Source organism: Mytilus californianus, unplaced genomic scaffold (genome assembly GCF_021869535.1).
Source record: "Mytilus californianus isolate M0D057914Y unplaced genomic scaffold, xbMytCali1.0.p SCAF_6, whole genome shotgun sequence".
Taxonomy (NCBI): Eukaryota; Metazoa; Mollusca; class Bivalvia; order Mytilida; family Mytilidae; genus Mytilus; species Mytilus californianus.
The window spans coordinates 87,024,183-87,168,361 of record NW_026262712.1 but is presented as its reverse complement, the minus strand read 5'-3'; the positions used below and the strand labels follow the sequence as shown (position 1 = coordinate 87,168,361).

At 31.5% G+C, this 144,179-nt stretch overlaps 4 protein-coding genes across 15 annotated transcripts; 1 reads left to right on the top strand and 3 right to left on the bottom strand.

The window, feature by feature from the left end:
• Nucleotides 1–18,776: 18,776 nt before the first annotated feature.
• LOC127705962 (uncharacterized) lies at nt 18,777–23,872 on the bottom strand. Its single transcript, XM_052210346.1, has 4 exons — nt 23,750–23,872; nt 19,989–20,222; nt 19,689–19,775; nt 18,777–19,064 (listed from the first exon to the last, which is right to left on the bottom strand). Exons 2-4 carry the CDS (start codon nt 20,023–20,025, stop codon nt 18,793–18,795), a joined length of 396 nt encoding a protein of 131 aa, XP_052066306.1. The 5' UTR covers nt 20,026–20,222; nt 23,750–23,872; the 3' UTR covers nt 18,777–18,792.
• A 7,367-nt stretch (nt 23,873–31,239) lies between these two features.
• Nucleotides 31,240–42,296, bottom strand: LOC127705963 (BET1 homolog). Its single transcript, XM_052210347.1, has 4 exons — nt 42,157–42,296; nt 39,420–39,514; nt 38,484–38,540; nt 31,240–34,049 (listed from the first exon to the last, which is right to left on the bottom strand). Exons 1-4 carry the CDS (start codon nt 42,173–42,175, stop codon nt 33,894–33,896), a joined length of 327 nt encoding a protein of 108 aa, XP_052066307.1. The 5' UTR covers nt 42,176–42,296; the 3' UTR covers nt 31,240–33,893.
• Nucleotides 42,297–55,651: 13,355 nt separating this feature from the next.
• On the top strand, nt 55,652–141,108 carry LOC127705935 (epidermal growth factor receptor kinase substrate 8-like protein 1). Of its 12 annotated transcripts, XM_052210292.1 has the most exons (29): nt 55,832–55,991; nt 66,939–67,014; nt 70,450–70,485; nt 72,923–72,985; nt 73,981–74,006; nt 82,589–82,678; nt 83,543–83,670; nt 84,698–84,865; nt 86,854–86,915; nt 87,692–87,735; nt 91,108–91,341; nt 92,552–92,640; nt 93,189–93,318; nt 94,702–94,805; nt 95,501–95,739; nt 96,442–96,571; nt 98,714–98,760; nt 99,751–100,080; nt 102,196–102,285; nt 103,149–103,224; nt 103,848–103,961; nt 106,403–106,438; nt 110,832–110,922; nt 131,716–132,177; nt 134,525–134,687; nt 134,922–135,057; nt 135,432–135,570; nt 136,160–136,209; nt 138,651–141,108. In XM_052210292.1, exons 2-28 carry the CDS (start codon nt 66,959–66,961, stop codon nt 136,204–136,206), a joined length of 3,330 nt encoding a protein of 1,109 aa, XP_052066252.1. In that variant the 5' UTR covers nt 55,832–55,991; nt 66,939–66,958; the 3' UTR covers nt 136,207–136,209; nt 138,651–141,108. The 12 variants fall into 12 exon arrangements, with proteins under 12 accessions (XP_052066249.1, XP_052066255.1, XP_052066252.1 ...); XM_052210289.1 differs by lacking the exons at nt 55,832–55,991; nt 136,160–136,209 and adding an exon at nt 55,652–55,689; XM_052210291.1 differs by lacking the exon at nt 136,160–136,209 and having other exon boundaries at nt 99,793–100,080.
• On the bottom strand, nt 122,919–125,557 carry LOC127705937 (toll-like receptor 4). Its single transcript, XM_052210302.1, has one exon. The coding sequence runs from the start codon at nt 125,539–125,541 to the stop codon at nt 123,064–123,066; it is 2,478 nt and encodes an 825-aa protein (XP_052066262.1). The 5' UTR covers nt 125,542–125,557; the 3' UTR covers nt 122,919–123,063.
• Nucleotides 141,109–144,179: the final 3,071 nt, after the last annotated feature.

Sequence of the window (144,179 nt, the reverse complement as noted above, 5' to 3'; positions counted from 1 at the left end):
TACAGGGCACTGTACATTTTATAACAATAGACAGTTGGCGTCTATATAATATGCAAAGCTTTAAATCGTCCAAGAATCAAAAACTTTATGAATTAGTTCAAAAGAAACTAGCAATAGTACTAAATCTTTTAAATAACAAAAACAAAAAGATCTGATATGTCATGAAACCACTACTGTCGAGGTTTGTGGCTCGGGACAAGCAACTAGATATATTGTTGGGTTGAACGTTTTTGTTAGATCTATAACACACAATATTGATAATCGCGATCTCTAAAATAACGGTATAATAGATGCAAAAACATAAGTACAGACAAAATATGAATAAACAATTTGAAGGTGTATATATAATGTCCAGTTTCCGAAAGCTAGCTCAGAGAACTTAAATCATGCCGCTCTAAACTTTAATACCGGTAGCAGTATTTCATATGAGATTGCATACGGCAATGTCATGATGAAAACAGGAAGACACAGATCTTGTGCAATTCCAGACTAAATTGTAAAGACTCCCAATGCAGTTAAATAAATGAAACATATTGCTTCAAATAAGAAATGAACGAATTGATGTTTACCTTCTGATAAAAAACCCAACAGTAATTAAGATATGTATCAACAAGTATATTGAACCGAAAGAAATGAATTGAAGTGCAACTCCTATACTTGACAATTTCTAAAATTATAGTATTTTATATCATTATGTGTCAATTCCAATTCAAAGATATTTAAAAACTAAACTGATTGGACAGATCAAATAAGAAATGAACGAATTGATGTTTACCTTCTGATAAAAAACCCAACAGTAATTAAGATATGTATCAACAAGTATATTGAACCGAAAGAAATGAATTGAAGTGCAACTCCTATACTTGACAATTTCTAAAATTATAGTATTTTATATCATTATGTGTCAATTCCAATTCAAAGATATTTAAAAACTAAACTGATTGGACAGATCATTTTCATGAAATCATAAAAGCATTTTATTCCATTTCTAAATGGGGCTTTATGTATTCAGTGGTTGATCAAAAATGTTTTTTTCACATTGGGCATACCATTTAACATTTACCAAGCATAGTGAAAAAAAATTGTGTCTGTTTTCAAGAACAGACTGAGGGGAATTGAATTGTTTCATATAGATAAAGGAATATGTTTTTTTTATGTAGAAGCATCGCATTCGAGTACAAGTGGACGGAAAATTACAAAGTCGTGTACGTAAACAACGTAAAAAACGTGGGGAAGATACCAAGGGCGATCAAAAACCAAGAGCTATATAAAAAACACACAGCAACATGGCCAAATGGAAAACGACGAAAATACATGCAACAATCCACAAAACATTTTAATGATTTAGCAACACAAACCCCAACATATGTCGGAGAGAACTCTTCCACTAATGACACCAATAGTTTGTTAAAGGGCCCATATTCCAGTAATATTGAAGAGAATAAAAAATTGAATTTTGTTACTATGTAGTAAACTATAAATAACACAAACAACCAAAAACTTTGCTTACATTCACGTTAAAGAGGAATATCTGATTAGCATTATATTTAAAGTTTGTGACATATAATAGACACCGAAAAATCCTTAGCAAGATAGATTAATCTTAAGAATGATATGCATGGGATATATAGGAGTACATGCCTGAGATCAACGAAAAGGTTGCAATTGAAACGAACACATTTATTTGGCCGATGGCCTGGCAGTCAGTAGAATCCAAGTTTACAACTTCATAACCGCACAAAAGTGTTTGTGTACCCTGTTTCTTCTTTAACTCATGAAGTCAATAAAATGAAAATGCTCCTCCCAAGACGGTATTATAAAAACATAATGTCTACATATGCCATTGTTTGTTTATAATATGTATTAAAATATGATACAAGGTCGAAACTGATCCAGTGTAAAAAAAACCCAGCTAATTCAAGATTTCTCACCGTTTATGTTGATGAAGAAACTTACATTTACACATTGCTGCTATTGAACAAATTTCATCTTATGAGCGCAAAATAGGTCAAGTTTCATTGTTCATTAAATCAATCGGAAAGGACATAGCTGAAAGCAAATGGTTATAGCAGCGCTTAAATCTCTATTTATAAGTGACAATATAGAGTAAATCCATCAAGCAATTGAAACAAAAGTACCGATGTTCAAATTTTATTTTTGCAGTCAGATTTTAAAATCTTTCTCGTCATTTATTTTAACAGCCTAAGTTTGCAATATGCTGGAATTTACGTGAAATTAACAAGCACCTAGACTTGTGCAACTGATAATGGTTGACAGCATTATAAAATTATGAACTATTTCAAAAATAGCATTTATATTGACGACTTGACTTGACTGCAGTGGATGGATGATTAGAAGCAGTTCGACAGAATGTCATTAAAAACCAAAACAAAAAACCCATTCTTACATTTATATAAGTAAAATTATATAAGTAAAATATAACATCAAAGGAAACATGAAACAGTTATATAAAAAGTGAAACTGTCCAAAGGTGAATACGATAATCTGGCGTAGTTTTAGTACCCCTTTGTTTTAGAATTCTTATGCAACGTAAGTGATTAGAACAAAACCGTAGAACATAATTGAGAATGGAAACGGGGAACGTGTTAAAGAGACAGCAACCCGACCAAAAAGGTGAAAACAGCCCAAGGCCACAAATGGGTCTTCAACGCAGCGAGAAAATTCCGCACCCGGAGTCTGGCTTCAGCTGGTTCCTAAACAAAAATGTATATTAGTTCAGCAAAATGGACGCCACACTAAACTCCGAAACATATAAATCAACCGAAATAAAAATAAACAAACACAACGCTAACACTTCTACAGGTTCATGACTTGGGACAGGCGCAAAAATGCAGCGGGGTTAAACATGTTTTGTGAGATCTTAATCCTCCTCTATACCTCTAGCCAATGTGGAATAAACAAATACACATCATTCGCATAGTAAAACTCAGTTTAAAAGAAGTCCGATGTTAGAATAGGTAACAGAAGAAACTAAGCAAAATGACAATGATCAACATAAATTAACAAAGGACTACTAACAGTTACTGACATGCCAGCTCCAGACCGCAATTAAACTGATCGAAAGATTACATCTTCATCATATGAAAATCAGACACAATCCCTCCCGTTTGGGGTTTAGTATCATGCCATCATAAATTATACGAAAAGAGCATAACCCGTAACATGCCAACATATAGTTTTAGAATAAATGTGCTTATTTCCGATGCAAAGACCCAATGAGTGAATCAATATTAATTCCAAACAAATGCCATCTTTAATAACTTGAAAACAGTTTCGTAACTACATCCTTTCTGATTACGTCTGCTTAAAGGTTTGGTTAGCTTTTAAGGTGAATGACAACCGTTTTGTGCTTTGTATAGATAATTACCGAAAAAAAAACAATCATAACAGCGAAAATCCTGGATATAGCATCTACGAAATTAGAAAGAAACAAATGATTCTATTAAGTATTGGAATATGAGCCAGTCCATGCAAAAAGGTAAAAAATCGAAAAATTTGCGAAATTCTAAAAAGTGTGCACAATTATTGGTAGCAGACTTGTATTCTATAAAACACCGTAACAGTTACTTTTCTTCATACGATTAAGCTTTAACCTAAACACACCTTTCAGTGCTTACCCCCCCCCCCCCCCCCCCCACTCATGATAGTTTTCACTCGGGTAGCAGTGGGGTTGATTTATATATTATTGAATAATTTCAATTTAAAAAACACAAGATTACATCAGTTTTGAATTTTCTCTTAGGTTTAACGGTTGTGTTCCTTCCTTTAGTCATAGGTAGAGATGATGACCTTTTTTCAGATATCAGATATTTCTACGTCTTTCTTCCGCTTTAACTGAAAAATTCCAGAACAGAATTTGTCATTTTAAGAATGTTTACATTAATACCAATATTTAAGGATAAAATCGCTTTTCAAAAATATTTTAACGAAGTTTGACATCGTGTCCTGTAAAGTTTATCCAAAACACTTTTTGTATCTCTTCGTATGGAGCGGCTTATATAATTTTATGAAAAAAACTTCCCAATCATCAAGCAATCAGTAGTTAAGCTAAATTTCGAGTACCTTTCCCCTGAAAACTGTTCTTTTGTATGATTAAAAAAATGTTTATAAGCTGTTATTTCTAGAATTGTTGGCACTATCGTTTTATGTTACAGTCTTATAAGAAATAGGATGCATTGGCTAAAAAGCGAGCTCAGTAATTGTGTGCATTTTCAAAGCAAATTTGCTTATATGCAAAGAAATGGAGTCATAATCGACAATAATATTGTTTTTTAAAGGCATTATCCATAGACTGTTCTTTTATTTTTCTTTATATCTACTTTTTCTTATGTCATTCATTTCAATGTAAAAACATTCGATTACGAAATCATAGTGTATTGTTTTGTATTTAAAATGTCATGCTGCCCATCGAAGGTCCTTAATTGGAACAATAAATATTCCAATTCTTAATGGCTATGCCGCTGTACGCTTGGTTTTTCGCAAAAAAAAAATACATTTACAACTTTCCCTAAATTCCTTATAAGCTGTTATTCCTTGATTTGGTGGTAATTTTTCGAGCCCGCCAAATGACGACCACCACAACCGATTTATGTCAAAGACTTAAAGGAACAGACATTGAGACAACAAAAAACAGAATATACATACAAACATGTCAACTTTTATACCACAGTATTTAAATCAATGAAAAGGTTATAATTACTACTAAAACAAGACTGCATGTCATCCTCTTGTTTTATCATATTAATGACAGTGGTTAGCCGTCGGCTGAATTATTATTTATGATGACTGGTCTATATGTCTTTCTTAATTAACCAATCAAAGGCATTCTCACACCTGATTGCAACACAGCTCAGCCAATCGCAATCGACGTCGTAGTAACACGTTTTCAGAATTATTAATAATATTCATTGATATTGTTGATTTATCACTATAGAACATGATTAATGATTGTTACAGATATAATTATTTAAAAAATGAAAAGTAATTATTAACTACTATAAAAAAGAAGCATTGTAAGATGTTTAATTTGATTGGAACAAAGAAATATATATCATATGCGAATAGTTAGATCATTTTTAACCAAATTAAACCAAGGCTATTTTATGAGTAATAAACCCAATAAATCCTATACTAATTATAATTATTTATCTAACCATTTATGTTTCTGTAATGTTTTGAATGTACTTGAAGTGTCACATGAATGCAAACTCTATGAAAAATAACAAATGTAGATTTATTCTATTGCTAACAATTGTAGCTTCCGTCTAGCCTGGTGCAAACTTAATTTAGCATTTTAACACTTGCAATTTTTTCAATGCTCATTTATGATGAAGCATTCGCACACGTTTACAACTGACGACGACTTCTAAAAGTCTATAAAATTAACATTAATTGTGGAACTTTAATTTGCTTTCAGCTATGTCCTTTCCGGCCGATTTAATGAATAATGAAACTTGACATATTTTACAAGCATAAGATGGAATTTGTTCAATAGCAGCAATGTGTAAATGTAACTTTCTTCATCAACATAAACGGTGACAAATCTTGCATCAGCTGTGATTTTTACACTGGATCAGTTTCGACCTTGTATCATATTTTAATACATATTATAAACAAACAATGGCATATGTAGACATTATGTTTTTTATAATACCGTCTTGGGAGGAGCATCTTCATTTTATTGACTTCATGAGTTAAACAAGAAACAGGGTACACAAACACGTTTGTGCGGTTATGAAGTTGTAAACTTGGATTCTATGAGTGCCAGGCCATCGGCAAAATAAATGTGTCCCTTTCAATTGCAACCTTTTCGTTGATCTCAGGCATGTTTTCCTATATTCCCATGCATATCATTCTAAGATTAATCTATCTTGCTAAGGATTTTTCGGCGTCTATTATATGTGACAAACTTTAAGTATAATGCTAATCAGATATTCCTCTTTAACGTGTATGTAAGCAAAGTTTAAGTGGATGTTTGGTTGTTTGCGTTATTTATAGTTCGCTACGTAGTAACACAATTCAATTTTTTATTCTCTTCAATATTATTGGAATATGGGCCCTTAAACAAACTATAGGCGTCATTAGTGGAGGACTCCATTTCTTTGCATATAAGCAAATTTGCTTTGAAAATGCACACAATTACTGAGCTCGCTTTTTGGGCAATGCATAATTTATCTTATTTCTTATAAGACTGTAACATAAAACGATTGTGGTGGTTGTATTCGAAATAGTGCCAACGATTCTAGGAATAACAGCTTATAAACATTTTTTTAATCATACAAAAGAACAGTTTTCTTGGAAAGGTACTCGAAATTTAGCTTAACTACTGATTGCTTGATGATTGGGAAGTTTGTTTTCATAAAATTATATGAGCCACTCCATGCGAAGAGATACAAAAAGTGTTTTGGATAAACTTTACAGGACACGTTGTCAAACTTCGTTAAAATATTTTTTGAAAAACGGTTTTATCTTAAAAATTGGTATTAATGTAAACATTCATAAAATGGCCAATTATGTCCCGAATTTGTCAGTTAAAGATGTTATATAAGAATGATTGAGCTCTAGAAGAACACTATTCCTATTATTTCATACTATTATATTAAGCTACATGTATCATCTGTCAGCCCTTATGCAGAGATATGTTTTACAACCGTAGTCGGAGTTATGTGAAACCGATCGGGTGAAAAGCCGCCATACGTAGAGAGGTCTTTTTTAAACCAAAAAATTACAGAAGTAGCAATTGTACGTTTTTTTCAAACAAACAAAAAAAAATGCCAGAAGAAGCAACCGTACAACATCTAACAATGTAAAATAAAAAAAAATAATGATAAGTAAAAAATATATAACTGTAAAGATCAGTTGGAAATAACTTGATTCATCAGATCGGCACGTAGCACAACAAAAACAATTATCATAAAGACAAAAGACACAAAATACCGATCTAAGAATAATCACAGTTACTGAAAGTTAGTTCAAAGGCAATAACAACTACAATAAATAATTCATATTATCCAAGAATATAGTTCTCCCAAATAGAATGTTGAAATATAAGTTATTTAAATGAATTCCATGTACATTTACCTCATACCCATTCTTTATCAATCTATGTTGTATAAGGTGCCCTCCTCTATGCCATAATAAAACATTTACTATCGTTTTATTTTCAAGCTAAACTCTATAAAATAAATTCGTTTAACCGACTCTTACTGATGGACGGCAAATATGTATATTAGTCCACAGTAACGGTTCTATTAAAAGGAATTTATTTAAATACGAAGAAGACAAACGAGAAAAATAAATAAACATCCAATTCTATCAAACATTTAAGAAAAAGGTTCATATAAATCACACTCAGAGGGAGTCAGAAACTCTGGCGCAGCTGTTTCTTGTTAATATGCACAGACAAAATACTTTCTCAATCAGCGCAAAACTACCTATTATTACACTCAAGTTTTTAGGTAAGTAATTCAGTTTGGAAAACACATAGCAAACACTTTCTGATGGACGCATTTCTAAAGGAAATATGCATGTTGTTTTTACACTGTTAATAGACGTCATGCAAGTAAATCCCTTCGATGAATGCCAATCTTGAAAAAAGGAAAAATTCCAAGGAAATTTCAATTCGTAAAGTCAAATGGCAAAATCAAAAGCTCAAATACGCCAAACGAATGGAAAACAACTGTCATATTTCTGACTTGGTACAGGCATTTCCTTATTTAGAAAATGGTTAAAAGATCAAAAGGAATGAGCAAAAAAGTTAAAAACACAATTAAAATAATTAAACATAAAAATAATAATTATAGAATAAAGATTAAATAGCAAAAACACAATTTAAAACCACAGATGACTAGGATTCTTTTTGAACCTGATTCGCTCATCTGGCAAATATCCCTTAATTGCTCAAGAGACGATAACGTCTGACAACTTGAGCATAGAATGCATTTAAATGCATTTTGCCATGTTGTTTCGGAGCAGAAGATTTTTTTAAAATCAGCCATGTGTCGGCCATTTTTATCTGATCTGAACCAAATAGCGACCCTTTGTAGAGAACCTTCCATATATCATTCTTACCCAATTTTGTCAAAATTAGCTAATTAGTTATAGGGTAAAACAAATTTATGTGATTTTCAATTTGTTTTTAATAGAAACTTTGTGCTATCAGTTCCGCCATGACAAGTAACGCCACTTTAATTTTTTTTATAACGACACGTTAAGGATAACGCTAACATAAAGTTAACGACAAGTTGAATAATCGGCCCCATATCAACATAAGACGTGAAAAATTTAATGTGTTGTGGGTTTTCCAATGGTTAATCGTCTATATATAGACCTTTTGTTTTCAGGAGAGACGATTTTTTTGAAAATTGGCCATTCAGAATCAAAGATTGCCTCTGTCTGCTGTGTTTTTCATCCGATTGGAACCAAATGAAATTCGTTTGTAGGAAACTTTCCAAAAGGTAAAGTATGGTTAAATTCAAATTGGATGTGTTGAGGAACGAATTAAGACGGATGAGCTACAAAGGCAGTCCAGAAGAGTCAAGAAGTGTACCAAACAAGCAGTTCTTACATTGTGGAATACGTCAGAATCATAAAATTTGGAGGAAGTAGCTCGGAACGACTGTTCCTTTTATAAACGAAACTTATATATGGTTCTGTGAAACAGATATGGGTACCAGAGTAGTTATTGCGGCTATAATAAAACTAACGGTACCAATTGTACTGCACCGGATGCGCATTTCGACAACTAATGTCTCTTCATTGGTTGTAGAAGCCTTTAAAACTTTCGAAATAATCAGATTACAATCTTAACTTATAGGATTATTTTTCTTCAGTAACAGCATCTTACATCTATCTGTCAGTTCATCAACCCTTAAACTCATTCAACACTTTATACATATGAGTACTTATATATCCAAACATATTGTCAGACAGAACATGACGTAACAACTGCATTATGTCATATTGTCAGACAGAACATGACGTAACAACTGCATTATGTCATATTGTCAGACAGAACATGACGTAACCACTGCATTATGTACGTATTGTGATTATTAATGCAGTTATTTATTAGAAATCAGTTGTGGGTGTCATCCTAATTTATTTCTATAATTTATAATTAATGTAAATTTGACATACTAAAATAAAGAACCCCTTTTATTTCACTCATTTTAAAGACTATTACATTACTTTATTGATTTAATGAAGAAAGTACATGTTGAACGATGATGTTGGTCTTTTTACGCATATTTTAACGACGGATTTGATTTTTTAATTGATTTATTTAGGTACTTATACATCCTTAAATTGTAATTGTTTGGGTTTGAGCGTTCCTGGTGAAGATAAATTAAAAAAGAGATCTTCGGATTACCAAATTTAAAAAGTTTTATTTTCTTTATTAATTTGATTCTTAAAAGTACAATTTACTGTTTGTAATTCTATTTTCTCAGTGGAGCAGGTTGTTGGAATGATATGTTGTAATATTCTTGGTTATTCTTTTGTGAGGGTATTGCTTCCCTTGCATAGCAGATACTTGGCAAGCCTAGGGTCTTGCCTCACTGCTTGGGTAGTACTGATGCGAAGAGGAGGTTTATCCAGGTTGCCAGGCTAATAGTCAGCCAGCCGTTAGCGATTGAACTAGGGAATGACTTCTTTATCTCAGTAACTTGTAACACAGAGATTACTGCGCTGGGAGAAGACACTGTGATTTTGTAATAAGAAGTATGCTCTCCGGTTACACCTTTTTATGTATGTTATTAAACGACACACATCACCAGGAAGTCTTGTTAATTGTTAAAATTGTATCCAAAAAAATATTTTGAGAACAATTCATTGAAGAAATATACGTTGGCAATGATTACTATGAATGCAATTCCAATTTATCATCATATAGAAAATTAAAGCTATATTTGGTCATCTTTAATCAATAGTTCTTATGAAAGCTATTTCATTATGCTGTGTAAACATCACAGCGGCCATACCAGAAGAGTAAGTCCCATATACATGCATACCATGGAACAAACATTCTAGACCCAGTGGTTATTCTACATATTTAGTTATCGATAACACAAAATATATACTTAGTATATAGTTTAGTAAACAGTCGCATTATAGGAATATAAAATAGTATGTTATTAATATTCAGAACTTAAAATCGAAGGGAAACAAATCAATAAAGATATAAACATGAGAATGTTTTGAAATTAATTGTCAGGAAATAATTTAATGGGGAAGAGATTTGTATACCTTTGCTGAACAGTACAATTGAAATATCAAATTAAGTGTTCATTGTTATATTTTTTAAACTTGACAAATGAATAAACTTAAAGAGTACTTAAATTGAACTAATTAACCGTGTTCCGTTTTGTTTGAAAGGGGTATATACATATATGTAACTTGAACGTGTAATAAATATTTGATTTTAGAAAAGTTTTTACTACTTCCTTCGAACTTAAATATCCGACTACATTACCCTTCTCATTCGCTACGTTATTCTATTTCCTCATCCTTCCCTTCGCCTACATCACCCTTCTCAGTCTCCACATGTCTAAGTGATGAAAAAAAAACCAGAATTAGTACGATGAACATATTATCGGGTTTTCTGTTTTAAGATATCAACCGCTCGACTAAATGTCAAGCCCTTTTGTTGGTTCGATATGCTAACTCGCCAAAAAAAAATTCACACTGTGACTCGCGGGTGATATTTTACGAAATCAATATGCAGAAATTAATTCTATGATATAATCAAAATATTCACCCTTGCAAAGTTCGTAATTACAGATTGACAGTGGCATCAAGTGTAATACATAGTTGTTGACAAATTGACACATCTGTATCGAGAAGACAATCCTAGCATGTTAACAAATATTTTTGAGACTGAAAATTTCTCGAAATATCAATATCAAAATAATGTCATGACGGCATAGAAAGCTTCTTATAAAGGCATCGACCCAGCGGGAGTATCATTTGAAATAACGAGATACAAAATAAGAGGGGGGGAGATACCATAGGCGAAATCTCTAACCAGAAGTCGAATGAAAATAGACAACATGGCCAAAACGAAAAGCTACATAAATACAAACAATAGTAAACAAAACACTACAAAGAAACCTAAAGATTCAGTAACACAAACCTACCTAAAACCGAGGATGAACTCGATAACGAAAAATATACAATGCAGCCTATGAGCAATTAGAACATTTGTTTTGTCAATGTTGCTCAAAACAAAATATTTTGAAATCTGCCAATATGTAAAACAAAAGATACGAGCCACAGGAGGGAATAACACCATGCAACAACGGATCTTGCTGGTTAAGGTTGCTGTTCAAATCTAAGTATTAATGAGAAAATGTTAAACAATGCCAAGGATAGATACGGTACAAACTGTGACTATCTTGGGTTATGCCCTCAGTCTTCAAGGCAATCTTTTCTCACAAATCGTACGCTTAGATTTGTAGGATGTTTTGAAACGAACCTAGGTCTAGTTGAGTTTAGGGTTTTGAATGACACGCTTTAATTAAAGGAGATAACCTGAAATTACTTTTTTTAGGGATATGTATGTGGTCTATCGTTGATGAACATTATGGCCCTCCTTAGTATGTTTTCGACTTTCAGTTGTAGCCAAAGCTGTTTGAGACTATTGTTGCATTGCAAGTTTGTTCCTGTCGTTAATATTTAAGTAAATAATCAACAAACAAGGATCAATTAATCAACACACGACAGTTCTATTTGAATGTTTTGCGTTTTATTAAATCGTACTAAATTTGAGAATCGAAAGCATATAGCATAATATATAGAGATGAAATTCTATTACATTATTAATGATACTCAAAAGGCTCGATAGGTTAATAATTAATAGAATTATATAACTTTTGATTTTTTAATTCTAGATTTTATCATACTGATTAATTTGTGTTTGAATCAAGAAGATAAATATTATCAATAAGTTAGTATGACAGTATTATGGATCGTTAATTAAGAATTGGTTTATATATATAATGTTATGAAGAAATTAACAGATTTTAATTAAGTTATGCAATTTAGACGAATAAATTGCCCTACTTAAATGAAAAATTATATGACTATTTCAATGCAAAGTTGTTCCAATAAATACATAGAATATATGATTTATTGGAAAAGTATAGACTTTGATTTTATTAATAGAATTTCATTTTGTATCCTGTATAATCAAATAGGAGACAGTGTTTACCCTGTATAATCATAACGGTTGAATGTAGGATAATTCTTAACAACCTGTAGCCTCAAAACAATCTCGTGACAAAACGATCCGTTTTTAAATACACAAACTAGTAGCCTAGAATATATATATACATATCAATGAAATTCAGTCTAATATGAAGCTGGTCATAGAATAAATGGCTTTAATTGAATAGAACTTTACTAAATAAGAACATTATTAATTTATTTTCTTCGCTGCAGAGTCGCTAATACATCACATCGATTCAGTGAGTGGTAAACAAAGGAAATTCTTTTGTTGAGAATACTTTTCTCAGAGATGCATATTTTTGTATAGATATTTTGTCCATTTCAAGCTCTTTTCATCAAAAGAATTTCTGTATCCCTCCCAATTTAGACTTGCTAAAACCCTCTTCTTATTCCTTAATATAGCTATAGTTTTATATATAGTTAAACCGAGTGTGCAAGAACAACTATCATATTATACAGTATTTCCAGTGGGAATCTAAGGTTTTAATCCTTTGCCGGGACTATTTGAGATTTCCGAGTGTTTTTAAATATAACAACGAATAAAATCGGCTTTTTGAACATACTTATTATATAAAGCACTACAGTCTTGATAGCGTAAGAAGGTAAATAACTCAGACTAAATACAATGCATAATTTACGTTCTCTTTTTCCTCCCATTATAAATAAACATTTAACTCTTCAATAGAAATTACAGTTTGTTCGTTTGTGATGCTAATAAATATACCTATTGCAGGAATTTGAAGAGAACACACACCAAGGGTGATTTTGTATAGAATATAAACTCATAATAGATGCCAGGATGAAAACTATGCACGCAAGACGCGCACTTCGCCTACAAAAGACTCATCAGTGACGCTCGAAATAAAAAATTTAAAGAGGCCAAATAAAGTTATAAGTTGAAGAGCATTGAGGATCCAAAATTTCGAAAGGTTTTGCCAAATGAAGCTTAGGTAATCTATTCCTGGGTAGACAATCCTTGGTATTTTGAAAAAATTCAAAGTTTGGCAAACAGTTAATTTATGATCACGACTATGTTAATGATAATTCATGTCAACAGTGAAGTGCTGACAACTGGGCTAATTTCTTCCTCCGGGTATCCTGTTACCTGTGCGGGTTGTAGGAATTGGTAGAAGGTCGAGAATGCCACGCACTCTAAAACTTTAAAATTTTCTTGAATAAAAAACAAGAACCCTGTCAAAAAACATAGTGACAGTTAAGTGAAACACCGTATCCCTCATTTCTTTGATTTTTCCTCCATTTGAATATTTAAAAAAAAATTGCTAACCGCAAGGAACTTCACAGTTTACTACATGTATTAAACTATTGTAAGACTAACAATGTAAACTACTAACAACAGTAAACACCTTAAGTAAGGTGGTATAAACTGAAATACATTAAGTAAGGTGGTATTAACTGAAATACATTAAGTAAGCTAATATTAGTTACTCCAATACCAGGATCAAATGCAATATGCAATAATTACAAAGAATATTAACTATTAAAGGGAATATTTAAAAATCCCAAATCGTCAAAGTGATGTGTAAACATATATTAATATTACAAAATAATTTATTGACGAAAACGCACTTTTCATTGTGTAGAAATATTCAGTTAATACCTATTGGTGTAAAATTAAAAGCTGTGTTTGCATAAATAAGAGATGGATAATCCTGGTGTAAATGATGATAAGTATATGATGTTTGATATGCAATCATTTACACTTTTAAAAAAGGTCAAGTATTAGTTCTTTTCTCACGTTTAATTTTCGTTTTTGACGGGTCAGGAAAATTATATAACTTGAATAATTTACGCTCTTAGCGAAATTTAAGATCATTAAAGTAATCATTTCAATTACCCTCATATGAATAAAGGGACGTCGACAAGAAGAGGAGTACAGTTGGTTCCCATGTTGAAAAACATGTCCTCCAACAACTTTGTTGTCAGTCAAGAAATCAAGCATCTTGATAGTGTCATTTTCAGAGAATTTTTGTAATAATCAGAGGGTTTTTTTTTAAAGTACGTTAAATCCCTCCTAAGATAATCTTGTATCTACGTTGGCCATTTTTTTATGAAACAAAGCAGGACCTATTCTGTAAATTTGTCTTTTAGTTTGAAATGGGGAACACTTGTGTAAAAGGTAGAAAAGTCAAATGTTTTAATACTTTTGCAAAAGGAAAGAAGTTTCGTGGAGCACTTGGAAGACCCATCCATATAACGTTGTTTGTAACACGTGTGTAATTTAGGTATCCAACATAGTGAAGGAAAATTCCGTTCTTCATCTTTGGTTTAAATTCCAAAGGAACATAGAACATCCCGTTCTTCATCTTTGGTTTAAATTTCAAAGAAACATAGAACAGACCTATGATTAGTCATGATTATAAGTGAGGAAAAAACAGAAATGGTACGATAAACATATTATCGGGTTTTCTGCGAAAGATTCACAATTTGACTTGCGCGTGATATTTTACAATTAATTTCAATGTGCAGAAATTGGTTCTATATAATTATAAACTATGAAACGCCCTCGCGTAATTGCAATGTGACAGTAGCATCAAACGTTAGAAATAGTTTATATATTGACAAATCTGCCTCGATATTTACTCTTTTCTGAACTGGAAATTTCTCATGATATCAATATCAACGTAATATTTTTTGTAATTGTGGGATGTATATATATGCAGGTATTTCCATTCTACCCTAGGGTATTACATTTTATACAAAGGTATGCCACGAAGAATGCTATGCTTAATGGAAGTGAAAGAACCCCAAAACAACCCTTCTAAGGTATTTATGTGATATGTCGTAAGTGAACGTTCTGACCCTCCCCAGTTTGTTTCTTGACTTCCAGCTGTAGTCTAAGCTGTCTGTCACCATTGATTTTCTGCAAAATTGTTCGTCTCATGAATATCCCACTGGATAATCAACAAAAGAGCCATCTCCTAATCAACAAAAGACAATTTTCGAACGTTTTGCAGTTTTCTTAAATTGTAACAAGTTTCAGAATCGAAAGCATCTATCATACAAAGGAAGAAATTCGATAACATTATTATCGATACCCGACAAAATCTATATGCTAATAATTGATAATATTGTATCACTGGTGGTTTGATAATTCGAGTCTTTATCGAACTGAACTATTTGTGTTCAAATCAAGGCGATAACCAGGGGCAGATTAAGGATTTTTGAAAGGGGGTGTAGTTTCCGAAAACGTGATCTATAACGCCGAGCGAAAAAATATTTTATTTAAAAAAAAAGATATTTTACACTCAAAGAGGGGTGTACTCCCTCTACGCCTCACACACCCCTCCCTCTTCTTTCCGCCACTGATAGTTTTTTTTTATATTAGTTAATGTGACAGTATTCTGGGTCGCAAATAAGATTTGTTTATATTATGTTACATAAAAAATTGACAAGTTTTGATTTAGTAAGGCAATTGATACCAATTAATTGCACTACTTGAATGAAATATTATATGACTATTTTATGGAAAAGTTGTTTCAATAAATTCATGAATTATTTTTGATTCATTGGAAACGTGTCTGAAAACTGTCCATTCTTTATAATGATACTATGGCAAATGTATTCGTACTGACAAATTATCCGTTTAATTGAATAACGTAAATAATAAATGTCGCATGTCACACAACAATATGTTTATGAATATCCAAGACTCTAGAATATGTCTGAATGGTGCTAGTAAGAGAACCAACGAACATAGCATCTAAAATGGTCTAAATTCTATTTCGGGGAAACATGAAATGGTGTCTTTAAAACATACATACCAATAAATTCAGGATTTTATTTTCAAACCTATAGCTCCTAAGATTAAGAAGGTAATTAACTCGTATCAGACTAAATAGTGTGCATGAATTACGTTATTCTCTATATCCTCCTATTTATGTTTTTGATAATAACAAGAAATGTACCAATTACGAGAGTTTTAAGAGAACACAAGGGTTGTGCATAGAAACTGTAAATAATATTACTTCTTTCCGGTGGAAAGATGACTAAAAGGTGTCGTAAGAAGCCTGTGCGGGTTGTAGGAATGAATAGGGGTCGGGATTGCCCCGCGTAGACATTATGTCACGTTCACTGCTACTTTCAAATGTTCTTGAATTATATATTCACCATATCAATTGTATACGTTAACAGTTAAGTTTCACACCATGTTCTTGTTTTCTTTTATTTTTCTTTCATTTAAATATGTTTTTAAGCAACGAAAAATTGCTTACCGCAACCTATACTTTAGTCCGTCATTCCGTGTACGATTAATTTTATACATAAAATTCACGTATCAACGTCAGAACTCTATGCACTGTTGGAATCAATACAACATCAAAATATGGGCGATGTCACCTTACGGTAGGTTTCCATCAGGGTGAGGGGTTCAAACTAGAACAGCGTGGTCGACTTTTATTAATGGAAAATCTATTAAAATCATTACATTAACTTAGTTCGCCTGTTTCAAAAACTAGGCATCTGCAAAGAAAAATGTCACGTGATTCTACTTTTTTCAATCTCCACATTGAAACAACAACGATTCCGGAACTCTCATATTCCCAAAGGCTATTTGTGAAAATTCAAAGTTTACAACAAGCTTTGAATTATTGCAAAGCTACCAATATAAACTACTTACAACAGTAAATACCAATATCGTACGATGGTAATATTAGAAATACATTAAGTAAGGTAGTATTATCAGCTCCATTACCGGGATCAAAGGCAATATGCAATAATTACAAAGTATATTAACTATAAAAGGGAATATTTAAAAATCTAAAATCCGCAAAGTGATGTGTAAACATATATTAATATTACAAATAACTTATTGATGAAAATGCACTTTTCATTGTGTAGACATATTCAGTTAATACCCTTTAGGTGTAAATTAAAAGCTGTATTTGCATATATAAGAAATGGATAATCTTGGTGTAAATTTTTATATGTATATGATGTTTGATCTGCAATCATTTACATTTTTAACGAAAGTTCAAGTGTTCATTCTTTTGTCACGTTCAATTTTCATATTTTATTGGTCACGAAAATTACATAAACTGAATAATTAATGCTGTAAACGACCATTATTATCCCTAAAATAATATAGATTGTATATAAACAATTCCAGAGTAGTTAAATACCATAATTTTGATATCTAATATTCTGGTTTGGGATGCTATGAATGAAAACAGGTGTGGGTATAGTTCAAAAAGACAGCAACCCAACGTAATAATCGTACGACAACTAAATGTCACCATCAAGTGTTCAACAATAGTCGAATGACTATTTCATATCAAGGAGTCGTGACTTAATTAATAGTTAGTTGATTTTCCATCAAACGTATAATTCCAAATATATCTCTGTTCAATTTCTTTTATAGATACTCATTTTAGATGGAATTACGTTGTCCGGGTAATCTAAAGGATACAGTTAAACACAAAATTATTTTTTTCAATTAAAAAACGAAAAGGAATACAAGATTTACAACTATACGGACATGATTGAAACCATCAACTGGTTCCTTGTAGCAGTTCTACCCCAAAATGACTAATTGTTACCACTTTTAGCGTTTTGTCTATTATCTTGCCAACTTTAATAGATAGACTGAAAGCTGTAAATAGCAAAATCGATAAGTAATACAAGATGTTTCTTTAAAAAAAATGTTTCTATGTAATAATATTGTGAATAACAACATTCTCAATAAATTGCCATACAGCTTTGTACGGTTACGGCACTTGGCGTACATTTTATTTTTTTGTTTTTGTTTTGAGCGTTCTTGTTGAAAGTAAATCCAGAAGAACGCTTCGGACGAATAAAAGTTTTAAAGTATAATTTTCATATATTTTGCATTTGAAATTTGCAAAATAAGTAATGTAGGAGTGTATAAGATATGCAAAATTAACCAATCCTTGAAACTTGTATAATGAATGTATGTAAATATAAAATCTTTTCAGTGGTCTAAGGGTAGTAACCACTAGTAAAAAACCTAAGCTGTGAAAGCATTGAATGTATAATGGTTTTACTCAAGTTGTTTTGCAAACAAAATATTTTTACGATCGTCCAATGTATGTACCTTAGATTCAATAAACGAAATTGATTTGATTTGATATTGAATTGGAATCTTCAGTTATTCAATTAATGAAGTTATAATAAGCTTTTGAATGACCACAAAATATTTTCAATTGTCACACTCGTTTAGATATCTTCACACATTCGTTATCGCAAGCCAATGAAAACAATGTAGTCTATAGATACCAGTTTATGAATTATTGTTCCAGGAATTATAATATTTTATTTGTTTGCTTTCGACCTTTTTTCTATCTTCATATTGTCTGTTAAAATCATGTTTATCTTAATTTTTTATTTAGTTTTTGGGCAAGAGGTCTTTTTTACTTCATTTCATCACGTACATTTTTGGTTTGGTCCCGTTTTATTCATTTCTGGAGTTTAACGAAAAATCGCGATATTCCAAACGAGTGTTCCGAAAGAGAAGTACATTTTGAAAAATGCTCCTCTGGAAAGCAAATACGATAGATATTTAACTTGATTTTATTGTTTACTAATATCAAATAGTTGACTCAATTCATGAAATAACAAATCCCCATCAGTCATTGCCTTTTCCCGGAATTCCTGTCTACTCATTTTCTTCAACTGTTTCCCCGTAACTCCGACAAACTGCTTAACAATTCTTATTGTTCTATCGTTAGGAATCTTATGTTTCCCACATAAATGTTGCAGAACCTCTCCAACTTCCTTCGAGCTCCAACTGCTGTAATTTTGTGGATTTAATATTGGTTTGACTAGCTGATGTTCGGAATCATCTAAAAATTAAAACAAAAAAATCGTGATTGGAACAAAGGTATTGACATTACTGTAGTTGATAAGAAAACAAGTTTTAATGCAATTCATATGTACGTACAGAACTATATGAAAATACAAAAAAAGGTATACAAATCTTCATTATATTATCTAAAAACGTCCCTATTAAAGTATGAATGTAAGCAATTTGATTAAAATCAGATCTTTCACTTGCTCCATTAGATTTGTTTGTCGCTGTTCATTTGCCTTAGGATTTACCAAGTGCGTGTCTGTATTTTATATCATGAATTTATACACAATGTCCCCTTTTTAATTTTTTTTTTTACAATATGACCAATTTTGAAACGCAATGAGTCTAAACTAATGCGCATAGATAGTACGTTTACCATAAACAAATCTGAAATTTCATAATATACCAAAAAAGCATCAATATATTTAACTCAAGGCAATCAATGCCAATATCCTAAAACAAAGTTTACAAAAGTTATAGAAGTGTTTATAACTATCCACAATATTAACCGAAAAATAACGTTGGCAAGTTGGAAAACTGTATAAGGCCATCACAGTTACAGTAATACATTGAAAATAACCATTATCAGATTATGGCATACAGAATACAAACTTACTTTCTTTAGAAGGAAGATTTGAGCATTCCTCCGTCGAATACTTCGGAGTGTCAATTTCGTCAATTGTTGGATATTTTGAAACTGGAACTGAAATTAAACAATACAATTATAACTTATAAACATTTGTAAGTGACGTTCTTTTAATGAATCGTATATCAACAAGTTTCTTTAACGGTGTATTATTCCTTGACCATTGTGTTATTGTTCTACAAACATGTTTACTGCAATAGAGTGTCATTGTCCAATATTGCTATAGTTTTGAAAAACTGATGGAAGATGAGATAATAAAGAATAACTCACCATTAGAGCACATGTCTTTGAAGACATTGTGTAACATCTCACCATAGGTAATCGTCTTTAGTTGATAGTCTTCCAGGGTAAGTGTGACTAGGATTTTGCCGTCTACATTTTCAAATGCTTCTTGGAGATCTGTTATTTGATCTAGAGGTATTTTATGTAGTTTACAGACATACTGAAGCCATTCAGAAACATCGATGACACTCCAATGTTCCGGGTGAAAACTCGTCCATCTTGCTGATCAAAAAATTGAAATAAAGTAGTTACATTTAGTTCAGATAAAAGCAGTAAAACAGATAGAATTTCAACGATACTTCGTGTTGTCTACACTAGCGCAGTGCTGACTACTGGGCTGGTGATACCATCAGTGATGAAACGGCCATCATCAGTGGCATTGATCAGTGGTTGTAAAAATATATAATAGATACCAGGCTTATTATTGATTGTGTACGCGGGACGCGTGTTTCGTTTACATAAGACGCGTCAGTGGCGTTTTATTTAAAACAATTGGAAGGCTAAATCAATTGCAAATGTTGAAGAGCACTAAAAAATAAAAAATCCAAAATGTTGTGCCAAATCTGACTAAGACTGTCTATACATTGGAATAGATTTCCCTTTCGAATGATGAAAATATAATATTAACAGTCAATTTACAGAAAAGGATCACAGCTATGATTTTTCATGTCGTCAGCACAGGAGCACTGACTACTGAGCAGGTGGTACCCTCTTGGAAAAAACGTCCACAAGCACGGATATCTCTCCAGTACTAGTGGTTGTTAAAGATAATTTTGGTCTTCCCGAATGTTTTGGAAAACTTAAATGTATTTCTTATAGTTTTTTTTTCTGCCACTTCTGAAATCTGTTGTGACCAAGAAGTCTTGCATTTTAAAAAAGAAATTCTTGTATCAAGTACTTCAATGACATTTTTCGAAACAGCCTTATAAGTCTTCACTTTTGTCTGTTTGAATGGAGTAACCGACCAAATGTGATATCCGAAAACCTTTTTAATAGATAAAATTCGTAAGGGTTCCGCGGAACCCAGTGTCTCGCCTATTTTTCTGTTAATTGCAGGCTCAACAAAAATGAGGAAATAAATCAATAAAAATATTCCTCTTGATACTATCTTTTGATTGTAAGAAGCTTCTGTCCAAGTTTGGTAAAAATCCAGGATAGTTTATGAATCTAATAAATCTTTAAAAACTTTAACTGCATACTGAATGTAATGTTAACTGGAAGAAAACGAAATTTCCTTCTAGATACTTGCATTTGATCATAAACAAGCTTCTGTCCAAGTTTGGTACAAATCCAAAATAGTATAAGAAAGTTATTAAAATTTTAAAAACTTTAACCACAGAGTGAATGTGTTGTTTCCTGGCAGAAAATCTAAGTCCATTTAAAAGTAAAAAATGGAAAAAATGGATTTATTTTTTTTACAAAATTTCCTTCTAGATACTAGCATTTGATCATAAACAAGCTTCTGTCCAAGTTTGGTACAAATCCAAAATAGTATAAGAAAGTTATTAAAATTTTAAAAACTTTAACCACAGAGTGAATGTGTTGTTTCCTGGCAGAAAATCTTAGTCCATTTAAAAGTAAAATAAGGAAAAAATGGATTTATTTTTTTACAAAATTTACTTCTGGATACTATCTTATGATCAAAAACAAGCTTCTGTCCAAGTTTGGTACAAACCCAGGATAGTTTAAGAAAGTTATTAAAATTTTAAAAACTTTAACCACAGAGTGAATGTTATATTTCCCGGCAGAAAAACTAAGTCCATTTATAAGTAAAATACGGAAAAAATGGAATTTTATTTTTACAAAATTTACTTTTGGATACTATCTTATGATCATAAACAAGCTTCTGTCCAAGTTTGGTAGAAATCAAGGATAGTTTAAGAAAGTTATTAAAATTTCAAAAACTTTAACCACAGAGTGAATATTTGTGGACGCCGCCGACGACAACGACGACGACGACGACGCCGACGGAATGTAGGATCGCTATGTCTCGCTTTTTCAACTAAAATCGAAGGCTCGACAAAAATCTGAACAAGTATGAGTGAACAGAATGCAGAAGGAATTTGCTCAGCGGTTCAATCTTAGAATGTTTTTGGAGTGTAACTTCTTCAACGGTTTATTTTATCCAAAAATTAACCGTAATTTGTTGGACAGAGTCTTTGCCTTAGATCATCATTTTATGTGACCTTCAAATTATACTTGAAGCAAAAGATCATGGAAGATCTGGACCTTTGACATGTTACTTTTTTATCAGCAATCTTCGATCGATAAAAGATACACGAAAATCAAAGCATTAAAAATGTATGGGACATTGATGTGTAACTATCTTTTTGTTTTGACTTTAAACTCATGCATGAGGTCTTCATCAACTTATCTTCATTACATGTGACCATCACACCGATCTCAAAGTAAATGATCATAGATCACGTTGTCTTATGTCTTAAAACAGCTAAAAATGTAATATTAAACAAGGGAAAATGTTTGAACAGTGCTACATACGGAGCATAACCTTCGTCAACAGTTCGATTAAAAACATAACTGGCCGTAACCGGTAATGGTTAGTGGTGGATCCATGAGGTTTTCACAAATGAGTATCAGTTCACTTAACTCGCAAGAACACCTGAAGTTGAGGTTAATGGATGATATTGCAAAACCGGAAGTCCTTTTTTATTTAAACGTACATAGGAACCATAAGATTTTGGAATCAAGACTACATGTTTATAACGAGGTTGACCTTTCAACCAAAAGGGATTTTCCGGTTTCCTAAGAAAAAAGCTAGCAACCATATATTTTTAGATACAGAAGGGAATTTTCTTTCTTTGGCACTGTTATCAACTGAAAAGGTCACATCCAGTATTAAAAGTACATGACGACCTTTTATGATTTATATTATTGTGAAATATGCTATTTCAATGGGTTTTTCTTTTAAATAAAAAACACAAAGACACACCAGTAAATTCTTTTATAATTTATCTGAACAACTTGAATTGGTATACTGTTTTTCATGAATTTAGATAATATGAACTAATTGCTATTGATATTGAAATTGTATTCCATGTTGCTCAATACAAAGTGTATTTTGACAGCTTATTTAACATCGTTGATCCTTTTTCACTCGACTTTTGAAATTTCACTTCATTTTCAGAGTTGTTTCTACCTATGCATGAAAATGTGGTATATGACATGCTGGTGTGACATGATTATGGCGAAAATGATCTACTTGAACAAAAAGATTTGACAATTTATAACTTTTGGAAGTTGGTCGACACGAAATGAAGGGTAAATTCATATTGATTTTTGTATTGTAGATAAACACCGCCATGTCACACACGGTTTCTATTAAATTAATAAAAAATGTAATAATATGAACAACGGAAATTCGGAGTTTATACGACAGCAGACAACCGACAAATATAACCAACATATATCTAGAAGGCAATATACAGTGTTCAACGATGACAGATGTCTCAACAACTTGCCCAGCTCTTAATCGTTCCGAGTCCAGACAAGTCCGATGTATTATTGTGTATTTAAACAAAACGTGAATTTTGTCGAAGAGAGTAAACCTTTCGTCAGAAAACTGTTGGTTGTATTTATTTCTACCCAATTGCAAATTATATATGCGACTGAACAAAAGGAAATTCTATTTTTTTCTTGGAAATTTTCAATTAGACTGAAAAAAATATATTATTCTATCTCACAAAGATTTATTTTTATCTTCTTATGTTAATACTATAACAGCATCCTACCTTTATCCAGTTTTTTGGTTTGGAATTATCTTCTGACGATTAGAGTAACCTGTTATTACGATTTTTCTCATTACACTCGAGTTTGTTATGTAATTTTTATGATACGAAGTTTTTGCGGGGGATTTTCCGGTGTCTATAGATATAAATGTCATGTTTGTGTGTTCCTGGTTTTATGAATGGACGATTGGGTAACTAATATCCTGGTCTTGATGTTCCTCTGATTGTATCTCCGTGTTGTGGTTGGTTAAAACATTGTACTATCACTAACGACTAGTTCATTATGAAGATGTGTTATTAACATTTATAAGTTTAATTAATTGTTCAATATGTTTCATGCAGATAAGGATACAAACTCTGTATTAAGTAAATATAAACACAAGGATGTGTACAGTTTTCATTGAATTGTAGCAGTGTGCTATTTATTATAGCATTCTTTAAATTTAAATTTAAATATAGCGGTAGAGTAAAATGGTGTTAGTTGTTCAAATGCATTGATTGTTCTGATCTATTTTCCCTAGGTGATTTTTTACACCGTGAATGCGGAAGCCCACTATTTTTAACGCCGCATAATGTGGGACATATAGTATAATAAGGTGGATCAATAAATAATGGGTAGTTAAATCAAAAGATAGTAAAGTAAATATTAGACTGGTTCTCTGTCCTTTATCTGTTTGGCTCTGACAACAAAGGTATATGTTGCAAGGGAGAGGACCAGCCTAAGTAAATATTACAACTCCATTAGTTATGGTTATCATGCATGATGGTAAATGAACACTGTAACTAAATGTCCGTCATAAAATCAAGGTCTGCGAACAGTCAATGAATATATGCATTACTTCGTTTTACTTTCTTCGATTTCCAAATCTTAATTTCTACTGAATATCCGAAACTGTTAATGGATTTCGAGAACCTACAATTATTTCTAATCACATTATATGATAGCAACTGCATCTTGTAGTTTGAACTTGAAATAGCTCAAGTTGTCTGAGACTCTGTAACATAGAAAGTATGTTTGTCTTTATGTATCAAGTTTACAGTGAGAAAAACGGGCGCTGTTGATGACTTCACGACATTTTTTCCATTTGAAATATTTATATTAGAAAGCTATCAAATTTCACCAAATTATGTTTTTCGAAAAATAGGAAATCTTAATTGAGGGAAATCAGTCTAAGTATCTAAAGGAAATTTAAAAGTTAACATTGAGATTCAAATTAAGGCAGAAATCTACTATGAGAAAGGCGATCGGAATACATATGACTACCGGTAAACAAACAAACATAGTCTTAGATATATGACTTTTTTATTAGTTGTTATTGGCTTTGAACTACCTGTCAGTAACTGCGAGTACTCTCAGATCTGTACTTTGTGTCTTTTTCGTTGTTAGGGATGTATGAATACTCTGCCATGTCCGTTCAGCGCTTTTGTTAGATGTTTTTCTGGTTTGTTTCGATCTAATGAATTAAGCCCTTTTCAACTGAATTTTATAGTTTGTTCTTATGTTGAACTGTGATACCACTGTCCAAGGTTAGGGGAGAGTTGAGCTCTCACAAACATGTTTTACCCCGCCACATGCTTTATGTGCATGTCCCAAGACAGGAGCCTGTAGTTCAGTGGTTGTCGTTGGTTCATGTCTGTCATATTTGTTTTTCGTGAATTGTTTTGTTATAAATTAGGCAGTTAGTTTTCTCAATTGAATAGTTTCATACTTTCATGTCGGTGCCTTTTATAGCCGACTATACGGTATGGGTTTTTCTTATTGTTGAAGGCCGTACGGTTGCCTATAATTACTTACATCCACTTCAATTGAACTTTGGTGGATAGTTGTCTCATTGGCAACCATACCACATCTCCATATTTTTACAGAAGCGATTTTAGGGGGCGCAGGGTGTCCGTCGCCGCCCCTTATGGAGCTTCATTTATGGTTAATCCAGACTTTTTACCGGATCCACTAGAAATTTTGTCTAGCTTAGGGCCCACGGAGCCCACTATTTCAAAATCCTGAATCCGCATCTGTTTTATAATTTAATTACATTTCTGTGCATGTCCAAATAGTGTATTTATTTTAAGTTTTATTACTGAAAAGAGAAATGTAACGACTAGATTAAATATTTAGACATCCAAATTCATCAGAAGACTATTTTATTAAATTGAGAAATTCTGTTTAATCAGATGATTTGGTAATGTTATGTATAGAGCAGGCAACCAAACCAGATTGATATATCAAATTGAAAGGCTGAAAGAAATGTAGCCTATCCAAGAAATACAGAGAAATTCTATCATTCATTTTTACAACAAGACATTACAATCATCACATCTATAAAGAAGCTGATAATCACAGTCCGTCAAAGCTATCAACATTTGGTCACAAGCGTATCTGTTCAACATCATTCCGGAAGCAAGTGTTGTGAGCGCATATTTTTTTTTCAAATTATTTTTTCGTCACTGACTTGAAAGAAAATTTGGAGTGACATGATGAAGAAAACTCACGAATAAATCTTAATCCCAACAAATGTGCCTAAAATAACTGTTTTCTGTAGGCCCCTCAAAATACCCCTAAATAGACCCCAAGAAGAAAAATAATAAGAACTGAGCAAAAACAATTAGTCTCCAAACTTTGTTTGGAAGACTTAATAACAAAAAGTATATATACGAATTTTGTTATAGTTCGATTTTGTGAGGCCGATTATGTAATAGGCCGAGGTTGTTATAGTCCGAGTGTGTTGTGGGCCGAGATGAGATACCAGGATACTTTCGATACACTCGGACTTTTACGTCTTTTATAAACATTTGTAAAAATCGTAGTAAAAATAGCGTCGCAGAATGTGCATTCATGAAATATTTTAAACACGGTATTTATTTTCTCTTCAACCAGAGGACGAGAGGAAACCCCTGAAACTGGGATTATTGTACTACCGTCGGGAGGCACACATATATGGATCTCACGCATGTCTGGGGAATACCGATAAAAGCATAACGTAGAAACTGCTGTCTCATGTAGATGTGTATTGATTTTATTTTCCGCGCAGCGCAGATCCGCGAAGAAGTGTTTGTGATAGCCATTTTCAAAATGAAGTTGAATTCATTTGAATTATCGATGAACATTCAGTCCATTTTTATTTCAGCTGTAAGCTAATCAAAATAGAAGTAACTCAAAATTTCAAAAGCATCTTCCTAGAATTAGTATTTAAACACTAGTACTACATTATCTAGGAGTAGAACACACATTCTATAGAAAGATACTCTGTCCAACTTCCGGTTTGAGGCCGATGCCTTAGGAAAGTATATTGCTATAGCAATTCAAGCTATAGCAAACTTTCCAAAAACTTTTGTCTATGATAGACTGATCAGTGGTTGATTACTATCTATCAAAGTTTGGTCTAGTTTGACTGATCATTAGTTGATTGTTGTCTATCAAAGTTTGGTCTACGTTAGACTGACCAGTGGTTGATTGTTGTCTATCAAAGTTTGGTCTACGTTAGACTGATCAGTGGTTGATTGCTGTCTTTCAAAGTTTGGTTTACGTTAGACTGATCAGTAGTTGATTACTATCTGTCAACGTTTGGTCTACGTTAGACTGATCAGTAGTTGATTGCTGTCTATCAAAGTTTGGTCTACATTAGACTGATCAATAGATGATTGTTGTCTATCAAAGTTTGGTCTACGTTAGAATGATCAGTAGTTGATTGCGGTCTATCAAAGTTTGATCTAGTTTGACTGATCAGTAATTGATTGTTGTCTATCAAAGTTTAATCTACGTTAGACTGATCAGTAGCTGATTGCTGTCTATCAAAGTTTGGTCTAGTTTGACTGATCAGTTGTTGATTGTTGTCTATCAAAGTTTAATCTACGTTAGACTGATCAGTAGTTGATTAGTCTATCAAAGCTTGGTTTAGTTTGACTGATCAGTAGTTGATTGTTGTCTATCAAAGTTTAATCTACGTTAGTCTGATCAGTAGTTGATTGTTGTCTATTAAAGTTTGGTCTACGTTAGACTGATCAGTAGTTGATTGCTGTCTATCAAAGTTTGGTCTAGTTTGACTGATCAGTAGTTGATTGTTGTCTATCAAAGTTTGGTCTGTGTTAGTCTGATCAGTAGTTGATTGTTGTCTATCAAAGTTTAGTCTAGTTTGACTGATCAGTAGTTGATTGTTGTCTATCAAAGTTTAATCTACGTTAGTCTGATCAGTGGTTGATTGTTGTCTATCAAAGTTTGGTCTACGTTAGACTGATCAGTAGTTGATTGCTGTCTATCAAAGTTTGGTCTACGTTAGACTGACCAGTGATTGATTGTTGTCTATCAAAGTTTGGTCTAGAATGACTGATCAGTAGTTGATTGTTGTCTATCAAGTTTAATCTACGTTAGTCTGATCAGTAGTTGATTGCTGTCTATCAAAGTTTGGTCTACGTTAGACTGATCATTAGTTGATTGCGGTCTATCAAAGTTTGGTCTAGTTTGACTGATCAGTAGTTGATTGTTGTCTATCATAGTTTAATCTACGTTAGACTGATCAGTAGTTGATTGCTGTCTATCAAAGTTTGGTCTACGTTAGACTGACCAGTGGTTGATTGTTGTCTTTCAAAGTTTGGTCTACGTTAGACTGGTCAGTAGTTGATTGCTGTCTATCAAAGTTTGGTCTACGTTAGACTGACCAGTAGTTGATTGTTGTCTATTAAAGTTTGGTCTACGTTAGACTGACCAGTGGTTGGTTGTTGTCTATCAAAGTTTGGTCTACGTTAGACTGATCAGTAGTTGATTGCTGTCTATCAAAGTTTGGTCTACGTTAGACTGATCAGTAGTTGATAACTATCTGTCAACGTTTGGTCTACGTTAGACTGATCAGTAGTTGATTGCTGTCTATCAAAGTTTGGTCTACATAAGACTGATCAGTAGTTGATTATTGTCTATCAAAGTTTGGTCTACGTTAGACTGATCAGTAGTTGATTGCTGTCTATCAAAGTTTGGTCTACATTAGACTGATCAATAGATGATTGTTGTCCATCAAAGTTTGGTTTACGTTAGACTGATCAGTAGTTGATTGCTGTCTATCAAAGTTTGGTCTACGTTAGACTGATCAGTAGTTGATTACTATCTGTCAAAGTTTGGTCTACATTAGACTGATCAGTGGTTGATTGTTGTCTATCAAAGTTTGGATATGTAGGCTTAGGAAACATAAGAGTGCTGGGTTCAAAGAACTGAATATACAAGTCAGATATATAGCCTATTTGTTATGAAAAAAAGTTGTGTTACAAAATTTTGTAGTTGAAACATGCGCTATATGTTTCTGGTTCTAAAACCAATCTAAGTTGCCTTTTTTTATTTGGAAATTTGGAACAGAACTCAAATTTAAGATAATTTCTGAGTCATTTAAAAAAGATGCTTATGTATAAATCTAACAACTCCCTAACTAGTCATTGTTTTAACTATGAAAAATAGCAATATTTAAACTATGATACATAGCAATATTCAATCTATGATACACAGCAATATTTAAACTATGATATATAGCAATATTTAAACTATGATACATAGCAATATTCAATCTATGATACACAGCAATATTTAAACTATGATATATAGCAATATTTAAACTATGATACATAGCAATATTCAAACTATGATTCATAGCGATAATAGCCATTACTAGTAAATCCTAATTTAAAATTTTAGATAGAAATAAGGTCCATATTAAACCAACTTCTTTTGCCAGCATTACTTTTAAAGGAACAAACTATAATCATCAATCAAATTAATATAGTTGGCTTTTCTATCATACAAATGGAGTTTTATTAAGATAAAATGCTTATTTAAAAATCTAGATATTAAGTCTCAAATATTTGATCTCAATTATCATCAATGAGATTTCATCTGAGGAAAAGTGTGTTTTGTGCATTTACATGTTATAAATAAACTTAAATACATGTTAATGGATGTCTAATGAGGTGATGTTTCAGTTTTTTTTTTTTTTTATTTTCTTAACAAATATCAGATTTGTGACAAGTCAATACATCACCATAAACCATAGAAATAGAGCTACCAAAGGTAATTATGACGGAAGTAGCTGCATATATTCTTTATATCAGATATTGCCCATTTCTCTCATAACTTGATTACCATTTTGGTTAAGTTATTCAAATCAATAGACGACTTCCAAATTTGTGCAACTCGTACATTTCCTATGTCAAATCTTATGTTACGTCACTGTAAGAGTTAAATGTTCAATGACACCAATAACGCTGCTTGACCATGGGTTGGTCATCTGGTGTTAATCATTCATAAAAACTATCATCGAAATTGATCTTTTGCTGCTTTAATTCACTTTTTATAATAAATTACATTTTATTACATAAAGGAGGATATTTTGTCAATCATAAATTTTACTGAAAGAATAAAAAAAATTACAATCATTTTACAGGGGTAGGAGTAATATATGCAAACTGTGGACCATCTATCAACACAAAGGACATTAAAGTATTAATTTATGCATGGTAATATTGTATCTAGGTACAACATAACAAAGTTTTATTTTTAGCACAACTAATAATGCTCATATTATAAGTAAATAAGAATACAGGAAATATTTGAAAAGTAGAAACTTTTCCATATTTAAAAAGTTTGTTACTGAAAAATCTTTAACTGAGGAATGAAAAGAGTGTCAATTGTATATTTTTAGTATTTAGCTTGATTTAGACAAATAATAGTCTTGCAGAGAGCATGAGACTCATGAAATAAGATTTGAATCCAAAAATGTAGCTTTCTGCCAGATTTTATTTAGGACAAGGAGTAAAGCTTTAGCTTCTGCTACATCCTAAGTACTGAAGAAAATACATAAGTGTTATACCTAGTAAACAGTGTGTTCAATGAGCTTTCTATTGATACTATAATGTGTATTTAATATCAGAATTAACGATCTGATTAAGATCAACATTATTTTCTAGGGGTCATTGCCACTCATCATGAATGCTGAAATTGCTGTCATTCTTGGAGACGTATAGGATGAGTTTAAAAAAACATTTAACATCAATTGCAGAAAAAAAAATTTGTTTCAGAAAAAAATCCAATATAGGGTGGGTTCAAGGTAAAACATTGACTTTTTAAACATTAACAAATTTTGTATCACCAAAGATAAGTTTTAGTCTATTATAGAGGACAAATGTTGTTTGTTACAGTGTGGAAATGGCAAGAAAGGAGCATATTTGTCATATAAAAAGTGTTATAAATGCAAATTAAAGACAATATAAGAATATGATCTCTTTAATCAAAATTTTCAATAAGCATACATTTATCATTTCATTTGGCACTGTCCAAATCATTCAAAAATGAACACATTCATTATAACCAACAATATCCACACATACACATACAACTGAATACTTTCAAAATGTTTGCAAATCATGTAATATGAACAATCAAATGGTACATGTACCTGGTATGTTGTAACAAAGACTTCAAAGTATACAACCCATACTAAGTATGCTAATCAATATTTATTTACTTAAAAAACTGGTGAAAAAGGAGTATTTTTACCGTATATTTTTAAGTTTCGACTTACATATTGATATTGAACAAGTGGATATGGCATTTACGTAACTGAGCTTTATCAATTTGTTTCAGAAGACCTTATTACTGGAAATTTAGTTCCGTAGTATAAGATATCAATGGGTATACATGTCGGTGAACCACAAATTTAAGTGTTCAATGATGTACAAATTATCTTCAAGCATGTATGTAGACTTTGGAATTAGAAAAACCATGAACTAAAATATCCACGAAAATACATTTTTTCCTCAAAAATAAATGAATCCATGGTATATAACCAGATAACACGATGCTAACTTTTGGTAACATTCTTTTTTGCTATACATTAACTGCTCCAATTCATATTTGACTAGATATTTGGTAAATGTCTTAGGGAGCAACCATTTAACTTCAAGGGGGGGGGTTATGGATTTTTGTCTGAGTCAGAAAAAAATTTCATGCTTTTTTTAGTTTTTAGACGCTATCAATCAAATTATTTTTTTCAAAATTAAACACTACCGGTATAAGATATGGGGAAAATCTGGATTCAGAATATTTTTTTTTGTCATCTGCTTGACCACAATATATTTTTCATCAAATTGGGGATCAGAATATTTTTTTAGGAAAAAACCACCCCTTGAAGTTAAATGGTCGTTCCCTTACATAACCTTAAATTGAAAGGCATAACGTAAAAAATTATCATTAGAGTTTATAATCATTAAATTACAGACTCACATCATGTGTACATTCTTTATATAAACATTGTACTGACTATCATATCAACTCTTCATTTATAAATAAAAACAATAACAAAACGCTAACAAGACAATGAAACAATGTAACATTCACACTTTAAATTAAACACAAAAAAAATGACAAAAATATTAAAAATAGTTCATATTTTGAAAAATGAATAACTGTAAAGGATATTAATGCATGCATTTATTAATTCAAATCATCAAAGGTTGAGTTTATTGATGCAATTTATGATTAAACAGATGTTTTATTGAAATATGCATAAAATCAGAATAAAAATATGAGTTTTAAATATTGCAATCTATTTTTTTTTTCCTTTTGATCTAAACCAGTGAAATTAACTTATTTCAAAATGTATACATCATTTAATGATGCATGTCAATATATTCAACAGCTTACTTTAAGATTGAGAAGTAAATGTTAATGAAAGGGTAATAGAGAATATAATATTATTTAGAAATACAAAACCACATGTCCAGCTTAACAAGATTTGTTGGAAATGGAATATAACAAATCTTTTAAATTAAAAAAAAAAAATCATATTACATACAGAGACAAACTACAATCCTTGTTCCCAAGATGCATTGTAATGTTGTTTCTCTTGACAACATGTAATTTGATATATAAAAATAAAGAGATGTGGTATGATTGCCAATGACATGAATGAGACAACTATCCATCAGAGTTCAAATGATGTGGATATAAGCAATTATAGGTCACAGTAGCTTTCAACAATGAGAATAACCAAGACTGTATAGGCAGCTATAGACGGCAATTCAAAGGAAAAAACTGACAGCCGTATATATATAACAATACAATCTACAAAAAAAAATACATGACAGATGTAAACCAATGACAACCACTGAATTACAGACTCCTGAATTAGGATAGGCACATAAAGATTGTGTTTTGAGTTTGTTTATTACCAACAGACAATTCAGCTGATGGCATTGTTTTATCTTCAGTACACATAGTAATTCGTACAAATGTCATTCTTGGTGGTGAATTTTCACAGTGAATGATTTTGACTGGATGATTTTGACTTTGAAATATCTCTCTGCATACATGTTACATATCCATATGAAATATATATGATAGGGTTGTTAATTAGAATGTTATCCCCCTCAATCACCTTATTTCACAGTGGAATATCTCAACACCAACAAATATTTTTTGAATAAATGCCTCTTGTGTGTACTGTAAATTTGCATTCAAAGGATTTTCATTAAAAAAGGAAGGCAGTACTGAGATAGGTATACTTTTTTCATCAGGAAGAAAAATCTTAATTTTCATGTATCTTCGTTTTCTGAAGGAATTCTAAATTCAGTATTCTTCCTGACAAAATATGTCAATAGAAGTTCATAATAAAGTCAGATTAGAATACAATTTTCAATAATATATTAAAAAGGTTTTCCCTTTTTTGGGTCAATACCGTACACTTGGAAAATTTTGTGCTGGGGTTATATTTTCGACTTTTTGCAATCATGTACAAGTGATCCCCACATGAATAGTTTACACAAATCAACCATCTTGAACAGAGCACTTATCTATTAATATGAACATTTAACTCCCACACAAAAGATGGTCATGGATTGAAATTGTCAAAAAAATAACCCACAAAGTGGTCCAAGTTTACAGTAAATAATTTCTACTTTATAAGAAGCTATAAAATGTTGATAATATATTACAGTTGAAATGAACCATTAACCTTTTAAAGATTATTATCCAAGAATAGCACTTTCACAGAAATCTTCTTACTTTTTGTTATCAATGATAATACTTTTAAGAGTTACACTCTTCTCTAGATCATCTAGAATCTCTGTATTAAACTTTCATCATATTGCAGCTATTTAACATCATCCTTCAACGTCATCATCTAAATTTGACAATCATCCATATCACAAAGAATACAAACAGAGAAAAACCTAATAGGTAGCATATATGTTTATGTCCACCTGATGCAGTTATTCTCTTCAAACGGTTCACTGTTTTATCCAATAAACTCCCTCCTTTATCAAAATCATCATGCTGAAATAAAATAATCATTTTTCTTATATCATTGATTAAAAATATATTATATTAATTAACAAATTTAATATAAAGTATCAATAACTATCCAATACATAAATGCACCATGCATGTCTGACAATATGCATAAATAAATTTGATTAATATGTTACAAAGTTAATCATGGATAGACTGACAAACTGCCTACAGAAAGGAAAGAACAGACAGACCAATATATACAAACAGACAGACAAAATCGTTGCAGCATACCACTTAATATTGAGTGGGGGTATAAAAATGTATGTTGATTATCAATGAAGGAAAGTCTCATAACCTAAAGAAACAAAATTGTAAAAATTGTTATGGAGCTCATCTATGTCAAACCTAACATTGTGTACCGTAATCGGGCTTGTATAGTTTGCACTGGTACATAGTCCACACCCCCTTCTCCCCACGAAATTTCAGGTAAAAAAACTTTTTGTAACTGTTAGAAAAGGTCTAATGAAACACAGGTAATTTTAAATCGTGTGTGGTCGTTTGCGGTATTTTCTTGGAAAAAACCTATTTTCCATCACCAAACAGAAGCTGAAACTGCTTGTAAATGATTCTAAAACACTTCACGCTGGTTAAATTAAGTCTAAATCACACATAAAAACAATTTAGAAACGTGTGTATGTTTTAACCGGAAGTTTGAAAAGCACGTGTAAAAGATGAAAAAACCCGGTGAGAGTCAAAATCCGTACATAATAGATATCACCATAATACGACTTTGAAAGTAAAACAGTTCCCTCCTTATGTAAAACAGTGTTTAATATATCTATCACATTAATGTTTGAAGGGTCTTAGCTGATACAAAATATATTTGTCAATAGGAAACACCAAAACGGAACGAATAATAACCGATTACGTTTTGTAGTTTACACATCGTAAGCTGGTTTATGGTTGTCTTTTTTTTCCTTTTTTGTACAATTTCATTCAAGCAGATACCAGTTTATATTTAGCAATGCATTGAAAAGAAACGAGAATTTTGTAATGAAGCATTTTAATTTTTAAATTTATCAGTATTAATTTGATATTGAATAAAAATAACTTATTAATATGGATTGGGTAAAATTATTGGTTTGAAAAATGAAAAGAGCGCCATCTATAATGTCAATAACAAACATGACGGAACGTAAACAAACCACATCGCGAAATTGAAATTTTCTCTCTTATTTCTTGCTTATTGTACTCTATAATCCGCACCCCTGCTGTCAGGGTCAATTTTGGAGAATAAAACCGCGGACTATACAAGCCTTTTAACGGTATTTCAAAAGTCTTAATAGACAAAGCATAGAGTTTTCATTGCACATGTGATACAACGGCATTTTGTTAATGAATAAAAGTCCAATAACTGGTCAAAGAAACATGACTTGTATAATTGTATTCTAACAAGTTTATGAATGTCTGTTTTTTCATGAACAAAGTTCTATAACTCTATTATAATTAAGTTCAACGGTAAAATTGAAATCAAGCTTATCATCATTGCTTAGATCCAAGTCATTTGTACTCTGTTGTATAGTTGTCTCATTGGATATATAAAATAAGGAGATGTGGTATATCTATCATCATGATCATATTATATTATATATATATATATATATAATGGCAGTCAGCAGGGTTTAAGAACATCCTTTGTTTGACCGGCTAGTCAAATGCGTTTTGTTAAAATATACTTTTTCACTTTTTTTGGTCTTTTGGAAAATGTTGTTTGTGCTGTATTTAGACCCCTCTACTAAGAAATTTGTTTTGCATGCACACATATAAAAATTGCGGTTTTTATCCAACGCAATCATAGGTTTGAACGTTGTTTTCAATTTAGACTTGTAAATATATATATATAAGTATTAAATTTATAATTAAGATCCATTTATTACATCGGTGATCCTTTTATTTGGCAATCGCCAATGGCAGTCAGCAGGGTTTAAGAACATTTGTTGTTTGACCTGTAAGTCAAATGCGTTTTGTTAAAATATACTTTTTCACTTTTTTGGTCTTTTGGAAAATGTTGTTTGTGCTGTATTTAGACACCTCTAACAAGAAATTTGTTTTGCATGCACACGTATAAAAATTGTGGTTTTTATCCAACGCAATCATAGGTTGTAACGTTGTTTTCAATTTAGACTTGTATATATATATATATATAAAAATGAGAGAATGTTTGTATGTATGTACTTTGTGTCCTTTGTTTTCATTAGTTGTTCTTGTGATTTGAATCGTTCTGACAAGTTAATAGATATAAGAAGATGTGGTATGAGTGCCAATGAGACAACTCTCCATCCAAGTCAAAATTTATAAAAGTAAACCATTAAAGGTCAAAGTACAGTCTTCAACACAGAGCCTTGGCTCACACCGAACAGCAAGCTATAAAGGGCCCCCAAAAATTACTAGTGTAAAACCGTTCAAACGGGAAAACCAACGGTCTAATCTATATAAAAAAATTTGTAAGGGTTCCGCGGAACCCAGTGTCTCGCCTACTTTTGCTGTCAATCGCAGGCTCAACAAAAATGAGGAAAAAAATTGATAAAAATATTCCTCTCTATACTATCTTTTGATTGTAAGTAGCTTCTGTCCAAGTTTGGTAAAAATCCAGGATAGTTTATGAATCTAATAAATGTTTTAAAAACTTAAACTGCAGACTGTATGTAATGTTAACTGGAAGAAAAACTAAGTCCATTTATAAGTAAAATACAGAAAAAATGGAATTTTTTTTTTACAAAATTTATTTCTGGATACTATCTTATGACCATAAACAAGCTTCTTTCCAAGTTTGGTAGAAATCCAGGATAGTTTAAGAAAGTTATTAAAATTTCAAAAACTTTAACCACAGAGTGAATGTAATGTTTCCTGTCAGAAAAACTAAGTCCATTTATAAGTAAAATACGGAAAAAAATGGATTTTTTTTTTACAAAATTTATTTCTGGATACTATCTTATGATCATAAACAAGCTTCTTTCCAAGTCTGGTAGAAATCCAGGATAGTTTAAGAAAGTTATTAAAATTTCAAAAACTTTAACCACAAAGTGAATATTTGTGGACGCCGTGGACGACGACGCCAACGGAATGTAGGATCGCTATGTCTCGGTTTTTCGACAAAAGTCGAAGGCTCGACAAAAATAAAAACACTTATAAATATCAACAAACGACAACTACTGAACATCAGATTCCTGACTAAGTCCTTTTCAACAGTTTTTCGTCGAGCCTTCGACTTTAGTCGAAAAAAATCGTGACATAGCGATCCTACATTCCGTCGGCGTCGGCGGCATCCACAAATATTCACTCTGTGGTTAAATTTTTATGAAATTTTGATAACTTTCTTACACTATCCTGGATTTCTACCAAGCTTGGACAGAAGCTTGTTTATGATCATAAGATAGTATCCAGAAGTAAATTTTGTAAAAATAAAATTCCTGTTTTTCCGTATTTTACTTGTAAATGGACTTAGTTTTTCTGACAGGAAACATTACATTCACTCTGTGGTTAAAGTTTTTAAAATTTTAATAACTTTCTTAAACTATCCTGGATTTGTACCAAACTTGGACAGAAGCTTGTTTATGATCAAAAGCTAGATCTAGAAGGAATTTTTGTAAAAATATATTTCCTGTTTTTCCGGATATTACTTATAAATAGTCTTAGTTTTTCTTCCAGTTAACATTAAATACAGTTTGCAGTTAAAGTTTTTAAAACATTTATTAGATTCATAAACTATCCTGGATTTATACCAAACTTTGACAGAAGCTTCTTACAATCAAAAGATAGTATCTAAAGGAATATTTTTATTGATTTTTTTTTCCTCATTTTTGTTGAGCCTGCGATTAACAGCAAAAGTAGGCCAGACACTGGGTTCCGCAGAACCCTTATGAATTTTTATAGTTTGTTCTCATGTTGCGTTGTTACACCACTGTCTCAGGTTAGGGGAGGGTTGGGCGCCCACAAACATGTTAAACCAAGGCACATTCTGTAGTGCCTGTCCCAAATCAGGAGCCTGTAATTCAGTGGTTGTACTTTGTTGATGTATATCATATTTGTTTTTTCTTTTATTGTTTTGTACATAAACCAGGCTGTTAATTTTCTCGTTTGAATTGTTTTACATTTGTCATATCAGGGTCTTTTACAGCTGCTATGCGGTATGGGTTTTGCTCATTGCTGAAGGCAGAATGGTGACCTATAGTTGCTAACTTCTACCTCATCTGGTCTCTGGTCGAGAGTTGTCTCATTGGCAATCATACCACATCTTTTAACTTTTAAATTAAGATTTTAGTTTATGTTTCAGATAATTGACATTTACTTCATTAATGTTACTATAAAGTATAATAAATGGTAAACATATAAAAACAATAAATTTCTGGATACAGTTGACTTATTGCAATTTGACCTAAAATATTCCTAAATACCAAAAAGAAAGAATAAACCTACCATTTCATTTAAATACTTGTTCTGATCTCTAACTTCGTTTCCAATATCTATTGTTAACTGTAAACAAAAACGTACATATTTTAATATCATGAGATCTACTGTATTTATTTCATTTAACTTAATTATATAAAGATAAATGGCAAATTGTTCCACATACATGTACATGTATTGACCACTTCAGATTCAACTTCTGCCCTTGTTGATTATGTCTCAATTGTCCTCTAAATCACGTCTAGAACAATGAGAGTGTTCAAAACAATGATATACCCATACGGTAAATATAACACCATTTCTGTATTGCCATTTAGAATTTTCATATCAGATTACAACCCTTTATTTTACAACATTTTTTTGGATAAGTCATCCTTGGTTAACAGATTTCTGGTATGATATACCTGACATTACAAACATGACCACTGATTATGTCAAGCATGATGGACAGCTAGAACATTTATTAAAAAAGCTGAGTTAAATACAGTGGTTAATGTATCTAATGACCATTTTCCAATTCTAAGAAGCTAAGCATTTTTCAAAAAACCAACTGAATGTTTAAATGATAGTCTCTGTACATGTTCAATATATTCATAACTTTAAAGAACCTGGCGATTAAGAACTTGACATATATTGTTTAGACACCTGTCTATTATTGAAGACTGTATTTTGACTATTAAATGATCTAAAAAGAAATTTACAGAAAACACCCTCATGATCTTTTTTCATCCAATCCTTTCATAACATTAAAAAATAAATTAAAAAAAAATTCACTGTTTGCACAGACTTTCCTTACTAAAAAGTTTCATAATAGCTTCTGCCAGTAGATGGTTTATGTTATTATTTTACAATTGTGTGGGTTTTTTTTTTAAATGTGTACCATTCTTATTTTATGTTTGCACACTTTATGTGAACATTAATCTTTCAGGTGACAAGATAACATACTGATTTTAAAGCTTGAACTTTATATTTCAAATCATCCTCCATTCTCTGATTGTCTTCTTCCACAATGTCTCCTTCTTGTCCTTGAAAACCATTTCCTTTTAAAATAAATAAATATGAAATTTAAAAATAAATATACAATGTATATGCTATACTTTTCATTATAAAGCTCTTACAAGTTACAATATAATGTATTTGCTAAATGCTAAAACTTGTTAACTGATTCTGTGTCACTTGCAAAACGGTGATGCATAATACTGATTGATTTAGAATTGGAATAATTTTCAATAACTGTTACAGATTTTTTGTTTTTTTAACTGGATGTCAAATGACATTAAATTTAATATTTAATTGATACACTCTTATGTCTGTGTATTGTGTTGCATAGCCTTTAGTTTTTATGTAGAGTTTTGTGGTTTTGTTTGTCTTTTTGTCATCGGTTGTTTTTCCCATGGCAATGTCAGTTTCTCTTAGATTTAAGAGAATTGAATGTCCCCATGGTATCCTCTGCTTCTTTTATTCTCTCTTACAGCCACTGTTAACATAATTTCTTTAGGAACTTTATGGCTATTTGTTATTTGCTATGCACCTGCATGACCTGTAACCAACTTAAGGAATTTTGAAGTGCCCAGGATGGGAGGAAAAGGGGTGAATATTTCAATCAAATAAGGAGCGTATAGATACTACACATCAACAAAAACGGTTTATAGTCAGTGCATGTTGTATATATACCAGCTATCCTGCTTTAATTTAAATGTTGGTAGCAAGATTCCAAGACCTTTTTCTAGATTTAGGAATCAGTGACACTTGAACTACATGTATTGACAATGTTGATGTCATCCAACAAACAGATTATATGAACATCCGTGATATCCAGTAATCAGGTTACTTGGTAATGATGAAACAAATACTGCAACTCTTTTCGCAAAAAATCTTAGGATTAAAATTGGTCGTAAGTTATGCTGAACTGTTCGTGACTTTTTTGTGTGAAAATAGCCCCTAATGAGGTGTATGGTATTGTATTATGTGTAAAAATAAAAAGCTGTGCCATGAGCGCATGATATGTCCGTCGTCTTGTGTGTGAATTTTTATGCAATAAGCATAAATAGTTTCTGACATACGGCGTGACATGCGAAAACCCCCTTTTTTTTTTACAAAAAAACTCAATATCTCTAAAATAAAATTTTGAATCAAAACCAAAAAGTATACAGATCTTTAGATTAATATAACTAAGAAGTGTGTAAAATTTTAAGCAATAATCATAAATCGTTTTTGAGATACGGCGCGACATGTGAAAACCCCTCCCTTTTAAAAAAAAAAAAATTTTATCTCAAAAATAAAATTTTGAATCAAAACCAAAAAGTATACAGATCTTAAGATTAATATAACTAAGAAGTTTGAAAATTTTTTAGCAATAATCATAAATCGTTTTTGAGATACGGCGCAACATGTGAAAAACCCCTCCCCCTTTTTTACAAAATACTCAATAACTCAAAAATAAAATTTTGAATCATCATCAAAAAGTATACAGATCTTAAGGTTAATATAACTAAGAAGTGTGTAAAGTTTTAAGCAATAATCATAAACTGTTTTTGAGATACGGCGCGACATGTGAAAAACCCCTCCCCCTTTTTTAACAAAATACTCATCTCTAAAATAAAATTTTGAATCATCACCAAAAAGTATACAGATCTTAAGATTAATATAACTAAGAAGTGTGTAAAGTTTTAAGCAATAATCATAAATTGTTTTTGAGATATGGCGCCACATGTGAAAAAAAACAAACACCTGTTTTAGTTACTAAGTCCTGTAACTCAAAAAGTTTTAATCTTATTTTCACCAAAAAGTATACAGATCGTTTGACCATCATAAGAAACAACTATGTTAAGTTTCATGAAATTTGGATAAGTCATTCTCACATTACAGTGCGACATGTTTACGCCGGACAGACAGACGGACGGACGCCGGACATTTGTATACCATAATACGTCCCGTCAAAAATTTGAAGGGCGTATAAAAAGGTTTAAATAAGCACCTTTTGGTTTGAATTAGCCTAAACTTGTAGAAGCTGTCTACAGAAATATGAGGAAGGCAATGTGTTCAGGGGTATACTATATCATTCAAAATATAATTTGTGACATATGCCATTATCATATGGGGACGAAGTCCCCAATTACGGTAGAAAAATAAATAAAAAAAAAAAAAAAAAAAAAATCCGGGAAAATTTCCCGAAATTTTCATTGTACTAATGAACTCAAAATCGTTAACTTTTTTTTTTCAGACTTTTTTATTTCCCCGCATCTGCGCAGAAATCTGCCTCCTTCTTCCGGTCTCGTTTGTCATGATACTTTGAGTAAAATGTATATTTATCAGTCTCACGGTAAAATATAGGAAGGAACACAATACAAATTTCATTTTTAACAATTATTTGATATGAAAAAACGTTACCTGATGATAGCGTTTCTTTGTTTACATTGAATATGACGTCATAACTTAAAAAACGTCACAACTAAAATCACCTAACAACAGAACCAAAACCGGAAACGTTACGGTATTTCCGTTTCTTTTTTAACATATGTTTGAATTAAAAAAAATAATTCATACAGACTTCGTCCCCTTTCACAGGTAATGCCTGCCTCATATTATTATATCATATGACATATGGCATAACATTCTTATATTTTGATATTTCATGCAATACATTTGCAGTTTGTGCATGATCTTTGTTCAGACAATTTACCCATATGTGCTCTCCTCATCTTCAATCCCTTTATCTTCTGCCAACATAAAAAAACAATATTTTTACATAGAATCTATTTTCTACTTTCGTTATTTACTTCTTGTGACAACGTCATCAAAACACGTGTACTAACAATCAGGGTCAATCTCCTGTTTTAAATCGATTTCTAAATGTCAACCCTAGTCTCGAGTGCAGCCGTTCCTATTCCGGTGAAATCTAGCAAAAAATATTGAAAACAAATTTATTTTGTTTTCTGCCTCGAAATTCTAAAAATAGTTGTGGGTATTGCAGAGGAAAGTTTCCTCCTGAAATATTTATGGCGTTTCAATATGAAATCTTCTCATGAAGTACAGCCACCGATTTTAGAGGACCAGGAACATATATATATTGATATACTGTTCCCAGAGAGGATAGCCGGACAGCATGACATCACAGCAAGTTTTTGGTGGGTTTCGTGTTGCTCAGTCTTTAGTTTTCTATGTTGTGCTTTGCATGTGTACTATTGTTTGTCTGTTTGTCTTTTTCTTTTTTAGCCATGGCGTTGTCAGTTTATTTTCGACTTATGAGTTTGAATGTCCCTCTGGTATCTTTCGCCTCTCTTTCACTTGACACATCGATCAGCAGGTAAGTATATATAAATAAATACATAAATAATTAATAACTAGATAAGCTTTATTTAGAGTTGAAATGATCATTACATAAGCTTTTGTTACAAATTAGGCCGTTAGCTTTTCTCAATTGAATTGTTTTATATCAGTTTTTCATGTCGGGGCCTTTTATAGCCGACTATATGGTATGGGTTTTTCTCATTGTTGAAGGCCGTACGGTTGCCTATAATTGCTTACATCTACTTTATTTGAACTTTGGTGGATAGCTGTCTCAGTGGCAATCATACCTCATCTCCTTATTTTTATATCAATTCAGTTTTCAACCCACATACTAAAGTATAGCCATACCAATACAAACAAACCGTGAGGAAATCAGTTAATTCAAAACGCATATATTTTAAAAGCACTATGATTTAGAATGGTAATAGTAGATCATAGTAAGCATAACAAACGAAGCATTTGATGGTGCAAATCTTCTAGTCTGATTAAAAGAGAGGCAGAATATACCAAGGGATAATCAAACTAGAAGACAAAATGACAACGCAATATGACTAAACACGAAAAACGACCAAAAGACAAACAACACAGTCTAAAAAACACAAAATAGAAATCTAAAGACGGAGCAACACGAACCCCAAAATAAACCGGTGGTGATCTGATCTGAGGTGTTCTGAAAGGGTAAGCATATCCTGCTCTACATGTTGCACCGTCGTGTTGCTCATGTAAGTACAAATTCGGTGATGTCATGTTCGAGGAAAATAGGACGTCGGGATTGTGGTTTCGACAATTAAAATATATCCGCGGTCATCTGTGAACCAGATATTCCATAATGGTCCACTAATGTGTGATGGCGTTCGTAAAATTTTCGATGGGATGACTTCAACTCCATCACTTGATATATCTGCGTTATGGAAATTTCGACTGCAGATTAACCACATAGAAGAAGTAGAAGTTGGAACCCTTGGTTTACTAATTGATAGCTTCTTTGTAAGCACGCAGCCACTGTATATCAAAGAAATCATGAAAGGAAATGCAAGCTCTTGAATATCGACTAGGAGATTTATAATCCATGCATGTGCAGTCGCCGCTGGATTGTAGCTACATATAAATGGAAAGTTCACAATTAGGAAGCTGAATTCATCTCCTTTGTCGTAAAATTTTGTTCTCAACCAACCATCTTTGTCAATTTCAAGATGTAAGTCAAGATATGAGGAAAGGCTGAACCAGTTATATCCTTAAATTTCGGTCGGATAGATGCATTAACATATAGTTTCCAAACTTTGAATTGCTTATAGTGAGAAGACACCATCTATATAACAGAACGTGAAGTTGAAGGATACTGTTATAGTTTATATATAAAGTTTGCCTCATATGAATAAAGGAACAAGTTGGCTGGAAGAGGAGCACAGTTGTTTCCCATATATGAAAATGCTGTTTGTTAAAAAAAACACGTCCTACAAACGTAACATATAGGACTCTAAATTGCGATGGTACTCTAAAGTGCGATGGTCACACTATATATAAAGTGCAAGGGTATACGCTAAAGTGCGATGGTGTCAAATGCTAAAGTGCGATGGTATTACACGCTAAAGTGCGATTGTATAACACGCTAAATTGCGATAGTATAGCACGCTAAAGTGCGATGATGTAACGGGAATGGGGTTCAGGCAATGGTTTCGTTTGTTGCTGTGTTCCTATTAGTGATGTTTTTCGTTTATTATTATGTTTATTAAGCAAGCCGTTGTCTTTCTCTTTTGATTTGTTTTATACTGGTCATTGTTTGGCCCTATATAGCTTGCTATGCGGCGTGGACCAAGGCTCCACGTTAAAGGCCGTACAGTTATTAGTTGCATATATATCAATGACATTTGTTCTTGTGTGGATATTTGTCTTATTTTTTTATTTAAAGTACGATGTATAGTTGTCAAAAAAGTGTAATGGTTACATTGCAGTAGCTACGGTATATACTTTAAAATAAAATTATGAACCTGTCTCAAGCCAGCAATCTAATTAAAATATAGAACTCGGATTTCGTTATACTGCAAACGAAATCCGAGTTTTATATTTTAATTAGATTGTCAAGCCAGCAACCTGTAATTCAGTGGAAGTCGTTTGTTGCTGTATTTCATATTTGTTTTCCGTTTATTGTTTTGTATATAAACCAGGTTTTACACTGGTCGTTTTGTTGCCCTTTGATCTTTTTAGAATATACTATGCGCTGTTAGCCAATGCTCCGCGTTAAAGGCATTCGGTAACCTATAGTTGCTTACAATATTGACATTTGGTCTAGGATGGAGAGTTGTCTCATTACCTCTGGTCGTTAGGTTACTGTCTAGTTGACGTATATCCATATCTTTAACAGAAATGACGAACCATATTGTAAAAAAGTGTTTTATAGTCTACGAATGATTTCATTAGAAAGTACAAAAGTAGACTTTATTTCACGCAAGTTCATAACATGTAATTACAAACATAGAAGGAGCTGCTAAATTAAATTTGGACGAATTAAATTCCTCAACGTCCAAGTGAGCCATCTAGAATCTCTTTTCCCTCTTTAGTTAATTAAATTACATTTTGCAACCTTAACATAAATAGTAGAAATACTAAAATTATTCCAGTCAAATGGTCATGCGTATGCTCGTCCTATATATATGCATGTGATATTTGCCACTGTATATGTTCAACAAGCAAAAATTAGTTTACATTACTTTAATTTATTAATTTATTTTACAGAACTACTGGAAAATATGATTTTCAAAGTGTTTCATACACAGCGTCACTTTTACGGTAATCCGCTTTATCATTTTTGTTGATTTCCACTGTTATCGGGAAAACGCACTTTAGCGTATTGAGGCATCAGACTTTAGCGTGTTCCATTAAATAGCACAGACCATCGCACTTTAGCGTATCAAACAATCGCACTTTAGTGTAGACCATCGCACTTTAGCGTGACCATCGCGTTTTAGCGTCCCCGTCGCACTTAATTAAGAGTTCTACATATATATATTGTCAATCAAGAAACCAAGCATCTTCAGAGAATTTTTTGTTTGAATCAGAATGTTGTTTTACAAAGTAATGATTTATCCCTCCCGTAAACAAGATATATCTGTGTCTGTTTTAGCCATAAAGTAATATATGTGATTTTGCTATGCTTATGATTTGAATTTTTTCCCAGGTTGCAAATATTCTATCGAATCTGAATGTAGGACTTCATCACAGAACAACTACACTAAACAAAGATCTGTAATCTAACATGGACCTCACAAGAAATCGATATAAAAAAATATTGCGGTCAGCTCCTTGGTCAATACTGGACATAACTTTTAAGTCATTCAATGCCTTAATACATATGATCTTTTAAGAATTTTGACATAACAAAAGAAATGACATTGTTTTAGCAAACATTTAAAAGCATATGAATTTAGTTTGTTCAACTACATAGTGCATATACGGTTACCATATAAACATAATGCTGATTCATATATATAGTGCATTTCCAGTTTGTTACATGACTTATGGATGTTTTTTTTTATTGCCTTCTTTGTATAACACTCTCTCCATTTTCGAAATCAAATGTGGAAGCTACCTTTGCAAATAGATTTCTTTTGTTTCAAAACGCTCATGATGAACAAGATTGCTTCTGCCTTGCCGGAATCCACTCTAAGATTTTGCCAAATCTGACTGTAATTCAGATCGATTGTGATTCGCTTACTCGTCGAAGCTCACTCTGCTATAACCATAGCGAAGTCATAAATCTTGTGTTAATTAGATTGAAGTTTTGCAAAAAAACTAATTTTTTTCTATAGACTATACGAGGTGATCATTATCCATTCTTTTGCGTGATTTACAGCTAGACAGTTCAATATGTCTGTTATCAAATGGACCAGTTTTATACTAGTTCGTATCAATATATAGGTACATACATAGCAGGCCTCCTAATAGCACGAGAGTCTCTTCCTATATAAAGATATACACAGATGTGCCGCTGGTATGGGTCACTTTTTATGAATGTCATATATATATAAATGAGGTGCAATTTCAATAAACTATGCAGATGTTTGAGAATCTAGTCTGCATGCTGTATCGTTCTGATAATTTATCAAAGTGAAGAGATAAACTTTGGAGATGTTTGAGAATCAGGTCTGCAGAACGATAATTTATCAAAGTGTAGAAATAAACTATTTTTGTTTAGGGGCCAACTGAAGCTTGCCTCCGGGCGCGGTATTTTCTCGCTGTGTTGAAGACCCATTGGCGGCCTTGGTCTGTTTTCTGCTCTTTGTCGGGTTGTTTTCTCTTTGACACATTCCTCGTTTCCATTCTCAATTTTATTAATTTTAGGTGTGTCCTTTAATTTTAGTTATGCCTCAGCTTTAGAATGTTTAGATGTATAGTTTAGTAGTGCTTTCCATGTATTTCAATATGCATGTGCTGTATCTATATATGCATTGTGATATATGCTGCTTATATATCTTATCTGCATGCTCTCTGCTTTAATGTTATGTATATGTTATTTATATTCGGTAAAAAGCTCCCAAGAGCTTATGGTTGAACTGTTATATGTGAACCGAATAAAAATAAAACTTTCGTATTCGTATATTCGTACAAATAGACTCATATACTTCCATAGTAAATCTCAATACTTGATTTTGGAATAAAAAATTAGTAAAAGTTTCGTGTTTTTTTTTAAATCATTTAGAGTAATGAAAATTGTATTCGTTAAAATCGGAGACGCCAATTTAATCACGCTCATATAGATGTACTCTCCACTAAAAGGAGGCAACGAAACATCACCATCACAAATGGATAAATCTAGATATCCTTTGGTTATATATGTGTCGTTTGTTTGCTATCTCATTGCCGTATATGACCCTGCGTCTACTTTTAAGCATATACGAAGTGAAAATCATCCCGTTTGTCATAAATTTTGTTCTGAAAATTACTACTAGAGATTCTAATGAATTTCAGAAATTCTACAAAAGGGCAACAATCACTATTAATGTTGGAGTTGAAGTGAATAAATCCAATTTGACAATATTTGGTGTTTGAGATGATTGTAAGGTGTACATGTCTGTCTGGCAGGTTAGGTCTCCATGGCCTTATTTTCTTCTTTTATGGTCAATGTAATGCGCATGTGTCCTAAGTCTTTTTGTACGTGTGTCTGGGTGTATGCTTTAAGTAGGTCTGTTGAGTCAATACAGAAATAAGAAGATATGGCATGATTGCCAATGAGACAACTCTCCACAAGAGCTAATGACGTAGAAGTGAGACAACTCTCCACCAGAGCTAGTGAAGTAGAAGTATGCAAATAAAGGTCAAGTCTTTTTTCAACTAATTTTTATAGTTTGTTCTTATGTTGTTTTTCTATTACACCACTGTCCCAAGTTAGTGGAGGCCCGCAAACATGTTCAACACCGCTACATTCTGTTTGTGCCATTCGCAAGTTAGAAGCCTGTAATTCGATGGTTGTCGTTCGTTGCTGTATATCATACTTTTGTTTTTCGTGATCGTCTAAACACATAATCCTAAACACTAGTTTTGTTCTCACTTAACCCTAAACATGTTTTAGTTTATTCCAAATTTAGGTTTAGAACACCAAAATGCTGCTCCATTGTTTCACCCTTAACATGTTTAACCCAGCCAGAACATGTTTCACCTCCATGTGTTCTTATCCTAAACATGTTTACCCTCCACCATGTCATACTAAACATGTTTACAGGAAGATCACGTTTAAAATTGAAGTGTATAGGATAAGAACACAATCCTAGACGTGTTTAGATCTAAACATGTGCTCAAAGTGTTCTATCTCTTAACTCTTTTTTTACAGTGAACATGAATCAGGCCAATAGTTTTCTCGTTTGAACTGGTTTACAGTTGTCGTGTCGGGCCTTTATTAGCTTACTATATGTGTTATGGGTTTTCCATGTTTATTGCTGAAGGTCATACGGTGACCTATTAAAGTTGCTAACTTCTATATCAATTTCAGTCAGACCTCACTATCCACAAACGCAAGTTGATAGTGGGAACTGGCTTTAGTCAGACTGCGTCTGTTTGTTCTCTGTTCGAAAATTGTCTCAGTGCAACTCATACTAAATCTTATTTTGGACATGTTTTGTTACATAATACATATTAAAACATGCAATGACATGCCAAGAAATTGCCTCCGTTGAAATTCTGCAAATATCCCATAGAGCAAATTACATGGATGATTAATATTGACCATTTGGTATATGGCCGTGTTCTAAGCGACACGTACATGAAGGTCATAAATTAATTTGTTGAATGAAATCAAATCTTTTAACTACTAATGGGTGCCGTAGGAGGTCTACCGGAATTTTTAGCTTAGATTTCTTGGCATGGGTAACACAATAATATGGACCCCTTAAAGAAAGAAAGAAAGAAAGAAAGAAAGACACATATCGATCAATCATGTTTCAAAAGGGGGAAAGACCGTTTACAATTGCTTTTTTAAAGCTATTGATTTATATTATAAATCAGCGTTTTTAACCATTCTTATGTACCGTTTATATCACAAAATGTCTCCCTGGGACCCCCTTTTGCCCCCCCCCTTTTTATACCCTCCACTTACAACTCTTGAATGAAGCTGCATGTGTGCTATCCTGTCAACGGAGACGAACGACAACTCCATTTTTTTCCTTTAATATTGTTATTAAATCTCTTCTGAAAAAAAAAATCCACATGCATGTCATGTATGTGATCTTCTCGAAAACTACATGTCCAATTGACCTCAAAATTTGCAGTAAGCAGGGTATACATGTATTAAATCTTCATATAACAACGTTGTGCAGCTACCGCCCAAGAATTTTCGTAGAGAAAAGAAATTTCAATGCCGTAAAAATCGCTTGCTAGCTCCGTAAATGTCAGTGAAATCCTACAATAAAATGTCTCCTCCTAGATTAAGATACAAATCTGTGTTACAAACTGGTGCTGAAAAATGTACATTGTATGAAAATAATCGATAAACGTGTTTTAAAGTTACACCGGATCAAATAAATCCAAAGCATGCACTGCTCGTGAACTGTGATCGAAACGTCAATTTCCTACAATGACAAAAGAAATACATTGTGTGTATTCCCTTGTTATACATGTTGTCTGTCCAACGACTCCACCTAAAAAGAAATAAAAATACCGCTATTATAAACCCGCGTCACGTGATGTCTCCTCAATCTGGCGCAAGAGTCGCGCGCGGGACCTGAAATAGAATAAAAAAAATTTCAAACTAAATATGAAACTTAACCATGCCAAGAAATTGCCTCCGTTGAAATTCTGCAAATATCCCATAGAGCAAATTACATGGATGATTAATATTGACCATTTGGTATATGGCCGTGTTCTAAGCGACACATACATGAAGGTCATAAATTAATTTGTTGAATGAAATCAAATCTTTTAACTACTAATGGGTGCCGTAGGAGGTTTACCGGAATTTTTAGCTTAGATTTCTTGGCATGAATGAGTAAAGTGGTAGAAATGTATCCTGAAAAAATAAAACATAAATTCAATTTAAAAAAAATACATATATATAGAATACTAAAAACAGAAAATTTTCGTGGAAAAGGAGAAACTGATATATATGAGGTAATGACAGTAATGTATGAATTTTCCATCCTGATGACCCTTATAAATAGTCATGTGGTAGATTATTATATAATCGGTTCGGTAATTGATATATATCGACCAACATTCTTTTTAATCATATACTGAGATATCTGTTCTATATATATCTTACATTTTTTAGTTAATTTTTATATATTGTTTCACCTCGTGTTATTCTTTGTTTTCTTGACTAGATAAATATACTTATAAGGGTCTAGTTTTCTTTTCTATTGAACGAACGGCCATAAATTTAACTCGTGTGGAAATTTGGACCTTCCTTTATTTAGTAATAGGGATCGGAACATCTATTTCTACTTTGCAGACTGACAACACTACTGACTGTCAAGGTTTTTTTTTTATACAAGTAATGTTTTGATATCAAATTGTTTGAAGCCATATAACGTGTTTATACCCTGCTATCGGTAAAAAAATTGTGTTGAAGCAAAGCAATAAGTAAATGATTGTTTGTCTTTCATGTTTGAATGTGTGAATAGTCGTGATTGCTTCTTTTAAAATGAAAACAACAGAAAGAAATAACTGAAATAAATGTTTTATTTACACGATAACAAATTATGGTTTTCTTCCAAAGTTAGTTTACATTACCGATCAACTTGCGCGAGAACCTTCAAGCAAAGACGTCGACCCCCTTCCAAAAATAAAAAAATAAATAAATAAATAACTGATAAATAAATAACACAAAAAATGCGGAGACCAACAGACATTTCCTGGGACTATTATACTAATAGTATAATAGTCCCAGATATTTCCTATGAAAAAACGTAATAAAATCAAAGCACCAAAGGCGCTATAGGCAGTTAATTAAAAAAATCAAAGGTAAACTTGGCAGAAATTAAGATGAATATAGCGGAAGAATGGATGAAAATATTTTTCTCTAATTCTTCGTCAATTTATCCCTTTCTGCACCCATTGTATACAAAAAATTTAATCAACGTGTGGTTCGTTTGATCTCAGTTCTTCATTGGCTAAAATCCGATTATGACGTCGAATTTACTTGCTTTCCTCTGAATTTCCTATTGTGACGGCATGAAAAAAGGCGACCATGCCTGATGACGTCACATAGAAAGAACACATCTTTTTACAGATCATTCGAAAAGACGGAATAAGTTTGCCTGCATATTGTTTGAAAATCATTAGAGAAACAGATTCCACCACCAAATCTCGTGTAATACGATATTTATCCACTCTCGACAGTTAAATTTTAAATATTTAAAACGCTCGGCGAGCCTCGCGTTTTAAATTTGAAAATTTAACTGTCATGACTGTCTCGAGTGGATAAATATCGTATCACACTCGATGCAGTGGTAGAATCTATATATCTCAGCTATTTCTCAAGTATCAAATAATGTTTGTACCGTAATGTTTCTGCTATCCAATCCTACCACTTTCAAAAGTTATTTCCAATTTATTTTTTAAAGATTCAATGTCTGAGATTATGCACATACACTGTCCCATGTTAGGGGAGAGTTTTGTGCCAGCTAACATGTTTAACCCGCTACATTCTGTATGTACCTGTCCATAGTGAGGACCCAGTAATTTGGTGATTGTTGATTGTTGCTGTATATCATATTTATTTTTCATAATTGTTTTGTACATAAATCAGGCTGCTTTAGTTTTATTGTTTTACATTTGTCATTTCGTGGTCGTTTATATCTTACTATGCAGTATAGGTTTTGCTAATTGTTGCAGGCTGCATGGAGGAATATTCTTTTCAGAATAATAATTTCAATTATGGTGTCCAACAGTGGTGTATGGTTTAATTCCACTATGTACTAGAGTTTGAATATGCCATATTAGCGCTTTTAGTTGGATCAGCTGGTGCCACTATGCACAATTATCAAATCATACCTGAAACTATCTGAAATGGTGTAATTTTCTTGTATACTAGTATTACAAGAAATGCTGATGTTGTTATAATGGCCTAGCAATGATGCAACATATATTTTTGAAGGCTGTACGGTTGCCTGTAATTGCTTACATCCACTTCATTTGAATTTTGGTGGATAGTTGTCTCATTGGCAATCATACCACATCTCCTTATTTTTATAATAATTACACATGTCTAATCTATAATAAGCTATTAACACAACGTAATGTTTTGCCTATTTGTTATTTTGATAATGCAAATGTTACACTTAAAATAGTTATACTTTAACATGTAAGTGATATTCAAAGTCAATGAACCATGACTGAAGGTACAAGGCTAAACAATCTCTATGGAAATGAAAGGTGCCAATGCTTGTTCAACTGCAAACCAAATACCATTGACTTTTCATAAGTCGTTCCCTTTAAACAAACCTTAACACAAATTCAATTTCTAAGTCAATGAACCATATAAGGGGGTGGGGTTATATAATATCCATGGAAATGAAACTTTTGAATACCAATACGTTCGCATACCAAATAGCTTTGACTTAAGATTACTGGTAATTTTAAACTGACATAATCATAATAATCACAAACTCATTCATGTAAACTAAGTAAAAGTTTCAAAGTCAATAGATCATGCATATGACTGAGGGGTGAGGACCAAATATCCTCTATGGAAATGAGACGTACTAATGCTTCTACACCTACATGCCAATTATCATTGACCTACCACTATTGGTTTCCCTAATACTTACCTAATCGAAAACTAATAAATGAAATTTCAAAGTAACATAAGTTTCCAAGTAAAAAGAGCATGATTGAGGGGGCGGGGCCAAATAATCTCAATGGAAATTAGAAATGAAAAAGTTTATACAACTGTACACCAAATATCATTGACCTACCACTAGTGGTTCCCCCTAAACTGACCTAATCACAAACATAAACATGTAAACTATGCAAAGTTTCAAAGGCAATAGACCATGACTAAGGGGGTGGGGCCAAATATTCTCTATGGTAATGAGATGTGCCTATGCTAACACAACTACTTACAAAATTTCATTGACCTACCAGAAACCAGACCTTATCACAAAATCACAAACTAATACATTGTTGATTCCGCCAAAACAGCATGCCTATATATATATATATGTCTCACTTTTTGACTCTGTCAAGGCAAGACAAAAAATGCAACAAATTTAATACAAATATTTTGTCCATCTTTTTTTAATATTCTTCATTTCTTAGATATATCAATGCTGCGTTCACACATAACTCGAATTCGATTCACATTATTAACTGATTTGAATTAGTTTAATACGCATTCGAAACGTTTAATGTCCAAAAGTAAATTCTACTTGGAATTGCAATACACGTCAAAATCGCTTTACTGTGAAAACAGGGGTTAAAATTAACATTTGGTACTGGACAGTCCAGGACCTTTGACACTCCAAACTGAAAGGTCCACAACCTAAATTCCAGGTCCTGCTTTTACTTGAAATAGTTCATAACTCAGTAAGATACTTTAATGTGCTTTTGGTGTTAAGTTAGCTTGTTTCATTGTCAGTGTCACTGTCGTTTAACTTGTTTAATAATAAATGTAATTGTCTTGTATATTAATTTATGAATTCAAATAATCTTTTTTTTTTGTATTAGGAAGGCTGAGGGAGGCTGAGGGTATCACTGTGGGTGGGTGTGTTGTCTCAACAATTGATTATTTATTACTAATTATACCATTATATTAAACAGTTCAAATTCAAAACCTGTTTAAGTGTATCATATCTAGTTGCACTATATATTATATTAGCTAGTTCCTCTGTGAAAATAAAGTAAGAAACTTCCAGATTTTTATAGGCCCTTCAAAATTGAGAAGAAATTACCTCATGGAATTGTAGTAATATGTTTAAACAATAAAAACATCTACATGTAATATCAATATTTATTAATGATAAGGAAAATACTGTCACATTTTATTGGTTTTTGACATGAAAATTTGTGAACTAAAAGTAATTTTGAGTTTCTGTATAAAATATTTCCTGCTTTTTCTTTCTTTTCAATATATCTTTGGTTTTCTATTCTAGAGTTTATATTTCATCATGATAGATGTATTTTGTCTCATGCCTGGAATTATTATATTTTTATTGTATTTGATCAGCAAACCCGGAATTACCCTTATCCGCCCCCGGAATTAGATCCGGTATTATAATTGTCTTCATTTCCGGTTTATGGCATCCATTGTTTTTCAATGTTGTTTTTGTCAGTCAGATACGATTTACTCGGATTTACACATAACATGTTGGCGATTTTCGGTATAAAGCTAGCGGTTGAACAAAATGATTATTATCAGAAATCACCAAATTTAAAACGTCCTTGATTTACGTTTTGTCGACGAAGTTAAAATTACCGCCAACTGAGACTTCAACTCCGTGTCATATTAGTCACAGCCGTTATACAATATTCCTGCGCTTTGTGCCATTTGGCAACTGTAAACGACTTGTAATTAGAGATTTTCGGCGATGAAATAATTCATGCAATTGTTCTTTGACATCTTGGCCAAAAGCACAGGGGATAATAAACTACATAAGGATTTCTATTGAGCACTACTTCCTATGTGCAACTTCAAAACTTTTGGGTGGTTCGACGATCATTTAAGGTTTTTCTGGTCATATTTTTTGTATTCCAGAATTAAAAGTATGAAAAAAGTGTTCAATTAGTTATAAATAACATAATAGCCAGCCAGATAATAACAATGGCACATATTTCAGCATTTATTGGGTAGAACACAAATCTAGGGTGCTCGCATAAAGCAGCTTAACTGCTTAAAAAATCCCAACAATTCAACAAACAAAGAGAGAGAATAAAAGTAAGCAATATACAAAAATAATATAATAAATAATTGAACAAAATTGTTAACTGTATTTGTAGATATTAATATTAAGCGTCCGAAAGCAAAGATCTTCCAATAATGTACAGCCTATTTACTATAGTACTATATATATATATATATATATATATGCATATTTAAAAAAAAATACCAATCCATCAAATTTAAAAATGGGTAAGATTTCAACATACGTGGGTAACGTTGCTAATCCATACAAATGATATTTTTTTCTTCTTCTGATAATCACGTCAGTTTATAGATAATAACAGAAGTATATTAAAATCATGAATCCAATATAGATCAATATAAAATACGCTAATTAACTCCCCCTTGAGTTAACTTGAAGGGTGAAATTATCTTGTCAAAGAATATAATTATTAAAATCATTATTTCATAATTTTACAAAAGCAAAGTGAAATTTAATTCTGAGAAAATGAATACACTTTGAATGACAAAACGGGAGTCGTCTCACCTTTATGCTTTATGCGTCATGTGACCTAAGGGAAAGGTTAGACGGCTGTTCTATCTTTTTTTGTTACAAAGGTAAATACGTACAATTAAAAAAGTCATTTTCTGCAAACAGAAAAAAACATTTTTTTGTAATATTTATAACGTAATTTCGATATAATTTTCCGGTATCTGTTTTGATGAAATCACATATGGTTATTATATATACGACATTCCATTGGTGTGTTAATTAAATAGAATAGCTGTACACAGGGAACCTCGCCCATAGGACAAAAATACCATACGAAACTTGTGTATTGGTTTTGTTTTCGTCTGCATTACTGTCAGGATAATATTTTTTAGTATATTGAAGGAGAATACGAAAACAGTTATTTTCAGTAAGTAATTCACACATTATCCAGGAATGAAATGACTGTTGCACTTTTTTTTATAACTTCACAGTGGTCCAAAAAAAGGTTGGTCGCCATATTTTCAAGGGGAAGGAGTATTTCTAAATAGTACAAGTAAAACAAAATGGACAAGGCAATTTGCTAATCTTTATTGTGTCGCTGTCATACAGATTTGAAATTATTTGACCCTTTTAAGAAATTTAATCTTAATAGGTTGTAGTACTTGAGTATTTCCCTCCTGTTTTGTGCCCCAAACAGGTAAATGTTTACCTGAATATACTTACTTCTTATTCTGAACTTACATTTACAGAAGCAAAAGTTCGATACACAATTTTCAATTAATTTAAGAATGGGAAGCAAATGTTGAACCTTTTTTGGTCAGATATGGGGAAGTAGGTCTTCGTGAGATGCATTGATTTGTAGCTCACTCCTGCAGATATTTTGTATCATTCTGATGATTAAATTCTGATCCAAAACCAACATTCCATTTTCAATTCCAATATTTTCATTTTATATTTTAATCAAGGATTTTAATTCTACATGTATGCATGGACCAATAGATATGTATGAGTCCCAGAGTACATGTACTGAATTTTAAAAATAGTTGTTTTAAATTTTATTTCAAAGGTTTTATTGCATAATTTTGGAAAAAGGATACACTCGAAGAAAGTTTTGCCAAGCAAACCCTATATCTCTCTTTACACATGTATGTTAACTTGAAAAATTAATCTTTAAAATAATTCAGATAATTTATTTTGAAATTTTTTGTTGTTTCTGATACATACATGTACATTACATTGTATATATATTTTCATTCAGTTTCATAATCATTTCCTTCTATACCTGTACATTACATATATATGAAGAAATCTAGAGATCTTTTTCCATAAAAAATATAAATAAAAAATCAATTAAGATTCAATCACCCGAACCTTGCTTGACAGTGCCGTTCTCGTGCTATATTCTTATTGACATACACAGCCCGTCTCTGGTTGTGGGATTTTTCTTGCTGCGTTGAAGACCCAATGGTGGCCTTGGGCTGTTTTCTGCTGTTTGGTCGGGTTGTTGTCTCTTTGACTCATTCCCCCTTTTATGACATTAGGGAATTCATAATGCAGTCCCATTGATAATGCTACATGAACAAATTATTTGAATTATTTGAATGATCTATTGGACATTGATCACACTAGTCTAGTTAGATTTGGTTTCATGCTGTAATGCTTTGTAATGTATGCAATTTTTTACTGATTGGAATGTTGGATTAAAGAAATTCAGAAGCAATCAGAATTTTAAAAATGTACACCTGTAAAAAGCACAGTAAATCAGTGGTCAGTCAAGAAAAGGAAGGGTGAATTTACTGGAGCAAATGCAGACCTCTAGAAACACTGCAATATATGGTTTAATTAAATACAGTATGCCCAGGGAGTATTGATTATTGTACTTTTAATGACAGCAAGTTTTCAAATCAGTTGTATTAAATTAATACATATATATTTTTGATTAAATTCTGGGTGTTTGATATGGTTTTATAATCCCATTCCAAAGGATGAAATGTGTCCAATACATTGTTATTATACAATACATGTACAATGTATGTGCAATAAGTGTACTTTCAATACTTTTACACTCCAACCTTAACATAGTCCAATAAAACAGTTCTATTAACAATGATTAAAGAAAAAGAAAACGTTTTGGAATCATAAAATGGTTTATTTTAAAAGAATGAACATATGTTTAAAATGTCTTTTAACAACCATACATTTGTACATGTACTTTTTAGTTCTAACTTCTAATTACCACTTTTAAATTCATCATAGTAAAAAGGGTGTTGGCCCATTTTGTACATAAGAATTATGAATGAACTTTGGCTGTAATCTTTAAAGTATGATAAATCCTGGTATGATCTATCCATGTTAATGAACCTTAGGATTAGTTACAGTTCACTATCCCTTTTTCTAATATTTATAACTTTTTCTGCATGAGCTGACCTAGTTGTGACATGTCACATTGTGATAAATCCTTTTTATCATGTTTATATTGTGTTGAAATAGTTTTGTCCAACTTTAAACTTGAAAAAAATTGAATGGATATACAATTACACACATTATAAAAAGTTGATTTAAATACTAGCATCTTTTATTATTATGCATGCCTGGGTTTGAGGTATTTACTAAGGAAGTACATGTATCAGTGTGTATTACTGCATGTTTTAAAGCTTCGTATCCTAATTTAAATGACCTTTAAAAGTCCCTGTAGTCTTTAAATTGGAACTACATAGTTCTTATAATCAATCATTCAGATAGGGGATACCCCAGTGTTGATCAATTTAATTGAGAACGCTCTTTAAAAGTTGTATTGGTGGTCTGTTGAAGCTTTTCTGATATTTTTGAAAATTACTTGAAGTTTACAAGTCCTCTGTTGTTATTTAGAGGGCCTGGTCTAGATTCGGTTTACAGAAAAGATAATAGTTGGTCAGATCGTTGTCTCATTGGCAATCATACCACATCTCCTTATTTTTATATTAAGTGATGTTGATAGGGATTATTAGAGTACAGTTAGCTCTCGTGTGCTTTCGCATATTCATATCCATATCTTCTGGTAGAAATTGCTGACAACATGATCATCTAACTTTGTTTGCACATGTACATTAACACATTGCACTTGCCTTAAAAATACATATGAATGTAACATGCAGGGCAGTGGTACAATGTATATGGATCATTTTCAATACAGGGTTCGACATTAACTTTTATACCAACTTGTCCAGTTGGGCAAGTGCCCTATTACTTTTACTTGTCCGAAAGTGAAATCTACATGCCCAAACTTTTACATGCCAGGGTTGATTGTTGTGCCATGATGGCAGCAACTAGACTTGACCACTGAGATACTACATGTATGAGGCATATATGACCCGAGGAGGGAGGGAAAAGATCGAGGAATATACGGGAATTGGATCATTTTCATAGAGATACTTATTTCATAATAATTTATCTAAGAAATGCCATTTCAAAAAACCCTTCTTAATAAACTGACAACAACTGACAAATTTGTTAAAGTTTAATTTCATTTTCTCTTTCAAGCTTTTATGTTTTCCATCTTCATGATCTTAGGGAAATACACATCCGATGTCAAATTCTAAAGTTAGAACAACGAAAATAGACCTCCGCTTTCCATTGGTCGGTGGGAATAACACATGCATAGGAAACGCCAGAGTGATGTTCAGATTGATAACGATAATGACGAAGCAAAGCCGCGGCCGCCTGATTGGCCAATATTTTTAAACGTGATCTATTTTTGGTAAAATGGGGAATTCAGTGCGAACAAATGACGAAATATACGCATTGAAGGGGGGTTAAGACAACTTTCCTCGACCGTGCGGTGTTATCACTGAGTAATCTATCATAATGGACAAAACAACAGACACTATTAATTTTGTGAAATTTTAATCATATAACAGTTTTTTTTTCACTTGCCCGATCGGACAACCAAGATGATGTTTTTACTTGTCTGAATACGGCATTAACTTGCCCCGGGCAATCGGACAACCGTAAGTGTCAGACCCTGCAATAGCATCTTGTTGCTGAAATTTAACCAAATAGGGTAAACCAAATTGAGTTCCTGTCTTAGAAGTAAGTGCTAAGTACATTTGAAGTAGATGATTGTGAAACAAAACATCTTTTTGGGACACTGGTTAGACACTGGTGACCGACATAATGATCCCTATTGTCTGATGAACTAATTCATTTTTTGTTCACTTTTATTGTGTAAACTATATGCATGTCTTTATTGAACTATTTCCTTTAAAATCAATTGCACAATCATGACATTATTATGGTTTATGTCAGGTATGATAATGTGATAGGTTAATATAAGACAAAGCATTTGCATTATGTAATGCATGTGTTCTTGAATGTTATCACTGAAGTGCATATCAATGTTTTTACAATATATATATATGATTTAGTTCCAAAACTTCCTAGTTGCAAATCTATGTGTCATATAACATGTACAGTATTTGAAACCTATTTGAAACCCTGAACTTTAAATGCAAATTAAACAATTGCATGACAAATATATATATATGTCTTCTATTGATTTTTGAAAGGTATATTTTGTATTATTGAAATTTAACTATCGAGAGTGGAGAAATATAGTTGTTAAGCAAGTTGGAGTGGTCTTGTAAGAGTATACAAAAGAAATTTGATCTTTCTGTGAGAAGCAATAGACATGTTTATAAAAATAAGACAATGTGGTATGATTGCCAATGAGACAACTTTCCAATAGATACCAAATGACAAAGAAGCAAACAAATATAGGACACCTTCCAACCTTTAACAATTAGCAAAAACCAAACTCACTGCATAGCTACATTTGTACATAGCTTTAAACTTTGGGCTGGACATGACAAAAAGTAAAACAATTCAAATGAGAAAATTAACTGCCTGATTTATGTACAAAACAATCAACGAAAAACAAATATGATACACAACAACAAATGACAACCACTGAATTACAGGCTGCTGACTTGGGAAAGGCACATACAGAATGTGGCTGGGTTAAACATGTTTGCAGGCGTTCCAACACTCTCCTAATCTGGGACAGTGGTGTAACAGCATAAAATAAGAACAAACTACTGTAAAATCAGAAATATTACGTGCATTTAATATTGCGAATTTTGCAGAATGGACAAAAATGCAAGATAATTATTGCAATGTGTGGAAAAGCTGCGCACAAATATATCTGTTAGATATCAGAATGCTAGTTCTTATTATTGCGATTCTCAACCAGTCGCTTTATTCACAATAATAAAAACCTCGCAATAATTTCTGAATTTACAGTATAAAATTCAGTTGGAAATTAAAGGCATGACTCTTTAGATCGACACAATTTGCACAAAATACAACTTATTATTAAAGACTTTCCTTCCAGCAATAGCTTGATACTGAAAAACGTTGAACAGGTGAACCACACCCTATTGCTTTATGGTCAGGGACAGTATAAATTGGCTAGGAATTAGAAAAAAGCTTTTCACTGGAGCAAGATGGTATTTATGAGTTAGGGAGAATTTCTTAATGAGGAGTAGCTTGAGTTTGTTTCATCCATCCTTGTGTACAATTGGAGAATAGTTATTTTATCCCATGAATATGTAAAAGTTAATAGGTGAATGGGAGGTAGAGTAACAGGAAGTTTAAATTCTTAAGAATGAACAAATCCAAACTGTCCATTTCATTATTATGTGTACACATGTATAAAAGTTTAATGTCCCAAGTTGAAAAGGAAGTGACATTTTTCTTTCTTAATTTATTTCATGGCAGTTTGATCATATGTCAATTTAAATTTAAATTAACACATTATTAAATGCCACGATTTTGTTTATGAGTTCTTAAATATGTGCACAGTTAAAACACTAAACAGGTTCACAAAGTAATCCGATCATGGTCCTAAAATGGATTTGTTCTGGTTGGTGAACCATAATAAAAATTTTAAACTATCACACATTGTGGAATTGGAAGATATTTTATTACTATTAACAGTAACTGTGATATAAATGTAATAAAAATACTAACAAGGATTAAGTGGCCATGCTTCTCCTTTTTGATCTGGGTCAGTGGGTGTTGGTCGGTTGTTTTCAAAACAGATTTATGATGTGTAAATATGTTTAAAGTCTTATGAACTTTTTTTTGTAGTTTTTGTTTGCTTTCCTTGCTAAGTATAAGTAAATAATCAGTTTATATATCATGTATATAGTTGTATTGTTTAACTTTTTTGCTTCAATCATATTTATAATGCAAGTGTCATGTTGCTCATCAAAGAAGCTTAATTAGAGCTGTGCATACAGTTGTTTGTTCAACACTGATGTTTTCAAGAAGATCATGCTATTGGTCCTTGACCAGACATGTATGATATAATGTGGCATATTCTTTGTTCAAAAAGCTTTTTAAATGGTCAAAATTTATATAGATTTTTATAACCCCTGCAAACAAATTAATTTTTATGGGGGGATCAGTTTATATATCATGTATATAGTTGTATTGTTTAACTTTTTTGCTTCAATCATATTTATAATGCAAGTGTCATGTTGCTCATCAAAGAAGCTTAATTAGAGCTGTGCATACAGTTGTTTGTTCAACACTGATGTTTTCAAGAAGATCATGCTATTGGTCCTTGACCAGACATGTATGATATAATGTGGCATATTCTTTGTTCAAAAAGCTTTTTAAATGGTCAAAATTTATATAGATTTTTATAACCCCTGCAAACAAATTAATTTTTATGGGGGGATGGGGGGAATGGTATAGTAATCACCCTATTCATTCGTTCGTCTTTACATGAAATTGCGACTCTATCTAATGGGCTGGATGGATATTGATAAAACTTTCTTGAGTTGGAGAACACTTCCTGACATGCTGACTATGTTCATAAACATTATAAAAGAATATAATTTGGTTTTATGTGTAAAAAGTTGGAGATAGTACTTAACTTCAACATTGCAATACGTGTTTGTGTATTTGCAGTAAAACATGTACAATGTAATATTGTAAGGGCGGGTATCCTATTGTGAATTCACTTAGTTTTAGTTTTTGGGTACTTTCATGACATATAATTTACCATATTTACATGTAGCCTTTGTTCATAATATTTTTAAATCTTCCAGTAACTTACAGATAGGATCAGATCTTTGACATATACATGTAATTAAATTGTTCATGTTGTAAAAATGTCCAGATAAAAATCATTCAAAGGATGGACAGTTGTTAATATACTTTGTACATAATGATAATGTCAAATGACATTTGAACTTGTGTACCTATGTCTAACCCACAATTGTATTGACAGATCCCTAACATTGTCTTAACATTTGTCTTATGACCTTCAAAAGCCAAGATCACATGGTCTTGATCCTTGGTGATGATTTGGAAGCCTGTTTTAATTTTCTTTTTATAAGCCTTTTCTTTTAATATGCAGGCTTACATTAAAAGAAAAGTTAGTCAAATGCGTTTTGTTAAAATATACTTTTTCACTTTTTGGTCTTTTGGAAAATGTTGTTTGTGCTGTATTTAGACCCCTCTACCAAGAAATTTGTTTTGCATGCACACGTATAAAAATTGAGGTTTTTATCCAATGCAATCATAGGTTTGAACGTTGTTTTCAATTTAGACTGGTTTATATTTTTATACGACCGCAAAAAAAATTTTGTGGTCGTATATTGGTATGACGTTGGCGTCGTCGTCGTCGTCCGGCGTCGTCCGAAGACACATTGGTTTTCGCACTCTAACTTTAGTTTAAGTGAATGGATCTTTATGAAATTTTACCACAAGGTTCAATACCACAAAAGGAAGGTTGGGATTGATTTTGGGGGTTATGGTAATAACAGTAAAGGAATTAGGGGCCAAAAAGGGGCCAAAAATAAGCATTTTTGTAACTTCCAGACATAACTTGTGTGTTAGTGTATGGATCTCTCTGACATTGTACCACAAGGTTCCATATCACTAAAGGAATGCTGGGATTGATTTTGGGGGTAATTGCCTCCAAATTTTAGGAATTAGGGGCCAAAAAAGGGGCAAAAAACAAGCATTTTTCTAGTTTCATGACAATAACTTGTGTGTAAGTGTATGGATCTTTCTGAAATTGTACTACAAGGTTCCATATCACAAAGGGAAAGCTGGGTTTGAGTTTGGGGGTAATTGCCCTAAACGTCTAGGAATTTGGGGCCAAAAAGGGGCCAAAAAACACATTTTTTTCTAGTTTCCAGACAATAACTTGTGTTCAAGTGTATGGATCTCTCTGAAATTGTACTGCAAGGTACCATACCACAAAGGGAAGGCTGGGATTGAGTTTGGGGGTGATGAATCATAATGGGGGTTCAAAAAATTTTGGGGGGGGATTTATTATTTTTCCTTTTTTTTCTTTTTTTCCTTTTTTGTTTCTTTTAAAATTTTCCATTTTAAGTTGGTTATTTCTGATTTATATTTAAAATCAAATAATAATGATATGGTAGGAGATACACACCAAACAGGATGTGTAAATTATTATATAATAAGTATTGTGCAATAGCAAGAAATTTTCAATTGCACAGTATTGCACAATAGCAAGAAATCTTCAATTGCACAGTATTGCGCAATAGCAAGAAATCTTCAATTGCACAGTATTGCGCAATAGCAAGAAATATCCAATAGCACAATATTGCGCAATAGCAAGAAATTGTCAATTGTACAGTATTGCGCAATAGCAAGAAATATTTAATAGCACAGGATTGTGCAAAAGAAGATACTTCCTATAAATTGCTTATTTCTTGACCAATTTCAATGGGGTTTTATTCTTGATTTCATGGGGTTCTTTAATATGCTGAATCTAACCGTGTATTAAGTTTTTGGATTTTGGGCCCCGTTTTTAAATTGGTCCACATTGAGGTCCAAAGGGTCCAAAATTAAACTTTGTTTGATTTCATCAAAAATTGAATTATTGGGGTTCTTTGATATGCCGAATCTAACTGTGTATTTAGATTCTTAAATTTTGGTTCCGTTTTCAAATTGGTCTACATTAAGGTCCAAAGGGTCCAAAATTAAACTTAGTTTGATTTTAACAAAAATTGAATTCTTAGGGTTCTTTGATATGCTGAATCTAAACATGTATTTAGATTTTTGATTATGGGCCCAGTTTTCAAGTTGGTCCAAATCGGGGTCCAAAATTAAACTTTGTTTGATTTCAACAAAAATTGAATATATGGGGTTCTTTGATATGCTGAATCTAACCATGTATTTAGATTTTTGATTTTTGGGCCCCGTTATCAACTTTGTCCACATTGAGGTCAAAAAGGTCCAAAATTAAACTTTGTTTGATTTCATCAAAAATTGAATTATTGGGGTTCTTTGATATGCCGAATCTAACCGTGTATTTAGATTCTTAATTTTTGGTTCCGTTTTCAAATTGGTCTACATTAAGGTCCAAAGGGTCCAAAATTAAACTTAGTTTGATTTTAACAAAAATTGAATTCTTAGGGTTCTTTGATATGCTGAATCTAAACATGTATTTAGATTTTTGATTATGGGCCCAGTTTTCAAGTTGGTCCAAATCGTGGTCCAAAATTAAACTTTGTTTGATTTCAACAAAAATTGAATATATGGGGTTCTTTGATATGCTGAATCTAACCATGTATTTAGATTTTTGATTTTTGGGCCCCGTTATTAACTTTGTCCACATTGAGGTCAAAAGGGTCCAAAATTAAACTTTGTTTGATTTCATCAAAAATTGAATTCTTGGGGTTCTTTGATATGCTGAATCTAACCATGTATTTAGATTTTGGATATTGGACCATAATAGGTGAATGTCCAATTTAAAATTTTTAAGTTCTTAGACCACATTCAATCTGTGTTAGAAACCTATGCTGTGTCAAATATTTAATCACAATCCAAATCCAAAGCTGTATCAAGCTTGAATGTTGTGTCCATACTTCCCCCAACTGTTCAGGGTTCGACCTCTGCGGTCGTATCAAGCTGCGCCCTGCGGAGCTTTTTATTTCGTTTGGGCTTGTATTATATTTTTCCTTCTGGTTTATATGATCCGTTCATCCTATTTCGACTCTTCACAATTCAAGAGTCTATCCTAAATTCTGGTAAATTATATGGCCTTCCAAATACTGTTTAGATTCCTAACATCACTGAAGAGACATTAATTGTCGAAATCCGGATATGGTGTACAAATTTTTGCACTTCATATTTGCGGTATACCATCTTTTCCGCAAGTTTATTTTTTTTCTGTTTGGTATTAAATTAATAATTAAGATCCATTTTGTTACATCTTGTGATATATTTATTTGGCAATCACCATGGCAGTCAGCAGGGTTTAAGAACATCAGTTGTTTTACCTGTTAGTCAAATGCATTTTGTTAAAATATACTTTTTCACTTTTTGGTCTTTTGGAAAATGTTGTTTGTGCTGCATTTAGACCCCTCTACCAAAAAATTTGTTTTGCATGCACACGTATAAAAATTGTGGTTTTTATCCAACACAATCATAGGTTTGAAAGTTGTTTTCAATCTAGACTTGTACATGTATGTACAAATTTATTATATTTTGTTAGTCTTACAGTGTACATCTAAAGATATTTTTATACCCCCCTCCCCTTTAAAAAAGTGGGGTATACTGTTTTACCTCTGTCTGTCCATCCGTCCCATGAATATTTTTCATCGCATCTTTTTCAGGAACTACATTACAAGGAATTCTGAAATTTGGTTTCATGGTTTATATGAGACAGCCATATCGTGTGATGCGTTTTCAGATTCATCACTCAACAACTTCCTGTTTATCTTATACTTTTAGCGGAGTGGGGGTATCATTAGTGCTCAAGCAGTAGCTCACAGATTCACTTGTTGTATTTGCATGTGTGAGTACTAAATGTATTTAAAACTCATAAATAGTTGCTTAGCTAGGTATGAGTCGAACGACACAGAATATGCAGAAACTTAAAGAGACAATTCTCAGGGTTCTTTTAAATACACATAGATAAGTTCTGAACTTTCCATTTTGGCTGGGCTCACTAAAATTTCTCAATTTGGGTCTCACCCAAGAAAATTCAGACATGACCAAGTACTGAGTACTCTGAATTCTGTACTGATGAAATATTCTTCAAATGCAAATACAAAGTTTAAAAACTAGAACTCAGTCTTCAGGCTTCATTTGTATTTGTTTAGAACTTGACTTTAAAGGTGATGGAAATCCTAAAGCTTATAGAAATAGATGGAAATCATAGTACATTTGTGATTTTGATCTGTATAATTTCAGGTAACTAGGCTGGCTTGGTGATGCCAGGTGTAACCCCACAAGGGATGGACTATTTAACATGTACCTTATAATTTCAGGTAACTAGGCTGGTCTGGTGATGCCAGGTGTAACCCCATATGATATGGACTATTTAACATGTACCTTATAATTTCAGGTAACTAGGCTGGCCTGGTGATGCCAGGTGTAACCCCACAAGGGATGGATTATCACCACAACTATGGAGGAATGAAGTAAGTATTCAGTCAGCAGAGTTGGTTTCGTTTTTAGATTAAATATGACATACTGGTAATATGATTTCTGTACACACAAAACACCCTTCAGGAATAACCTGTATCAGTAAGGGTTATTACCACAAGTTTGGAACTCAAAAATATAAAACAGGAGGGAGAGCCCCAAAACCAAAAGAGCCAAAAAAAAAAACAGCCACAACAATCTTAGGTCAACTTTGCAAGTGGGAGGTGCAAATTGTATTACAGAAAAAAATACACATATGTATGCAGAATTGTATAGAATTCTATAGTTTTCAGAATTAAACAAACTAATTATACTGTGCTTATATCATTTAGGCTGTGTCTTCATCTGAACTGATCACAGTGGTAATTTATGTGAGCTAGAAACCAAAAAGTGGCCTTAAAAGTACCTTATGCTACTTAAGGCAACATTGCCTGAGGCAGCTGAATGAAATCTTAGTTATAAAAAACTGACACTTTTTTATCAACTTAAACAGAATATATATAAATATCATAAACGTAACAAAATGTTATCCTAGTACTAAAGCACTTCTAATGGATGTACGATACCCTAAGTAGGACTATCCAACAGCAGTGGTCTCAGCCCAGTTAATTCAATATTAAGTCGTACTAAATTTGTTTGATTAAATGTGCTTTGGAATTGTTGATTAGGGTATAGAAATATGGTCACCTGGACTTTTCCCATTAGAAAGCCCTTTAAAAAAAAGGCCATGCTTGTGTTTCAGTTTGACTCTGCTGGATAGATCAACAATCGGCTAGGTTCACTGAGTTTGTTTGATGTATTGTGTAGGATGATTGCCACTGTCTCTGCAAGTAAATGAACCTTTTGGAGACAACTCTTTTAAGACAAAACTTTAATTTGTTTTTGTCCTAGATAAGCACAAAATATTTGTAACTGGACTTTAGCAATCTTCAATCAATCATATCTATTAATTAAGCCATAATAGCCATTGACTATAGTGTTTTGTATCAGTGTCCAATTCCTGATATCAGAGAAAAATTCTGCATCTACTTTGTTTTTCATTTTGTAGTTCATACATGTAATTTAATTAGGCACATGAATATTCAAATATTCCATGTTGATTGGCACCCATTGCACTAAAAAAACAGGGTTGGGCTTAAACATGTTTGCTGTATATCATATTTTGTTTTAATTGTTTTGTACAGAAATCAGGCCGTTAGTTTTCTTGATTGAATTGTTTTACATTTGTCATTTCGGGGCCTTTTATAACTTGCTAAGTAGTATTGGTTTTGCTCATTGTTGAAGGCCATACAGTGAACTATAGTTGCTAATATCTAGGTCATTTGGTCTTTGGTGGAGAGTTGTCGCATTTGCAATCATACCACATCTTCATATTTTTCATATGCTTTAAAGTTTTAGCCTAAATTTATACTGATCAGTAATCTGAGCAGTAAAATTCAAGGTGAAAATTTCTTTATGTTCATCATTTTTATGAAGTCTAAAGTGTGAACAAGATGTTACTTTGATGATAGCTTGCGGGAACAGGTAATCCATAAATCAGTTATACTGTATAGTTGACAGTTTGGGTGTGTTTACAAACAAAATGTCACTGATAAAAGTCTGGGTCAATATTGGACCACATGCAGATCAAACTTCTTTAATAAGGGATATTTTCTCAATATACACAAACAGGGTGGAGGATTTTATCAATGAAATGATTTAATCATGGGTATCATAAAATTACCTGTGGCTTTGCATTATGTGTCTGTAATGGTATAATTTTATATACAGGAAGTTCAACACTGTGTGAGTGAGTGCATGCATTATATTGATTAAAATGCCTTAGTTTCCATTGCCCTTTCCTCCATGGAGATTTTTATGCCCCCGCTAAAAATAATCTACCAAAAAAAAAAAAGGAAAAAAGGACTACAGCAATTTAAAACAAAATCATCACATTTAAAATAATACATGGTGAAAAACAAGTTTCTGAAGAAATTCATGTGAGTTATTCCCCAAGTCTATACTTTTTATATTGGATAAAAATTTGATGTCTGATACAGATATTCGAAGGCAAGCAAGTATTTCAACTGTGGTACCACAAAGGAGGCATCATTATGCAGGAAAAGGTTAATGAAAATGCAAATTTGAATAAATATAAATATCCAAATTGTGTTACTGAATCATGAATATACTGTAAATATTGCTTTCATAGTATTTAACTTCAGCTAAATAAGCGTAACTAATTGAATAAATTGAGTGACTTATTTATCTTATACTTTCCCAATCAGGTCTTTTATTGGGACGAGAAAATCAACCTGAGTGATTCCTGATTTTTTTTTTTACAATTTTTTGACAGTCATAAAAAGTGTTTTAGTCTTCAGTTAAAGTGGTCTCAATCTGCTTCATTAAATGTTTATATAAATATATTAATAAAAATTAACATAGATAAACAAGTAGGTAATTAGTATTAAATTAGGAGATGTGGTATGATTGCCAATGAGACAATTGCAACTATATATCCAACTAAGTCCAAATGAAGCAGATTTAAGCAACTATAGGTCAACATATGACCTTTAACAATGAGCAAAACCTATACCATTTAGTCAGCGATAAAAGCCCCAGACATTACAAAATGTGAAACAATTCAAAGGAAAAGATCAATAGGCTTATTTAAGACAAAAGAAAGGGAGAACAAATATGATAAACATCAACCAAAGACAACCACTGAAATAAAGGCTCAAGACTTGTTTTTCGGAGGATGCATTTTCATGGACCATATATATTCATAGGTGAACTTGAAGTTTTATGAGTAGATACGGTTTTCAAATACTATAATTATAAGGTCATCTACATTTGGTGTTTAGAATGATTTTAAGGTGTACAAGTCCGTCTAACGGGTAATGTGACCTTGACCTTATTTTGCATGTGCACCCTTGTTTTCTCTTTTTCTGTAAAAGTTTTATTCTTATTCAGATTTTAAATTTCAGTTAATTCTTTTTACCAGCCACTTGTTACTCTGTATAAGGCTATTACTGCATTAAATAAAGGGAGTTTGCTAAAGAAATATTTTGAGTCATAGGACCGTGCTCTTTAATAAAATATGAAAAAACAAAAGATATCTATATTCATAATACAAGATAGAGTACCCACTAAATAAAAGTTGCATCATTTTGAGAATAAACAGATGTGTGATTTTTAAGGTAGATGTACACACAATTGACATACATAAAATCTGTGTGGACAGGAGGACCAGGCTATGTTTGAATGACAATAAATGAAACGTAGGATGTAATGGACAGATCAAAGTTACATTTGATTTAAGAAAAGTCCATAAACATGTGCTTTTATTGTAATGTTTTCTTTCGTGGTACAAATGTATTATAAATACATGTTTATAAAAGTCATAAGAAAATAAAACAACCTTTTTATAATGTCATCTTCCTGTATTTCAGTGGGCATGGATCAGGAGGTTATGGCTATGGACCAAGGTAGGATCTCTACATATAACTCAGTCGTCCTGAACATGCATGAAATATTTGCCACTGGGCATTAAGCAACCAACAATCAATCACTTATGATGGGCAAAATGTCTGACTTTAGCAAGAATTTTACTTAAGGTTGACAGACATTGAAATTATTGTCGATGCACTGATTTTCAGTTTTAAACATTACTAATATTTTTCATTTATTATTTTTCCTAATTGAAATTCTGTTATACAGTCTATTCTTTTGACATTTCATAAAAAATTGATTGTGTTTTTTCTGATCATGATAATGCTTCAAGTAGGAGTTCAGCTGCCAATATTAAGAGTTTAATGTCAAGGAACAGTAAATGGCTGTACTTTGACCTATAATGGTTTACTTTTACAAATTGTGACTTGGATGGAGAGTTGTCTCATTGGCACTCATACCACATCTTCTTATATCTATATGACACAGATTTTTGGTAAAATTTTGCATACACCTTTGGCACTTTGAACTATTACTGAAAATGGAACAAATAATATTTCACTTTTATTTTCTGCAATTGAATTGAATGAAATCTTACAAAGTAAAGGCTCATTTACATTATTTAGATAACAAATAAAACTGGTGAAATATGTTTTAAGTTTGTCTTGAAATCATCAAATCTCCAATTACCAAGTCCAATGCATGGTTTTTTCTTAGAAAATCAATGTTTTTGTTTTTTATTATGTAAAGTAATAATAGGATATCCAACTTTTTCCACACCACATCATTCAAAGTATATATATATATATTTGGATAAAAACCGCAATTTTTATACGTGTGCATGCAAAACAAATTTCTTGTTAGAGGGGTCTAAATACAGCACAAACAACATTTTCCAAAAGACCAAAAAAGTGAAAAAGTATGTTTTAACAAAACGCATTTGACTAACAGGTCGAACAACAAATGTTCTTAAACCCTGCTGACTGCCATTGGCGATTGCCAAATAAACGGATCACCGATGTAATAAATGGATCTTAATTACAAATTAAATACTAAACAGAAAACAATAAACTTGCGGAAAAGATGGTATACCGCAAATCAAAGGTGCAAAGGTATTTGTACACCATATCCGGATTTCGACAATTAATGTCTCTTCAGTGATGTTAGGAATCGAAACGGTATTTGGAAAGCCATACAATTTACCTCAATTTGGGATAGACTCTTGAATTTTGAGGAGTCAGAATAGGATGAACGGATCATATAAACCCGAAGGCAAATATAATACAAGCAAAAATATATATATATATATATATCAAAGGAAATTTTTTTGATCAACAACATATCAATTTTTAAGACAAATCTATGCATTAGTTTTAGAGATGTGATGATTTTAAGAACATTTTTCATAGATTTTATGTGCTTTCTATCTACCATACTAAAGATATTCACTATTTTTTGAAATAATTTTTTCAGTTATATTTCAGAAATTAAACATATAACATGTATAAGTGCATTTATTGATTTTGAGTTCAAAGTATAACATTACTACAGCTGTATGCAAAATTTGACACAAATCTGTGACCTTATCCGTAATCTGATCCTTATAGAGCAGGATTTCTAGATCAGCAGATTAAATATTTTAAACAAACTTTCAGTAACTGTGAGCATTCCTTGTATATTGTTTGACTTTAATCTTCCTAGACCATGTGGACCATGTTGCTGTATTTTTTGTCATACCTAGATATGGATAATATTAAATTCAGAACTTTTTCTGAACTTTCATTTATTGCATTTTCATCTATATACCCTTTGTTAATTTAGTGATAGAGATTTAAAATGGGGGAATTGATAACTCATAAAATTAATCTATCTTGAACTTAGTATCTTTGTTGATTCAGGAAGACTGTGTTGATAACTTTGGTATTCTTTTGAGTTTTGATTCAGGACTATTGAGAGCAAGCCAAGTATAGACAATTGTCTATTGTTGAAGACTGTACATATATGTATTGTTCTTTATTTGGTCCCTAAATGCAGGAATCACCTATTATGAATTTTAATTAATTAATAACAGATAGTGAATTGGCATTCTGGTAAAAAAAAAATATTGTCCTTGCATAATCTAAAGCCAATCAAAATTAAACATTTAAATGATCATTGATGATGTAGGATTTTGTTTTTTTGTAAACTTTCATTGTTGGGTGGTTATTTCTGGAATGTTTACCTCGCATGCCCTGTGAATTGTATTTAAACAAATATTATGACGTGTGGAGGTCAGTTCTGTTTTGCATGCGATGGTACATTTTATATTGACTGAGTGATGGTACTTATTTTGCAGTATTTTTCAACCTTGACCCCTGACCAGTATTGTGATAATTTATATATGTTTTTGATAATTGTCATGTTAAGCGAAATTATCACAAAACTTCACATGATAAACAAAAAGTTAATATTATATCTGAATATTTGAACCTTCAGTACATACAACAGTGCTCCACCCTTATCGACTTATCGTGAATCTGAGTTCGGTTTATCTGAAAGGTGAGTAATATCTCGTGGGGAGTTTACATTTAGATTAGATACTGATTTTTTACTTCTCTTTTCTGGATAAACTTTTAATTGTTGCTTAGAGTGGTTACTTTCACTTTGGTGTTTGTTGTTTTTTTTCCCTCATGCTTAGGTTTTCTAACAGCAACTGAGCAAGGATTTTGTTTAACTGTTATTTCTAATCTTGTGTGGGATTCTTTAAAGTAAGCATTTCAAAACTAACAAAATTCTAGTACCAGTGATGTCAGTTTGATGTGCTAAATGACATGAATGAGTTGTTTTTGTTTGAGTCTTGATACAAGTTTTCAAATTTTGAACATGCATAGAAACGGAGAACCTGTTAACTGGAAATGTTGTTAATTATTAAGTCCTTATTTGATTTAACTGCTGTTTACCATACAAATTAGTATTGTTACTTTGTACAAGGAAATAAAATATGATATCAACATAATAAATTCATGTTTTGTTGAAATCATTTAAAGTTAAAATAATGTGCCTGCGCTAATTGCATAACAATAATAGTTTTGTTATGAGTCAAGATCTTGTTGATATGGTTAACTAGTAGTATATGGTAATACATGTATTATATTGAACAGTTTGAATGTTTGTGATCAGTAGCGGATGACATTTATGCAATTCTGAATTGAATGAATGAATTGTCATAAAATTTCATAATTTTAATGTAACTTTAATTTCATTTTATCGTATGTGCTTACTTGTATGTTAAATATGTATATATATTATACATTACATTTGTTGACATCAGATTGATACAGACTGAATATTTGAACCATTAATTGAGAAATTACGTGCAAAAGTCTTAACTATGCATTTTGAAACGGTGTCCAGTTGATTACATTTGTCTGATATTGTATAAATACACGATAATGTTAAATTCTATAAAACTTAGCTCATAGGTGTACATGGTGTACATGTGTATAATTGCACACTTTTATATTAGATTAATGAATCAGAACTCCTTATTGTAGGAATGGCTACGGAGGACCTGAAATAGGTAAGTTTATCATTTTACAGTAAGTAATTTACACATACAAATAGCAATGGTAGACATGAATAAGAAAATATTCAAAATACATCAATGTAGCCATCACCAAGATTACCATTGGTTGTTTCAAAATGACCGTATTGTATGGACTTATGAATGATGCAATACTGCAGGGGAGGGGATTTGATAAAGTAAATAAACTGAATGTCAATCCTAATGAAAGGCAACTTACATATATATGTATCTGTGGTGTCTTAGTCTAGTTTATTTGATATGGGTTTATAAGCATTTTCTATACATTGGACACTGGTGGTCAGTTTAGTGGTGCAGTTAGCCAAGTAAAGCATCAAACTTCTATATTCAATTTTACTTAAAAATACACAAGATATTGTCTACAATACAACTACAATACTGGTATATCAGTAATGTACCAGTATTGTTGTTTTAAAAAAAAAAATTACAATACTGGTAAAAAATTTGTATACCAGTATTGTGCACAATACTGGTATACCAGTATTGCGATCACCAACTACAGGAGATCCAAAGCAACTGACAAACAAATGACTTAAAAAAGTACATTTCCAAATGACTTGTATAAGGATTAACAGCTATGGTACCTTGGTGGTGAAAGTCTGAATTGATATGTTTATGTAAGTGTGAACTGCTAAGTAAACCATTGGGCCACCTAGTCCCTGTCTGTATATTGTTTTCTTTCTTATAATAGATTTTTTCCATCAGTAAACTACACTGTAGTACACTATTGTTTATTTTGAAATAACCGTGTTTCAAACCTGGGAGAGTAAATCAGTATAACTGGTTTTTTTTTTTTTTTTTTTTTCTTTTTTGCACCTAAAGCTTGACAATATTATAACTAATGAGAAGGAGTTACAAGTTAAATTAGTGACCTCTGCATATTTGTTGTCACACTAGTCAAAACTATGATGATTTTATGTGTAAACCATGTTAGAAGTCAAAGGGTTGGTACATTTTGTAATTATAATGACTTGTTTTGTTCTGAAAGTAAACTTTCATTTTTACTGACTTTAATCCTTTCTCTGATGCAAACCTGGCACCTCTTTATTGGAAAGACTTATATCTATGTAAGATTAAAGCCAACATTTATTGCACATACACACATTTGATGAGAGAAGATGAGATAGATATTCAATAATTCTTTCAACCTCTTTTTCTTATATGAAAGTACAAAATATTGCCATGGTTGGCAATGGCTTTCCCAACACTGATCAAGCCACTGCATTCGGTTCTTTATTTTTTAGTCCAAAATTTAACCTGTAAATAAGCAAAATTTCAAATAGGAAACCTTATTGCTTATTAGCACTTGTTACGGTGCAATATCATTATAAAGATATGGAGCATAATTGAGATGAATACCAATTTCACATTTTTAGTAATTAATTAGTTTGACCTCCTTCTAAACTCAAAATTTAAAATAACAAAACCTTAGCACATATCTATAGACCACACAGGACAGGATCAACACTCGAAAAGGACCTGGTACATAAATGAAAATCATTAAAAGTTAACTTGTTCAGTAATTGACATATTCATACTTGTGGACATATACATGTAGGTAAGGCTTTGTGATAAAACAATCAATGAAGTATTATGCTTGGAGGAATACGTGTACATGTATATCTGACACACAACTAAATTGAAGTTACCGGTAATATAAAAATAAGAAGATGTGGTGTGATTACCAATGAGACAACTCTCCACCAGAGACCAAGTGAGGTAGAAGTTAGCAGCTATAAGTCACAAGAATGTTTTATAGGTGGTTTATTATTACTGAAGAGAATGGTTAAACTTGCAAATACAGTATTATAAATAAAATCATACTAATTTCAGTGATAAAATAAATGTACACAAATGTGATGCATTAATAAAGCTAAGACTCCTGTAACAAATATTATGTTTATCCCAAAACTTGATTGTTATGATTTAGATTGTTAACTTGAGCAACAGTTCTTTATGGATGAAAGGTTTTAAAGTTGGGAATGTTAAAATGGTTTGAGGGCTACCAATAAACACAGTCAAGTCATTCCTGTATTCTTTAAACTTGGTGTATCAAGTATCAAGTATCAATCTTGTATCAAGTAAGGGTTCTACTAGCTGTTCATACTACTTAAGGGGACAGAAAGGGTGACAGGGTTATATAATGTATACAATTATTTATATTGATAATGCTCTGGAGTAGATATAATACATGATGCAGTACAGTTAAACAGCCTTGAGATGTAAATTCCAAATAAAAGAAAGCAAGTTAGACCTCTTTAATCAATTATTGGAATTTCTCTTACGGCAATTAAGTTTTATTGAAGAAATTGCAATGATTGAATTAAATATGATAGATCTTCTTATAAGCTGTTTCCCTTTAATAGAAAATTATGGATCTTTAGTTAATTGAGAATATAAGAATGCTCATTAATATAAATTTTTCATAAGATTAGAATTAAGAATTGCATCATCCATAACTTAATGTTTGCACCATGGATATATGAAAAGGTTGGGTATATATATATAAGAGAATGATTTCCTACTGTTTTTCCTGTAGAAAGTTAGAAAATCCCCCAAAAAATTTCTGTAATATTTATGGGAATTCCATTCATCCTGTATTAAGGCTAATCACAAATCTCATCTTGTATCAAGTAAGGGAATCCAAACATTCAACTTGTATCAAGTAAGGGAATCCAAAAATTCAACTTGTATCAAGTAAGGGAATCCTAAAATTCAACTTTTATCAAGTAAAGGAACCCCTACATTCATCTTTTATCAAGTAAGGGTATACATACATTCATCTTTTATCAAGTAAGGGAATCCAAACATTCAACTTGTATCAAGTAAAGGAACCCCAACAATGAGCATTCAACTTGTATTAAGTAAGGGAATCCCTACATTCCTCTTGTATCAAGTAAGGGAATCCTAAATTCATCTTGTATCAAGTAAGGAAATCCCAAAATCATCTTGTATCAAGTAAGGAAATCCTAAAATCATCTTGTATCAAGTAAAGGTATACCAACATTCATTTTGTATCAAGTAAGGGAATCCTAAAATTCAACTTGTATCAAGTAAAGGAACCCCTACATTCATCTTTTATCAAGTAAGGGTATACATACATTCATCTTTTATCAAGTAAGGGTATACATGCATTCATCTTGTATCAAGTATGGGAATCCTAAAATTCATCTTTTATCAAGTATGGGAATCCCTACATTCATCTATTATCTATTAAGAGTATCCTAAAATTCATCTTGTATCAAGTAAGGGTATCCTAAAATTCATCTTGTATCAAGTAAGGGTATCCTAAAATTCTTTTTGTATCAAGTTAGGGTATCCCATTCAAATAAGTAAGAGAATCTAAACATTGAACTTGTATCAAATAAGAATATGTCGACATGAAAGACAACAACACTCAAATGTTTATGCATGGAACTCGTTTAATTGGTCAACATGTTTCGCTAGCAAGTGTGGCGTCTTCAGGACAAGTAGATACATGAAATAAAACAGTTAAGTACAAATTTTGCAGTTATTGCGGTTGACCGGAAGTAATGTTACAATTATGGTTGTTATGACGACGTTATCGATAAAAATAGAAAGTGAAAGTGAAAATGGAAATAGTTAGGTTGAATAGAAAATGAAAGTAGTCAATAATGTTATAAATGATGGTAGGCTGATTGGAGGTTCATAGAGGTATTGTTAATAATGTTATAAACGATGGTAGGCTGATTGGAGGTTCCTAGTGGTATTGTTAATAGAGATGATGAAAGTGGATAATAAAATGTTTGGTTCATCTTGTATCAAGTTAGGGTATCCCATTCAAATAAGTAATGGAATCCAAACATTGATCTTGTATCAAACAAGTAAGGGTCCAAACATTGAACTTGTATCAAATAAGTAAGGGTCCAAACATTGATCTTGTATCAAAAAAGTAAGGGTCCAAACATTGATCTTGTATCAAATAAGTAAGGGTCCAAACATTGATCTTGTATCAAATAAGTAAGGGTCCAAACATTAATCTTGTATCAAACAAGTAAGGGTCCAAACATTGATCTTGTATCAACCAAGTCAGTGTCCAAACATTGATCTTGTATCAAATAAGTAAGTGTCCATTCATTGATCTTGTATCAAATAAGTAAGGGTCCAAACATTGAGCTTGTATCAAACAAGTAAGGGTCCAAACATTGAGCTTGTATCAAACAAGTAAGGGTCCAAACATTGAACTTACTTGTATCAAATAAGTAAGGGTCCAAACATTGAACTTGTATCAAATAAGTAAGGGTCCAAACATTGATCTTGTATCAAACAAGTAAGGGTCCAAACGTGTCCTTGCTCTTGTATCAAATAGGTAAGGGTCCAAACATTGATCTTGTATCCAATAAGTAAGGGTCCAAACATTGATCTTGTATCCAATAAGTAAGGGTCCAAACATTGATCTTGTATCCAATAAGTAAGGGTCCAAACATTGATCTTGTATCAAATAAGTAAGGGTCCAAACATTGAACTTGTATCAAATAAGTAAGGGTCCAAACATTGAACTTGTATCAAATAAGTAAGGCAAACATTGATCTTTTATCAAATAAGTAAGGGTCCAAACATTGATCTTGTATCAAATAAGTAAGGGTCCAAACATTGAACTTGTATCAGATAAGTAAGGGTCCACACATTGAACTTGTATCAAATAAGTAAGGGTCCACACATTGAACTTGTATCAAATAAGTAAGGGTCCACACATTGAACTTGTATCAAATAAGTAAGGGTCCAAATATTGAACTTGTATCAAATAAGTAAGGGTCCAAACATTGATCTTGTATCAAATAAGTAAGGGTCCACACATTGAACTTGTATCAAATAAGTAAGGGTCCACACATTGAACTTGTATCAAATAAGTAAGGGTCCACACATTGATCTTGTATCAAATAAGTAAGGGTCCACACATTGAACTTGTATCAAATAAGTAAGGGTCCACACATTGAACTTGTATCAAATAAGTAAGGGTCCACACATTGAACTTGTATCAAATAAGTAAGGGTCCACACATTGATGTTGTATCCAATAAAGAACCCCACATATTAGTAAAGAAAAGCCTTTTATTATGATTATCATGGTCATGATGATTAATAATGTTAACTTCCTGTCATTGTTACTACTACTATATGTTTGCATTGTAAGGTGGAAGACTTTTTTTTTTAAATTATCTTCTTTCTGTTAAGTAATCTTATCTGTTATAACTGAAACATTCTCTATGACTATTTTGTAGCATCATTGTCTAGGGGACTTCCCTTTTCAGTGTATGCTCTACATTTTGCAGTGGTGTTTATTTTCTTTCCTGATATGTATAAACAAATTGTTTAATGAAACCTTGATATCATATGATGATATTGTATGACATAAATTTGAGAATAGAATGTTTCCTATTGAATAAAACTGAATCTGATATCAAATAGTTGACCCAATTTTAGCTATCTACCTGTTAATCTTTATTTACCTGCGGACAGATTTTATGATTTTTTAGCTGTGAGATATGTTTTACAAGTATATAAATTTATAGATGGCTGTCTCAATTAAAGACATTTACCTAACAAGTTTAGTTAAAAGAACAGAAAACCTTTACTCCTCTAAAGAAATTATTTTTCTCCAATACATTGTATTCAGTTCAGATTATTGAACTTTTCAAATAAGGTTATTCAACCTTCAGTCAGATGCTGCTTTTTTTCAACAGGCGTTGATTCACATAGAATTAGTAGTTAAGAATCACCCTTGGCCTTGGTTTCTTGTAAGATCTGTAATACAGAACATAAGCTTAAACATTTTCTTGCATAATTTAGATTTTAGATAGACAAAAACCAAATTTTCTAAAGAAACCAGTTGTCCATTTATTTCTTGTCAATCCAAGTGACAGTTGACTGCTTTATTGTTAAAAGAAGTAAATAATGAAGCACTAGTGAAATTTAAATTGCAAAGTGCCTTTGCTTCAACCTAATTATTGCACATGCAATTATTAATTAATTTTTTTTGAAGATGAATATGAGAAATGTCCTGAGATAGTTATTGTAAATTCAGAAATTAATGTGTGCATTTATTATTGCGATTTTTGAAGAATGGACAAAAGTGTGAGTTCAATTATTGTGATTTCAGAAAAATCTGCATAAATACACTTGTATCAGTTTTCAGAATGCGAGAGCTCTAATTATTGCGACTCAGTCAGTCGCATTAGAACCATTAATAAAAACCTCACAATAATATCTGAATTTACAGTATTCTTTTCTGTAAGCTCTTATTAAGCAAACACACTTTTTTATCAATCAAAATTTGGAAATTAATATTTCCCATTGTAATTATAATATATAGGTCAGTCAATCTGCAGGTTAGCATTCTTCAAATTTAATCTGAGATTGAATCCAACAAGGCTTGTTTCTTCTTTTCAAGAAACTCCCATGAATGTTTTCACCAAAAAAAAATCCCAAATAATATGACATAACATAGTGTTTAATATTTAAAAACATAGGCTTGACCAGTAACTGACCCAACAAAACAGGATTATCAACCATATACAGGCACTATCACCTATAATTAGCTTGAAGTGGTGGATAACAAAAGTAGCATTGGGTTGATTGAACTTAGGAGTAAAGGCGTTACATAAATGTAGACAGATATGTTACTTTGCCTGTAGCTAGACATATATCTTCCCTTGACTTTTATAATAGTTGATGATTAAAGGATTACACTGTGAAGGTTTTATGTAATAACAATGCATTATATCTTTTTAATCATAAAAAAAGAACAATAAAAATATTTTTGAAGGAAATAAAATTTTAAATTTGTGAAAGTCAAATGTAAATCGTTCATTTGTTTGTTTGTTTTGAAAGTCAGATTTAAGTCGTAAGAGGAAATAAAACTCTTATATTGATATGAATGAGTTAATAAACTTTTGAAGGGTTTTACAAACGCATGTTTACTACTTTGTATACAACTAAAGATTTTGAACAATTTTAATACTCATTTGTTAAAATAATTTTCTTTTTATGTAAGATATATAAAAAGAGATTTTTTATTTAAAGGTCCAGGGTCCTTCAATAGCTTTGTACCTTAAATTTATTATATACTTAGTAGTAAATACAGATAAATTGTATGTGTAATACAATCATTGGCAAGCATGCTGTATCAGCCACCCGTGATGATATCTATATCAGCACGGTTGCAAAGGCTTTATCACACCTTTAATCTGTATGACGTCACGTCATCAATTGCAGTTACTGCTGCAAAGACTTTATCAAACCTCTAATCTGTATGACGTCATGTCAAACCTATAATCTATATGACGTCATTTCAAACCTCCTTATCAGTATGACGTCATGTCACATTAAAAACATCTACATGAGGTATATGTATATAATAAAGTATATATGAAATTGCTTTTTCAATATCACACACCATATCAACCCCCAACCAATATAATCCCTTGAACAGAGCTCTTGGGATTATATTGGTGTCTTGGGTTGATACAGATGTGATATTGAAAAAGCCATAGGATATTCTCTATATATTGTAAAATGATCTGTGACTTTTTAAAATTAGATATCTGGATAAAGTTTTCAAATCTTAACTTTGTTTTAAACTTTTATAAAACAGTTTTACATCATAAAGTATATGTCTACAAGAGTAGGAAAAGTATTGGACCACTATAAATCAAAGCAAACAAAACATAAAACTATCCACAAGGCTGATGGTAGCTGTCTTCCGAACCATAATACTGTAAAATTAGTTATTTCGTGCATTACTATTACAGTTGTTGATCATGTTGATGAATGAACAAGACTGTGGGATTAATTTATATCAGCTCAGATAATGCTGCATACAAATAATCCAATCAAAATATTGATTCGCTTCAAGTTATGGAATGTTCCTCTATAGTTAATCCATTGTAAGTGCATTCATGCATTTAATTATGTTGTCAAGCATTGCATATGCATACCTGTGATTTGTAATATACATGTATCATCTACAATTAATATATCATTTTCATTGATTCAATAAAACTGTCATTTATTTACAACATTTGCATTGATTCATTTATATTATTAATTTAATAACAAGGAGTGGGATATATTTAGACCACGGAAATTGATATACATCACATACTAGTTGATCATTGGCTAAATCTATTACCTCAGTAAAAACATTTCAGAAATGGGACCTCATATGAAATGAATGGTAATAAACGATTTAATTTTTTTTTTATTTGAACATATTTCCTAGGATTTAAAATATTCAATCTCTTTTAAACAAATATATTGGAAATATGACCATATATTTTTTTACAGAATTTTGAAAAAAGAAAAAAAAGATTTTAAAAAACTTTTAAAATAGTCTTAAGCTGTTCATTCAGTATTCTGGTCTCCTTGATGTATTACCATAAAAAATCTATTAAATTCCACTTAGCAGGCGTACATATTTTTTGAAACATTAACAAATGTAATGTACAAAGTATACAAATGAATATTATGTACTACAACCCTAATTACTTGTATATTATTAGAGAGTGTCAGTAGTATACATACTTTTTCTATTTATAGATCAACACAGTATGGATAGATTTGACAACACAAGGGATATGGAACCCACCTTCGAGCTAGATCATTTAGCTACATATTCATCAAAATCAGGTAAGGATTTTCATCACAGAAATTGGAAGTGTTTGTTGCCCTATTACTTCAATAATGCATGCTTAAAAAATCTTGTGTATGCAGACAGTAGAGAAAATATGATAAAAGCCATTGTAGTAAGCTTCTTCAGTCCTTTCAAAATTATGTAAATTTTATTGATAAATGAATACAATGATATTGTCTAGTCATACTAGTGCAGTAATGTCATTATTGAAGTCACTGTGATATCATAAACATGTCCAAAATGACATATTTGACCTAATATTACAATTTTTGACACAGTGCTTGAATAGAATTGAATATGAGCAACAACCCTACCCCAAAAAGACATTTTACTTGCATCAACAACTTTGTATAAGACATCTTGTAATAAAATAACATTTTTTTTAAGGTTGTAACCTATATCCAAATTTTAATGACAAAATGAGTCTACATTAGCAGTTTTTCCTCAAATATAAAAAGTCTAAAAACCAGGAGTAAAGAAAATATGTAAAACGAATTTTGGAAGTGTGAACACTGATATCTGACTATTTAATATCTCGTCCGAAGGATGCTGTTTGAGATTTATTACCAAGTATATTGTTTATTTCTTAAAATCTAGGGGCCCAATCATGGCCTTCTCATATCATCTCCATTTACTAGCAGCAGTTGTCTATAAAACTATTATAAATATTCTGTTTCAAATGAATAATGTTTAAACAATTACATGTTATCCAGATTCATTTACCATTGTTTGGAACAAGAATAAGAATTCTGTTGAAATATTTGCATGATCCTTGCTTTTTAAGAGAAAAATTGATAAAAAACAAAAATGATTTTATCCTTTATATTCTTCTGCTTATTATTACTGACAATTTATTTTAGGTGTGATGAAACCTGAGGATGGATTACGCAAGTTACGTGGAATGGAAAGTACAACCGGCATCTGGACAATGAGATGTGTCATGATCATAGAACGCAAGAATTTAATCGTAATCGACAAAGGAAATGGGGTATGTAATTTTATGTTGTGAAAAAAAAAACATAAAAACTTTCGCAATTAAGAAATATATAGGAATAAAAATACATTCTTTTTCTTTGTGGGTTTGAAATTTCTCATTAGTGAATTTTGAAGGTAATAGTTTCATTGGTTTATAATGTTTTCTGATGTGTGATGTAATATTGCAAGATTTTATTGTGGTGTTTAACTTAATTAAATACTGGTATCCACAAAAAATAACCAGCAAGTCTTTGTTTTTACCCTATTCACAGTATATATTTGAAAACAAGTTCCAATATCAAATCAATTTGACACATGACAATATATAAAGTTAGTGACAGACATAACACTTGTTGTGAACATTATTAACATTATTTGCATGCCACAAAAGTTGAGTGGATATGAAAATGTAACTCAGCAGCTATATGTTGGCAAAACATATGTATGTTTCAGATTTCAAGCCAAAGCTAAACCGAAAGTAAAAGTAAAATACTGCTGACGCGACATCACTATCAAATTGTTGCCACTTTACCACATATTACGGTTCATAAACTGTCGAAAGAGCTGATAGGACGGCTGAAAGTTCTAACAGTTATTACCTTGTAATTCTTTGTGTTTTTTCGTTATGTTATTTAAATATGCATCTTGGGCATTAATAAGAGTTTTATTTTAGAAAAAAGTTGTGTGCCCTTAGATATAATGAATCAAATTAACCCTTAAAAGGATGTGAAGAAGATTCAGGTCATTAGGTTAGAGTGCAGATGGAATTGTCTTTATGTCAGCTGCCTGTATATTTATTGTATAAATATGGGTCATAGAATTTGATATTTATTTAAGTTGCTATTTAAGTGTTGTGTAATGCCTAATGATTAACAAAAGTATGAAGAATGACTGTATTTTAATTTCTTAATACATTTTTCTACTTGTATTATACAAAATCAGATATACATATTAAAAATATCTCAATTTATTAAGGTATAACTTGAAAGTGTTAAGCAGTATTCATTATAAATACATGGACTGTGATCTTATATTTCCAGGAGGAATTGGAAAGATTCCCATTAGAACTTGTACATGAACCAACAGCAATATTTAAAGAAGACAAAAGAGAAGTGTACACAAACTTAATACTGTTTACAATGTTAGAAAATCCAGGGAAATATAACAGTAGATGTGATATGCACATATTCCAAAGTATAAATGCTCCGGTAGGTATTTATTATAAAACACGGGTTACCAAAATTCCATGAGATTTATTAAGTTTGCATTAGGTTGACCCTAGCTTATTTGAGTTCCTGTTAACAAAAAAATCTAAATGTACTGTATTAAAATATTGCTATCATTTCTTCCTACAAGTGAGAGGTTTAGCTAGCTCTGATACCAGGTTTAATCCACCATTTTCTCCATAAGGAAATGCCTGTACTAAGTCAGGAAAGTGATAGTTGTTTTCCATTTGTTTGATGTGTTTGAGCTTTTGATTTTGCCATTTAATAAGGGACTTTCTGTTTAGAATTTTCCTTGGAGTTCCTTATTTTCTTTTATTTTACTTTTTACATGACATTTTTAAGAAATTTTCTTTTATCGTTCATAAAACAAGGGTTATCTAAATTCCATAAGATGTAATAATTTTGCACTAGGTTGACCACAGCGTATTCATGATCCTGTTACAAAAATGCAATGTACCACAGTATGTGATGATTTTTATGAAAGGAAGATTTTTTAAGGAATTTCTTTGATCACTCGCAATTAAAGTTACACACCTTTGGTGAATAGTTTAGTTTAGTTTAAACAAATTTTATTGTTCAAAAAGGACAAACTGATTTGACACACAAGTTTTTCAACTTAGTAACGTCTTCTCCAAGTGAATGAATAACATTTTAACATTATGATCAGGGCAGCATATTTTTTATCCTTAAAATTAAAAGATGATTAACAATTGAAGGGAGTGAAATCAATCAGACCATTGCTAGGTGTTTAGCTATTAAATAAAATCAATAATGAATTTTGAAAACTGCAAGTAATAGGAAGGACATGTATGCACATGATATGGTTGAATGATTTTTGAGAATGAAAAGGGTGTGTATATGTTACACCTACATTTGTTTTCAGTGAATTAATATTTTAACTGACATTTAATTCAGGCATGTCATTTGAAATGAATACTTTTAAAAGTGAGAAAATAACTGGACAAAATATTAATGACAACTCCCATTTTTTAATAGCATTTTATTTTCTTATTTACGTCATGACCTTATTTATTTCCGTTTCCTTAAAAAATGGTGTGCTGTAAACATTATTACAATGTTGTTAGTTGAAGAATATTTTGTTTAGATGCTTCTTAAATGATGTAGGGAAAAAGCTGAAGAAATTCTTTCATGATGTAAATAAAGGATAAGAGAATAATTTAATATGTTATATATCATGGATATTGGACTTTTCATTGATCTGTTTTGAATGTTTTGTGGACAAAGGGAAGTAATAAACTCAAAAATTAACAACAACACAATTAGAAAAAAAGTAAGAAATATATGTTGGTGATTACATTAAAAATTTAAAACCTCCAGCAAATATAAGAAAAAAATCTGTATTTGAATGAAAGAGTTAACTAAATGCATATAAATTTGTGCTAGGGATTGGGTTGAATTTAAAATACTTGTATCCTTCAGCCTTCGTTAAATTTTCACAGGTGTATGCTTCTGTGGAAATGTTGGTTGTCATTAAGCATTTTTTTGCAGATTTTTAAATACAATGCACTGGTCAGTTATCTATTTTAATAATTATATTTCATGGGTTGTTGTTGCTATGTTATTAAACAGATATTTGTTATGATAATTATTAAACACACTTTTACATAATTTAGAAATGGACAAAATAGATATGCTGTATTAATTCATAACACACAATTTCTATTCACACTTTATTAAGCCCAAGCAATTTTAGTGCTGTTCTTCATATAAAAGTCACAGTAAGGCCTACAATGCAGAGAAAATGCTGGCACCTAACTGCAATCTCCTAGCACAAGTTTGAACAAAATTCCTTATTAGATGTCAGTAACGCTGCCTTGAAGAACACAGATGTTGGGTAAATTACAGAATTTAGCAAAAAAAGAAATGTCACAAATACTGTCATAAATATACAGACAATAGCAATAAAAAAACAGAAAACCAATACAAACAAAAAATGCTTCTTGTTACAGGCACAAGATATTGTAGATGAACTCCTAGCAGCTAAAGAAGGTCGTCCTAAATTATTTTCAAGGTATGTTTAAGATTGCACAAAGTAGCTAAACATTTTTTGATAATATAAGATATTCCATTGTATTACAATGTAGTCAAAATGTTTGTTTAATATGCCTGTTCTCCATCTTGGAGTGAATTATTTTTCTCTCTGAAAACAGTAGGGGGAATCAGGTTGTCAGATAAAGTCTGTTTGATTAAACTTCTGCTGCCAATTTTCTTTTCACAGATGGGGGAAATACTTAAAATTGTTTAAAATCAGCATATTATGAATTTTCCATAAAAACTGAAGCAAATCATTTGCACTATAGTCCATTTCTTAGTTTTTTCATACCATATCATTGCTAGTACTCAGATTGATATATTGCAGTTTTTTTCAGCAATGGTTTTAAAGAATAAATTTTAAAATGGTATGACAGTCCAAACTGCAAAAGTAAAAGCATCTCCGATAATAGATCTAACAAATTTATTTGTTAAAAAAAAGAAAACTACAAAAGAACCAACATATATAGTTTTTGAGTAAATGTTTTGCAAAACCTGTCCCAAATATATTGATATCTCCTTTCTTAGATAATCGGTATATATTGACTTGGAACTACATGTAGTGAATATGTGTATGTTCTAATGAGAAAAAAATATAAATATATAATACTAAAACATGTTTTATCGAACTATGTATCAAATGAGACCAGATTGTAAACAGCCATAGATGTTGCATAATGGAAAAACATCAATATAAAATTGCTATTAAATATAACTTAAATTATGAATATTGAGTTTTGATATTATTTTTTACAGCAGTATACCTCCACCTCCAATGGGACCAGCACCAGACCCACCAGGTAAAGTAGATATGTAATTTGAAACATTCAAAAGATTTTGGAAATTTGTTTGAAATTTCTAATTCTGTCTATTTATTTTTTATTTGAAAAAATAGTAGGGAGCAAGTTTTTTTTATTCCCTTAGATGCAGGAAAGTTCCAAGGGAAGTCAGTCCAATGTATAAATTTGACGAAAAAAATATGGTAAGATATCTTGAAATCTGTTCTGACTATTGTAAATAAAGCGCAGGAGTTCTTCTCTGTGGCTTTTTCCACTACCCTGAACAGGCATAGTACCTGAGAAAGGCACTTCTGACACAAGAAAGCCAACAACAAGTAATTAAGCAACTCTCCTGTGTTTTGCATTCTTAAGAAACAGAAGAATATAATGGCTAATCATTAAAATGATGTTTTATTGTCTTCCTTGGCTTGAATGCATGGTAAAAATAATAGACATTAGCTATATAGGTTTTGTTTGGGGCTAGACATTTTTAAGTTCTGAATTTTTTACAGCTTTTTTTTTGTTGCTAGAATGTGTGATACCTTTTACCTGAACTGCTAGAACTGTATTTTATGATAATAGAGGTATTTTGTAATAATATAATTTTAAAGGAGGTCGTTGGCTTGGAGGAAACAAAGAACCGAAGTCGCATTTCAGTTATAGTACTGACGCACAAGAACAAAATCAACCAGTTGTTGGAAAGCGTGAGAAAGTTATAAAACTGCCTGCAGAAAAGCATGTTATTACTGAAAGACTAGTTCCTGGTGGGAAGCATCCAATTCAGATAATAAGAACTCCCGTTGAAGAGCATTACACTAAAGAAAAATATATTCCTCTTGGTCTTGAAACCAGAGAAAAAATGCCCACTCCTCCTGTAAATCGACGATTTATACGTGAGGTGTATGTTCCTGACGAGAGGAGGCAGAGAAATGCTTTGTCATCTGTGCCTTCTGTAAATGAATCTTCTGTCCGTGAACAATATATACCTTTAGAAGAAATGCAACAGAAGTTAAAAATGCCACCTGTTCAAGAACATTTTGCTCGTGAAAGGTACATACCTTTAGGGGAAAATCATTCAAAAAGGGCAAGTCCTCATGTCAAAGAGCATTTTGTAGAAAGGCGCTATGTCCCAGTTGGGACAGAAAGACGTTCCAGTTTTGGTGACCAGTCATATGGTAGCACTAGTGAAGGATTTTCTACATCTGCTATTGAGGAAGAAGAGTTTGATGTTCCAGAAAAGTATCTGTCCCTCACAAGTAGACGAGGTTCAAGCTCTAGTAATCGCAACAGAAGCAGCAGTGTAGATAGGTATACATTGCCAAATAGTCATGGCTCTAGTGTGATGTCAGATGGATATGCCGTCCCATATGATCCTAGAAATTCAGAAAAATATAATTTTGCATCAAAGGAGAGAAGAAATTCCACGGGAGGGTTAGAAATGCCAGCATTTACAATGCCAAGAAGTAGACTATCAACCAGCAGTGCCAATACATATGAAATTCCTTTGAAATTAGAAAGAACTATGCCATATAGAAGTGAACATGATCTTCTGTCTGCTGTAAGAAGGGAGGTAGATTATTTCCCAGAGAGCAGTATTTCTTCTGGAAGTGGAAGAGGAAAATGGAAGTTTGGAGAAAGACGGCAACAATTTTCTTCTTCAAACCAGGGGTCTTCTAGTGGTTATTCCTCAATGGAACCTTCAGTCCATTACGGTACAATGCCAAACACAGGGGCCAAATCTAGTAAGTCAGTGGAAGGGATGAGAATGCACTTATCTACACATTGGTATCAATGGTCATTTGTATATTGGGATCAATAGTCATTGGAATGATAGTATATTTTGTTTGTATGGTGGAGAACAGATAAGCATATTGGTGTCAACCACTGAATGATATATTGGCTAATATCTTGTCTATATTCAAGGCATGCAATTAAGATGATGAAAAAAATTGGAATAATTTGGAGAAAGGCGATATAGAGACAATTCTTCATAAAGATTACTTATAATGCATGATTTCACAGACTAACATTGTTTGTATTTACCATTTAATTTTGAGGGATAATGTATGATATGACTTGCATTTATGAATGAATTAATATCTTAAGTTATAAACATTTCTGTACATAACATTTTAGAAATATTTAATTTTGAGGGAAAGTGTATGCGATGCATTGCATTTATGAATGAACTAATATCAAAAGTTATAAACATTTCTTTTTGTAACATTTTGAAAAGTATGATATTTTTCAGGTAGATAAATATTATACAATTTAGCTTCCAACTTGGCATCTAAATCTCCAACAAAATTGATATTGATTTCAGTCAATTTTGAATTAATTTCTGTTACATAATCTACATAACATGATTATACATGTATTTAGAACTTTATATTTCTTGAAAAAAAAAGATATGTTAATGTTTATTTTTCAAATAAATTTAAAACAATTCTAACTAAAACTTTCTTTAAGAAAAATCTATTCATCTAGTGTTTATCTACCTTAATGCTTTTAAAGTGAAAAATTGTGGCCTACTTCTGGAGAAAACTATACTCACAATAATTTAACTAATGTTTGTCAAAACTGACTTTGGTTACTATAATTACTATGCTCTGTAATGGTTTAGTTTTTTGCCTTTTTGATCTGGTCTTCTCAGAGAAATCTTAGTAAGGGGATTGTCCAACTCGGGTAGCTTAATATGCACTGCACATGTGCAACATTTTTAAGACAATGAAAAGTATTGATTGCTTGTTTACCCCCTTCCAGAACTATAAAATGTAACAGCAACGAACCAAACTATTGTTTTGGATTGAAATAAGCTAGTTATACTACCAAGGCAATCAATTATATTTGTCTTTTCAGTATTCTTTACATTTTATCTCATGAACTTCTGCATGATACATTCAGTGCTGAAGTTTAATTATAAAAGATATGTATATTACATTTTAGCTCTTATGATTATTTAATAAAATTGATGAACAAATTACAAATATGAATTTTGCTCTTAATGTAAGCATTAATATTTGTATTGGATGTCAAAATCAAACAAGATTTTTAAAAGAAATTAAAAACTGAAACTAAGCTCATTTTGTTCTGGAATTATGATTTTTTTCCCCATTTCTGTCTTTTCACAAAATAATTTTGTGTTTCAGCATTAATTTAAAGCACATGTGTGAATATTTATACTTTTATCAGTAATATGTATACAATATATATAATTTTGTGCCCCTCCTTTTGAATAAGTGCTTGAGGCAAATAGAGGCAAATATCTGGCATAAAAAGAAAAAGTAACAACATGCATATTGTATTATTGCAGCATGTTTTGCTCTATTTTTTTTTCTCATATATAAATTTTATTTTGTATATTGTTATATTCGCATGATAATTCATTTGTAGAACAAAGTTCACGATACCAATTCAAAACAACAACATTACGTGACGAAGGTATGAAATCAAATAGTAATGGATTACGTTTACAAAATGAAGGATTCCGAGTAATTCCTAGTTCTGAAGGATTTAGACCTCCAAGTGAAGGTTATAGAACCCAGAGTGAACCTTTTAGATCACAGAATGAGGGTCCTAGAGGAGACATGTATTCCCTCCCTATGCGTGACAAAGACTCTGTCAACAGTGAGTGGAACGGGTCACGGTGCATGCTTCCAGACTATTTATTATTGCTTGCCTTTGCTTACTTTCCTAGCATTTCGTAGAATTTATTTTAGGAATGCTGGATACATTAGTTATTTGCATTTTTCAGAAATTATTTTTTTTTAGAAAAGGCAAATTTTCTACTTTTTTACTTAGTAATACATGAAAACCAAATTTAAAGCAGTTTTACAGTCTCCTTTTCCAATCAGTCAATTATGTTGCAAAGGTAAAAAATAAAGAAGAGTATGTGCATTTTAATTAAAGTTCAACAGACAAGAAGTAAAAAAATAGTGCAAGTTAACTAGGTTTTACTCAAAGCAGTCTTGATTAAAAAGCTTTATTTGAAAATAGAAAACTTGCCTTTTACATATTTATGTTGCATTTTTTTAGTTTTAGACATTTTTTAATGTAGCAAATTTTATGTTGTTAGGTGAATATATTTTTTAGTTGCATTAATTAAGTTGGAATGTTCATTTTATGTTACATATTTATTTCTACAAAGTATGCAGGTATAAAAAGGACTTGGGGATAAAGCAGTGGTGATATATAGGGCTGTTTCTTTTGAATTAATGTACAAGTCTTGGATGGCTTATAAATATCCATTATAACTTTGTAATGTAAGCTATTTTCATAAATATTTGCATGTCATATACGAAACATTTATTTTCTTACCTTGTACATTAATTTCACTAGGATAGTCCTCTGTTCCAACATGCAAATGATACTTTCAACTTAATACCAGATTATAATAAATTCAATACTGGAAGAGGATCGTACATCGAGAATGATGTTGCAGATTATTAACGCAATTGCTTGTTAAATTGCAATTTCCAATGTTCAGCCAAAAATAAAAGCTTCAGGCTTTCAGCAGATGCTTAGTAGTGTTTTATTTTTTTTATTTATAAATGAACAGATTTTTAAAATATTTTTCCCTGCAAATTTTTATTAATACAATATTTCAGTTTCGGTATATCAGTGTAAAATTAAATTTGAAAAACTTCCGCCAAATGTTATATTTTATAGGTACTTTTAACTTCAGCGTAAACATTTGACAATTTTAACAGTTGGAAGAAACTGAGGGGTTTGATTTCCTCAAATTCTCGTACCATTTTAATCAATTCCATAAATCAATCGCAAAACATTTACAGAAAAATCTTTGATGTTAAAATACTGTAGTATCTGTGTTTTACAGGCAGGGGAGGTAACTATGGTCAATCACAGTACAGAGCATCATATACTGAACCTCCTGGTGGACAAAATGAAAGTTTAGAAAGGGATGTGGTAAGGGTTTGAACTTTTGATGATCAAAGGGAGATAACTTTTGGAAAGAAAAATAGAATGGACTGGAAATTATTTTGATAATGTATTTTGAAAAGTAGTGTTCTCATTGGCAGTGCCATGTTGTTATTTCCCAAATCATGTTATTACATCGTTAAGACTTCTGATGTTTTGTAACTTTCTAGGACTTTCTACAAGTTTGCCTTTGTACAGACATCTTAGGTCAGTGCTCAAGTATTTTCCTGTAATGCACACGACTTTTAATCTTAATTTATATAGCTGACATACTCTTGGACAAATTTGGGATGCAAAAGTTTTGTAAAATCACTATGTGAAATGATTGATTTGTACTTTCATTTTGCCAATTCTTTTGCAAGGTTAATTTAAAATAAAAGAGTCCTGGAGACATCAGTAAATTTTTAGTTTTTGTATATATAGAAGGAAGGATTAGGCTTAATTTAATGAAGAGATTTTTGTTTTGATCTGAAAACAATGTCCTGCCTTAGGAAGTTATTAGTTAAATATATAGTTTTCATACTTTTGTATTTCAGCAAATTTTAAACTCTTGTTTTGATGACATAGAAAAATTTGTTGCCAGACTTCAACAAGCTGCTGAGGCATACAAAGAATTAGAAAATCGTAAACGTGAACGACAGTCACATAAAAAGAAAAACGACAGAGGTGAGATAATTAAGTCATAATGGTTGGGAAAATGACAAAACACATTTCTTTAACCATGGAATTAATGTGCTATAATAATTTTTTTACAGGAAATATCATTTTAATCTTTAAACTTATGATTTATGGACACAATTTTATATACAAGAAATGATTGAAATGTTTGTAAAATTTGATTTGTTTGCTTGATCAAACTGGTAAAATACTTTATAAAAATAATAGCAAAGAATGAACAATAAACCAACATTACATCACCAGTGTTGGTGAAAGAGTTCAATGAATTCAGCAAAAACATTGGTGGAAATGTATGCTATTTTGGTGGCCTTTGGCTGTTTTCTGCTCTTTGGTCGGGTTGTTGTCTCGTTGACACATTCCCCATTTCCATTCTCAGTTTTATTTATTTACAATATGCTAATGAAGTCTTAAACATGCATAATGTTGACATTATTTTTTAAATCTATCATATCTGCAAGACATAATGAGTATTATATTGATAATGTTAAAATTACTGTCACAAGGAACATTTTTTCTGCTTTTTATGCCCCTGCCGTCACCAGAGGGGTCATTTAGTGTTACCCTTGTCCCTCCGTCATTATGTATTTCCCAAAATTGGTTTCTGCTCTCTAACTTTAGTTTGCCACAACCAAATGTTATGAAACTTATACACAATGCTTATTACCACAAAATACAGATCAAGTTCGAATTTGGGTGGCATTAAGTTTTACCCTTGTCCATCTGTACGTACATACGTAAGTACGTCCCAAAATTGGTTTCTGTTCTCTAACTTTAGTTTCCCTCAACCAAATGTTATGAAATTTATACACAATGCTTATTACCACAAAACACAGATCAAGTTTGAATTTTGGTGGCGTCACTTTTACTGTTCTAAAGTTATGCCCCTTTACAAATGGAAAAAATGCTGAAATATTATTTGTTTCTGTTCTCTAACTTTAGTTTGCCTCAACCAAATTTTATGAAACTTATACACAATGCTAATTACAACAAAACACAGATCAAGTTCTAATTTTGGTGGCATCACTTATACCGTTCTAGAGTTATGCCCCTTTACAAATGGAAAAATTGCTGAATTTTTCGTTTCCATTCTCTAACTTTAGTTTGCCTCAACCAAATGTTATGAAACTTATAAACAATGCTTATTACCACAAAACTCAGATCAAGTACAAATTTGGGTAGCTTCACTTTTACAGTTCTTGAGTTATGTCCCTTTATAATGTTATATGCAAGCAGGGGCATCATCTGTGTCCCATAGACACATTCCCCATTTATTTATCATTAATGTAGGAAAATATGTCACTTCTAAAATATATGATAATTTTAACTGATTTAGTAGTAGATATTATAAGTAATTTATTCTTGTTTCTATAGCACCACCACCTAGAGATGGCATGTTAAACATGAGGGCTAGACCCCCACCTGGGGATGATTTCATAGATATCTTCCAAAAAATCAAATGTGCTTTTAATTTACTGGTTAGTATATACAGATATTAAACTTTAATTTTGTTTTTTAAACAGTTTTTATGTGATATGCAAATTCTCATTGCTGCATGATAGTTGAGATATATTGTAATTCACTAAGTTAAATTTTAAGACATTTCTGCATTTTGTTCGGTGCTTGAAACTAAAGGTTGCAAAGGTGTCCATTTTTTGCTTATTTTGGAAAGTATTTTTATTGGGGGATTAAAGATACTTGTATTTTAGGTAGGAGAAAAAAGGTTCCAGTTTCCTGTTTTGGTCAGTAAAAATCTATTTGGGATACCAAAAAATGAGTTATTCAAGCACTGAAATACCAGATAAAAATGCCTTTGTTTTAAGTTTTTATACACATGTAACTCCACGTACTGTAAACCAAATTATTTTAGAAAACCATTCATTTAAGCAAAATTGGCTAGTAGAAAAATGATGTGAATATAATGCATCACCAATTTGTTCATTTCTTACATGAATACTTCAAAAAAGTGAAAAAAATCACAAAAGGTCGGTATGAAAAGAATTAAAATGAAAATAAAGAGAAAAACAGTATGTGAAATAATAAAATTAATTTGGGGGAATACAATAGCAGTCTCAAATTAGAATGATTTACAATTCATTTTTTTTTGTATTTCTTAGTAAGTGCTGTATAATCAATGAAGATCAATACTCATTAACCTTTTCTTATTTTATAGTCAAAATTAAAGGCACATATTCATGATCCCAACGCACCTGAACTGGTACACTTTATCTTCACACCTCTTAGTCTGATATATGAAGCTAGCAGGGACCCAGTACATGTTGGTGTAGATCTTGCCTCCAAAGCAGTATCACCATTGTTGACAAGGGAAGCCAAAGAGCTGTTATTGAACTGTTTGACCTCTAAAGAGTTAGAGCTATGGCAGCTGTTAGGCAGAAATTGGACCACATCAGAGTAGGATTTGTGTATTTTATAAGCACTTTTATCTACAAAAAAAAAAAAAAAAATATTTCTTTAATATATTAAATTGTTGTTACATCACAGAATGCTGATATTGCTAGCATTCTCACAGAATTTTTTTTTCAATAACATTTGTTATGAGCTGATTTATAACTTACCAACTAGATAAAACAGGACCAAATTTTAAAAGAAAGATATATGAATACTTAAAGTGACTGAAAATTTTTATGTATCAATTCAATTTGAAAAATGGTGAAATTTAATTTGTTTGAAAGCACTAATTGATAAGCCTTCGACAAAGTCTCATGTAGGGATAAATAAGATTAAGAGATAATTTATTCTTCATAGAAATGCTAAGTTTTAATCTTGCTGATGTCTGAGGTCATAGAACAGTATATTTTCAACTTTGATATGATCACATCAAATGATCATACTCATGACATGCAAAAACTTACATGAAAAAGTTATAATTTTGAAAGAAAGACAGGTCTTTTATATGTACTGCAATAATTTTACATTATTTTGTTATCATTACTAGTCATAGGTAACTAATCTGAGTTTTGCAACCTTTCCAGAGATGAATATCCAGGTCATGTGGAAGCATTCTGTCCAAGATTTTACAATGGTTGGACACCAGCACCTTCAGTATGTATTTTTAGAACAATGTAGAATTTATAGTAATCTTTATTATTACAGAGATGAGATGCAAAGCACTCAACGCAATCTATTCAAACCTACAATTGACAAAAGTCAGTTGGAACAGTCCCTAGCCAATCATAAACATCAGATAGAAGAAAACACACGAGCTGAAGAAGCTAGATTTCAGGTAGCAATGGTAACCTTCTGCTTCAGCTTTTGTGATTTGCTAGTTAATTTCTCAAGCAGATTCAGTTCTATCCTATGTTACTAATTATTTGTTGTAAGGGGAATCAGAACGTGAGAAATTCCTGAATCCTTATTGAAAAGAGTATTGATTATTTCATGCTTTCAAAAAATAGACTAGAAGATCTCATGTTGGTAGGCTAGTTTACTTGTTGGTGGCATAATAAGCATGAAGAACTTGATAGAGTTCTAGTCTGTCGCACAGGCAGTTGTGATAAGTATTTATCATTTATGGCTTTTCACCATATATTTGCAATACAAAGTCATGTTTTTTCAATTAATTAATTTGAAATCATTTCTTGTCAGAGTTTGTCTTAATTGGCACCAAAAATATATCTCAGCAGCCTATTTTGAAGTTTGTCAATATTTTAATTTAAATCTAAAACAATAAAAGGAAAAGAAATATCTAAATATCTGATACTGGTTTTCTTAAAAAATCTGACTTTGAATGGCATCAAAACAATTTATTGAAAAAATAAAATAAATTGAAATACACAAATACTTATGACCACTGGCCTCTGGTGTTTGTTTTTTTATATATATGTATTTATATATACAGATGTATGTATTTTTTTTCTTCTATATTATCATATTTAAACACATATTAGTAGTTAGAGCTGAAAAGTCTTTTCAGGTTTTATTGAAGGAATTGTAATTCATTGGGATTAATTCAGGGGAATATCACATGATTAATTTTTCTGTAATGAAAGCTTTTATCTAGGAACATAGGAACATACTTTTCATGATAATTAAGGATCTTATAACATTTTTAACCACCTCAATGGTCTCGTAGTAGAGTCTTTCCTCATATGAAGGGGTTGATGTGTTTGATGATCACAAGTCCTGTGAAACCAAAGACTTGAACTTTGTTTTTGCCGCTTTTCCACGAAGTACATGACATTTAGGAGTAAATCCTGGTCTGCTTGGATTCAGAATTATGTTTACAAGTAGGGTGACATGTCTTCTTGTGGAATGTTATCTTGTTAACTGACACGTTAAAAATTGGGCTCAGCGTGTCTTTCTAGTACAATCCAGAGGACAATATATAAATGATGGGGAAAAAAACTACTTAATGATTAAGTCAATATAAACTTCTACCAATGAAATGGGTGAATTTAGTCCAGGCATTATCTAAATTTCAGGCAAATGTTCTTCATCTTAGAATTTAAACTGTTGGTTATTGATGAGGTTATCTTGGAAAGACTTTTAAACCAATGAATGCTTTATGTAGATAGTAATAAGTTCTGATAGACATTCACAGTAAAATCTGTCTACAATTCACTCACAGTAGCTACTGTGAAAAAATAAACTTGTGATATGATACAGTAGTGTGATTTATGATTGTTAATCATGTTTATGATTGATTTTACTGTGTAATGTTTGTAATGTTATCAATATTCAGTAAATTAATGTTAAACATTGCTCTATTTAAGCTTTAGCAATAAGCAAAAAGAAAAGAAAAAAAAACATAAATAATCAGATATATATGAATAAGGATAACAAGAATTGTAATCAAGAAAATCTAGAATTTAATTTTGACATATATATTTATATAGATATTTTACCTAATTGGTTAAATAAGTCAGAAACCCTTGAAATGAACCTCTGTAGTAGCAACCTTCAAACACATTTGTTTGGAAATGATCTTAAATTATTAGTGAAAAATTATTCTGACACTGAAAAATACAGGGTTAAAATAATTAGATGACATTTTACTTGATAAAATTGAGAATGGAAACAAGATTACAATTTGCTCAAGATATATAAAAAAAGCTTTTGCAATTACTATGCAGATACACATGTTCCATTGGTCATTGCTTGTCAATAGATAGTCTGACATTAAATGTGTGTTTTGTTCTTTATCACTTAGTGTGCTGCTATAAGATTTGGCTATTTTAGTGTGGTAATTAAAGCTTGCCAATCTAGTCATGCTTTCATCAAAATTGTTGAAATCACTTTGCCTAAAATGGTCAGTTCATTACAACACTGGTAGATGAGCTGCCATGAATCATATTGGTTTTAAGGGGAGAACAAATATGTTTTGATCTATTCTATATATATTTATGAATTATTTTGGTATTTTTAGTCCCAGCAGATGATCAGGCAGTTACCTCCACCAAGAGAAGAGCCCAGGTTTGTATTTACATGGTTATTCTTGCACAACAGGATGTGAAAATTCTGACCCTCAGCACTTGACTTTAACAAGTAAAGTAAAGAAGACTATTTGCCCAATGCCTTTCTAATTAACTAAATGGATTAATTCTTAGAGATGTTATGGGCTTATCAAAATGTATGTAAATAAATACTGACAATATATTACAAACCAAAGAACACTTCAGTTAAAATGCTGTTAAACGAAAGAACACTTCAGTTAAAATGCTGTTAAACCCCAAAACACTTCAGCTAAAATGCTTTTAAACCAAAGAACACTTCAGTTAAAATGCTATTAAACCAAAGAACACTTCAGATAATATGCTGTTCTTTTTTATAGGTCTTCAAGATTTTGACATTTGTATTATGATATGGATGATAAGTTGTCAGTCTTCAGTAACAATGTTTTTACACAATAACTTTCTATTACCTGTGTTTATTTTCTATTTCATATGTCACGATGTACAATATTTGTAAAATATGTGAATTAAGCCAAATTACATGTCCAAGGCTTTAAAAAGAAAAGATCTTATTCTGTTTAGTTTAGGACCACCGTTGGATCTCCACAGCCCTTATTTGTTGTTTTTTTTAATAAGAGGAAAAAATATTGCTTTGGCAGATTTTTATTAATACATCAGTTTCTCAATACATGTAGCATGAAATGAATAATCATTGATTTTAATTGATTGCTCAGAATACTGTGAAATTTCAAACATTTTGAGTCAAGTTTGTTGTAGTCTAATATTGAGTAAAAAATCATGCTTATGCTATATAGTGTCAAAAATAACACTTGAACTGCCAGACTGATATAGTTTGAGACATGTTAAGATCAGAGCAAGAATTTTATGTAAAATATACAAATATAGCCTGTAATGAAAGTATTTCTATTTCATCATTCCATTAAGCAGAGTAATTCCCAAGTGATACTAGTGTCAACACTAAAATTTTGAATTTATGAATGATTACTTACAGAGATGATTATAGAGCTACAAAAGATGATTATAGAGCTACTAGAGATGATTATAGAGCTACAAAAGATGATTATAGATCTACAGCTTATGGTAGAACACTGCAGGAAGAACCTTCATACAGTCGAACTCGACGAGAGGAGGAGCCAAGCTACAATACAGGACCTATCGGAGCTTCTTCAAGGATTGGCCAGTCATTCAGACCAGAGGAAGATGATCATTATCGACGAGAACCAATGTATGACAGGAAACATCCATCTACCCCCCCTCCTGGTGCAGTCACTAACCCTAATGTAGCAAAGTACCAAGAATATGTTGAAAAACATATAGATAGGTGTGGTTATACTAACTTATAAAGTTCAATAGAAAATACTTGCAAGAAATGGATGAATTCTAATTAAAGTTGTTTAAATAAAAAACCAAATGCAATGAAATAAATAAACAAAATAATTTTTAACCTGTTTGAAATATTTTGTTTTTCTTAAGCCTTGTTAGCATCCTTGAAAATGTGATGCCTCAAACAATTTTGTATTAGATTTTTTTTAATTTAACAAAATGAGATAACGTAGATTTCACTAAAGTAGGATGAAAATGTGGGAATGACAGACTTATATTGTATAGTTAAACTTGATAATTTTCAAATGTTGAAATTATTTTTTTATCTTTTTACTATTTTATATATTTAAAGTACTTAAATCATTTCTTATAAGTATTTTCTGGGATGGAAAATGTTTAACAGATGTTTAATGGTTTAGAAATTTTCCAGAGATTTTATACATTGGCATATAGCTATTAAAGAAAAATGAAATAAATGAAATTTTGATATATATATCAAGTTCAACATTTTCCATACAATTATTGGATGATTAATTTCACTATTCTGAGGGGTCATTTCAAGCTCACAATGCTAATTAAATGGAGTAGAAAAATTCATTTTAGACTTTACATGTAGCTTTTTGTATACATGTAACTGTATCAAAATTTGTACCTTTTGGGCATTATGCTTACTGATAAGTTCGAAAGAGCCTTTGAAATGGTCTCAAAGAGATATATTCCTTTTTTCACAGGTCCATCCAAGTAATTTCTTATTAATGTATATATTTTTTTTTCAATTTCACTATAAATACAAATATAATCTTTCACAGTACTAGTTTTAATGGCTTGCAATGCTGACCTTTATAAATATAACTTTTTTGGTAGTGGATATTTAAGTTGTACAAAAATAACAACAGATAAGTAAAAAAGAATATGTATTCTTTAAATAGCACCATTGCAAATATATCACTGAAAAAGGCAACAGAAATGACACATCACCCTTTAATTTATTGATAGCTGCCCTATATTATTTGTCAATAACATTTGCAGTGGTTATCAGTGATATCAAAGCCTGTTTCCGAATTTGGAAGTGAAAAATAAAGGATTTTCATTATGCTGTAAACTGTCAAAAGTTCATAAGAAAAGTAAATTTTCAATAAAGATTTAATGATTCTGAAATAACAGGAAAAATGTGTGTGTCCTTATGCTACAAGTGTAGCCATTTTCAACCATTTTTGTGATTTTCATTTTGTGAATTTTAAGTGATGATAAACATCAAAACATATCCCATTATTGTGAAACTGTTAGGAGGCCTCAATGACAGAGTGGTCTAAGTATTTCATCTTCAGTGATCACTACTAATCTAGCCTGTCAACACTGAGGTAGTGAGTTTGAAGCATGCTCACAGCCAAAATGCACTTGACTTGGATCTTAATTAACTAGGATTGCCAGTTGTCAAAGTCTCTGGTTAAACACCAACCATCAATCAATGAAAACTATTATCTGTTGTCTTTGTTATTGCCAAATAATACTCTATATCTTGTACTAAAACATTGATTAACCTTTTCTAAAACCAATATGAATTTCACTTACTAAAAGAAAATTACTTAGAATCTATTTTCCCATTGCATGAACATATTTATATGAACTACTCTAAGATATATATATATTAATATGAATATTTAATTGGCATGGCCATTATTTAAAAGCATGTGATGTGAAGTATTTTTAGAAGTCTAATTTGCCAAGATTGAGAGTTTTCCATACTGCAAAAAACATTAAGCAAGTTTGAAAACTTTTTCTTCATTACTACTGTCAGGAAGATATGTTTCTTAAATTGAAGATAGAAATGACGGAATTAGATGGTTTCAAATTTGGATAGATTTTATTTAACAAATTGCACATCATAACAATATTACAATACAGTATTTTTAGTGTCTTGAATGTTTCAACAGTTATGAGCTTGTTAAAATTTGATACTAAAATGTTAAGGATACTTATTCCTGATGTTTTGTCTTAACCCAGTGAATAAATTTATTAGTCTCATATAATTGAAAACTGAACTCTGACACTCACTATTGTAATTTAATTGTATGATCATACAAATCTATCATCTAATATTTTTGTCATACAGAAATCAAGATGCACATAGATATCCCGGTACTAAGTCTAGAGGACAAGAAAACCAGGAATATAAAGAAGAATTAAGGAGGAAAAATGCTAAGTAAGTTATTCAAAATAATATATATTGTGGATTCATTTTTTTCATGGATACCAATTTTCGTTGATTGAGAAGATCATAGTGTCTTGGATATTTAAATTCAAGGATTTACCAAAGTCTGTATACAATGCCTTTAGAAAATATGAACTTAGTTGGAGATTTAAATTTCAATTTCATGGTTTACCTATACCCATGAAATCCACGAAAAATGGTATCCCAGGAATAATAAAAAACTCACAGTATTCTCTTAAGAGAATCTTTGTTCAAGCTAGACTGAGAATTGAATTTGTCAAATTTTAGTATTTGAAATGGAATCATGAAGGCTGTTTTATTTTAAAATGATACAAGTTATGCAGGAAGGAATTTTAAAAATGGGATAACCACTTAAAAAAGCCAATTTTATAAGTTTAGTCGATTAAAACCCAACAATAGACATAAAACCCCAAATTACATGATTTTAAACAGTATACAAATATGAAACTTTGAACAATAAATACCACCAGAAGTGACATCTAGTGGTCAAAATACAATCACCAACAGTAAAAAGCTCTGAATTGCAGCCCAAACTAAAAAATTGCTATTGAACATAAGACTACCAAGGATCTGCAAACAATCAAAATAATTTATACAACAAAAGATGCTAAGACATAACAATGGACAAATACTGACAAGGCTCTGTATTTCTATATGTATTGGGATTAATTTTAAAAAATTTTTTTAAACATATTCAAGTTGTTAATATATTTGAATATATTGCTAAAGCACATTTTTGTTCTCACTATGTTAGATTAGAATTATATTAAATTATTTTTTTATAAGCATTAAAACAAATTATATTTATATGATAAATGAACACTATATTGTAGAATATATGAAGCTGTTCACGAAAGAACAGGTAGAAATCAAAAGGAAATAACAGTAGAAAAAGGAGATATATTAGAGGTAAGTCATTATGTGTAGATTTTGTGAAGACATTTAGATAGAAACCAAATAAAGGTACTTTTCAATTAGTCTGAAATACTTATCTCAAGTTTTTGTAAATTTACATGTTGGAACCCAATGAGTACCATGTAGAAATCTGTATCCTTGCAAACACTTTTCTAATATCTTTAGACGAATCAACTGTAAGCCAAATATATTTATTTGATGTATAATATTTCTAGCCTTATATTCTGAAGGGGAGATAAAAAAGTTAATATATATTTAATTGGATTGAGCAAGGATATTATATAATGAGCTGACTCATAGTATCTTTAGTATATCCTTTGATCTGTATTATTTTGGGGGTTTTACCTTGCAAATAGCCCTAATATAACCTTGTGAATTTTTCAGTGTAAAGCAACATCAATAACACACTGCAAAATACAGTATTCATCATTCCTACGTAGTGCAGATAGACAATAGAAAAATTCAGTTTTCGGAAACAAAATGGCAAGCAACACATATCTCCGATTGAAGTCACTTATCTAAGCTTTACTTTGTAAACATGCTTGTTTTAATCGTTTCTTTTTTAAGGATTTCAGAAATTCTGTTGGAACAAGTTTTTGAGAAATGATTTATTTTAGGTATTAGACGATAGCAGAAATTGGTGGAGGTTACGAAACTACAAAGGTGACTCTGGATATGCCCCATATACAATTCTACGAGATGCTGGTGATGATCGTAACGATATTGATCGGGTAAGGATTTAATTTATAAGTGTTTTAATGTGAGTTTACTTGGCAGAAGTACTGTTCAGATATTCCTGAATATCAAGTCTGTTTGAAGATGCAACAGGTTTTGGGAAGTTTTCGTTGCTCACATGGTGTAGGTGGAATTATTATTGAATAAAAAACATCTAAAACTGAAACAAATGTATTTTGTATTTTCTTGCAGACTAATTATTCAGAAATATTGATTTAATTGCTATTAAAATGTTGTGTTCTTTTTTACTTAAAAGACCTGAATTTAAATAATTCAATAACAAAAACTAGTGGTATTTATTAAGACAAGATAATAAAATTATTCCTTTTTTTTCATTTCCCGAGATATAACATCAAAATAAATATTAAATTTTAATTGCAATCCATGTAGATGGAAATGAAATATTTCATTTGTAAAAAACATCGATTGATCTTATGTGTTAAAAAATTAGAACGCAATACTATAATTTGAAAATAGCAATAAAATTGGCTTATTTTATGTCATATTGTTGATAATACAACATAATTAAAGAAATTTTAAGTTTTATTGTTTTAAAGATATATTTGAATAGAATTACAAGTTAGGTCAAACTTTGACTTCATACTTTAGATTTAATTTTGACATAAAGTTAGCCTTCTTGTGTACATTTTTTCTTTCACAAAATAAAATTCAATACTGCACTTGATTTGTCTAAAATATATAACAATGTATTCTACTATTAGGCTTTTTACAAGATAGCCTTCCATATTTATTTTTATATTAACTTTCTGAGATTGAAAATTTTGTACAGAATTTTAAACAATTCTTTTTTAAGTAAAAAGTTTTTTTTTTCTTCCTGATAATAAAAAACATCTATACTTTTTGTGTGTATAGGATGTCAAAGAATAGAAGGTTTTTGTTTTGGCTGTTGGACAGTTGCTACGGGTGGCAAAATATTATGCTTTTTGCTAAATATATATGTTTTAATTACAGGTAATTGTTCCTTGATGTCAATTTTGCAGTTAAACATAACATTTTGCCACCCTTACATACTGGACTAAGTTTTTTTTTCTTCACCAATATTTTATTCAAAAGAAGTATTGCTTTATGTCAAAAGACTTGATTACAGAGACATTTTGTTCTAATGATTTTTTTTCTTTAAAGCATAATGCTTTTGATAATGCCTTGGTCTTTATCTTTTAGAAAAAAACAAATCTGCTTTATGCCAAAGAATCAACAGAAAAGCAAATTGCTTTATGTCAGTTTAGCTTATTTAATATTTTCTATTCATGTTGTGTTGATTCCTAACAGGGTTTCAGAGGCACCCGACAACAATAGTGTCTGTAGCAGTTAGCTCCCTTTATTAAATTGATGAGTAAGATCCAAGTATCAGCAGGCTATGTTTAATTAATATTCACATAGCTGATTCTGCTTATTCGTACCATTGTATACTATAGCTTCCTTGTTTAACTGCTCAACACAAGCTTTAATATCATTTGGAATGTTTCACTTATTATCAAGTAAAATTCATTTTCATGTGTAACCAAAAGTTTGGAACAAAGTTATTATGAAGTATAAGCATATTGAAATAAAGTTAAATAATACCACCAAAAAGGCTTATTTTGAATATTTTTAGATTGTTTAACAGACCAAATCTTTTACTTAGTACTACAAGGAGAGGGTATGATAAAGTTACTTTTTTGACCCTGAAATTCAATAATAAAAAAGTTTTATAGCAGTTAGCTTCCTTTATTAAATCTATAAAATTACATCTTTCAGATTATCATACATGTTTTGAAAGGCTTGAAGAACTATACAATTTTTGCAATTTCAGGAAACAAATAATGGCTTATATCATACCCCATCCTTTTTCATTTTGAAATGGTACACATGAAAATAATCAGACAAAATTATGCCATATCAGGGAAAAAACACAGAATTAACAAAAGCTTGTATTTTATTACCACAGAATGTAGATTGAAATTTTAGTTCTTCTCTGTAAGTTGCTTTGTGGTTTTTTGTTTTTTTTTATTATGGTCATTATTATATATTCTATTTTGTATGCTCTTTTTTAAATTCCCTTTGTTTTTTTATTATGCGTATCAGGGAATTTTAATATGTCCTGTTATTTTTCCACAAAATGAAATTTAAACATTATTAGGAAGTAAATGCTCTCTATGAATTGACCAATTAAGAAGTCCAAGTTCTGTCCATGTAAATGGCATCTGGACCAATCAGAATGTTGAAAATGGTTATGTTCCTGTAAATGGCATCTGGACCATTTAGATTGTCCAAAACTGTCATGTTCCCATAATGCAATAGTATTTCTGAATTATTTCACTCGTTAAATTTTTGCTTATTTACAATAGAAGATAAACAAATTTCCTGGTATGCAATAACTCTATTCCACATAGAAATTTGTATTGAATTTTGACTATGGTTGGTTTTATATTACCAGAATGTGAGAGATACTTTTATGGATATGACCTATTTGGTAAATCACAGTGGATTCTTTTTCAGAGTTCATTCTAATCAAAACTAAAGATATTGGAAGTTGAGGCTTTGGTTGTGTTTGTAACTGTTGTTGCTAAAATTGTAAAAACTTCTTTTAAATCCTAGTTACATTTATGTAATTTTTTGTGAAACTTCCAGTGTCTATGCTTAATGTAGTTTTAGGATTCTGTCTTTAAAATCTGATTTTTAGGATACCACAGTTGAATGTGTGATAACTTTTGTAGCAGAAACACTTTTAATAGATCTGTTTTACTTATTCAAAAATAATAACACAAACTGTAAATTAAGATTCTACTTTATGTGACTCATAGTTTGTTTAATGTTTTCTCTAATTAGATTTCACCTGTTATTAAAATCTGTTTTTAAGATCATGTTAATAAATGGTATGGGAACAATCTAAATAAGTAACTTGGGGGTTTAAAAGAGCTATTGTTATCCTCAGTAGAATATATTTTGGTGCTAATATGAAAGTTGAAATGCAATACATTTTTCATGTTTTCATTGATTCAGAGTTATAAATCTTTTTTTTTTGTACAATTTTTGCAGTATATCTTACCAAGAACCCTACAAGTAGCCCCACACTGATTTAGAAAATTAAAACAAGTAAATTGCATTTTACATGGGGATTTATATATATATTGTATGGTGCTTTTATATTCAATAATTTTGGAATCTTGTAAGTTCCATCACCTTTATAAAGAAATATTTTTATTAATAGTTAAATAAGGCAAACAAAATTATAGTAAAAATTGTCTTTAAAAATAATTGCCTAGGAAATACTGTTACCTCAAAGATAGAAAATAAGAATTCCTTGAAAAGTAGATTTCTGCCTAAGTTAGTTTGATAGGAACTACTTGTGATAGATCATTGATATTTTGTATGAAGATGCATTACTATCAGTACATATCAGTTTGACGACAATTTTGAAGCCCTGCCCCCAAGGCCATGGTCCAGTGACTGATTTAATTAGCCTTTTTTAATGTTAAGTTTGCTGCTTAAGTTAGATTGATAGGAACTACTGGAGATAGATCAATGGTATTTTGTGTGAAGTTGCATTACTATCAGTACATATCAGTTTGACAACTATTTTGGGGCCCTGCCCCCTAGGCCATGGTCCAGTGACTTTCAATTAATAAGTAATTTTAAATGTTAAGTTTTCTGCTTAAGTTAGATTGATAGGAACTACTGGTGATAGATCAATAGTATTATGTGTGGAGTTGCATTACTATCAGTACATATCAGTTTGACAACTATTTTGAAGCCCTGCCCCCTGAGCCATGGTTCAGTGACTTTCAATTAATAAGTAATTTTCAATGATAAAATTTCTGCTTAAATTAGTTTGATATGAACTACTTGTGATCAATCAATGATATTTTCTATAAAGTTGCATTGCTATCAGTACATATCATGTTGACGACTATTTCAAGGCCCTGCCCCCTAGGTCATGGTCCAGTAACTTTCAATCAACAATTTTCAATGTTAAGTTTTCTGTTTAAGTTAGTTTGATAGGAACTACTTAACAATAGACAATATTTTCTATAAAGCTACATTGTTGTCTTTACATCTCAGTTTGTCAACCATTTGAGGCCCTAAACACTAGTTGGTCCAGCGAATTTGAATTAATTAGCAATGTTGCTGTCCATCAGATTGTTTTTATCTGAATTTTATGCCAACAGGCGAGACATATCTCTGTGTCAACAGTTTATTCAGTTAAGTTTCTTGATTGATTGATTGGTGTTTTAACGTCAGCACACTTGGCTTAAACATGACGGACATTTTTATCAAGCGTTGAAGCCAAAGAGAACCCTAAATCTTTGGCAAGAAAACAGTGAATCCTAGTCAATTAAGATCAGAGTCAAATGCACCTTGCCCCAAGCTGGGTTCAAACTTGACAGGTCATTTAAATTGAAGTAATTTGAATTGTTCAATGTTATAATAGAATATATATAGGCGATATTCATTCCCATATGCACACAAATATTCATTGCATAACTTTGTGTAAACAATTTTATTATTTGATAGGATTTTGTTTTATTTTTGAGAATTAATACATTTTGAAATATTTTTTGGCTTCTCCTGTTTGCTGTAGAAAATTTAATTTTATTATTTTTGTTCATTCTGATGGAACTTAATTAGAAGAGCATGTATATGTACCTTAAAACATATCTATACGGATTACTTCTTGATCTAAGTGGTAGATTTTTCTCTATTTATAACCATGTTTCAAATATAACTAATCATGTGAAAAGGTATATATATGTCTATACATAATGGAATGTTCAAAGCCATAAAATGGAAAAACCCAATTGATTTTAATATACAGACTCATTTTTTTTCCTGACTATAATCCTACCTCTATAATATTTTTCATTTCACTTTATTTTCTTTGTAATTCAGTTTCTATGAAGCTACTAAGGTATTTTGAGTTGCTGTCTTAACTAATATATATATTTTGTGGTTTGGGTTACTTATATAAGCATGTAAAACACTGCACATACTAAATATTTACTAATAGTCAGAACTGTATAAAATGCACTTGTTTTTTGATTGGACATTTATTCATAGATTTTAGAGATGCTTCTTAATTATATAGTTAAATTTGTTACGAAAAGTTTAGCAGGTGTTATATTTGCACATATTACAAATGACTATTGGAACAGATTTTTTTTATTTTTCCGTTTTGCTGAAATTCTCAAGAGTTTTAGACAATACATTCATGAATTTCCCTTACAAAAAATAATGAATTTTAAGAAAATGTCTCAATCATAAAATAAAATGTGCTAGTAAAGCAAAGAATTGAGAAAATGTAATGTTTTAAGATGTATGTTGCATGGCAAGGTATTAAGGTGTCATGCAAGGTCAAACTATATTTTGGTAACATGTACCAAATATTTAGTTGTGAATAAGATAAATCAGAATTTGTTGCTTCTCTGTTAAGTGTCTTTATGATGTCATTTACCTGATATTGAACAAGCCAATTGGTACCTTGTCAAATCTTGGTATAATCTTATTGTCAAACTCTTTTAATTATTTTAAGAGCTGATCAGATGGAAGAGGACTAAAACAATCCAACATTTTGTATATAAATGTCTTATACCCAAGAGTTTCTGACTGGCTAATGTTAGTTTTCCATGTTCTCATTATTTCAAAGGAGGTAACTTTTTCAGAGGGGAAGAATATTACTCTAACAGTAGATAATACATAGCTGTTTTGAGAAGGGACATGTCAATTTGAAACACTGCACTAAACTTTTACCCCATTTTCAATATTGCATGATCCAAGATATTGAATCAATTTTATGGAGATTAGACCAGTTTATCTTTGCATCTCCAACAGTGGCCACCTGATCTTGGCTACAATTCATCAGGTCTTAAGAATGTATATCTGATGCCCCATTTTAGATGCAAAAGAATCCTTGCCAACATTTGATATTGTAAGTATCAATCATCCCCAATCTATCCAGTGGACATCCTAATTTCTTCAATCACTATACACAGTTATACAACTAGGTTAGGATCATGCGGTCTACATTGTCTGTTTCACAGTGGTCACCTGAACTTAGCCTCATTCTTAAGGTTCAACAATTTACTTGAAATGGTCTGTTATTGAGTTTTAAATAATTGAATAACAAGACTTGGAACATATATTTCATGTGTGACAGGGGTTATCTGACCTTGGTTTAGTAATTCACTTTTCATCTTCATGTTATGGTCTTGATATCCAGTTACTAAATGCAGAGTTTTATCATACATTTGTTGTCGCGTTCATGTTTGGAGGGATTTGATAAAATTAATAGAAATAAATATCTATTTTTCAAGTTATGTTATAGTGACTAGAAAAGTGCACATACTCTGGTAAATGACATTATAAAGTTTCATTAATATGACAGATTTAAAAAGAATATCTAATTCAGCATGGAGATAGCGGACAATATTTATCAGTGTTATGGAGCCATTGCTTTAACATTGTCATAGTTATGCAGCTGCATTTTGGATTTTTGATTTAATTTAAATACTTTACTATATTGTGGTATAAACAAGATATTTTCTGTAATGTTTATGTTTATTTAATTATGGATAATATTTAATTTGGAATTTAGAGGAACTATGGAAATTAGAAATACATCATATTGAAAAGAAAAGAATTTTTTTTATTCCAAAAACATGATTGGAAATTTATCCTTTACCATGTCAAAAAATATATGTGAGTAAACTTGAGTAAAAACAACTAGTTAAAGAGCAAAGATGGTAGCGCTGGTAGATTTTTAGAAGACTGCATTTGATGTCCTCTTTTTTTTTGTATCGATAACAATATTTGTTCAGATATCTTTTGATTTATTTGTAATTTAATACAAAATGTTTTAATGATTTCAGAATGGTGGTAGAAGAGGATCTATTGGTGGATATAGTGGAAACATTAACCAATCAAATCACATCCCTGTTGCACCTCCACCGCCACGCAAAGGTGATTACTTTTGAAAACATTCCACATTTTATTAATGCAATGGACATACTTTTCAGGTTACCTGGATATCAGTTGCATATAGTTATCTTCAAGGGTGTATGTTCCTTCTTGACAACTTCAGTTTCAATATTCTGAAGAAAAACTAAACTTAATGTTAAATTTAAAGTTGTGAAAGAATTTTTCTACAATTTAGAAATATAACTTATTTTTATTTGATATATTACTGTTAAGTGAAAGAAATTAAGTGATAAAAACAATCAATTCATGTCATAGAAATCTACAAGACTAATTATACCATAAAGGTATCCTGATAACTATTTAATTATTTTGTGTCAGTATCTTGAAAGTTTCATTGCTCCCCTACTTTTCCTTTTAACTCAATACAGAGTAAAATCTTTAGATTGCATAAATAGTAAAATTTAATATTTTTTTTAAACACCATTTATATGTTTATATATTTTTTGTTATATTTTATATCAAAATCAAAATTCTTTATTTATTTTGTATACAAGATGTAAGCTTTATTTTTCCATAAAAGGCATAATAATATTCTTATAAATATCTCCTAACAATTTTCAATAACCGTAGCATTTAAGTACGCAAGCACTAACTACCATTAGAGAAATTCTATCAATGGGATAGATTTCAACTATAAAACAAATACTAAATCATGTTTATGATTTATTTAAAATCAAATCATGGTTATGATCATATAGAAGTCCATATACAATCTATAAATATTACATATCATTTATATAGATATTTGTAAACAGATACTGCTGTGACGTATTGATTAAGATTAAGTAATATAAACATATCATTGTTAAAAGTGTGTGTTCAGATGTAATCATGACTCATTAACCAAGTGTACATATTCTTAATGTTCACTTTCGATAGATAGAATAGGATGTAGATCGTTCCCCCGGATGTAAGAGAAATTGATTTATGATATAATTTATTCAAAAGGATGATTATTTTTTTATGGAATAACATTTGAATAGAATTATTTAGATATTGAGAAATGAGAAAAACTTAAATTATTAAAAAATGTATAAGAATGTCTATTTAGTGATTGAGTTTAAAGATATAAATGAATGCTATTGCACTTGCGTAAGATCTGAACATTATTCCAATTTGAATATTACTTTTACCTAAAAGTAGAAATTTATCCATCTGTTGAGTACTTGACTTTATGTTCATACCAATACTACTTATAGTGTTTTTTTTAAGAGTACAACCCAAAATGTATTGATCTACTGAAACCGAGTAGGGTAAAATATTATAAAAGACACAAATTTAATTTAGACTACCTCTTGGACAAATTAGTGGAGTGCTATTGAAAAATGGAGCAAATTGCATAAAAAAAAAAAAAAAAATTATTATAACATGTTAAAAGGATATACTGTAAATAAACATGAAATTATAATGTATTACATTCTTGACATAGAAAGCATCCTAAGTGAGGGATTTGATAGTGCTAATGTTATAGTAATAATAGCCGCAGCAAATTATCATGATTTTATAAAAAATTAAGATAGTACAAGTTTATACTGTGTCTATAATTTCCAATTTATAACACAAAATGATTATATCGGACATTGTAATTATTGTAATAATTACTCCAACGAGGGTTACAGGGATTCTCACACACTGTGATATTTTTGTTAGTAGTTCTGTTTGAGATTTAGATGATTTTTATATAGTTGTCTGTTATTCAGAAATCATTTGTACATTTTTCATTGGAAGAAATATTGATTTTGATGTTTCTAGAAAAGTTTGATGAATATGAGATTCTCATATTTATTTGGCTTTGAGATAAATACTTTTTGATAAAGTATAAGAAATAAAGATTTAAATAAATATTAAGACAAGTGTTTGAAGAAGATTAACGGTTTCTTACAAAATTGTTAATTGCATGTGATTGTAACATTATTTTTTTTTAAACACCCAAAGAATAAACCAAATTCCAATCAAGTAAACTGAATCTTTCCAAAGATGAAAAGTTATATATATATATATATATATATATATATGAACCCGTTTGTATATATGTATTTGTCTTTATAGATATTAATATATGCATATTCATATTATATAACAAAATATAATATTATTGTTAAATTTGCACAACCAGATTGAGCAAAACAAGAGTTTATTAATTTGTGAAGGTTGGTGAAGAGGATATGTTTGAGATACCCCATAAGTTATTGAGTCTTTTTGATAAAACTCCCTAGATAGAAGTCATTGACGGTTGATGTGTGATGCCCTATAGGTCATTAAGACTTATTAGTGAAATTCAATAAGTCATGGATTCAAACTTCCACACAAAAATGCAAAGGAAAAATTTTAATGATCTATTTCAATTGGAGCTTATTATAGATTTCTTTTTAAAAGTTTTTTTTTTCAGATATACTAACTGTTGTACACTGTAAAAATTCTTGCACCGATATAGTTTTCCCTCTGTATTCTCCAAATTTTACATAATTTAGTTTTCCTTTAAGAAAGGAACTAATAATTGTACTGTATATATATATACACCACTGGGTATTTGGCCAGTTATACACTTGGGTTTGTAGATGACATACTAACAATACCTTTAAATTCCAGTACTAATTAACAGAATAACAAAATTTCCGAAATTTGTATATTTTGGTTTATATATTGTCTTACAAGTATGAATTTGTGAAGTAAATATACTTTGGAAATATATTTAAAGGACAAAACTTTATGTTGATATGCTCTCATCAGTTTGACTACATTAAAAAAAAAAAAAAAAAAAAATTGAAACAAAAATTTTGTCCTTCTACATACAGTTTCAAATTATAGCACTTTTTGTCCTTTACTAATATTAAACATATATAACAACCAATTACAGCAAATTTGTATGTAATATCATGTCTGATAGTTCTTAAAAGAATTGTTCTGTTAGAATTATTGCAAGAATATTAGACATGATTAAACTATGAGTGTGACAACATAATTTATCTTTTACTCATCAAAAGAAATAGAGATATTATTGAAACATTTTTGTTTGGCACTTGACAGAGAAAATTAGTAAGAATATGATGTCAGAAACATCATAATTTTAGTGCTGCATTGGTCACAAAAGAGATTGGTTGTCACATTCGTAGATGGCAAGGAAACTACCTCAAAAACACAGAGGCTGTTGCATATCATTTAACGTTTTATTTTTTATTGCATTATTGCATTATTTACATTTTCTATAAAAGAATGGAAAAAAAATGATCAAAGTATTGCCTAACTAATCAAGTTGTGAATAACATGTAATATGTTTCATTGAACGTATCTTGAGAAAATATTTTATACAACAGCCTCTTATTTGCATGTCACACAATATACACTTTAGACAATTGCTTGCAATATTTCATGTCATTTCTGTAATGATCTAAAAAGTGTATTAGACAATGTTAGATATTACAGAATTGACCTTCTTTAGCATTAAATAATAATACATATACTATATTCTTTACTGTTTATTAACCTTTCTGGATGATTTCATGCACCTCTTTAATCTTTATTAACATTGGAAATGGGTAATGCACTATTTTAGTGATCTTACTTGCACAGATATATTTACATATACATTGTATATGGTTAATGTTTTACAAAATAAAATAATTTAGTCTTGACTTCTATTCATAGCAGATTTAGATATTGGCATCAAATTTTAGCTTACATGTTACAAATAAAACTTGGTAGACAACAGTAAACGGTTACATTTATGCATATTATTTAAAGAACCTATTAACAGACTTATATGCAAGCATTTAGAAAAGATTCAGCATAAAATTTTAATTTCTCTGCTCTTTCAGTTTGATAAATTATGCATGCTTACTGTCCCTATTCTGGTTATGCCATTTCCTGCCAGTTACAAAGACTTATGGGATATATTACCCAGCATTCCTCTTCACTTTCCTGTGAATTATTGCTGTAAATGGTTGTGAAATGTTATTGTATATTTATTTCACACTTATTCATATATTTGTAATACATTATTTTACCATGAATTAAAATATAATATGTATGGAATAAACATGTTTTATAGTTCTTTTTCATAAGCCATTGGAAGAGATGTTGATTATAAACATTTCCTAGATAAAGTTTCTCATAAAACTTTGTTGATGTGACAAAGACATCATGTGTGCCTTTACTTGTTTGCTGTGGTATGGTAAGAGATGCTATGGTTGGATGAATTATAATACTCTTGCTCTGAAGGAGGGGATTATACTGGTTTACTTTCCCCATAAAATTTTTGTCTAGAAGTACTAATTACAGCATCCTGAAATTTGGTAGCAAGTTTCATGTGGGCATTCTTTACAGTGTGGTGCATTTTTATATTTATCGCTCATCACATTCCTGTTAACCAAACACTTATGTATTCATACATTTAATGGTCATTGAAATTTTGTTGTATTTTCTCTTGAACTATAAATCCGAACTTCCTGAAAGTAGGTATCAAGCTTCATTTGAGTAATGTTACACTGTTTCATGTGTTTTCACATCAATTGCTTATCAACTTCATGTTTACTGAATACTTATAGCAAAGATATAATACTGACCAGTTATCACATTATAACTTATTTCATTCCCTTGGAAACAAAGTTATTGGAGAGTATATATATATATATATATATATAGGAATCACTCTGTCTGTCCATCTGCCTTCTGTCTGTCTGTCTGTCAATGTGACTTGTAAGTGAAACTCCTAAATGGCAAGGATATTGATGAAACATTCCTAATTCCTAAATGTAAGACATTACCTGAAATGTGGTTATGGCTAAAGGATTATAATCCCAGTCCTACAGGTCAAAGGGGAGATAATCAGATACATTTACTTCAATATTACAATACTGTAAATTCAGAAATTATAGCGTGCATTTATTATTGCGAAAAATGTCCGATAAATTATTGCGATTTCAGGAAAAGCTGCATTTAGAAATATGTATCAGATATCGGAATGTGAGTTCTCATTTATACTGTGAGACTCGCCCAGACGCATTATTAGCATTAATAAAAACTTGTCAATATTTTCAGAATTTACAGTATAAAATAAAAGTCTTGTAAGCTTAGCTTCTTCTAAACAGGCAAAGGGATATTGACAGAACTTAAAACAGTTGTAAAACACTACCTGAGGATGTGATCCCAGTCTCACATGTCAAAGGGGAGATAATTGAATTTCCTTATGTCAATCTTACAATGTTTGGTAAAAGTCTGACTCTCTCGCCACTCCTAAACAGCTTGTCTGATATTGATTATTTACACAATAGTACATCACTACCTGAGAATGTGCATAATGGAATATTTTCCCTTTTATACATTAATGGGGAGATATTAAATTTACTAATAGTATTTTAAAGGGGATATTCTTTTGGGAGTGAACACTTTGATCTAATTAAAATCCTTCATTTTTTTAATGATTTTTAGGTGTTTCTATGACATAATTCAGCTCAAACTTCTGACCAAGTTGCAGAAGCTGACTTAGGTTTGCTGTTGCATGCAATAGCAGTGTCTTGGGAGTTGGCAATGTCAACAATTTGTTAAAGATTGTCATTAGATAACTTTAAGGGGAACCGTTAAGTCAATGATATTTGATTTGCAGTTGTATTAGCAAAAGCAAATTTCATTTCTATGTAGATTATTTGCCCCTTCTCACTCATCCTTGATTCATTGACTATGAAACATTTGCATATTAAACTTCCATTTTTATCTCCACATTTGCATTGTATTATCGAAATTACATACTGGGTAGACATAATTGTGTAATAGTTTATTCAGAAAAAATTGGGAGGGGGGGGGGGGGACTATTTTTTCTCATTTCAGATTTCAGAAATTAAAAAGAAAATTTCTTCAAATACTTTTTTTTGGGGGTTAATATTCAACAGGATAGTGTATTGCACAAAAGCAAAAAACGGGGTCAATTTTATTTAGGGGGGAGGGGGTCAATTCAAACAGCATAGTGTATTGCACAAAAGCAAAAAATTGAATATAAATTCAAATCATATGACCAATTTTTAAGTTCTTTGACTACAGTTATTCTGTGGCAGAAACCTATTATGTGTCAAATATTTAATTACAATCCAAATTCAAACCTGTATTAAGCGTGAATATTGTGTCCATTTTGGCCTCAACTTTTCAGGGTTGGACATCTGCAGTCGTATCCAGCTGCGCTCAGCAAAGCAATTTATTTATTTATCAAATGGAAAAATCAAAAGCTCCAACACATCAAACGAATGGAAAAACAACTGTCATATTCCTGACTTGGTACAGAAAATAGTCACAGAAAGTGACAGGTCAAAGAAGCAGCCTGAAAGTGCCAAACATTAAAATACATCAATTTCATTCGTACTAGCTGTCCTTTTAATTTCAACAAATATTATTACCTTCAAAATACAGAAAAGCAGTTTGACAGCTTATTTCTTTTTTATGACTGAACTATTTTTCTGAATGTTTGTTTTGGGCTCACATGTGACATATGTTGCAGAATTGTAGGCAACTATGTTTTGTGTATAGAAATATTGTAAGGTGTACAAGTCTCTGGCAAAATTCATCTGACCTTGGACCCAAAGAATTTCAATATATAATATACTCAGTGAAGCAGGATGAAATTTCAGCATGCACACTCTTGTTATGTTTATCAGTTTGAAATTGAAATGGATTTTTTGGGTTGGTGGGCTGCTGATTTAAAAAATAACTTCAGTGAACTCATACATGCCTTTTACAGTCAAACCTGTATATAAAAGTCACCCTTTGGACCAAAGAAAAGTGACCTTGAAGAGAGGTGACCTTTGAATGGAGGTTCAAAATACATTGGGACAAGAAGAGGATGACCTGATAGTACAGGTTTTTCTCTTGAAACAGGTGACCTGTAAAGCATGATTGACTGTAATTATATTAACCCAATTTGCAGTTTGATAGAGACCTTGTAGAATAAGGGAATAGCTATGAATTTTTAGCTCACCAGGGCCCTAAGGGCCCCATGTGAGCTTTTGCCATCACTTGGCGTCCGTCGTCTGTCGTCGTAAACTATTTCAAAAATCTTCTCCTCTGAAACTACTGGGCCAAATACCTTCAAACTTTAATTAAATGATCCTTAGGGTATCTAGTTTATAAATTGTATCCGAAGTTTTGATCCATCGACAAACATGGCCGCCATGGCTAAAAATAGAACATAAGGGTCAAATGCAGTTTTTGGCTTATATCTCAAAAACTAAATCTTTTAGAGCAAATTTGACATGGGGTAAAATTGTTTAATTGGTCAAGATCTATCGGCCCTGAAATTTTCAGACGAATCGAACAACCCATTGTTGGGTTGCTGCCACCAAATTGGTAATTTTAGCAAAATTTTGCAGTTTTTAGTTATTATTTTGAATATTATCATAGATATATATATAAACTGTAAGCAGCAATAATGTTCAGCAAAGTAAGATCTACAAAAAAGTTAATATGACCATAATTGTCAATTGACCCCTTAAGGAGTTATTTCCCTTTAAAGACAATTTTACACAATTTGTTCATCAAGTTTGCTAACATTTAAAAATCTTCTCCTCTGAAACTACTGGGCCAATTACCTTCAAACTTTAACTAAATGTTCCTTAGGGTATCTTGTTTATAAATTGTATCCGAAGTTTGTATCCATCGACAAACATGGCCGCCATGGCTAAAAATAGAACATAAGGGTCAAATGCAGTTTTTATACGCCCGTTTACGGGACGTATTATGGTATACTGTTGACCGTCCGTCTGTCCGTCAGTCTGTCCATCCGTCCGTCGTCAACATGTCGGACATTAACTCAAAAACGCTTTTACCAATATGCATGAAACTTTGGTGAATTGTTTATATCTATTGACGTGAGTTCCCTTTTCGTTTTTTATAAATTTTGGATTTACCGTTTCCGAATTTTGGAGTTTTATTCATTAAAAAAGGGGGGATTTTCCAGTTTTCGGACAATAACTCAAAAACAATTTCACCAATTTGCAAGAAACTTTGGTGAATTGTTTAATGCTTTCAACATGAGCTCCCTTTTGATTTTTATAAATTTTATACTATACGTTTCTGATTTTGGGGGGTTTTATTCGTTACAAAAAGGGGGATTTTCCAGTTTTCGAACAATGACTCAAAAATGCTTTCAGCATTTTTTATGAAACTTTGGTAAATTGTTTATATCTATTGTTGTAAGCTCCCTTTTGATTTTTATAAATTTTAGATTTTATGTTTCCGAGTTACAAGATTTTATTCACAAAAAAGGGGTGATTTTCAAGTTTTTGGACAATATCCTTAAAGTGCTTAGAGCAGTTTTCATTAAACTTTGATGACTGATTTATATCTATTAAGATAACCTCCCTTTAGTTTTTTTTTATAAATTTCAAATATAACATTGAGAAGTTATTGAACTTTATTTGTTTATAGTCTGACAACAGATTTACTAGTATTGCGCAACAGCACAGTGTATTGCACAACAGAAAGAAATCTTTAATTGAATATAAATTCAATTCATATAACCAATTTCAAGTTCTTTGACTACATTTATTCAGAAACCTATAATATGTCAAATATTTAATTACAATCCAAATTCAGACCTGTATCAAGCTTGAATATTGTGTCCATTTTTGCCCCAACTGTTCAGGGTTGGACCTCTGCGGGCGTATCCAGCTGCGCTCAGCCAAGCAGTTTATTGGCTTATATCTCAAAAACTAAATCTTTTAGAGCAAATGTGACATGGGGTAAAATTGTTTAATTGGTCAAGATCTATCGGCCCTGAAATTATCAGACGAATCGAACTACCAATTGTTGGGTTGCTGCCACCGAATTGGTAGTTTTAACAAAATTTTGCAGTTTTTTGCTATTATTTTGAATATTATTATAGATATATATAAACTGTAAGCAGCAATAATGTTCAGCAAAGTAAGATCTACAAAAAAGTTAATATGACCATAATTGTCAATTGACCCCTTAATGAGTTATTGCCCTTTAAAGACAATTTTACACAATTTGTTCATCAAATTTGCTAACATTTAAAAATCTTCTCCTCTGAAATAGAGGTGAGTGATTCAGGCTCTTGAGAGCCTCTTGTTTCATGTGTTGACATGTCAGAGTGTTTTGTATTTGCTTGAAAATAATTTTAGGTCATTCCTTTATTTGCCCCTATGATGTCAACTAAGCAGTAGACAATGTGCGACACTTTTATATAGAACTGGTGTCTTCTGACTTTTCCATTTTTTCATGGTTATTAGTTTTAATGTGTAGAAAAGGTATATAAATTTCCAGCATTGTCTTTAACTGACTGCTGTTAATAATATTGCTATAAATCCCCAAATCAATTATAATGTTTCATATATTACCACTCAAGATATAGTACTACTCCTTATATTGAATTTGATGATCAATTTACAATTAAAGACAAAAGTTGAGGTAGCAGTATACAGTTGGAGGAAAAATGAAATTGACCATCATAAATTTTACCATCTCTTTTTCCTAGCTTTCTTACAAATTAAGCCTACTGTTTGTGTCGTGTATGTTCATATGTATGTAATCAGTATCTTCCATAGAAATGATTTGCAGTAGTTAAAATAGTAAAATATAATTTATTTTAAGTGTATCAATGGCAACAATCTGCATTTATTTGATTTAGAATAAGGGGTGCCAAGATGTCACATATTTCCCCAAAATTTTGCCAAAAGTAGAATTTGAATCCCTTATATTTTCTGAAACTATTTACATGTATCTATAAAAAAATTCAAGATCATATGTCTTTCATCTCATTTTTGCACCAAAAAGTTCTTGTTTAAAAAAGTGTTTGTAAAAATTACAATAATTTCTGGACCTTTGATTGATCGGAATATGAAAAAACGGACTGTCAATCAGAAAATAGCACAGAAAACATTTAAAAACAATCTTGATTTTCATATTAAGCCACTTTAAGGTTTAATTAGTCATCAGCTCTCTAAAAAACTAATTTTATTGCTCAATAACTATCATATTTTAAAAAATCTACCAGTCCAACATGCGAAACCACAGTCCTAAATGTGTAATGCTACCTGACTTAAAATCCTCTTTCAGGTCAATACTACCAACATTTTTATAAGCTATTTTTGTTGTTGCAGCACTTGTTTAAGTACTGAAATTCAAATAAATGACTTCTGGTCTATGTATATATATTAGCAGTATGTATGTGATTTGTCTTTTGTCACATTGCTTGCTAGTTGGTCATTGCCATTTAGTAGGTGGACCGATACATTACAATTAAGATTGACAACTGTGATGAGCAACTTAAAATTAAAGACAAATGTGATGTTTGAAACTCTTCTTTCATGTCAACCAATACTACCAAACTTTGGATTAAAAACATGCTAATGAGATGACTTCTTGTTGATGTGAATTAAAAACTGCACTTGATAGTTTAAATAACCCAGCAACTTCATTTACTTGTAGTGAACCTTAATATATAACTCAATGGACAATTCTTGACATCAATAGTATGTCAGTTTATATATATATCATAGGTTTGAACGTTGTTTTCAATTTAGACTTGTATATATATATATATATATATCCAAATACCGTTTCGATTCCTAACATCACTGAAGAGACATTAATTGTCGAAATCCGGATATGGTGTATAAAAAAAATGTTTGCACCTCATGTTTGAGTTAAACCATCTTTTCCACAAGTTTATTGTTTTCTGTTTGGTATTAAATTAATATTAAGATCCATTTTGTACTGGTGATCAATTTATTTGGCAATCGCCAATGGCAGTCAGCAGGGTTTAAGAACATCCGTTGTTCGACCTGTTAGTCAAATGCGTTTTGTTAAAATATACTTTTTCACTTTTTTTGGTCTTTTGGAAAAATGTTGTTTGTGCTGTATTTAGACCCCTCTAACAAGAAATTTGTTTTGCATGCACACGTATAAAAATTGCGGTTTTTATCCAACGCAATCATAGGTTTGAACGTTGTTTTCAATTTAGACTTGTATATATATATATATATATATATATATATATAGAACTGGTGTCTTCTGACTTTTCCATTTTTCATGAGAATTAGTGTTGCTCTGTAGAAAAGGTATCGAATTTTCCATCCATAAAATTGAGAATGGAAATGGGGAATGTGTCAAAGAGACAACAACCCGACCATAGAACAGACATCAATGTCTATAAATGACTGCTGTTAATAATATTGCTATAAACCCAACATAAAGATAATGATCAATTATTAATAATTTATACATTACCGTTCCAGATATAGTATTGCTTCAAATGAATTTGTCGATCCATTTAAAATTAAAGGTGGAGTTCAAATCCTCTTTCATGTCATTGACAATACTACCAACATATTTTACATTACTAGTACTTTTATTACTGTAACGTCGCTGATTTAAGTACTAGAATACAAATGAAACGACTTCTTGTCTATTTAATTAACAGTGTGTTTGTGATTTGTTTTGTTAGTTTGCTTGCTAGTTTGATATCATTGCTGTTTAGTATTCAGACTGATACATTATAATAAAGATTGATATCTATGATGATGAACTCGAAATTAAAGATGAAGGTCGATTTTAAATTGAAATCGTTTTTACTCTTTCTGTAATTCATGTCATTCATCCTTTTCCATTCATGTGTCCCAAGATTTTAAGTAACTTTGGTACACTTCTTTCACATTGAAGGTTATTCATGAAAGGTGATTCGTTTATTGATATTTTACTCATCAGCTTTTTTAAATCTTAGATGTACGTAGAAAACAAACTCACCGCCAAGACAGTTTAGATTGGTTTTCAAATTTGATATCCGGGCACTCCGGCTTCCTCCACTAATAAAAACTGACCGCCTCGAAATAGTACAATAGTGCTAAAAGTGGTGTAATAACACCAATCAAACAATAAATCAATCAAATTTGATACATTGCAGTTATGTATCAATTTTCATCTCTTCAGAAATATGTTACTCAAAAGAGTTTCCAGAAATTACCATAAAGAGCCCAATTGACTTTTGAAGTGCGACCCATTTGTTTTTATTATATAATATTTCCGGTTGATACTTATTATAAATTTTCTCCTATGGGAAAATTTTATTGTATTTCCTGCAATTTATTTTTTAAAAGAAAATAAGTAAGCTGTACAAAAACCCTACGTATGAATAGCATCTTTGATTTTCTGCCAGAAAATTACATCTCCCTGTTCGTCATTCGGATATTCAATATACGATTGATTCTGAATAAGTTCATATAAAACTAACGGCAACTCTTCTGGTAAAAGTTTCTCGTAAAATACCAAAAACAAAGTATTTTTACCATTTCTTGAATGGATACTTTCCATTCTGGCCATGTTGAATTCAAACATGCAGTAATAAGAGTCCAGAAATGATCTAGTTATTATGCAGATTGTTTTTCGGCTGTTCTGGATAGCATTTATTATATTATCTGTGATATATTCTCCGGGCACGAAATCGCGCTGGTGTATGCATAGCTTTAAGACACCTTGTTCAAGATTTTCAATGCAGTCGTTAATTACAAATTCTCGGTCTTTATCAGAATATGATATGAAGGCATCATAAACATACTCAGTCAATTCTTCATCTGATTTTTTTTGGGCATATTTTAGTTTTGCTGTGTAGAAAATGTATCGAAGTTTCCATCGATGTCTATAAATGACTGCTGTTAATAATATTGCTATAAATGCAAAAACAGCAATAGACGCGATTACCATCAGATACGAATAATCCATACATTCCCTCTCAAGATATAGTACTACTTCTTCAAATAAATTTGAAGGTGACATGCTCCCATTCAGGTATTTACATTTAAAGTGAGAAAAGGTTATGAAATGTTCGCGCCTACGCTGCATCCACGTTAAAAATGAAAGTGTATAACAGTTACAATGAAGCGGGTTGTAATTGAGATCAATTTGTAATATGTTGTCGCTTTTCGTAAGAATTCTGTCCAAGTTTGTAATAGACTTGTGGTCTAAATGGTTTATTGCGTTGAATGAAAGGTTCAGAATATGCAACTTCACCAAAGGGGACAGGTCACAATTAACCTCTTTCAGGCTGTTATAACTTATGTCAATAATTCGTAGATACGGTTGTTCGTTGAATATTGCTGTATTAAGATTTGAAATTGAATTGTTAGCTAGACATACATATTCAAGTTTACTTTCACTTTTTATCATGTAGCTGTTATTTTCTAGGTATTTACCGAGAGCATTACCTTGTAAGTTGAGGTATTTAACATGTGTTAGATTCAGCAATATCTCATTTAAGGAATTCATACTAAGATTAAGTATTTGAAGACTTTGCGGTGATGGAACTGATCTTCCAGTCGGAAATACTACATTAACATTGTTTGTGAAACGTAGTTCACGTATAGACGTATTTAACAACATTTCATTAACTTCTTCCCATGGAAAAGTATTCACAGTTTGAGCTGTTTCCCAAACATCCTTCATATCTAAAACCTCGATTTGTGTCATTGCCAAACTCAAAACCATATCAACCATCATTAACTGGTCAAGTTTATATTCAGAAAAACCACTAAGATCTAGTTTTAATACTTTCAACTTTGGAAGTTGAGAAAATGCACCAGATTTAACGTTGGTTACAACACATTTTTGTATATATATATGAGTTAAATAAGGTGTGTATTTAAAGGAATCGTTGAAAAGAGGAAGGTGGCCACACGTATCAAACTTTAATGACTGTAGGTTTTGAAGTGATGCATACCCTGGTCCCAGATAATGTACATTTTTGAAAACACGTCTTCCAACATCAACATCAAGTTCTATTTTTTCTAGATTAACTAAATCGACAATTGTCGAATCTGGAAAAATGCAAATACGGGGATGGGAATACACATTGTTGTTTTGAATAGACAACTGTCTAAGTGATTTTAGAGGTTTAAAACATCCAGGAGGAACTTGCCGAGTATTATAACTCAGGCTGTTTTTGTTGAGATTGAGATACCGTAGGTTTTCTAGTCCTGTAAAGGTCTGTTCATTTATTGATTTCAAGCGGTTGAATGATAGATCCAGTACTGAAAGAGTAATTAAATATTCAAATGTATTATTTGGTATTTCTATAGAGTTGCTGATGAAAGGAATATTTCTGTTAAGTTTAAGATGCCTTAGGTTAATAAGTCCTTTAAAAGATTTATTCCTTATCCTTGGGAGTAACATGTTGTGTGATAGATCCAAAACTGTAAGACTGGTCATATCTTCAAAGGTGTTGTTCGGTATTGATACTATAAAGTTATCATTGAGTTTAAGGTGACGCAGATTTTGAATTCCAACAAATGTTTGTCTGTTAATAGACTTCAATCTGTTGAATGATATATCCAAAATAGTCAGATTTTTCAAATGTTCAAATGTTCCATTTGGTATCTCCTTGATTAAGTTATCCTCAAAATCGATATAAACAGCGTTTGATGGTAAATCAGGGATTTTCGTCAGGTTTTTATGTGAACACTCAATATGCAACTTTCCGTTTGTGTAAAATTTTGCACATGGAAAAGTCAGTTTACAATTGCTCATATTACTTCTTGTGATACCTAAACAATATACGCTGCTCAACGACAGGATCAATATAAACTGAGTTAACGAAGTTTGTTCCATCCTTTCTTTATTCTGCACTGTCTGTAAAAGATTATAAACAGTAATATAAATTGAAATAATCAATTACATATGCACTAAGCTATAAACATTCATTTATAGAAATAAATGATGGAGAGGTAATAGTTGAGAATGTCTTTTAAAAATACCTAAAATTAATTTCAAGTTTAACCTTTTTTCAATTGTACTTTAATAATGTTTTACACAACCTTGATATGTTTATTCTAAATAGCTTCACGAGATTTTGATATCGGTAAACATTGTTGCCCCTTACTATTAACAAAATCGTCTGATTTGACATGGATTATTATATATTTTCGATTTTATGTAATACAAGAAGTACAATTGTGACTTTTGCATGACTTTACGAAAGATATATGTTGTTTCCAAGAACTGTATAAAATAAGTCAACGGCTTCTGCTAAGTTTCTTATAGAATGTTAGAAATTAGAAAGATAAAGTATTCCTCTCTACCTTGGTATGTGCTTCGTCACCTAAATATCATTGAATTTTAAGCTTCACCTTTTTATGCCCCCGCCGTAGCAGAGGGGGCATTAAGTTTTACCCTTGTCCGTCCGTACGTGCAAAGTTGGTTTCCGTTCTCTAGCTTTAAATTAATTGCCTCAACCAAATATTATGAAACTTGTACACAATGCATATTACCACAAAATACAGATCATATTTGAATTTTGGGGGTGTCACTTTTATTGTTCTAGAGTTATGCCCCTTTACAAATGGAAAAATTGCTGAATATTTTGTTTCCGTTCTCTAACTGAAGTTTGCCTCAACCAAATGCTATGAAAATTATATTCAATGCTTATTACCACAAAATACAGATCAAGTTTGAATTTTGGTGGTGTCACTTTAACCGTTCTAGAGTTATGCCCCTTTACAAATGAAAAAAAATGCTGATTTTTTTGTTTCCGTTCTCTAACTTATATTAGCCTCAACCAAATGTTATGAAACTTATAGACAATGCTTATTACCACATAATACAGATCAAATTTGAATTTTGGGGGTGTCACTTTTATTGTTCTAGAGTTATGCCCCTTTACAAATGGAAAAATTGCTGAATCTTTCGTTTCCGTTCTCTAACTGAAGTTTGTTTCAACCAAATGCTATGAAACTTATATTCAATGCTGATTACCACAAAATACAGATCAAGTTGAAAGTTTGGTGGTGTCACTTTAACCGTTATAGAGTTATGCCCCTTTACAAATGGAAAAATTGCTGAATTTTTTGTTTCCGTTCTCTAACTTAAGTTAGCCTCAACCAAATGTTATGAAACTTATACACAATGCTTATTACCACATAATAAAGATCAAGTTTGAATTTTGGGGGTGTCACTTTTATTGTTCTAGAGTTATGTCCCTTTACAAATGGAAAAATTGCTGAATTTTTCGTTTCCGTTCTCTAACTTAAGTTTGCCCCAACCAAATGCTATGAAACTTATGTTCAATGCTTATTATCACAAAATACAGATCAAAATCGGAATTTTGGGGGTGTCACTTTAACCGTTATAGAGTTATGCCACTTTACAAATGGAAAAAATGCTGAATTTTTTGTTTTTGTTCTCTAACTTAAGTTAGCCTCAATCAAATGTTATGAAACTTATACACAATGCTTATTACCACAAAAACAGATCAAGTGTGTTTTTTGGGGGTGTTACTCTTATTGTTCTAGAGTTATGCTCCTTTACAAATGGAAAACTTTTTGAATATTTCATTTCCATTCTCTAACTTAAGTTTGCCTCAACCTAATGCTATGAAACTTATACACAATGCTTATTACCACAAAATACAGATCAATTCGGAATTTTGGTGGTGTCACTTTAACTGTTATAGAGTTATGCCCCTTTACAAATGAAAAAAATGCTGAATTTTTTGTTTCTGTTCTCTAACTTAAGTTAGCCTCAACCAAATGTTATGAAACTTATACACAATGCTTATTACCACAAATACAGATCAAGTTTGTTTTTTGGGGTGTCACTCTTCTTGTTCTAGAGTTATGCCCCTTTACAATGGAAAAATTAATCTCTAACTTAAGTTTGCCTCAACCAAATGTTATGAAACTTATACACAATTGTTATTACCACAACACTCAGATGAAGTACAAATGGGTAGCGTCACTTTTACCGTTCTTCAGTTATGTTCCTTTATATCTTTTTATGATAGACAAGCGGGGGCATCATCTGTGTCCCATGGACACATTACCCATTTATTTTTCCCTCTAACAAACGAAATATTAGTGGTATGTATAAATTTCTCACACTGGAATACACGATATAAATGAGTGCAATTATCATATAGTAAAATCACAAAAATACCGTACTCCAAGGAAAATTCAAATCGAAAAGTCCTTTATCAAAGGGCAACATCAAAAGCTCAAACACATCAAACGAATGGAAAACAACTGTCATATTCCTCACTAGGTACAGGCACTTCCTTATGTAGACAATGGTGGATTAAACCTGGTTTTATAGCTAGCTTAACCTCTCACTTGTATGACAGTCGCATAGAATTCAATTATATTGACAACAATGTGGGAACAAAACAAAAAGACATAATAGGCGAAGATGTCAAAAATTTGGGTTCAGTAGTCAACATTGTGTTATAATCTTAATCACTTTAAAACAAAGAAAAAACAAAATAGCATATGGACACTCTATAGACAAAGCACATAAACAAAAATGAAAGACAAGAATACGAAAAATGACCCTAGCCCATAACACAAGGGCGGGATATATAAATACCGAGCCACGCCGAAAGTATATTACAAAAATGGACTAAACAGTATAGGTTAAAAATATACAAAGACAAATAAAAAGAACACTATAACACATAATTAAGATGATAAAAATGTCAGTACCTAGAATCTATACTTCAAGACCATCATATATTATTTGAGAAGTTGATACGGAATATTTACCAACAAGGTCCTGGTATCTTCCCGATGAACTTTTTTTAGAAAAAGGACGAGTACAAAAGTTTCAAAAAACATCTAATAAGTGGAGATAATTTAGACTGACATGATAAAGAATAATAAGTGCGAAATATCTTTCTGTGAGGTCACTAATAGCAGAAAGTTTTAACGTGTAATTTTATTGTCTTATTAAAGATCTAGTTTGATATATTTATTTGGGTGCCTTATAGTTTAACTTTGTTCGTCCTACCACTGTATGAATTAAATTTTACACAGTTGTTGCGTAGGTGTGTATTTCTTTTTACAAGTCGGTCGCTCGTTCCTGATTTATTTCTCTATGGACTTATATGAACAATGGGATCCTATTACTCCATCGGGCCTTACATAATTGTCAGTTGAGCAACAACATCAAGAGGTTATGATTGTCTTGCTGTAGAGGAATAATAACATTAAGGGTACCATTTTTTATACGACCGCAAAATTTTTTTTGGGATCGTATAATGGTATGATGTCGTCGTCGTCGTCTGCGTCGTCTGCGTCTGCGTCGTCGTCCGAAGACACATTGGTTTCAAGCCAATAACTTTAGTTTAAGTGAATGGATCTCTATGACATTTTTTAAGGAGGTTTAATACCACGAAAGGAAGGTTGGGATTGATTTTGGGGATGATGGTCCCAACCGTTTAGGAATTAGGGGCCCAAAAGGGGCCCAAAACAAGCATTTATCTAGTTTCAGGATAACTTGTGTATAAATATTTCGATTGCTCTGAAATTGTACCACAATGTTTAATACCACAAGTAGAAGGTTGGGATTCATTTTAGGGTTATGGGGCCAACAGTTTAGGAATTAAGGGCCAAAAAGGGGCCAAAAACAAGCATTTTTCTAGTTTCCAGACAATAACTTGTGTGTAAGTGTATGGATCTCTCTGACATTGTACCACAAGGTTCCATATAACAAAAGGAAGGCTGTGATTGAGTTTGGGGTTTATTGCCCCAAACATGTAGGAATTAGGGGCCAAAAAAGGGCCAAAAACAAGCATTTTTCTAGTTTCCAGACAATAACTTGTGTTTAAGTGTATGGATTTCTCTGAAATTGTACTACAATGTTCCATACTACGAAAGGAAAGGCTGGGATTGAGTTTTGGGGTTATTGCTCCAAGGGGGGTTTCAAAAAATTGGGGTGGGGGGATTTTTTTCCAATTTGTTTATGGGATTCATATTTTTTCAAAATTTTTCAAATTTCGAATTTTTGAAAAGTTTCAAGAAGAAATCTTCAATCGACAGTATTGCGCAATATATTTGTAAGATCTTTGACCACATTTATTTTGTGTCAGAAAACTATATTATGTCAAAAATTTGATCACAATCCAAATTCAGACAGTATCAAGCTTGAATATTGTGTCCAAATTTGCCCAAACTGTTCAGGGTTCGACCTCTGCGGTCGCATAAGGCTGCGCTCAGCGAAGCATTTTATTAGCACTAGATGTGCATTTCGACAATCAATGTCTCTTCAAAGGGAACAAAAATGCCCTCAGTGTAACCCTTATTAATTTTAGTTTTGATGTTTTTCTCATAAGAAAATATATTTTAGTAAGATGTCTACACAGTACGAAATAGCAAGTGACAAACTGCCGTATTTGCATGGCAATTAAAGAAACAATTCATTCGTGTCTTCATTTGTTATTTATTGCTATATTTTTTTCTGTTTAGATTTGTTTTTATTGATTTTGTTTCCGAAAGCTTACAATATTGTGGATTCTCATTATCTGCATGGTACTCACTTTGGTGTAAACAATATTTTATTATGAAATCTACAAAATACAATATATATTCACATTCACAAATAGGATTCAGAAACAAGCAACAAGTGCTTATGTTGATATAGATGAACTTCGAATTGAAGTGTACAACGAATTACAAATTTCCTAAAGGTTTGTATACAGAATAGAAATAGAAAATACGTTGTTCACGGCTGATTACATTAGTATTGATGTTTTCTTTCTATTTTGATCAAACTTGAGAATGATCTTTTGCAAAAGGATCTTGTACTACACCATAAAGTTTGCAGAGCCTTTTATGCTAATGCAAAAGAGGCCCATGCTGATTTAATGCTTTGTCGAAGATTTCGTCGAGCATTATCCTTAAAACAAGTAATCACATTTTAACCATAAGTTTACGATATTTGAAAAATCATGACAAAATTGCCTTACCCTTTTGATAATTAGGTGGTTTAATCATAAGATATTTGGGATATTTACTTCCATGAAGGCTGTATCCTGTTATTTAGATACATTTGAAGTGTTTGAGGAAATTTTAAAGCAAGTGGTGTTTATTTTTGGATATATTTTAATAAAGTGTCTAATTTTAAGAATGTGGAGAGACAACTCGTAAAAACACAATGCGAAAGATTGTTTATTGATGAATATAAATGCTGATTAATGGAAGTATCCATTAAGGTTAAAAGGTTAAGAACTTTAAAGTATTAGCATTACCAACCCAAAACGAAAGGAGTTATTGAAAACATGTTATTTCATATGTAATGAACTGCATACTTCTCTGTCATTAGCTTAATTTTACGAATTTAACCGTGGTTTTCTTCTTATAAAATATTTTCCCTGAATGTAAATGCCAACATAATATTAAAAAAGGTTATCAAAACAATTGCCAGTAAAACTTAGTGTTGCTGTGTTTTTGATGCATTGAATTTACAGATAAGAGCCACAGTTTTTGTATTAATTCAAAGCCGATTGATTTTATTATATTATTGCTTGCTTCATGGGTTGATGTGCAATATGTTTAGGAACAAGACCTTATAACTTAACATCTTAACAGCACATGTTTTCAAACATGGGAAATCTTCCCTCTCCTGCTATATAAATAAAAAAACCACACAATTTAAACCTTATCATTGTGAATCACCGAATGTTTACTTATCATGAGCTACAGGACAGGTGGTATATATGGAGAAGGATCTGCGTGTTCTTCCGAAACACCTGAGGTCATTCCCGGCTTTTGTTTGGGGTTCGTTCGTTTGAGTGGGGCTCTTTAGTTTTCTGTGTAGTGTTTTATTGAATTATTTGTCTTTTCGTGTTTGTTTGGTCTTTTACCATGGCGTTGTCAGTTTCTCTTCGACTTTTGAGAGTCCTTTTGGTACCTTTTGGCTCTTTCTTATGAACAAGTTGTAGAGCTATTAAGAACCGTTATAACTCCTTATATGCACATCAATAAAAGCTATGCCTAATCCTGATTAACTTTTCAGAAGAAGAGGAGTTTGTACGTGAAATAAAACCATCCCGCCATCAAAGAAATGACAGTGATGGCCGAAGTGATGGGAGTGACCGTAATCGGCAAGGCAGACGACAAGACAAAAGATCAAGTTCTAGTGATCCCTATGGTAGCCGTGATGACACGCCCGATAGTAGTGATGCGGATAATTTTTCAGGTAGTTATGATGGAAGCATTGAGGACAAAGTTGAACGACGTCGATCAAATAATAGAAAGAACGAGCGTCCGACAAGTTATAAACCGGGAGTCAAAAATAGGAACAGTAGTGAATTAAAACGGGCAGGCGAATCCAGAGGATATCAAAATCGTAGTTTTGAAGAAGAACCAAATCGCCACAGAACCAGAACTCCGCCACCACCACCATCATTTGTCCCGCCTCCACCACCAGCAAATAGACCACCATCGGCTGGCAAAAAGTATCACCCAACTGGCCAAGGTAAGATATAAAGTTTCAATATACATATAGGGATCATATGTGCTCCAATCTTATATACCTTTAGTTTTATTAATATCTGGTGTATGTGTGATGTAAAGGTGATCATAAACATTACATTTTACACTTCTTTAGATGGTCAGAAACATATAAAGTTAAGTTTAAGTTTTTTAAATTGCTCATATAGGATGAATTTTCCTTTCAATTGGTTATACGATATATAACTATTTATGTCGGCGTCTCTCTGTTGACAGATACATTTTATATACTTTTTTGTTCACCTGGTCCAATTGATCGACCTTGCAAGCTATTGTTTTCACTTGGCATTCGTCGTCGTTAACTTTTTTAAACTATTCTTTCATGAAACTACTGAATCAATTTCAACTAAACTTGGCCTGAATGGTCTTTATGGTACTAGTATGTAGCATTAAATTTGTGTTTTATATCTCTGATAACCAAATAACATGGCCACTATGGCTTAAAAATAGAAGATAATTGCGGAATGAAGTAATTGTCTATTGTATTGAAATGTTTAAAACATTTTGATATCTAACCTTTCTCACTTATGGATTATAATAATAAAAACATATCTATAAAGAAAATTGAGATAGCTTGAAAAGAATGAAATGCTCTATTGTTATGGACATAGTTAAGTAAAATGGTAAAGCGAAGTAACTAATTAATATGTACTTTAATATACTCAGTACACTCTCAGACAATATTTAATATTCTTCCTCGACTTTTGCAGCTATAAGATATCTTATTGCCTTGACAGTTTTTATACGACCGCAAAAAAATTTTTGTGGTCGTATATTGGTATGACGTTGGCGTCGTCGTCGTCGTCGTCCGGCGTCGTCGTCCGAAGACGCATTAGTTTTCGCACTCTAACTTTAGTTTAAGTGAATGGATCTCTATGAAATTTTACCATAAGGTTCAATTCCACAAAAGGAAGTTTGGGATTGATTTTAAGGGTTATGGTACCATCAGTTGAGGAATTAGGGGCCAAAAAGGGGCCAAAAATAAGCATTTTTGTAACTTCAAGACATAACTTGTGTGTTAGTGTATGGATCTCTCTGACATTGTACCACAAGGTTCCATATCACAAAGGGAATGCTGGGATTGATTTTTGGGGTAATTGCCTCAAATTTTAGGAATTAGGGGCCAAAAAAGGGGCAAAATACAGGCATTTTTCTAGTTTCATGACAATCACTTGTGTGTAAGTGTATGAATCTTTATGAATTTGTACTACAAGGTTCCATATCACAAAGGGAAATCTGGAATTGAGTTTTGGGGTAATTGCCCAAAACGTTTAGGATTTTGGGGCCAAAAAGGGGAAAAAAAACAAGCATTTTTCTAGTTCCAGACAATGACTTGTGTTCAAGTGTATGGATGTCTCTGAAATTGTACTGCAAGGTACCATACCACAAAGAGAAGGCTGGGATTGATTTTGGGGGTAATTGCCTCTAAATGTTAGGAATTGGGGGCAAAAAAAGGGCCAAAAAACAAGCATTTTTCTAGTTTCCAGACAATGACTTGTGTGTAAGTGTATGGATCTCTCTGAAATTGTACTGCAAGGTACCATACCACAAAGGGAAGGCTGGGATTGAGTTTGGGGGTGATGAATCATAAGGGGGTTCCTTTTTTTTTTCTTTAAAATTTTCCATTTTAAATTGGTTATTTCTGATTTTATATATAAAAGCAAATAATAATGATATGGTTTGAATAGGTAAATTAAAATTTTTTTAAGTTCTTAAACCACATTCATTCTGTGTCAGAAACCTATGCTGTGTCAAATTTTTAATCACAATCCAAATTTAGTGCTGTATCAAGCTTGAATGTTGTGTCCATACTTGCCCAACTGTTCAGGGTTCGACCTCTGCGGTCGTATCAAGCTGCGCCCAGCGGAGCATTTTATTATATCACCTGTTTTTGTATTGAAAGTCCCTGTGTTTCGTATGATAAAAAGAAGACAAGACACCAAGGAGGCAATAGAAAATCATCAGTCCATAAAAACAGATAACACTATGATCATAAGAAAAACAACAAAAAGACAAACATTTATAACAAAACAGTTCACAGAAAAATTGAAGATTGAGGTACACGAACTCCACAAAAAGCATGCGGCATGCACCGTTCAAACTAAAACATAATTTTCTGCTTATTATAGAGTATCTTTGCATGTCTTGCGTCACAAAATATCCTGTTTTTTTTCCTAAAACAACCACATTATACTAGAAGGTTACATTTTGTAATATTTGAATTAAGAAATCCGATCAAGTGTCAACTATTGTGTCTTAGGTTTAATGTGTAGTACAGTTTCCACATGTACACAGCTATATTTGTTTTACAGCAAACAAACGACAACAAGACCAGTTACACAATGAATTGTCCCAGAGACTAGCAGGAAAGCCAGCCGTAAAGAGTAAACCTCAAAATCAGAACGTGTATCTGTCTACAAAATCATCAGCCAAAGAAGTCGTCGACTGGTTATATTCTAAATCCTTTTCTCAGAAGTATGTTTATGTATCATAGTCTTTAACTGTATCAATAGTTTCAAAGAAAAAGAAGTTGTATAATGACAACGAAATATTTTCATGTTTCAATCTATGACAATACATTTCTGGAATTCATTGTCATACCTGTCTATGGTATCTTGAAGTGGACAATTTAACCTATTGTGAGATTCTACTTTTAGCTCCAGGGTTTAGTGCTGCATAACCTGATATATTTGTTTTTTTAATTTTTAGGTGTATTGATGTGTTAAGAGGATATAATGGCCACGATTTACTTAGAATGAAGATGAAGGATCTGGAAAGGTTGATAAGTCACGATGAAGCACAAAGATTGGATGGTCATCTCACACTTCAGAAAAATATGTCAGGAGTATGTACTTATATCTTTTAAGGTGAAAAACAATGAAAATTGTTTCATGCTTTTTTGTTCCAGTGGTACTGGTTCATATAAATAAACCTTTGTCACTGAAATATAAAATATTTCATGAATTATTTGCATATATTCTCATAAAAAAATTAACAGGAAAATTTCTCAGTGTAAGTTATTGATCAGTAGTCAGAGCTTCGGTATTTGCATGGTTTATAACAAACCTTTCTTAAATTGTCCCTCTATAAATTTTGAAATTATTAAGAACTAAAGTGCCAAGTTCCTTAGACAAAGTTGACCTTAGATGGAATTGACTTTTATTTTTTATCCCTTTCGGTCATATAGCTCAGATTCATATATATCTTTGGCTTTCGCAGTATAAAACACAGGGTCCAAAAGAACTGCAGGCAATATTACAGCAGAGGAAACAGAAGGCAGACACACACGATGATGATGTTGGTCGACCACCTAGTTTTGCCCCAGATTCACCTGACTATTCTGATGATAATTCTGAAGGTAAGGTGCTTGCTTTCTTAGCTTTAGATGAATAATATTAAATCTTGCTTCAGCTTTTCAAAATGCAAGATGTTAAGATATAAAGGTAATATTTTTATTTATCCTGGAGAAAAGTTATAGCATAGATTGCTAATTTCAGCTAGTTTTCACAATTGATATTTTCTGCATCACTTGTAAAGCACATTCATACAAGAACCTTTTCTCTTGCTGATTAATTATCAGCCATACAATTTAATAAATTTGAAGTGTGCATAAAACAGCGTATGATTAATACTATAATATTTTTTAAAGAAGAAGGTTTTTATTATCGTCAACTTATGTATAAATGTTCAAATAATTTTGTGTATAAATAAACAATTATTCTTTCATTGTTTACATACATGATAAAATAATGATTTTTACTTGATAGTAGACTTATGCAATGTAAAATGCAAAAATATGCATGGACATTCACATTTTTAAAATAAAGATTTTTTTGGAAGAGGTTTAATGATGTACTAGTATATAAATAACAATGATTAAAATATAGCTATTCTAAAGAATAAACTTTATGAGATGGATACTGTGTATTATTATATTTTATTTACAGTCCAAGGAATTACAGATGATTTAGACAATATGCTTAGCAATTATTAAATGGTAAATTTCTGTTCACCAATATACACGTGTTCTGCTTAAAATTATATTCTTTCTATATCATTTGCTTAATCTAACAGATATTATTACCCCATATTGTATAAAAGTTATTATAAGAAGACACAGTGAAAGTAAAATATTTTTTTTTCAATTTCCATTTTTTAATATTTATGATGTAACTAGTATTTCGATATGTGTTCAATTTATAAACAATAGTATACATTCTTCTTATATGTAGAGTGACATAATTTGATAAAAGCAATATCATTTAAAAGTTGATTTGATATTGGTTAAAATGAAACAATATTATTGTTTGAATGGGGAGTGTTTTTTAAGAAAGATCTGACAGCCATGTTTGCAAAATTAACTTTGTAATTTTAAGTAAAATAAAAACAACTTTCATTTAGATCTTTTTGATCAAAATTTTCGATCAGTAATGTATAACATATAATTCAGGAACAAAAGACAAGTAAAGACATTGGTTTATGTTTATACAGTATAAATTTTTTGACTTTTATTTGTATACAGAATGAACATTCAACTTTGCAATCTTTTTTATTTTTGTTAAATTGGTACTTTAATCTCTTCACATATAATATTTGTTCTTATGTTTTCTCGTTTTCTTCATGATTCACACGAAACACCTGAAATAATGAATGCAAAGTCAACAGACATTACGAATGAGTTATCTAGCATGTTTTGAAATCAACAGTTCATTGTTTATTATTGCAAACAATAATCCAGTTATTATATTTTAGTATCTTCGTTGTTTATTTTGCCCTTTGTGCTGCCGGTACAGATATACTATATACTGTAAAAATCTCATCAAAGATACCAGGCTTCAAATTTTGTATGTCAGACACCTGTTTTGTCTATAAAAGACTCATCACTAACGCCCAAAAAAGGATTGTTAAACGGTCAAATAAAGAACGAGGTTGAAAAGCATAAGTTTCTTTTTTACATCAGAAGGAAGTATTCACGCAAGCAAAGAAGTACTATTTAAAAGAAATTTGCTTTTGTGTTATCTTTTGTCATCTTAAAAACGAAAACTTGACATTTTAAAGGAAAATATAACTTTCTTTGTTTAAGTGTCACTCATCATGTTTTAAATTCAAAAAGTCGTATTTAGCATATGATTGTTTTGTTGTCGATCCTGGCAAGTATAGTAGTGAAGTGATTCTATTTGTGTCTTGCAGCTTGCATATTTGTATGTACTTAATCTTGCGCTAGTAGTAAATTACTAATATATTCTGCATGTATTACTAATTGTGTGATGATTGAATTTGGTACTTCGTTTAATTTTGCAGGTGTATTATACTAAAGATACATCATAGTGCATTTCTGTTTGAATTCACTTATTCTATGATTTTACATGTACCTGTCTGGATGCCATTCATTTTAATGAGTATTATAAATTTCTGTGAAATGGCATCCTGCCAAATACTGTGTCCTGATTTTGACATTTTGACTGAGTGTGGATTTGCGTGGCGGGTAATGCATGCAAAGCTGGAGACGCTTACCCTGTCAACGTACCCGGTCTCGCTCCTTTGGGAGTTCATGCATTTCCCCTCAGTTTTTTTGTTTGTTACCTTGATTTACCTTCTTAATCAATTTACGAAATTTGAAATCCGTAAACTACTGTTGCCTTAATTTAAAAACTGACAGCATGAGATACTGTTTTCTGGCGTCCTGTATGAACTAAGACAGTTTCAAATAAAGCAACCATTTCTCCTATCAAAACGGAATACGCATTGATATTTGATTTTTTCAAGAAATGGGGAAAAATAATACACAAAGCTTTTTGTTCTTATTTAATTGTGGATTAACGTTAAAATACAACCCTGTTGGTTGTTAGTAGTATCCCCTAAACTAGTATAATATAGAAATGATGTTACTTTATACCAATATGTTGGTTATGACATGATAACTGATCTCCTATACGAACATCTGCTTTAGTCCACATCATAGTATATTTGCAAGATGTCCACATATTCTATTACGCCTAATAGGGTACACAGTTGCATGAAATTGTTTAAAACATATTTTACACTCATTCATATTTAAAAAAAATAACATCTTTTTAGAATATGATGGTGCTAGATTAATTCATTTGCAAATTCTTTACTCAGCAAAGGATGAACAAATATTTATAACTTATTATGCATGAAAAAGATGTTGAGGTCTATTCTTGCAGATGTAAAGGTAAACATTTTTAACTAAAGCAATTCTTTGGAATTCTCCACGAGTGAGTCACAATTATATCTTAAACTTTCACTCTAAATTCATTCAAATGCAAACGTTATCCATGTTTGTATATTGACTGCTGCCAGGACTTGTTTATTGACAAAGGTAAGATACTGCAATTAAGTAACTGTATAAGAACCCTAAGTTAACTAAAGAAATGAAATAAAAGATATCACAAATTTCTGTTTGTTTTGTTTTAGCCTCTGAAGAAGACTTTGGTAATGCTGGTAAAACATTACGAGCGCTTCTACAACATCAGCGAAAGAAGATTACCAGCTACAGATATGAACAATAACATTTTGATATCATTGTTTATATAGGTTAAGGTAGATCTTAACGGTGTCGAAATTAAAAACGATAGAATATTTCATGTTTCAGCTAACATATAATTTATATGATGCTACTTTCAAAAATGTAATAAAAATATGGGTCACAGGACTTTTCCAAGCTACAGGTTGTGCAAAGTTGTAAGATTCTGTATAGATTTTATATGAAAAACACTTTTGGGTATACAGAACTTAAACTAAACTATAGAATATTAAAATAAAATTTGAGATGAGATGAAAGCTCTTATAATGGACTTTCAGAAAACAAATGGGGTCACTGTACTTGTTTTCTTACTACCAAACAAAAAATGTAAATTAAATTACATTTCTTTAAAGAATTGATATCTATATGAATGAGTTTGGCATTTTTTTTTAACCAAACACAAAATATTCTGTATTTGTAAAAAATAGTTGTAATTTTAGAATGAAACGAATCATTTTCAACATTCATATGAAAAGTCTGACGACTGAATTGCATGTCTGTCTTAAATGTGCATGTTTTATGAAAGTCTTAAACGATTGCTTTACAATACAAAATAGCAGAGCCCTGATATACTTTAACTAGAAAATAAATACAGAATTATAAAAAAGGCTCCTCTACTGTTACATCTCTCTGTAGATATTGAGTAAGATCGTCATATAAAAGTCATGAATTTCGAATATGTGAGAAAAATATAAAGTGTAAGTCATGTTATATTTTTATGATTATCCTCAAAGTTAGCACTTCTGGTGCTTAAATTCATGTTTCAGATATATTATAACATAATTTTAACATAACATATTGGAGTTTTTCATTTCCATTCTTTTGTTATATTCATTTTAATTCTATAATATATATTGTTAGATATCTTATAAATACCGTACACTTTAATTTGTATCTTCACTCTTTAATCAGTAAATATCTTGTTTCATTAAATGCCTATATCATTTTCCTTTGTTTAAAACAAAAAAGTATTATATATATGATACACAGCTGATTGTGTATACATTTGCCCTGTTTTCCCTTTAGCAACCATCTTTACTCTGCAGGCAGAGTTGATTATTGATCAGGATAACTTGATAAGCAAATCAACAAAGGAAATAGATCTTACCAAAAGAATATGTTCATTTATAAAGAGTGATAAGGGATTTACAAGTTAAAATTGTGAATGTTTTATTTGGAAAAATTAACAGCGTTTTACAAGATACACAGCATAAGCCAAATCTTGCCATTATTTTGAAAAATTAACAGCATTGTATAAAATACACAGCATAAGCCAAATCTTGCCATTTATAAAAGTGCAATTCCTTAATTTATTATTCTTTGCTCTTATATTTTGTTATTATATTTGAAAATATTGCATTTTGATTGGCTTGTAAATATTTGGTGATAAAAATATTGAAATATACTTTTTAACATCAGTTAAATAGTTATGAATTTGTTCCGTTATGTCATGTTTTATGCATCACAATGTTAAACCTGGCACTTTTGAAGATAGGTTTATGTTTTAGGTAATTGTTCTTTGGATAATGTTTTTATGCAATCGTGTGTAGAGATTTTGTGTCATGAAACGTTACACAATATCCTTTCTTTTCCATTATATATAAGAAATTTGACTTCTATAATTCTTTTATCAAAGATATCCATGTATTTGGTTACTATGCAAAAAATGAAACATCATGTATTATCTCTATGTTTTAATTTGTATAATTGTATTGAAGCATTATTGATATGTTTTCAAAATGGCACCTGTACATTTATGTCATTTACATATTTGTCTATGAATATTTTATATTCTGAAAAAGAAGTTGTTTTGTTGAAAAAGAATAACTGAGATATATACATCATAAACCTGTACATTTTAACAACTATATTTATCATTTTATACAAAATCACACAAGAATGTTTTAGTGCAAAGGCTTAATGGAAGTCCCACCGAAGTCAAAATCATATATTCGTTCTGTTTAGGTCTGTGATAAACAGTTGTTTAAATATAATTCGCATAGTTTTTTTGTGTAACAATAAAGTAAGCAGTGTATTTAGACTATCAATATGTAGCTACTCAATTGGTTAGTGAGCTGGGGATACAATTATATCTTTGTATACAGATAACATATCCCATTTTAAGAGTATATTTATCTACTTATATAAAGCTTTGATAGGTTGTGATTTATTGAGAAAATCAAAATATATTTACTTGCTGTTTGGTTTAGTTTTATATTAAGTTTTGATAGCATTATATCAGTTTGATAATTATTCCGAGTGCAATAATTAGTGGAAGCCAAACAATATCAACCTTTGTGCCATGATTGTTACGTAAAAAGCATTTAATAAAAATGTTAGTTTGTATTATTTTCTTTCATTTTTCAATGTCTTTCTGCAACCAGTGAAGCACAAAACATATAAACTGGTAAAGACACCGTTATATCTAGCAATTGAAATTTGAATATGAAAGTAGTATGCTAGAACAGGACTTGTTACTCAGTTTGTTTACTGTTATGGAAAGTGAAATTTTTGAAACATTTGTCATTATAACAATCTGATACTACTCATCTTTACAATTTTTGAAAACTTGTATCAGCGTTTTTTTAGAACATAAGCTGTTTAAGAAGATACACTGATATATCATGTGAACATCTTTTTGTCTCGCCTGTGACGAAAGTCGGGCAAAGTGAGACCATGGAAGTATTATATTGACAGGAATAACAACAACGCCAGTTCAAAGGTTTCATCTGCGTTGCCGCCTATCTTCCGACTACTCGTTAATTAGTTTACGGTCTGGAATGGTAATTGACTCTCGGCATGTTTTCGATCAAATCACTGACACTTTTTGGTCATTTTCGTGTTCACGGAAAATTACGAACATACCGGTGGTTGTCATATATACGTACAAAGTAATCCAAATAGTTCACTCGTTACATTCTGCTGCTGTACGCTGCCAAATAGAGTCATTCGTTCAATGTTGAAATAAGTCTATTTTTCCTATTTATGTCTTTTTCCATCTTGATAGTTTAAGCCGACAGTTATCACATATGAAATTGGTGAAAAAGGGTGGATCATTTTCAATTTTAGTATGGTCTCCTGTCTCCTAGGTCATGGTCCAGTCACTTTCAATTAATAAGCAATTTTTATGCCCCCACCGTAGCGGAGGGGGTATTAAGTTTTACCCTTGTCCGTCTGTACGTCCCAAAATTGGTTTCCGTTCTCTAACTTAAGTTTGCCTCAACCAAATGTTATGAAACTTATACACAATGTTTATTACCACAAAAATACAGACCAAGTTTCAATTTTGGTGGCATCACTTATGTGGTTCCATTTTTATACGACCGCAAAAAAATTTTTGTGGTCGTATATCGGTTTGACGATGGCGTCGTCGTCGTCGTTGTCGTCGTCGTCGTCCGAAGACACATTAGTTTTCGCACTCTAACTTTAGTTTAAGTGAATGGATCTCAATGAAATTTTACCATAAGGTTCAATACCACAAAAGAAAAGTGGGGATTGATTTTGGGTGTTATGTTACCCACAGTTAAGGAATTAGGGACCAAAAAGGGGCCAAAAATAAGCATTTTTGTAACTTCCAGACATAACTTGTGTGTAAGTGTATGGATCTCTCTGACATTGTACCACAAGGTTCCATATCACAAAGGGAATGCTGGGATTGATTTTGGGGGTAATTGCCTCCAAATTTTAAGAATTAGGGGCCAAAAAGGGGCAAAAAACAAGTATTTTTCTAGTTTCATGACAATAACTTGTGTGTAAGTGTATGGATCTTTATGAAATTATACTACAAGGTTCCATATCACGAAGGGAAAGCTGGAATTGAGTTTTGGGGGAAATTGCCCAAAACGTTTAGGAATAAGGGGCCAAAAATAAGCATTTTTCTAGTTTCAGGACAATAACTTGTGTGTAAGTGTATGGATCTTTATGAAATTGTACTGCAAGGTTCCATATCACAAAGGGAAAGCTGGGTTTGAGTTTGGAGGTAATTGCCCTAAACGTTTTGGAATTTGGGGCAAAAAAGGGGCCAAAAAAACAAGCATTTTTCTAGTTTCCAGACAATAACTTGTGTTCAAGTGTACGGATCTCTCTGAAATTGTACTGCAAGGTACCATACCACAAAGGGAAGGCTGGGATTGAGTTTGGAAGTGATGAATCATAAGGGGGTTCAAAAAATTGGGGGGGGGGTTCATTTTTTTTCTTTAAAATTTTCCATTTTAAATTGGTTATATCTGATTTGTATATAAAAGCAAATCATAATAATATGGTTTGAATAGGTAAATTAAAAATTTTAAGTTCTTAGACCACATTCATTATGTGTCAGAAACCTTTGCTGTGTCAAATATTTAATTACAATCCAAATTCAGTGCTGTATCAAGCTTGAATGTTGTGTCCATACTTGCCCCAACTGTTCAGGGTTCGACCTCTGCGGTCTTATCAAGCTGCGCCCCAGCGGAGCATTTTATTTAACTTAAGTTTGCCTCAACCAAATGTTATGACACTTATACACAATGCTTATTAGCACGAAAGACAGATAAAGTTAGAACTTTGGTGGCGTCACTTTTACCATTCCAGAGTTATGCCCCTTTACATATGGAAAAATTGCTGAATATTTCGTTTCCGTTCTCAAACTTTAGTTTGCCTCAACGTTATGAATCTTATATACAAAGCTTATTACCACATTACACGGATCAAGTTTGAATTATGGTGGCATCACTATAACCGTTCTAGTTACTGTTAAGTTTTCTGCTTAAGTCAGTTTGATAGGATCTGCTTGTGATAGAACAATGGTATTTTGTATGAAGTTGCATTACTATCAGTACATATCAGTTTGACGACTATTTTGAGGCCCTGCCCCCTAGGACATGGTCGAGTGACTTTAAATAAATTAGCAATTTTCAATGTTACGTTTTCTACTAAAGTTAGATTGATAGGAACTACTTACAATGGACAACGATATTTTCTATAAAGTTACATTACTGTCTGTACATCTCAATATGTCGACTATTTTCAGGCCCTGCCCACTAGATCATGGTCCAGCGACTGAATTAATAACCAATGTTGCTGTCCATCAGATTGTGATTTTTTTATGCCGACAGGCGAGACATATTCGTCTGTGTCAACAGTTTATAAACCTTTTGTCATGGATAACATGATTAACCTACTCCTAGATTTGACTGTTAACTCATGTAAAGACTTGAAAATTGGTATTTGCTGATTCTTCTCTAAACACGCTCATTTAGGATACAGGGCAAAGACTGGTTGGCTCGGAGTCAGAATAATAGTCTGGCTAGGATGACATCTCTTCATGCAGACTATTAATACCTTGTTTACTAGCACATTGAAAAGCAGCATCAGCTTGTCGATCTAGTAAACAACGGACTTCATATTCATATCGCATTATGCCATTAACATGTTTTATTCCT

What these genes read in the sequence shown, in the direction of transcription:
- LOC127705962 (XM_052210346.1), bottom strand. Translation starts at nt 20,025, where the DNA reads ATGTTACACAATGTCTTCAAAGACATGTGCTCTAATG. An exon ending in CAAAGACATGTGCTCTAATG is followed by an intron (nt 19,776 to 19,988) that starts GTGAGTTATTCT and finishes GTTTAATTTCAG; the next exon opens with TTCCAGTTTCAAAATATCCA. An exon ending in AAATCTTCCTTCTAAAGAAA is followed by an intron (nt 19,065 to 19,688) that starts GTAAGTTTGTAT and finishes TTTAATTTTTAG; the next exon opens with ATGATTCCGAACATCAGCTA.
- LOC127705963 (XM_052210347.1), bottom strand. An exon ending in AAGTTCAAGCTTTAAAATCA is followed by an intron (nt 38,541 to 39,419) that starts GTATGTTATCTT and finishes TTTTGTTTACAG; the next exon opens with TTAACAATAGATATTGGAAA. An exon ending in ACAAGTATTTAAATGAAATG is followed by an intron (nt 34,050 to 38,483) that starts GTAGGTTTATTC and finishes ATTTTATTTCAG; the next exon opens with CATGATGATTTTGATAAAGG.
- LOC127705935 (XM_052210289.1), top strand. Translation starts at nt 66,959, where the DNA reads ATGCCAGGTGTAACCCCACAAGGGATGGATTATCACCACAACTATGGA. An exon ending in CTACGGAGGACCTGAAATAG is followed by an intron (nt 74,007 to 82,588) that starts GTAAGTTTATCA and finishes TTCTATTTATAG; the next exon opens with ATCAACACAGTATGGATAGA. An exon ending in TCTAAATCCTTTTCTCAGAA is followed by an intron (nt 134,688 to 134,921) that starts GTATGTTTATGT and finishes TTTAATTTTTAG; the next exon opens with GTGTATTGATGTGTTAAGAG.
- LOC127705937 (XM_052210302.1), bottom strand. Translation starts at nt 125,541, where the DNA reads ATGGAACAAACTTCGTTAACTCAGTTTATATTGATCCTGTCGTTGAGC.